The sequence below is a fragment of the Pinus tabuliformis genome, chromosome 3_2 (genome assembly GCF_031772625.1).
Source record: "Pinus tabuliformis cultivar Carrire ecotype Pingquan chromosome 3_2, CPIR1, whole genome shotgun sequence".
NCBI lineage: Eukaryota > Viridiplantae > Streptophyta > Pinopsida > Pinales > Pinaceae > Pinus > Pinus tabuliformis.
In genome coordinates this window covers 988,294,806-988,438,984 of record NC_142302.1, presented here as the reverse complement: position 1 = coordinate 988,438,984, position 144,179 = coordinate 988,294,806, and the positions used below count along the sequence as shown (strand labels likewise).

The window sequence follows — 144,179 nt, the reverse complement described above, 5'->3', positions numbered from 1 at the left end:
ACTCCATAGTCTCCCCTCTCTAGTGTAATCATCATGTGCAACCTAATTGTGTTTCTCCATCTTATCGGATTCCATTTCCTGCTAATCATTACCCGATGAAGGCCATAAGCCATGACATAAATATTAAGGACAATGGTGGAAGTGATATGCTTGAGGTCGCCATCCATTGAAAGTTTATGAAATGGTTGTTGACATCTCTATATTTTGGTTGCAAGAGAAGATCTCATGGACTAGATTACATCCTTTTCTTACATCTTCTCACATAATCATCCATATGTGGGCATCGTATTTTCTCACCTCCCGCCCACAACATCCTCCATGTGTTTGGGTTTGCATTCGCTTTGGGACTTGCTGCATGAGTAATCATATAGGCAGGCATATTTATATTGATTTGATAATATGTTGGCTGCACTCGTTTTATGATTACACTTAATAATAGTTCATCATATGCATGTTAGGGTAGGATGCATTGCATCCTGATTTCTGCATTAGAAATAACATCATATGATATTTCTCATGGTAAATAGGTGCATATTTGCATATTTTATTTTCTGTTGATTTTATGGCCTAACATATAGCATGTGCAATCACATCCCAGTTGAAGCCAGATGTTACCTACCATTTTGTGGGTGATATTCCTAGGAGATTTTTTTTTTCTCCAAAATGGTTGTAAGTCAGCAGACATCAACCCCTTTGTAGACACTAGCTATCTCATTGTGCCATTTCTCTGCCACTTGAGCCAGCCATGTGGTCCCTTGCCCATCTGCCATGATCGTATGTTTGAAGGTGGGCCTACCGAACTAAAGCTATGCCTTGTCATTTGGTAATTGAGTATTGTTGTTTGCTTATCATAAACACTTTTAGGCATGGATTAATGCGGGGATTCGGCGGAAAGAATGGGTTAGGTTTGTGCCCTTGTCCCCTAGACCCCTTTTGGGATATTAACCTTGTATTCTAGTCCCATGGGATCTTTTTTATTGACCATTTGGCTTTAGGGATGGTATTTCATGGGAAACCCCGATTTTGGTTGCGTGGTCCCGCTCCCTCACCCACCTATATTACGCTCTTTCCACTCATTACTACCCCATTAATCATTTCTCCCACCTGGGTCCACATTCCTCCACTGGGTCCACATAGGGTTAGCTCGCTCCTTCCCCTTGCCCACACCTTGGGTCAGGCTTGGAATGAAGCCCCAAAGGTTGATGCAGCTAAAAAGAAAGATAAAAGCATATTTGGCCACATTCAACAGGAAAATGTACCACAAAATGCAAAAGATGGTTGGGACAAACACATTTAGTACGTGGGCAAAAGCCAATACATGAGCTCTACCCCATCATCTTGGTTCCTACAAGTTCTATGAACCTCCTTCATCATAAAGGAACCCATGATTGTCCCAACTCCTAGTGGGCAATGAACCGCCCTACCTTAAAAGGGGGTATTCACTGCGATATCTTATGCATCACGCTCTTACCCCTTAAGCCCCGAGCAGTGAATCAAAGAAAATCATAAAAAGGCAAAAGGCATATAAAGAAGGGTGGAAAAATCAATGCCGAGGCACCTCATGTACCATGATTGCTCCCTCCTATACATTATAAACCAAGTGTGGGCTTCTCTTTTATCAGCTACCCTTGTACCTCAGCATGTGGCCTAGGGTGCCCTTTCTCATCCCCTACTTCATTCACCTATTTGTCACATGCCACCACCTTTTGAAGGATGTACCTTGAATATATTATCCCCTTTAGAAGTAGAAACCACCTATAGGATTCTTGGTTAACCCCATTTGGAGTTTAGGAGACATTGGCACATCTAGAAGCCCATTATGGAAGGGCAGACCATTATGAAGTCCCCACCTCTGGTCCATGATTGGTAAGCTCATTTACTCGATTTCTCTATTGATTTGTTGTATTGGAAGGCTAGGGGACACATTGAATCTTATTCAGGATTGCATATGGTCTCCTTCTTGGGTTTGGTCTCCCTATATAGGGTTCCTAATCCTCTAGAGGGCTACATTGGCACATGTAGGGTGTGTGTTGAGAGCCATGGGCCTCCATAGTAGCAGAAAACAATCCATGGATCCCCACAGCCATTTGGAGATTGCTTGTGGTTCACTTATTGGGCAAGGAAGATGCACCTGATCCATCATGCCCAATTGGCCCCATATTTGCACCATGCACTTGTGACTTGGTAAATGATCCAAAACTTGCACGATGATGTGGCATCATCTACACCATCATCCTAGCCCTTGCAGGCGATCTACAGACAAATTTGATTTGTTTGGAGACCCATGAGGACACTTGTGTGCCCCCACATGTCATTTGGAGCACCACCGGCTATTACAAGGGGCCAAGCCTTTGTCCACTGCTTTTGAGGGCCCTACTCTTTATTATGGCACCAATGGACCTCATTAGGCCTCTTAGATGGCCCTACGACAGGCATAGATTATTATTTGACCTCTTGAGAGGTTTATTCTTTCATTTATGAGCTAGTTTGGTGGGCTTGTCACTAAAAGTTGGATTATTAGAACATTAAATAATTTTTGGGGCTTATGTAGCCCAAGGAGGCTAATTTGAACTCCTCATTAGTGTAAAAATACAAGTGAGATGAGTTCATTTGCTCATCATCACTTGTATTTGATCTCTTCTCTCTCTTGAGAATTTGGCATTTTTTCTTAGTGGATGAATTAGAGCTTTATGGATGAATTTGATGTGTGGATTTGGTCTATCTTATCTTGGAGCTTCTCTCTTGCCAAATTGTGGATGGTGATATATTCTATTACATGTAAGTACGTGCTTTCAATGTTATCCTCGTTTTACTTTGTCATACACATTGGACTGGGATTTTCGCTATTCTTAGGGCTAATTGCCGCATGCATTTACTGCTTTAAATTGTCGATTTTTGTCTGTATTATAACATCTCAATGTATGGGCCATGTAATGTGAATGAAATCTCTTAGGGCTAATCCTATCAACGAATTGATTCTTATAAGCCATCACCTTTTTGCATATCGAATTATAAGAGCTGCAAGATTACTTCTCTTTGACTTAGAAGGCTAGCAATGTAGTCTTGAGGCCTCCTTGACCGAGAACCAAAAGTCCTGACTCATATTCATCATAGACTCTATTATGCCAAGACTAAGGCATTGATTCACCAAAAGGTGGTCACCTAAACCAACTTCTTTCACCTTTTCCTAGGTCTAGCCAAGTTGGGTCACCTAGGGCATCGTTTTCCCAATGAACTAGCACTCCAAAAAGTTCGATCTTCTAGCCCTTCTGCACTGGTGTTTTCCTCAAGACCTCCTCCAAATATGAGGCCATTCCGACAGTGGAGTTGTGAGAAAAGCCAAGCCCTAGCACCGGATCAAACTTTGCCCTAACATCCCGAAAGGCTAGTACCTTATTGGATCAATTCAACACCTTTAAGGGAATATTCTTTCTTTGATCCTTTCCCCTACCTTGTCTATGCCAAGGGCACCATTGGTTGCTAAACTCCTTCCTCATGACCTAGATTGGGCCCACTTGGTCTTGTGTGGCCCCATTCCTTCGAAAGACAATTCTTCAAGAACCATCTAGGATACCAATTTCAGCAAGGATTTTAGGGATTGAGAAACTCCTTCGCAAGTCATATCCCATAAACCTAACCCTCAAATCCTCCCTTCCTTCTCCTAGAAGACATTGTGCCTCGGTTAAGAAACAAGCAAGCTCTATCTTTCAAACTCTTCTGCAAAGGGATTATTTGGGTCGTCCACATCCATTCATTGATTTATCCTTCATCGGTGCCTCCATAATATATCGGGTCTCGTCCCATCGATGAAGGTCAGTAAATATTAGGGAGCCTTAGCTGAGGTGGCAATGGGCTAAGTCTCCATTTGTTGCCCTTGGCCTAGCATTTTCCCTTTAGGGATCCCCTTTTGGTCCCTTGCTAGTTTGAGCAGTAACACTGCTTATGATAATTTTACTAGAATTTATGGTGAGAAGCCTGTGCTTGAACAAATTCTTGAGATGGCAAGGCACAAGGGAGTAACTTGTCAAAGAAGAGGAAATAGGGATAAAAGTAAGTTGCAGCATAATGTGCATAAGGTTTTTATTCGTCGAACTTCAGATATAAACATTGATTTGGGTGGTTTGATAAATAATGTCAAAGTCTTCACTCTAGTAGCAAAGTTTCTTAGGATACCATCCCAAAAGTCAAAGTTGTTAAAAGCTATAGAGGGTTCTTAAGGGTAGTGAAAAAATTCCAAAATATATGCATGAAGATGCACTTGTTATATTGCAAAGTATGGATAGGGGTATGAGGAATGAAAAACATCAACTTTTCTTGATCACTTTGTTGGTGAATGATTATCTTCTACATAATTGGATGTTTGGACTTAGGTGCCTCTTCAAATATGATGACTAAGAAGGTCATGGAATATTTTAATTTAAGAATATCAAGACTTTACCATAACATTTGTTTCATGGATTCAAAGAAAATTGAAGTGTATGGGCTAATAAGGGATCTTCAAGTACACCTCGCAGCATATCCAAATATTTCAATTGTTATGGACATTGTGGTCATAGATGTGCCAGATGCATGGGGTATGCTTTTATCTAGAAATTGGGTTGTAATATCCAAATGGATTTATCATCTACTACCATCCGAACCATTGATTACATCTTTGTTAGACTTGACAGGGAGCTTGAAAATCCTAAGAAACCAAATAATGAGCTAGTTTATGAATGAGATGAGCTTGGGAGCTATGCTGTGTTATCAAATTCCTTAGCACCTATAGAAGACAAAATTAAGGATGAGAAGGTTGATAAAATTTGGCTTATGAATTTTGATGGGGCCCATTTGTTAGGCAGACTAATCCCTCTTGCAGACAAGACAAATCTCCATAGGCCTCAAAGAAATCTAGTAGCAAACAAGAAAGACTGCTACCTTTCCTTAACTTACGATTGATTGAAACAAACAATATGAGAGAGATCATTTACCTTTTAATCGAAATGCTTGTTGAAGTCCCTTTCAGTGCCTTCGACAGTTAGCTTCCCCTTGATGCTTTAGATTCCATTCCAACACTTCCCACAACTTCTCCATGATGTTTCGAAGGAGATCTGCATAGACCGAAACACACATAGGATCAAAGCATCTAGTATATAGAATGAACTATAAATGAACTACTTAACTCAACATATATGATAAATTGAATCAATAACCAATCATAACCTATGTGAGTAATCAAGGAATCCCACAATTGATATCAAAAAAGACATAATTAGGAAAAAAAAGTTGCTTTGTATTAAATAAAATGGAGAACAAACTTACCACCTCAAAGCCTTGATGTTACATGCCTCTTCTCATAATCTCCAACCCTCTCTTTGGATGGAAAGCCTCCTAGCCTTATTTCTGCACCATAAGCCTACCTTCAATAGTCCTTTTTAATCCTCTGGCTTATGTTCGATTTATAGGCCAAAATGAGGAGGTTTGGGATCCTCTTCCTAAGGAACGAGATCCACAAATGGTGGGATAGGGGATCCACAAAGAGAGGGAAGTAGCTCCATGCTGGGAGGGATCAGGCTTGAGTAAGCATCAATTCGAAGCTGTTAGTTGGGAAAGATTCGACTAACAAAGCTTCTAGACTTTTTATTTTTTACTTGCGTTGAGTCATGCGCATAGGCCACAGTGTAAGGCATGGCACACTTTTGCATAGACTCTAATGGTCTTTTTTGTGTATGCACAAAAACTTACTAGGGAATTGCACAGGCAGTCAAAAATAGGTTTTTGGGCTTTGAGATCTAGGAATTTCATTCTCTTTGGGATTGTTTAGATTCTAGCCTTGTAAGGGGATACTTTGGAACATTTTGATGGATAGCGAAAGATCCAGACTAATGGTCATTTGCCTAATGCGACAAAATGACGTGTAACAGTTTGCCCCCTAAAGTGCAAAGTCAGAAAAGATGTTTGATGACTAAAGCACTTTATTATGCCAAGGTTCAGATTAGAGACTGTAGTCGGAGACTTGAAACAATTAATCAAATGTTACAATGCATATATAATCATCGCTGAGGCAGGCATTCCCATACTCAGAGGATAAATGTCTCAAAGAACCAGTAACAAAAATACACCTAAAGATCCATGTCAATAAAAGACATGGTATGGACGCAACCATCAATGGATCTATGTTTACAATCATGAATATTTAATAACTCCACGTAGCTTGGATGGATGAAACTAGATCTAGGGTCTTGATATCCATATTTGATTTGTAGTATGAATTTAACCATGTCAATGAATGTCTCATAGTCAAACATGGTAGAAACCAATTGATTACTGGTCAATGATGTGAATTGTTAACAAGCGCGAGAGAAACCACGAATAATGACAATGGTTCTCAAGGTACTTCCAGTATAATCTATGAAGTGAATCGATGTACTGAAGTCGAACACTCAGAATCATTCGATCGAAGGTCAATGATGAGAACCTGTCGTCGAAGGGGAGAAACCTGCCATTAAGGCATGCAGGGACCAAGGTACTGAAGAAGGTTTCTAGATCAACTTCTTAGATAATGAGTTGAAGTCGATTGGAAGCGACTCGTCGTAGGAGGGTGATCCAGATTTAAACAGGAACACAACAAATTACAGAGATAACCATAAATACAAATATGCAATGAAAAAAATATTCATTTCATTACTGTAAAATACTGAAATATGCTTACAAACAGAAATGGAAATAAACTAGCTAGGGCAATGGTAGCTTATCTCTAAGAAGAATGTGGCGGCTACATGCCTCTAAACTTTGCTACAATGAGGCTCGAAGGCTTATTTATTGTTGAGAAACAATGAAAACCCTAAACATCCAAAAACCTAACCTTAGAAAATGAAACGCCAAACTGTGGGCCCCATTTGGGTAAATTGGTACTTCAACTTCCCGGGGTCGTAACTTTGGCATACGATCTCCATTTGACACGCACAATATCTTGTTAGAAAGATCTATCTGAGAACTATAACTTTGGGAAGAGAAACATCGGTCCATGGACCCATGTTGCTCCTAGTTTTCCCAAAAAAACGTCGTTTAGGGCGTCAAAATAGCTCCAGAAGTTTAGGACCCGAAAAACTACTAAAAATAGTAAACTGTGCTTCAATTAAGGAAACTGAAAAGTTGAAAGAAACAATGGTGGGGGTCCAAGTGGACTTGGTGGGTGGCCACCAATATCCACCTGGATCATTCCTCCCCCCTTAGGAAGCAATGGTCCCCATTGCGTTGAGTTCCTCCATGAGATGAGGAAACTTCTGTTGAACTTGGTCCCTGGTGAAGGAGTTGGCCTGCTTTGACAATTCGATACAGTTGGATATTCTGCTGGCGAGTGTGCTTGATCTATGTGTCCATGATCCGATCAGTTGCAACTTGTTCCATGCAATCTGGATTTAACTCTGTGGGTGTGAGTTGTTCTGCAATGTCGGATGTGTCTAGTAATGGTGGGAAGTATGGCTGAAGGCGGTCCACATTGAACACTGGGTGCAGCCCAATGAATGGGGGAATGCTGAGCTCAAATGCATTGTCTCCCACAGCCTTGGTAATGGTGTAAGGACCATATCGGAGTGGTCTGAGTTTCCGATAGGCTCTGATAAGGCGTTCCTTTTGCAAATGCAACTAGACTTTGTCGCCCACCTGAAACTTGTGTGGCACCCGATGTTGATCATGTCGCTGCTTGTACTTGGCATTTGATTTCTCTAGAATGTCATGGACCTGTTGGCGAATATGTTAGATGTGCTCAATGAATTTGTTTGCCTTATCTGTTTCGGACTGGACATGAGCCAAATCTGTGTGAGTAGTTGCAAATGGCATGGCCACATCAATGGGACATAGTGGCTGGAATCCCAAGCCCACTTGAAAAAGGCTGTGGCCAGTCGAGCTGTGGAGAGCCCGATTGTAGCTGTACTGAACATAGGGGAGGCTCTCATACCATGTGCATGGATGCTTTGAGGTGTACATGCACAGAATGTGTATGATCATCCTGTTCATAATCTCTGTCTGGCCATCAGTTTGAGGATGGAAGGTTGTGGACTTAGTGAGTTTGGTGTCCAACATCGACCAGAGACTGGACCAAAATGTACTGAGGAACCTGATGTCTCGATCTGAGATGATAGACTGTGGGTTCCCACTCGTTCAAAGAAGAGTTTAGTAGTGGCTTCTACTGTGATATTCTTCTTGCAGGCCGCCATAATGGCCATCTTCGAGAACCTGTCGACGACCACAAAAACACAGTCGTTTCCATGCTTAGTAGAAGGAAGACCCGACATGTAATCCATGGAGATGGATTCCCAAGGTCGACTAGGGGTAGGCAACGGGGTATAGAGGCCTTGCTTCTTGATGGTCGGTTTGGCAATGGCGCAGGCAGTGCATGATCTGATGTACTTCTCGACATCTTGTCGAAGATTCGGCCAATAGAAATACTTTTGCAATATTGCCACCGTTTTCTCGACCTCGAAATGCTTAGCAACCCGACTGTAGTGTGCTTACCAAATCATCTTGGCACGCTCGCTTGAAGGAACACAAAGGTGACCCAGGTGGCATAACAGGGCATCCTGGAGGTGAAAATCTGGAACATGCTGACCCTCCAAGAGTGTCTGGTATGTGTGGCTGAATTCTAGGCCGCTTTTGTAGAGAAGTGGCCAATCAGAAGTCTTATGCCCACAAGAGTTGAGCACGGTGGTTAACGCCATGATCGGTGGTCAACTGAGGCAATCTGCAACATTATTGGTGCAACCCTTCTTATACTTGATATTCAAATGGAATTGTTGCAGGTTTGTGGACCACTTCTGATGGCGTTCATTTTGCAATTTCCCTTGGGTTGTATGAACTGCAGGGGTCGGTGGTCTGTGTGGATGATCATTTCCTTCCCCAAAATGTAATGCTTCCATTGTCGACAGGCCTACATAATGGAATACATTCTTTGTCATAAGTGGGATATACCACTGGATGCCCGTTTTGAGTAAGGACTGCCCCAATAGCATAGTCATAGGCATCTGTCTTGACTTCAAATGGTTGTTGCAAGTTTGATAATGCGAGCACTGATGCCGAGCAGAGGCGATCTTTCAACTCTGTGAATGCCTTCTGTTGAGATTCATACCAAAATAATTTTGCTTTCGCTCTTCCCTTGGTGACTTGACTCAAGGGCCAAGTGATATGAGAAAATCCCAACACGAACTTGCGATAGAAGTTGGAAGACCTAAAAGCTGCGGAGCTCTGTCAGAGTGGTTGGAGATGGCCAATCCCGAATGACTTGGATCTTGGCTAGATCCACATGCACTACTCGTTCATCAATAATGTATCCTAGATACTGAGCTGGGTCATGCCAAAAGTGCATTTCTCCAAATTGTCACATAACTTGTGTTGTCACAATGTTTGGAGAACCTGTCAGATGTGGTGGAGGTCCTCTTCCCAACTTTGGCTGAAGATCAGGATGTCATCCAAGTATACCACTACAAATGAGTTGGTGAATGGCTGCAAGATGTCATCCATTAGCCTCATGAAGGTTGCAGGAGCATTCATCAATCCGAAAGGCATAACCTACCATTCGAACAGATCCTCTTTGGCTTTGAAGGTAGTCTTCCACACATCAGAGGGTTTGATTGGTACTCGGTGATATCTTGACTTCAAATCGATCTTGCTGAAATATTTTGCCCCCTTCAGTTGGTCCAGGAGGTCATCAATCCATGGGATCGGGTACTTATTACGGACAGTGATCTTGTTCAGCGCCTGATAGTCAATACAAAGTCTCTAAGTCCCATCCTTCTTCTGTATCAACACGATCGGGCTTCCACAGGGCGATGAACTCGGACGGATGTGACCTTTCTGCAACAGCTCCTAAATTTGCCTCTTGATTTCGTCATTCTCCATAATGGAGCGCCGATAGATTGGTCCATTGGGTAGTAGCACACCTGGGGTTAGATCAATGGAGTGCTTGACCTGACAGTGCAGAGGAACCCCTGTGGGGGAGGTGAAGATGTCCTCATACTCCTCCCCGACCTTGTGCATTTGTAGTTGTTGTGTGGAGGGGCCCTGTCTGGAGGTTGTGGCCACTGTCTTCTACAATCTTGAGGGCGTATCATCAGGAAAACAAATTTCCCGGTTTTGGAAATGAGCTTACTGCATTGTTTTGCAGTAACCAAAGAGATGGCGGTAGGCAGTGCTACCTCCGGTATCCTGTACAACTTATTTCCCAAAGTAACAATAACAACATGGGGCTTGAATTCATACACAACATGTCGCTTCCACAAGTATGGTTGTCCTAATAATACATCACAAACATCAAGGGGAGCAATGTCACACAATACCTCATCCGTGAAGGGCTTGATGTTGTATGGAAGGCGACACTGCTGGCTTACGCGAAGATCTTGTCCTTGGTGAAGCCACCCGATGGTGTACGGTTGTGGATGTGCTGTGGTCGGTAAGCCCAATTGCTTCACGACCTCTGCCGAAATGAAGTTCTTTTGGCTCCCGCTGTTGACAATGAACTGTAGAAGGGCAACGTTTACCCACATCTTCGGGTTCCTCCTTCTGGATCTTCGTGGTGGCAACGGTGGCGTTAGGCTCCACATTGATAATCTGCTTCCCTTTGTCATTCCCCTTGTCGGGTTCTGACTCAGTGTTTGAACATGCTTCTGATTCTGAAACCCTTAGCTCGGCCACTAGTGACTGCTTGGCCCGACACTCACTTGTGTTGTGAGTGGAGCTCTTATGGAACTCACACCACTTTCCCGTGTCTTTTTTCGGCTTCACGACGCTGTTCTTTGCTTGCAGCTTTGGCGGGTTGTCTTGGGCTGCCCCGCCTTGGCTTTGTCCTTTGTTCTGCGGTTTGGGGGCACCTTTCCCTTGCTTCGGATTTGCAAATCCAAAGTCTCGCTTCTTCTGTTTAAACTTTTACTTGACCTTGACGACATGTCGGTATGCCATGCTGGGCGAGGAGATCAGGAATTCTATTTCTTCCTGGATGTACTTGTGCAGGCAGCCACGGTATTTGAGTACCAAATGTTGCTTTGAATCTTTGATACCCAACTTTGTATGAAGGGTATGCAAAATATTGGTAAACTCCAGCACGTCTTGGTTCCTTCCCTGCCGTAGCGTGGTCCACTTTATGTATTGATCCTCATAGCTTTCGACAGGGTAGTACTGCTCCTTGATGGCAGTCAGGAATGAATACCAAGTGGGTGTGGCTGAAAACATTGAGGCCGTACTTTCAGCCTTCTACACGCAGTAGGTTTCCCACCAGTCCTTGACGTGGGGGGTGACTTTGAGAAGAGCAAAAGTAATCTTTTCCCGGCCGGAAAAGTCATGAACAGAAAAATACCCTTCTAGCAAATTTAACCTTATATCTACTGCGTCTGCATCTATCTGACCCTCCAATATGGGAATGTCAAAGTTAACTTGTACCTTAAAGGGTGTAACACTTCCAGAGTAGCTGCTGGAAGTAGATATGTCGCCCCTGGGTAGCCACTGAAGGATCTGGGCAAAGTTGTCCATCATCACGTTCCTTTGTCGCTTGAGGGCCTCTTCGAGCAAGATTTTGATAGGATCTCCTGCCCCTCGTCTTTCTTTTCATCTGCCATGCGAGGCCGTTGGGATTTGCAAGGCTGGTCCTGCAAAGGTTCGACTAGTTTAAGCCCTAACTCCTTATATCCCGACTTCGTTGGGGACATGCAAAGAAAGACAGAGAAAGAGCAGACCGCTTGAGACCACTGATCTAGATTTAAACAGGAACGTAACAAATTACAGAGATAACCATAAATACAGATATGCAGCGGAAGTAATACTTCATTTCATTATTGTAAAATACTGAAATATGCTTACAAACGGAAATGGAAATAAACTAGCTAAGAAGAGATGTGGCGGCTACATGCCTATGAATTGTGTTACAACGAGGCTCGAAGGCTTATTTATTGTTGAGAAACAATGGAAAGCCCTAAACATCCAAAAACCTAACCCTAGAAGATGAAACGCCAAAATCTGGGCCCGTTTGGGTAAATTGGTACATCAACTTCCCGGGTTCATAACTTTGGCATACGATCTTTGTTTGACGCGCACAATATCTCGTTAGAAAGATTTATTCGAGAACTATAACTTTGGAAAGAGCAACATCGGTCCAAGAACCCATGTTGCTCCTAGTTTTTCCAAAAAACGTCGTTTAGGGCCTCAAAACGGCTCCGAAAGTTCAACACCTGAAAAACTGCTAAAAATAGTAAATTGTGCTTCAATTAAGGAAACAGAAAAGCTGAAAGAAACAATGGTGGGGGTCCAAGTGGACTTGGTGGGTGGCTTCCAATATCCACCTAGATTAGAGGGCATATGATGCGAAACTCATGTTAAGATTTGAAGAACAGTAGTTTGGAGTAATCCAGACTGACTCAGGGATGGCTGCCGCAATTGAAGGCTATGAATTGCAAAGTAATTTTCACTGAGGTTGAACTTCTCTTGAACATATCAACGACATGACATTTTGACTTGGCAACTTTTGACTAAAAAATAATGCCCAAAACCAACTGAAGACTTTCAATGAGGTATGGTTATCTGAGAGACAAATGAATTTCCCAACCCAGACACAAAGGTGAGAAAGTGTCATGTTCAAGAGCGACATATTGTCTTTTGTAATAAAAACAAACTTTCTTTCCCAATTTTTCCCCACCATTACTGGCAAGTACCTCTTTATTTTTGTGCAAGCTTGAGGAGGATAACATATGCTTGTCTTGTAAGCTCATCTTTCAGGTGAGTCCTTCGGAGTTTTTTTAACGAACCTTAAGAAGGAGTGGTTCGGTCTCGTCATGATTGACGAGTCCTGCATGGTTTAAGTTTTACGAGTTCGGTGAAGGGGTAATTCGATGTCATTTTCATGTTTAAAGAGTTTGAAAAGACACGAAAAGGAAACTCGTTCAGTTCTTTAAACGTAAATTTTTAACAAGCCCGAATAAAGTAAAGCTCGATGTTTTTCATTTTTAGGGAGTCAGGAGAAAAACATAAGTAAACTCTAATGTCCTTTTTCGTAAATTTAGTCTCTCAAGCCCGGAAAAGGGTAAAATAATGCAGGAGAGAACTCTTTTGACCATGATTAGTCAAAGTATACCTTTTTCATAAATAGTCCACATGATCCGTAAAAGGGGTAAACTTATATCAAGTAGACATTTTTTGTTTTCTTTAATGAGTTCGAAGCAAACAAGCATACTCGATAATCTTTTCATATTTTGAGAGTCAGAAAAGAGCTTAAAGGTAACTCTGGGGTTTCACTTTTTCATAAGTTTTAACGAGTCCGAAAAAGTGATAAAAGTTTACTCGTTATCACTGACTTTCAATTTAATTAACAAGCAGGAAAAGACAGAAAGAACTCGACATTTTCATGTACGTTTTATGAGCATGAAGAAAATAGCAAAAGGCGCTCGGGATTTTCATGAGTTTAACGTGTCTTGAAAATAATAACCAAAATGGACTCATAAATACTCTTAGGGTTCGTTAAAAATACTCCGAAGGATGAGCTTACAGGACAAGCATATGTTATCCTCCTCAAGCTTGCACAATAATAAAGAGGTACTTGTCAGTAATGGTGGGGGAAAATTGGGAAAGAACGTTTGTTTTTATTACAAAAGGCAGTATGTCGCTCTTGAACATGATACTCCGTCACCTTTGTGTCCGGGTTGGGAAATCCATTCGAAGTTGTTAGTTGGGAAATATTCGACTAACAAAGCTTCTAGACTTTACTTTTTATTTTACTTGCGTTGAGACATTTGCGTAGGCCACAGTGTAAGACAGAGCACACTTTTGTGCAGACTCTAGTGGTCTCTTCTGCGTGTCTGTAGAAACTGTCTAGGGAACAACACACTTTTGCATAGACTCTAATGGTCTCTTTTGCGTATGCGCAAAAAATGACTAGGGAACTGCGCAGACAGTCAAAAATAGGTTTTTGGGCCTTGAGATCCAGGAATTTCATTCTCTTTGGGATTGTTTAGATTCTAGCCTTGCAGGGGGATGCTTTGGAACACTTTGATGGATAGCGAGAGATCCAGATTGATGGTCATTTGTCTAACGCGACAAAATGACGTGTAACACCATTCAAGATTAGGAAAGGGTGTTGGGATTACAATCACTTCTTCTAGGAAAATTTTCAACTTTGCTCAAAGGTTAGAATTTGAAGCAACCAATAATGTAGCAGAGCATGACGCAGTCCCATTGGGTTTGGAGATAGCTAAAGACATGGGAATCAAGTTATTGAATATCAAAGGGGACTATGATTTAATAATTCTCCAAGTCAAAAATAAGTTTGCATGCAAATGTGAAAGGTTAAGGAGATATAGAAATGCAATATGGGATACCATGGAATAGGTTGATGCATGGGATCTAATAATGGTTCCTAGGGAATTAAACAACGAAGCAAATAAGTTGTTAGTAGCAACTTCAACACTTCAACTTACAAAGGAATTAATAAAAGATCAAATAAAAGTGGAAGTTATCTTTAGATTGTTGGTGCTTGATATTGTAGATCATCGGCAAGTTTTCAGTGATGAAAAACGAATATTGAGATTTATCAACAATATGCATGAGTTTTCAGATTTTCAAGTTATTTATAAAGAAGAGGGGTGTGAATGCCAAGAGGTTGATGAAGATAGCATAAACCCCATTCCTAGAGGAATCATAGCTTTAGAGCAAATCTTTGACACATGACAATCATAAAAAGAAAAATGAGCAGAAAATTGAACCTGGTGACCACATAGAGGTGAACATGGGAACAAATCAGGATCTTAAGTTGTTCAAAATTGGAAAAGGTAGATCAGAAAAAGAAAGAAACGAATTGATAAATCTATTAAAGGAATATCAGGATGTGTTAGCTTTTACTTATGATGAGTTAAGGGCTTGTAGGGAAGATGTCATCCAACACACAAGCCCTCTCAAAGATGAAGATGCCAAGCATTTTAAACAAGCCCTTAGTCCGGTGACCTCCCTTGAGGTCCTTCGTTTAGGAGGGTTACTAATAGGAGGCATTGATTGAAGTAGCGTACCCAAGGTAATCCGTACTTAACACATTCAATGTTTTCCTTATTATGCACACCAATTCTTTAGGTTGATTGTAAAGAAACTAAAATGCAAAAAATGGCTAGGATATAGTAAGCATGTGGGAAAAAGCCTAGCATGAACTCTACCCCCTCATTAACCATCACCCAAGTCCTCATCATATCATGCTTTATCATATAAGAAATCTTGAATGTCCCAAACTCGATGAGTGAGAAACAACTCCATCTTTAAGGGGTATTGGAAATGCATAAAGCAAGCTTGGTCTCCTAAGCTATGCAGGAAAGAATGATAAATCATCAAAGTAAAAGGTGCACCTAAGGGCTAAAAAAGGCAGGCCGACAAAAGGGGTAACTCGTGCCTCCATGATTGCTCCCTCTTCTCATTATAGCACTTATATGATGTTGGTACCATTGCCATGACCATCTTCATTGAAGTCTTGTCTACTTCGTCACCATCATTCTCCCATGCACATATGGATTGATGGGTCTACCTGTGAAATGTACTTCCTCTTAGGGGATAGAAGTGCTTAATAGGGTTGAAGGTATAATCATCCCGAACACAAGTGTAACTTACTTACAAATCTTGAGCTAGAAAGAGATGGCAAGGCAAGGCTTGTGCGAACTATTTGTGCCTGTAACATTGAATATGGTTCACTATGATACTTTAATGGTTTTTGTCCCTAATGATGTTGTTCTCACTTGATCTTAATGGTATGCTTCAGGTGGTTCAATACTCATGTAACAAAGATCCTTTGAAGGAAGATTTGGCACTTCTCCAAGACCATTCAAAGGATGTTTTGCCCATTGTTGGGAGTAGATATGACCTTCTAGCCCTAGCCGTGCCTTCATGAGATGGACGTTGGGCTTTGATGAGACTTCACATGGTCGCATGCCCCTTGCTACAACTCCAAATGTTGAAACACTATACCAGGAAGCCAAGGTGTTAGCTTGTTTTATGATGTCTCCAGATGGACCTAGGGTGCTCCCAAATTGGCCTTGACCTTGTTTGATGGACATTGCCTTGTTCTAGAGCCCAGATGGGGATGGTTATTATTGAGATGACTTGAAAGGGTTAATACATCATACCAATATGCAAACCCTTGCCTCAAAGTCTGTCACGTCACCTCCATGTGCCATAGAAGGGGGACATGAACCTTCTTAGAGATGATGTTGTGGTGGAGGAATTATTTGGTGATATGCCCAGGTAATTTGATGATTTCTTGGAGTGGGGATCACTCATGAGCTTGTTTATCACTTGCTTGACGAAGATTGTTCATTTTGGAAAGATGTTTTCATCATGGAGAGCCTTTTTATTTCCACACGTGTGGGCTATTTTGATGTATCTATCATGTTTTGAAGCTATCTTAGGGTTGTCTTGTGACCTTTAGGTCTAGTTGAATGCTTAGGTAAACTATTAGGGCTTTTATATGTAAATCAATGAAAAGTGACTTGGTTATCTTGATATAAATAGAGGGGAGTCACTTTCATTTTGAATCATTAGACAACACAACATTTCTCTCTTTTTAGAAGTGTGCACTAGCTCAATTGTTCTTTTCTCTTGGACACAATGTGATCTTGGTGGAGTGAATTGTTTTAGGAGGGATATTTTTGCATGGGGAGTCTTGTCTTGAATTGATGAAGTGGTTCTTTATGGTGTCAGTTTATTGTTGATTTTCTTCCATTTTGCATGCAAATTTCTAGAATTAGGGTTTCTTTGTGCTCTATTCAAATGTGTAATATCCTTCATGAAATCTTATTTCTTTATGATTTGCAAAATATGTGTTTCAAGAATCCATCAAAGGAACTTTATGTATGTCTCCTTTGATCTTAAATCTCCACTTATAGAAAGTCGTTAGAGTTTTTAAGGAAGGCTTATTAGTGCTCCACCACCTCATCCAAATTCCTCTATCTTAGGTCTTTGCCATCATTGACTCCATTGGACAATTGAGAAGAGGCACTAAACTAGCTTGTGGTGGTCATTTTAATTTCTCCTTCTTTCTTTATCATTTATGGGTAGTAGGGTTAGGGTTAGCTTAAATTTGCATTTAATAACAATTTATTATTTCCCTATTGAAATGGATTGCATTTGATATATATGTGAAAAGACAAAATATAACATTAATTGCATGCTTTTACCCCAAAATTAGGTTCGACGTCTTGATTTTAATTGTTGTCATATGCATTTTTCAAACATTAAAAGCCATTGTTTACTTACCCTAGCTTGCCTCATTCATAGTGTTTGCTCCTTTGTTAATCTTATCTCTCGTAGGGTATTTTCTCACGTTGCTATATGCCATTGCATGATCTAGGCCTTAGGGTTTAGGAACGACACTATTGGGGAGGTACTGATTGATATAGAATTTTCGGGGTAATTCCTCAGATTGGTAGTCATTGGTCGTTATGATTGGCACCCTATATTCACATCCTCGAGTCAGGGCCCAAAAACTTGGCCCTGGAGGCTGATGTAGTTAAAATAAAGTTAAAGGCATATAAAACCATTATAAAAGAAAATGTAAAATGCAAAAGATGTTCGGGACAATGTTTAGCGCATGGGCAAAGGGCTAGCATGAGCTCTAACGCCCCATTAGCCATCAGCTAGTTCCTCAAGCATTCAATGCTTCATTTAAAATAAAAGAACTCTTGAATGTCCCAACACTGATGAGCAAGAAATTGCTACATATTAAAGGGGAATTGCAAAAGCATAAAGCAAGCTTGGGCTCCTAAGCTATGCAACAAATAATGACAAATCATTAAAGTAAAGGGTGCACTAGAGGGGTGGGAAATGCATGCTAAGGAAAGGGGTAACTCGTGCCAACATGATTGCTTTGTCCTTATTTCAATACACGTAGGGTGTTGGACCCCCATTAGCTGGTCTCATGGCTATGACACCTTCCTTGACATCTCTTCCACTCCATGACCACCATATCACACACACCTATGGATTGATGGGCTAACCCGGGACATGTCACTCCATTTGGGGACTAGAAACACCTACTAGGTTTCTTGACCTAATCATCTCTAACATAAGTGAGGTAACTTGTTTACAGTTTTTAATCTAGTTAGACATTTGAAGTTGAGTTTTGTGTGAAGTATTTCTATGTCCCTGACATTAGATATATGATGTTTTAATGTTTTCGTGTCCCTAGCAAAGGTAATCTCACTTGATCTTGAGAGGTTTTGTTCATGGGATATAACATATGCAGTGAATATCTCTTAAGGGATAGTTTGATGCTTCTTCAACACCTTCTAGCAGGGACTTTGCCATGTTCTGGGAGCAAATATGACTATGTGGCCCCAATATTGATCCTCTAGAGATGAACGTTGGTCCTTGGGCAGCTTCCACATGATACTACACTTCTTGATGAACCTCCAGATGTTGAGATGCTCAACTTGAAAGGTTGGACATTGGACTATTTGATGATGTGCCCAAATGGACCTAGGACGCCCCCATGCTAGCCGTGACCATGTTTGATGGATGATACCTTGTTTCAGAGCCCAAACGAGGATAATTATCACTGGGATGACTTGGCAGTGCTCGCACATGCCTCTTTTATGCTGACGCTTGCCCTATGAGGTGCCATGTCACTCCCACATGCATGCAAAGGGTGACATACGGCTTCTTTTCAACGATGTCATGGTGGAGGAGGCGTGTTTTGGAGATTTATACATGCACTTTGGGATTTCTTGGAGTGAGGAGCACTCTTGTACCCTTATCTCAGTTCCTTGATGCATTATTGCTTACTTTGGACAATTACGTCATGGTGTAGATCATTTTCCCCTACATATGTGGGTTATTTTTGGCATTTTGTTATGTTTTAAAGCTATTTCAAGGTCGATTTGTGACCTTTGACCTAGTTGAATGCTCAAGTAAACTTGTTTAGGGTTTTTTCTTGTAAAATTAGTGAATTAAGATTTGGTTACCCTTAAACAAAATAGAAGGGAGTCTTATTGACTCATGGATCATCATTCATCATCACACTTCTCTTTGTTTGGAAGTGTGCATTAGCTCTTGTGCTCTTTTGTACTTGGCCACAATGTGATTCTATGGTGCAAATTGCTCTTGGAGAAGGATTTTTTTCTTGAGATTTGTGTCTTGTGATTGATTGAAAAGTGTTTTGTGGAAATTTTTATTGCATATCTTCTATATGTTGCATGCTATCTTGTGTAAATTAGGGTTTCCATCTGTGCCATGGTTAAAATTGCTATATTTATCTTGAAATCCTGATTCCTTAAGCAATGCAAAATTGTTTTTCTTGAATCCTTCAAGATGGATTTTAATTGCCCAACTCTTGAATTTAAAATCTTCCTCTTAAGGAAGCTGGTAGGGTTTGTAATAAGAGGCTTTAGCTCTCTCACCCTCTTCATCTAGGCCAATTTTCCCTATGTAACTCCATTTCCCATTTAGATCAAGACACTAGTTTAGGTGTTGGTGATCAAACTTTCTTGCATAAATATTTTCTTTGCGTCCTCTTTAAAATTTTAGATATATAGGGCTAGGGTTGGGGTTTTGTTGAAATATTGCTAAAAAGTAATTCTACTTGATGGGTTATTTCCATTTTAGTAGGTATTGCATTAGATAATTGATAAATGAAAATCTAGCATTTATTGCATTATAAAACCTAGTTCCAGGGCAGGCATCATCATTTATATCACTGTTTTATGCATGTTTCAACCATAAATACTCCATTGAAAACTTTAAACCTCCAATATCTAATTGATAGTCTTGATCCTTTGTTGATTTATGATTGTAAGACTATTTCTTCTAGTTGTTATATGACATTGCACGCTATATCATTAAAAATTTGTAAAACCCTAACTTATAACAACTCTCTAATTGGTCTATGGATAGATTACTCGAACTTTGATAAAGAATATCTTAGCCCTCCTAGCTCTTCTAATACCCTATCCCAGTCATTAGACTTATCTGTCACCTTAAACCCTCCTTGTTAAATATTCTTTAGGTGATCTGTATATAGGGAAGCCTCCCTTGTGGTTTATTTACCACTAATAGTTGGAGAAAGGTTGTTGAGGTGACAATGGTGGCCAATCTCTTGTTGCCACTAGGTCTAGTTCTTCCTAGTGAGGCTTTGCACTAGGCTTGCTAGATTTTGCGGTAAAAAGGACAACAAAATTGGGAAAGATAGAGCATGTTATGTATAGATCAAGACATGAACATGTTATCCCTATCAAAGTGTCCTAGCAATACCCTTATAGTCATGATTGACAACACTTGACTAATAGGTGATGATGAGTTTTACCCATAAATTTTGACTATGGCAAATTGTGGGTAATTAGGTAAAGGATAGGGTGGGATGGCTAACCTCTTCAAGTTTCTTATGTCAATCTACATTTATTGCAATGGATGCTAGGTAAGTGGAATTTGAACCATGAGCAGCATCAGGTGATGCTTACTCTACTGGGAAACAATGTGGAGTATCTTTGGGTTTGATCTCCAACAAAGTTAAGAAGGACTCTTTCGAACTCAAGAATAAGGGAGAGAAGGGCAAGTTAGAAAATGACAATATTCTTTAGCTAAAACAACCAATTATATTTGCACTGCAATGTCATGGACACCCCAGAAGCACTCCAACTTATAGTGTGCTAGTACAAAAGAGGTTCTATGGATTGCATGTCATATGCTTGGAATCTTATCTCCTTTGGGATAGAGATATCAATACCACATGTTTGAGTTAGGATGCTAAAAGACAAAATAAAAAAATCTTGGAGGAATGGATTAAAAGGGGGGTTGAGTCTCTAGAGTAGCAAATGGTCATACTTGAAGACAAAGCGACCTTGTTGAATGATGTTTCAAAAAAAGAAGAAAGAACACTCATAGGTTTGAAGACCACTCAAATACAGAGATGCCATTTGATGAATTTGGATCATAGGATACAGTTCAAGTTGATATGTTAAAAGCAAGACTAACATGGACGATAGAAGATTTCTAGATGTATGAATGCTACAATCATTTCCACCTAGGTCACTACACTCGAGACTATATCATAGCCAAAATGGTCAGATAGTGGAGTAGAAGGAAAATAGATGTCATGATTGAGCAACTCATTGTTTTAAGGTCTTGTTCTCCTCTTGTCGGTGAAAAAGTTGTATGGTGTTTGGATAGCAATCATGTTGCATTGGATGTCTCTACCATCTTAAACTTTAATCTGGCTTGGTTAGAAACACAATTCTCATAGGTTGGATTAAGCTTTGAAAACTTTTGCCCTATAGAGAACTCTTAACCTAAGAACAAATTGTAGGAAATGTAAAGGGGTGTCTCATATATATATAAGCGTTGAAAGATATGCAAAGCCGACCTAAAATATAGAAGGGGAAACTAACTTGTAATGTGGACTTATTTTGAGTTAATTTTAAAATGCTTGCCAAAGCCAGGGCTGACCCGAGCCAAAGTACGACCAACTTTTTACATGGTGAATGCATTGAAGAACTATATATATATATATATATATATATTTTAATTCTTTAATTCTTTAATTTTTTTAAATTTTTTCGAAACAACCTTTTAAAGATAAGCCACCTTGATCTGCCTTCAAATCTTAATTGGATTCGACCTTTTAAGTGTTGATTAGTTAATAAATTTAAAAGGATTGGCCTTATTTTGTGTTCTAATTCTGTTGTGAAGGGTATATCCATCTTTTAGAGATGAATTGCATCCTTTAAATGGGCATTCTTGAGGTTGGATAATCCACTTGAGAGCAATGTTATCAGAACCAGACCAAAATTGGTAGAACCGGTTGGGTCCGGTCGTTTTTGGCCCAAAACCAGTTTGAACCAGAATAGGCCGGTTTGGCATCGAACCAACCTCTATTGCACCGAACCAGCCGATTCAAGACTAGTTTTGTGTTGTTTGTAGAGATGAATTGCATCATTTAAATGGGCATTCTTGAAGTTGAATAATCCACTTGAGAGCAATGTTATAAGAACTAGACCGAAACTGGTGGAATCGGCTGGTCTGGTCATTTTTGGTCCAAAACTAGTCTAAACCAGAATAGGCCGGTTTGGCACCGAACCAACCTCTATTGCACTGAACTAGCCGATTCAAGACTGGGTTTGTGTTGTTTTTACCTTCCCAGCTCAACGTAAAAAGTTTGCCCCTTTTTTTTTAATTTTTGATTTTTTCATTTGGTTGGCCCACTTTTAATTCTCCCCTAGGCCAACCTAATATTCAAGCCTATGGCCCTCAGCCTAATATTCAAGCCTACGACCCTCAACCTAATATTCAAGCATATGACCCTCAACCTAATATTCAAGCCTATGACCCTCAACCTAATATTCAAGCCTATAGTCTTATTATTGCTATGCATTTCATGGTAATGTTAAATTCTTAAAGTAAAAGTGACAGTCTCCTTAATCTTTCATTTCCATCCTTTTACTTAAATTTTTAACATTACCATGAAATGACCCAAGATGTTTGAGAGTGGTTCCAACCTCATTGGATTTCATATGGAGAAAGTAGAATTTTAGATTTCACTCAATATCCAATAGAATTAACAATTTTTCAAGATATCAGGATTTCGGGGATTGCAATGTTTCCATTGGATTTTGTCATGTACGAGAGTATGGAACTTGTATTTAATAAAGAGTACCAATCCTTCTATGTACTTTGATGTTAGTGGTATTGGTTGTCGAACTCCTCTATCATGAATCTACTAAAAATGTACCTATCTCTCAAAAAAATATTGACCGGACATGATATGTTTTTTCTATCTTATTTTAATGCTTGGAGGGTTATATTGATGAGAAAGATCCCAATATAGGAAATGGTTTTGATGATATGTACGTATTTGTTGTAGTATGATATTTTTTGGATGCTAGAGGCCATGTAGAGCCTATTTGTTGATGTATTTTCAGTTTAGGGATGGGTTGCACTCAATGCTATTTTGGTTATGTGCACCTTATATGCTATATAAATGAGAATTTTTGCTTATTTGTGTATAAATGGTTTGGATTCATATGGATGCACATGTATATATATATTTTTCTTTAAAATATGAATATTTTATGTGTTTTTGATAAACCGATAATTTTTTTCCAGTTTTTTGTCGGTTCTGACCGATTCCCGATCCACAAGGTTTTTTTGTTCGATCACTGGTTCAGTTCTGATAACATTTCTAAGAGCCCACTTTTTTCCTCTTTAAGCTTTTTGTGGCTCATGTATACTTTAAAGAGAAAGGGGCTATCTTATGGGTAAAATTGCTTGTTACTGATGAAGAGTTGATGTGTCTAGATGAGAGGGGTTTTGCAACCCTTGACATGATCGGTTTGGAGGTTTCATGCACCCTTTCAAGGGTTGCTTTTCTTTTGGAAGACACATGTGTTCACATTTGAATGGCCTTTGGAGGCCATTATGGTGCTTTTGTAATCATCCTTCCATATACTTGGAGGAGAAGTCATGCCCCTTAGGGGCTTGTATGCCCAACTTATAGCCTTTTGATGAGTAGGTCTGAAGATTGCATGTAGAAGCTACATGGTTGAAGGGCCTTTGGATGTTGGATACTCCACCAAAGCCCCCGTTACGCCCCTCGTTTGAGAAAGTTTGTAATTGTTGAGGGCTTTTTCCCCTTGGAATTTGAACGTGTGGCATGAATGCTGCTAATAATATGTAATTTAGATTAATTAATAAAACAAGAGGGCCTTCTGCCCTTCCATAACCTAGACTAGGTGATTTTAGTCTTGAAAATTAATATTTTAATGTCAGGGAAGTTGAATACCTCCTCTCTAATAAAAAGTGCACTTCCTCCCATTTTCTCATGGTTGTATTTGGGGGAGAATCCCCCTTAGAAGGCTTGATTTTTTTGCAATTTTTTCTCTCTTATAATTTGGATATGGATGGAAGAGTTGAGTGACTTTCATGGTGAATTTGTTGATGTGGATTTTGATCTCTTTTCATGGATTGTTATGATGGAACTTGTATGAATAAATGGTAAATGGAGTAGGTTAACTTTTATCTTGGTTTTATGTTTTATTGAATGGATGAATGGTGTATTAAGCATGCTAACATGATATTTGCTTCATGATCTTTGCCAAACTAACCCGTTCTCCGTGTTCTTTGAGGAAGTAGCATCTTAACTTCTTTCCTTAATTCTTTGTGAAATTAAGAGTCTTGAATCAAAAGCCTAAGTTAAATTGGGTTACATACCCTAGTTGTTATTTACTCTTGTATCTACTCCATAAAATTCTTTCAAGATTGTATGTTCCTTGACCCTATATGCGCTTGAGAAAAATATATATTGGTAAACTAAGGCACCGATCATCTATCTTCCATTACCCAATTTTCTATATAATCCTTAAAACTATCTTGTTAGGTTTCCTCTTCATGATCATCTAGTAATCCCTTGTTGTGTGCGTTTGGAAACCTATTTGAACCTTTATTGGTTGATTTAAAATTTTAGATTTGTTGATGTTTGTAGCTTGGGTAGGTACTGCACAGGGCTTGTGTCTAGACATGCAAAAGTCACCCACATTCTCCTTAGATATTTGCTTTAGTGTGAGTAAGGTTCTAATGTAACTTAGCCTAAGTCTAACTTAGGAAAAAACACATCTTATTATGTTGGCTTATTGAATTAAAGAAACTTAGGAAAAGTAAAGTAAATTACTTTAGTGAATATGTTTTAGTCTCAACTATTGATCTCAAGTGAGGTGAGATTTAATCTCGACTGTCAATCAATTTGTAGATTAGTGTTAGGGATTTAACTCAATGTGAAGTTATAAAAATAAGGCTAGGAATAGGGCAAAGACACCACAACATCACAAGATTGAGAGAGGCATCTCAATGAGTAGTGTGTTGGGTTCGACGAAGTGTAGAGAGGCTAGAGATCAAGATTTGCAAAGAAGATTGTGCACCAATCTAGGCATATCTCGTGGATCAGATCCAAGTTTATTTTGTATTTTCTTAGCTGGGCCATTATCCTAGGAAGAGAGCCCAAGTAAGTTTGGATTATTAATAAAAACTTTGATTGTGGGCATAATTTGTGTGTCGTCTTTCATGAGATTGGTTATTTTTTGCTTCCACTAACTAAGTTAAGAACCTAGTTGTGCAAGTTATTCAATAGATCTCACCTCTGCTAGGTTAATAATTTATCGTGTGTTAGGTTTAATAGAAATTAACGTGGTATCAAAGCATGATCTTTGAAAATTGATCTCGAAATTATAGGAAGCCAAGTTTGTTCAGGATTGCCGGGTTAGGTTCGAGCGTGGTCATACAAAGGCGATTTTTTTTAGGACCAAAGAAATCAACCAACGTCGAGTTTGATTTATATATATATATTTATTTAAATTTTTGCGGCCGTAAAAACACTAGGGCATCGATGGGCCAACTTGGTGTCCAACAGGTCTGATGGCCCACCCAACCGCCACACTAGTCGTGGGAAGGTTGTTGGAAATACCGAGAGAGGGTGAATCAATATTTATTTTGATTGTTATATTATGCCATTTAAGATTTTATCACAATTTAATCCATAAACACAAGAAGTAGAATAAGAAAATAATTTTATTAATGAAGACAATGAGGACTCAATCCTCTTCCAGGCTCCAACTTGTACAACAAAATTTCTAACTTCTTCAAGGCTCTGACCTTGAATGAGGACTCTATTCCTCAATTATAAATATAGGATCAATCCTTGCCTCTCACAAGGCTCCAACCTTGTATGAGGACTTCAATCCTCAATCAGGATCAAATCTGCACAAAAAACTTTCAATTCACTTCAGAACTTTTATCAAAATCATTTCAAGATATCTCTTTCAAAATTCTTCAAAAACTACTCCAAGTATGACTTCTAAACATGTCTTCAAAATTGCTTCAAATTCACTTCAAAATACTAATCAAGGATCCACCAATGTTTGCTCCAAACTTCTTCAAAGACCACTTTATGGATTCTTCAAAAACCACTCCAAATGATACTTCAAAGGTCTACTCCACAAGTCTGCTCAAAGAAGGTCTTTAAGGATTGCTCCAAAAGATACAAAAAGGTTGCTTCAAAGGTCTCTTAAAACTTGTCAAGTATCTGCTCAAAGTTTGCTTCAAAATGGCTTATGGTTTGCTTCAAAAGGCTTGCTCAAAACAAGTTTCAAGTGCAACTATCACATGACCAAAATCCATAGAGGGGTCGAGTTTGGCCTTTCCACAAGGCTGATGCTTCTACTTCAGGGCATAGGTCTACTTCTCCATAGGGCTGAAATTCATAGGTTTAGTCACAAGTTCGAGGTTTGTAATAGGGCTTAGCTACAGGATGAAGCTCAGATTGTCAAGAGGCCTAATTTGGTCATTGCCATAGGTTTGAAGTCGGCTAAGTTTTAAACCGAACTTAGTGCCCCAAGGAGGCCAAAGTAATACTAGAAAAACAGTTCCTATTTTGCCCAAAAGATTCCACAAAGGAGAACAAAGTCCAATGAGAAAACCCGAAGAATCCTTAACTGAAAACAAAGATAGAATCTACGTCTTGTTCCTGCAACTAACTCCTAGGTTCATGAGATATGAACCCTTATACTTCTCCATAGATCTGAATTCTTCTTGTCTCCTTGGACGAGTTGGATGAGCAAATGAGGAGTATTGGCTCTTATTTATACACATTTGATCTCATACTATAGCGTCATGTCTATAGGGGGGTTGACTTAATCTCAAGGTAGGCCGACTTGAAGAGGGGGACAAAAACTGGTTTCTCCACTTAAAAAATTCATTTCTCCTCATTGGAGAGGAGTGAGGAGGCATGCTATAACTCATTGGAAAGGGCTTAATGTGCTCTTTGAGTCTATGGCATTCTCATCTTCATCAAATCATCCTTTGCCATCAATAACAAATTATTATTCCAACAAAGGTCGGACAAGGCTATTGGGCCACAACATAGTTGTGTAAGAGGTAGGTCAAGCCACGAACGAAGAAAACATGTGTTATGAATATAAATAGTTAATAATTAAATAGTAATAATGATTAGTATACTAGAGAGGCATTTCTCTAAGTATATGACCATTCATGAAGGAGCACCTGCCTAGGTATATAAGTGGGCCCTCATTTGTAACAATCTCATCATATCTCATGTCACCTATATTCAAACATTCTTTATATACATTTTATTGTCCTATAATGGATATTTTTATACTCAATGGCTATTGAATATTTTGCTACGTATATGAACTTTGTTCGTAATAGCATGAAGGCGTGGGTAGGTAAGTCACAATGTTAATCGACTGTGGTGGGTGCTAGTCGCAAGAATTGGCCGACACAAGAGAATGCAGAGACAAAGGGTCGTGAGTGTACAGTTGCTAAGGTAAAGCCATTGCGGCACATGGTTTGAGTGAAACCGTTGCAAAGAAAGAACAATTGTCATCGACTATAGATTACAACAGATGTGTGTCGAGGAGGATCTTTGCAGAGGTGGAGGTAGCAACTCAGGTGCGCCTAGGGTCAAATAGATGTGGAGAGAACCAACAGGTAGGCAGGGGTCGGGCGACTGCATATAGCAAACATTAGCCAGGGGATAGGTCGACAAGTGCCAGGGCCCATGTGAGGTTGTGGGTCAGCCAAAGAAAAATAAAAAAATATAGAACTGTTGACTTTCATACTCGAGATAAATGGATGAACTATGTGTGACAAGTTGAGGAGCTCAGTGTGAGGAGGATTACCATGCTGCCAACCTATAGTGCACAGCACAAGATGAGCGCATGCAGATGAGGTGAAGGTTGTTTGAGGCAGTAGTCGATCGAGGAGTAAAACCTGACAATTGATAATGCAAGTAGAGCAAGTCGGGCATGCGGAGGAGGCGGTGTAAGGATCGAACCAGAGTTGTTGCATAGATTGCAGGGTTGTGACAGATGTTGGTAGTGTAAGGATCGAACTAGAGTTGTTGCACAGATTGTAGTGTTGCGACAAATGTTTGCAGTGTAAGTAGTGCGAGAGACATCCCTTTAGGGATCTATGCAAGGGGTGTCGGGGCCATGTGTGAGGAGTCATCAAGAAAGGGATGCATAATGCAGAGTGCAGTTAGGCTATGGACATGCTAGTCATAGAGGGAGTGACATGTTATGGTATAAGTGGTGCCATAGAGTATAGGATTGTGCCACGAGTAGAGTGTTGCGCTAATCGTGATTAAGTAGCTACAAGATGTAGTACCAACAAAAGTCGTTGCATAGGGGATTTGCTGTGACAAGCATGAGCCAAAAATGGTCAACAAAGCACGGTACAAAAGGACATTACTAGTAGGGTTTGCCAATAAGATTGGTAGAGGTCAGCTCTTAGTGGGAGTGAGGGAGATTGTACCAATTGGGGGATTGGCATTAGGTTTTGTGGGTGTCTCAAAGGATTGACTCACAATAGTGCTAGAAGGACTTAGCACAGGAGCACATACGTGATATGCGTGTTAGAACTTAGGTGGAGTTTGCTCTTAGTCTCAATGATCGAGAAAAAAAGGTTTGGTGTAACATTCCAGGATAGACATGCAATGGTTAGACTTAAGGTATCTAGCTTAGATGTTGGCCACCTCATTAGAGTTAGAGAGAGCACCTTGTATAGGCTAAAGGGCCAACCTATTTGAGTAAAGAATGGAAGCAAAGTCTTGAGAGATAGGGAGCAAGCAGCTCCAAAGGTTGAGCAACCTAGAGGGAGCCAATCTTCAGGTTCAAGAGGGGACGAGAAGTTAACAGATTCATTGAAATCTGTCAAGAAGGTCACTTGGAATGAGATGGCCTTACAAGATGTTTGGGGGAGGAGGCTTCTAGGAGCAAGCTCATAGGCAGTTGGTCTTTGATGACATTGGCAAGGAAGAGTGACGTAAATTACCTATGTGAATATGTTTTAATCTCAATCGTCGATTTGAAGTGAGGTGAGATTTAATCTCGACCGTCAATCACTTTTGAGATTAGGGTTAGAGTTAGAGATTTAGGTCAATGTAAAGTTATAAAAGCAAGGCTAGGGAGGGAAAGACATTACAACAACACAAGATTGAGAGAGGCATCTTAGTGAGCAATGTATTGGATTTGAGGGAGTGCAGAGAGGCTAGAGGTCCAGATCTGCAGAGAAGATTGAACACCTATCTAGGGAAGATATGCTAGATCAGATCCATGATTATTTTGTATTTTGTATTTTCTCAGCTGGGCCATTATCCCAAGATGGGAGCCCAAATAAGTTTGGATTATTAACGAAAACTTTGATTGGGTAGAATGTGTGTGTTGTATTTTATGAGATTTGTTATTTTATGCTTCTGCTAACCAAGTTAGGAACCTAGTTATGTAAGTTATTCAATAGATCTCCCTTCTACTAGGTTAATAATTTACCAGGTGCTAAGTTTAAAAGAAATTAACAAGATTGAGCCATAGGAACCTTTGAACTAAAATCTTGGAACTATTAAGCCCTAGCAATCCATTCCCAAAGAGAACTCTCCTTCAGCTAGAGGAGAGCCGGCCAGAAATGAGAAGAGGGTTGGTGAAGTGACAGTGGCCCCCCCGAGGTGCAATGGGTTTCACACTTGAGCTTTCGGACGATACGTGCGATATTTTGCTATAACAATGACCAACAAGGTGAAACAAGGAAAGAGGCACAATTTCAAAGTCTCATGATACACTATCCAGTTTCAACCCATACTCACTATTTTTTTTTGCCAAATACATATGCTATTAACACTTAATATAAAACAATAAACAAATTTACATCATGTGTAAGGCACCAAATCAATCATATGAGTGAGCTAAACATGGTGTGGGAAGCATCTCTGGGCAACCGTCTGTGGAGAAATATGGGTGTCAACTGTGGTATTGCTGTCTATGATCAGGATCACAGGAGAAAAATTCTTCTCTAGTTACCCCTAGATACAAGAGGTTAACACTGATCATGTTGAGGAAGATGGTTAGTCATGTTCCTTTCTTTAGTAGAATAGTTCTCTTGATTTGATTTTCAGCATTTCAACTAGAGTTCTAGTCCCAGGGTAGACAGTACAAAATTATTGGGATAGTTGTTTTTAGATCGTTTGACAGTGTATGTATACTATAGAAGATAAATAGTCACATTTTTCTTTTCCTGCATATTGCACTTGGGATACACTGTGTTGTCGCACAGATTGTCACGACAACGCTCAGACCGGGGGCTGTCACCCTGATCCCCGATCTCTCCGTTTAAGCCTGTCTCCTGCGGCTAAGGGGGGTAAACCCTATAGGAAAAAGGATGACCAACTGTGAATCAGTTGGTTTGGGAGACACGAAAGGAAACCAACACTAAATTGAGTTAACAGACTAGTGCCTTATGGAGTTAATGTTTAAACGATTAATTATCAGATGCTGCAAAAAATATAAACCATGTAGAGTAATCGTTTATCATCAAATAACTCAAACAAAGATTTATTTTATCAGATGTGAGAAAAAGCTTAAATGATACTCCAGCGATTAAAACTTCGAAAGATAAAGATCGATACACAACCATGTAATTTTAAATGCTAAGTAGATATCACATTCATGATTATTCAAGCATGCTAAATCACATAAAAAAATGATAAACATTGATTCCACATCAAAATTTTAATCTCAGCAAGAAAAAATAAAACGTGACAAACCCCTGCCGAATCTGGCAAAATATTTCCAAAATATTTTTGTGTTTTTTATATAAAGCAAAATTTTAAAGCTAAATGAAACTTTTAAATAAAAAAAAATCTAAATAATATTAAATCAAAATCTAAACTTTAAGAAAATGATTTTTTAATGCTTTTTTAAAGTTTTATATTTTTTATAAATTTTTATTTATAATTTTTATTTTTTTTTGTATATATATATATATATATATATATATATTTTTTTTTTTTTTTCGGAAGTTTGAAAGTTTTATAATATAACTTAAAATTAAAATTTAAACTAAAACTAAAGTCCTAAAAAATAAACTAAAACCCTAACTAAAAATCAAGAACAGGATTTTTATATTTTATACTTTTTATATATTTCTAAATGCTAAAATCAAACCACATAAAACTGATTAAATCTAAAGTGTAAACTAAACTAACGCTTGAAATTCTGAACGCTCCCTTCATAAAAAAATACACAATTAAAAGCAGAAAAAGGGACGTTCTAACTAAACTAACCAAAATGCAAACGTATGAATATACCAAAACCACGCTCTTACTGTGCGATCGACGGCGGAATGATCTTCGACGGCTGGCAGAGAGGATGCAGCACGCAGGCTTTGAAGGAGTTATCCAGCGCCAACGAAAAACTTTAAATCTTTACCTGGCCCGTATATGCGTTTTGTTTTACAGGTTATTTGACGGCGGACAGAGTGAATGTAGCAGCAGCGTGGAAGGAAAAAGGCTCACGCAGGTTTGCAGGGTCGAATCAGGGCGGCGACGAAGATAAAAAATGATGCGTTTGGAGAGGAAAGAAGAGGCCGACGGCTTGGGCAACGTAGGACGCAGGTTCCACAGTTCAGATGATGGATTTCGATTGTAGACGCGATTTTTTGACTGCGTGGAGATGAGTGAAGGATCAGACGCATGCAAAGAGGGATGCGACGGAGCTACAACAGCAAGGATCGACCATGTTTATTTTGTTTTGCTTGCAGGCTTTATATATATAATTTTTCTTTTGCAACTGCAAGTTTGAAATGTGCGCGAGGATGAATGGAACCGTGACAGAGAAGAAATGGAACAGGAGGGCGGATAAGAAAAAAGATTGTTGACAATAGACAGATAAGAGGGTTTTGCAGGCTGGAACGTATGTGGGCTTCTCCCTTATATATACATGTGTGTTTTTCTTTTGACTTTCTGGGCCTGAGACCAACGTACACCTGAAGAAAAGAAAATTTTGAATTTTTCCTGCGAAATGAAGCCCCAGGAACAACAGACAGATGGCTTGAAGAGACCCTCGAATTTCTCCAGAAAATTTGAAAATCTTTTTGGAGAATATCTCTGCAAAAATGAAACCCCGAATGGCAGACTGCTTGAGATTGCCTGATGAAATCCTAAAAAAAAAATCTCAAAACCAGTGCCCTAGATCAGCTAAATAATTACAACATTTACAGATTTTCGTGACTCTGCAACAGCCAGATTTGTCAGTAACCCTCCATAATATTTTCAGGATACCAGATTTACTATGAAGTACTTCAGAAATCTCTCATGCAATTTAGAAAAACGAAATTAAATAATAAACCCAGGATGGAAACTGGCTGGGCCCTGCAAGAGAATGCCTGCGGGAGTCGGCTGGTTCAGCCCAGAACTTCCCCAAACGCCCACTGAACTCCTTCAATAAGGATTTCCTGAGAAAAACAGTACTAGATCTCAGATGCAATGGAGATACCTGCCATTGTTTCAGAAATCCTAATACCATTCAAACCCTAGCAAGTGAACAAGATACCTGTGTTCAACAATACTCTACAATAAGCTGTTACTAATGGCTGAAAATTAAAATATGCAGAAAATAAAATAGCTCACAACACTTCCAGAGAGTAACACCAGCAAGATTTCAACCCCAAAGTCTTTCTTTATTAGCACCAGAAAAAGTTTACAAGAGAGCTTCTTCAGCACAAGACTCACAGATCGAATGATCTCAAATGACCCCTAGCACCCTATTTAAAGGAAAAAATTCCCAACAGCTAGTTCGAGTGATCCACGTCAAAATGATCTCAACCGTCGATGAGGATCAAGATATCTCTTAATCTCATCCGTCGAAATTTTAATGCATTAAAAAATTGAAATTCTGCATTTATTTACTCAAAATATTATTATTTTATTATTTTTAGGTTTTTACTTTATTATTTTTATTTATTATTTATTTAATTTTTTTAAATGGATCCTCGAACTTAGCCTTTGGAAAAATCACCTAGGACCTAGGACTTAGGACTTGTGAGGGGATTAAAACATATTCTAACCCTCAAGACACTTTACATCATGACTTTTACAACTTTACATCTCAAGGGGGAGAACCCATTTGACATAGACCCTCATAAACCACCCAGTTCTGCGAAACAACTATAATCTAGCAGATTAACATACTAGGATTCTCCTAAGATTTTAATGACAAAATTCATTCCGGCTTTGGGGTTAGGCTGAAGGAAAACTCTGCCGATCATGGATCGGTGAGACGAAAAACCTTCCGGAATGTAGATTATCATTAGAAAATTAGGTCCACCTAGGCAATTTACATACATGACTCATATCTGCTAAGATTATTTACAATTCACATATGCAGACTGGGTTTACAACATAGATTGATCAAGCTGTCGATGACTGTCGAATGGCACGGACATGTCGATCAAGCGCTACCCTTTTTGCAAAGAAAAGGGGGTGTACTGCTATGGGTAGTCGACACGTAGTGGTCAACATACTGTAAATGGCAGGATTTATCAGATTGCTAGATGTGAAATCTTAGTGTGTCTAGCCGATCTAGCTTGTAATTGGATTTTTGAAAGATGTTTATGTCTTTTGATTTTGATTGAAATGTACGGTATGCGTAGAATTGAAAAGGATTGTCTTTAGAGATATTGATGGGATACACCTATCCTTTTCATTGTCATTCTTGACATGATGTGTACTATTTTTATGTTTATGATTTATTTCAATTTCTGCTAATTATAATTTGTTCTTTATGATAAAGGAAAGTACCTTTTTCATGTTTTGGGTTTGTCAGTGTAGTTTGGGTGCTAGAACATTGAAGTCTACGCCTATTTTTATAGAAGCTACTGAATTTGGTAATCTCACATTTCAAGATTGTTTTATGCAGGCTATTTGTCGATTGGGCATTATGGTCATTGATATACTTCTGGCACCAAAGGCTGCAGGATAAAGGCATTTAAACATGTGTGTCCTTTTTCTTGTTTGCTTTTTAATCATGTTGAATTAAGTAGTTCTGTGAACTTTTAAATGGTATCAAAATGTCCCTTTTATTATTGCTGTTGTGTAAAGTACAGTGTTTCTAATTTCATGAAAGCTTTTGTGGCTGAAGTTATGTCTGTTTTTTTTAACCATTTCTTCCTTTTGACAGATGTGTTTATGTTTCAAAACCAATGGATAACCAAGGAATCCAGCAGGAAATTGATCCTAGTGGTACAGAACCTAATGGGAATAAAGAGAGGGAGTTAGAGGATAAATCATGGTTTGTTTTGACCATTCTTATTAGAATAGGCTGCCCAAGCTCGCCTAAAGAGATTTCTGAAAGATGTAAGCTGTTTTATGTAAGCCCACTAGAAGTGGAAGCCCTGTGCTGTATTCCACTATCACCTATATGCATGACTGAAGGTCATATGGTGACTTTTTCTGCTTTTTCAATCTTTCTTTTTGAAAATGTTTGTCATAAATTTCCTAATGCATCAGACCTTGTTGTACCGGACTCACCTGTTCTGACCTCTTCACCTGCAAGAACCTGCAGTAAGGGTAGTCGGTTGTATTCAGCTTTACGTTTTCAATCTTTAAAGGGTGAATCTCATGCAACTGAAATAAACCATCACATGAGCTCCTCTCCGCTTGACATTAATATTAATAAAGACTGCACATCTATTTTACAAGAAAAATCTTCACACCATATGGCTCAAGAATCAGATTCTCATATGATTGGTACTGCAGTTAACTGCAAAGAGGTGAATATCTTGCAGTCACTCGGTTCAGCTAGTAAAGTCCAGTCAGTGACAGGAATTGAAGATGGTAATCCTTTTTTAAATCATCCAAGGAAGAGGCATGGAGAAGACTTGCTTTCAACAAATGGCAGAGCTAGAAACTTTCCTAAAGCATCGAAAGTTGTGAAATGTGTCTTCCCTGAAAGCTTCAAAACCACTGAAACTCCATGTCCAAGTGCACAATATTACTTTCAGCCTCCAGAAGACTCAGGTACATTAGTTTTATATTGTATCATTTCTGTTTGGGACAGTAAGATACACATTACAGGGCTAACATCGTCTATCTTGCGATATGCATAAATCAGTGAACTTGGAGGTTCCTAATGGTGCTGTTGACCGTGAAATAGACACTGATAATTTAGATGAACAACATTGTCAAATGACCTTAGAGGAGAATGATGCACATCAGCGTAGTATCTGTCATCTTAAGGTAATATTCTGAATTATTAAGCATTTACCTTGAATAGTATATATGGCTTTTCTCTTTCACAAATCATATTTTTTATTTTCAAGAATCAATACATTGTACTCATTTACTGTAACAGAATTTGTGGAGAGGTTTCTATCTTGGATTTTTCTTTTTTATCTTTGGGCAATGACTATTGATAATGTGCCGGCCTATTATCAGCATGGCAAGGGTTGCACATATATCCGTTAGTATTATGACATTCGATTTCCATGGGAGACTGCTATTCTATGTTTTTGTGTACCTTTGGTTTGTATTTTTTTTAGAAAAAAAACAACATAGCTTTATATTAAGAGAATATAAAGGTCAAAATATACATATTCAGAAGAGACTGATTGGCTTGAATGCCCAGGCCTCTGTATAATGATGCAAGACTAAATCCATGGCAACAGATAATACCTATCATCATTACAAAATGCCTGACAAAAGAACACATGTGAAGAAACAGTGACAAATACTGTGACAAAATATAAGCATCTCCTGGATCAAAAGTTTATGGAGATGAGACAAAACTTTAGTGACTGTTCCAAAAAGGAAATCCCATCCAAAATACAAATAGGAAGACGGTAGCTACATCCTGCTTTAAGAAAATCTGAAGACAAAGCCACCTCAAGGGTCCCTACCCACAGCAAAACTAATGGGATCACATGTTGTAGCAGAAAGATGTTAACGGTAGGAATCATGGCAAGCCAGAATACGCTGTAGAATAGCCTGGAGAGGCTCCTTAGAATCTTGGAAGATATGCGCATTCCTCCAATTCCACAGGTGCCAGCAAGTGATGATGTTTATGAAATCCTACACCCAATTGTCATTTGAGAAATCGTTCCTTTGATGGAATGATTCAATTCCCTCCCTTTCATCATGTTACACATGACCTATGACCAGCTATTGTTGTTGGATACTTCTGGAGTTGAAAATTGAAATGCATTCTAATAGGTATGGGATCTAATGGAAACATATATTCTGTGGAAGAAAAGGAAAATGCACATGGCAAGTCGAAGACAGTGCTGCACGGATATGAGACGAAGAAGATATGACAATAGTATCCAGGCTGAAGCTAATTGTATTGAGATTCATGTACAAATCTATATAGTGCAATCAATTATAACCACCTTGCAAGGAACATGATACCTAATTGAAGATGAGGTCACTAATATTATACAAATAACTTAATATATGACACCTATGTTCCTTGAGATATCAATATAGAAAGGCAATACAAGTAGGATTTGGATTAGAGGTAGCCTAAGTCACTGTGTTCGTGTTCGTGTTCGAGTTTTGCGAATTTGAAATTCGAATAAAGTTTGACACTTAAAATTTTGCCAATAAAATTCGGCATAAAATTCGATATATATATATATTTCAATTAAAGTTTGCCGGCTCATATATTTAGCTCATTGTATATTTAGCTACAGTTCACAAATAAACCATGTAGACAGGCCCCACAAAAAGAAAAAAATCACCATAAACTTTCAGAGCCAGTTGTGCAAAGGGAATTAAAAAATCAAGTCAGCATGCAAACTTCAGAGCACCTCAATCTGTTAATCAGATATTTGGTTACTTCATGTATTTTCCTACCACTTTTTCTTTTTTGGATTTTAAAGCAATCATTACAAATTCATAAAAGCCTTTCAATTTTTTTTTTTTTTTTGTAAGTAGTGTTCATTGTAATAAAATGGATACTGACACGTTATTTTTGGCAATCAACTTCTTTTTAATGCACACCCTTAGTTAACAGAAAACTAAGTTTTGTGTGAATGTTGAAAAAAAGGGATAATTTATACACACAGTAGGTAATCACTTCCACCTATGGTTTGCAAAGTCATCTTTGGCCTATCATTACGTGCTGATAAAACGGTTTTAAATCCTTTTAGAATTGTAGTGCCAAGTCTGGAGACTTCACTGGCACGTGGAATTAAAATGATCCACCACGAGACTCAACATCCAGGTTGCCACTGAGGGATCAAGTGTGCAGGAGTGGAGACTTGATGGTGGACCGGTGGAGTGATAGGGTGGCCAGTGACCACTTTAATTTTTTTATAATTATAAACACTGAAAAAATGTCAAATCACAAAAACCTGGACTCGAATTTCATTGATTTTTTGACGTTTTTTTTGTTGTTGTTGTGTTCGTATCTATGTTGCAGGAAATGTGGGGCAGAAGGGTGTTTCCGTACGGAAACGGGTACGAAACGCTGAAACACGTTTGGTACGGCCTTGAAACGCGTTTCAGGCTGTACTGCCACGTTTCACGAAACTGAAACGTGGCCAGTATGGCCTGAAACGCGTTTCAGGGCTGTATGACCCACGTTTCAGCATTTACTTGTTTTTTATTTTATTTTATTTGTTTTCTAATCTATTCTTACGTTAGCCTAGTGACTTCTAGTTGCTTCCAGATGCTTGTCTAAAGTTATAAAAGTGATCTTTTGCCCTAGTGTTGATATGCAGTTCATGGTAATGTTAAATTCTTAAATTTTTAACATTACCATGAAATGACTCAGGATGTTTGAGAGTGGTTTCGCCCTCATTGGATTTCATATGCAGAAAGTAGAATTTTAGATCTCACTCAAAATCCAGCAGACTTATCTGTTTTTTCGGGATTTCAGGATTGGGGGGATTGCAATGTTTCCATTGGATTTTATCATGTACTAGGTTATGGAACTTGTATTTAATCAAGAGAACCAAGCTCTCTATGCAGGGGAGACTCCCAATAATCAAGAGAATGTAGGGTACTAGGGTATGAAGCTTGTATTTAATCAAGAATATTAAGGTCGTTCGACTATGTAGGAGGAGACTCCCAATCAAGCACGAGACAAGAAATTAGAAATTTCTCGTGGCTGATTTTGGATATTTCTATTTTCATTATGTGATTATTCATGAGTAAATGTGATGCAAATTTAGATACTTATAGTTTATGCATTGACAATTGACAGTTTTATCATAATGTAATAAATTAGAATGTATCATATATGCTTTATGATTGCACATATTTCTTAAATGTCCTAATATATATATATATATATATATCGCGTTTCCCTGTTTCCAAAATTTGGGGAGGTCACGTTTCGTATCGCTTCCCGTTTCGGAAACTCGTACCCGTTTCCCCGTTTCGTGCAACTTTGGTTCGTATACGGTTTTGGATTTGACATAGGTTCGAGTTCAGCATGAAATTCGGCGAACACAAATGAATTTGTTAGGATTGCATTGAGGTTCGTCGAATTTTGAATCCAGAGGATTTTATTCACCAAACCCTGTGACTCGGGAGGTAGCATGAAATGCTAACAATCTGCACCTCCCCGGTCCCAATAATTATAAGTGTGTTAAAAAATCAACCTTGTGAGAAATTTGGACAATAAGCTAAACTCATCCTTTTGTCCTAATTTGGAAGCCCATGCTCTGAACCTTATGGGTTCTGATGAAAAACTCCTTGGAAAACAGTGTTGAAATGTTACAAGGCTATAAACTACTCATGGTCCAATCTCAGGATCTGGTCTGCTATACATGTTCAACGAGAGAGTGAACTCCAAATGTCAGATGAGAGTAAATTTGTAAATCATGTAAGTCTCTTAGCAAAGGAGAGATGAAGAGAAGCTACTTAGGTACAAAAGCTTGAGACATCTTAATCTTGTAAAAAGAGAGGTGAATCAGCTGAAAAAGTCTAACACATTGATGTAAGGCTGTAGAAATTCTGACGGATTTAAGCAAAAGAAAAAGAAAACATATGTTCAATAACCAGTCCCAAAAAAGTTTGAATATTTTCCTTGTAAATTTATACTATCTGTGTGAACTTTGAACTACAAAATTCCACTCTGAAAAATTCTCTTAGGAGAATGTCTCAAACATATAAAAACACTGTCATCCCCATGTGACAAAATCCCATGTTAAAGATGCGAACTCTATGCCCAAATCCAAAGGCTTGTGCCAAATGTGATAAGAATTAACTGCACAAAAGGCTACAACATCTCAGATAATTTATATAGTGAGAACCAATATCTAAAACACACAACTAATATTGTAAAATACTCTGTAAGATTGTTGAGCAAGCCTTTAACAAATTTGAAATTAGTGAAGTTACAAAACCTTGAAAAGTCAAGGGGCAGACAATCACCAAAAGTCTTGTAATCAACCAATGATGTTTGTAGTCATGTAATCAAGTCATACACTTAAGTCGTACATTCAACCAAGTGTAAATAAGTCTTCAAATGGCACTGTTGACCACTCAAGCGTCAACCACCCCATGAGTAGAGTATATTTTTGAACATTCTATCTATTCAGAGCAGTCAGAATTTTAAGACTTCATTTATCATCATTTCAACTTCTGGTCACCATGTTATTTTCCAAACTATGCAGCCCTATAGGGTCATGATGTAATTTGTGTGGTCTGGATGCATATTTTGGATTCTCGCATTTGTTCATGAAGAAACACGTCCCCACGTGGAGCCAGATGTTGACCACTCAAGTGTCAACGACCCATGAGCATAGTATATTTATGAACATTCTATCATATTTATAGTCAGAATTTTCAGACTTCATTTATGATTTATCATCATTTCAGCTTCTGGTCACCATGTTTTCCAAATTCTGCAGTCCTAGAGGGTCATGAAGTAAAAATGATTCTAGTATGTTGAATATAAAGCCATGTAACACATTTAGGTAGCTTAAGATTTTTGCTAGAGGGTTTTCACCCTATGGAGTTTTTTCCTTAGCTAATTATTTGTGTTTGTAAACACTAAATAATTGGTTAAGTTTTTCTCCCACACATCCCCCAAAGCTAGAGTGAGGCTTGATGGTAAGGTCTTAGGTGAGTCCTAGTGTATAAAGTCGATGTAAATTGCCATTATAGATCATGTCTAAAGTTTCACAGAATTTGGTTGTGTCTAAGGGTCAGTTTTTAATTTCAAAATTTCCCCTCTAAACGGGTTTTTTTTGTAATATTTGATGTAAAATGTAAAAAAGTAATGACTATAGAAGTTGTAGGGGGTTATGAGTACTTAAAATTACACCCCAACACGTCAACTTTCTATCTAGACACACTTTGAGGGTGGGAAAATATGTTTATACCTCTCTCGAGTCATATTTTTAATTTTCCTTAGCTAATTATTTGTGTTTGTAAACACTAAATAATTGGTTAAGTTTTTCTCCCACACATCCCCCAAAGCTAGAGTGAGGCTTGATGGTAAGGTCTTAGGTGAGTCCTAGTGTATAAAGTCGATGTAAATTGCCATTATAGATCATGTCTAAAGTTTCACAGAATTTGGTTGTGTCTAAGGGTCAGTTTTTAATTTCAAAATTTCCCCTCTAAACGGGTTTTTTTTGTAATATTTGATGTAAAATGTAAAAAAGTAATGACTTTAGAAGTTGTAGTGGGGTATGAGTACTTAAAATTACACCCCAACACGTCAACTTTCTATCTAGACACACTTTGAGGGTGGGAAAATATGTTTATACCTCTCTCGAGTCATATTTTTAATTTTCCAGCAAAAAATGGCAAAAGAATAAGCTGAAAATTGGTCAATGAGAGAAAAATAAAATTCTCTCCAAGTGAAAATATTTAAAAATGGATTTGGACTTTCCCAAGAAAATAATCAAGTAAAAATTTGAGGAATCTTGTCAAGTAGGAAAATCCCCGCAGAAAAATTCGTTGGTCCAGAAAAGCAACTAATTACCCAGAAAAATTGATTTTTTAATGAGATGGTCCAAGTTGGTTAAGTTGAATGAAAATTTTCAAGAAAGAAAATTTGGAAAAAATACTTTTTGGACCAGGATGAAACTTTTGGTCAATCCAGCTTCATCATCAAGGGAAATCGAACTCAATTAAGGGACATGAATCATGATTAATTGTACGTGGATCAAGTCTTCAACTAGCTGTTTTCTTTTGGGATCAAGTCAAATTTGTGCAATTTGCTGGACCTAGCCATTTTCACTTAGAGAGAGATCTAGATCTCTCAATTTTTTTCCATAATTGAGCTCAAAGCTCCTCATTCTAAGATCAAAAAATTTCAAGCTCTTGTCTAAGTTAAGCTTTGTTGGATTTGTAATATTTTCTTGAGCAATAAAAGAAAGTCTTTGGGGGCAAAGCTATGGTGTTATTCTTCAGTCTTTTATGGTAATATCATTCTGATCTATTGTGCTTCATATTCTACTAATGTTATAACTTGTTATTTCCATTTGCCATTTGGATTCATTGTTGTATAGTTATCTTGCATCATTATTTGGATTGGAGAAACATTTTAGATTGGGCAGATCTAGTGGGTTTTTGGTTGAACCCTTAGAATTCCTTGTCATTGTGCTATCCAATCCTTGTGGTTATAACAAACCTAAATTATTGTTATTTCACCAGCCAATTTGTGGATTTACTATTTGCAAAGATATCTTGCATTAGTATTTGGGTTTAGAAAAATATTTTGAATTAATTGATCTAGTAGGTATCTCTAGATCTTTTGTTTCATTATGTTATCTAACTCCCCGTGATCTAACAATTTTGCCTTAAGTGTGTAGAAATCAAATTTTATTTGATCAAATCTTGAGCACTTGGGGATGTTCTTGGTTGAACCAACCAACTACTCAAGACATAGAAGCTGAGGAACTCACATTGGGATTTTTCAAAGGTTTATCATATGAAAATTTGAGGGAGTTTTCTTGCCATTTGCTCCAAAGAAAAAACTTATTTATCTTCAAATTTCTCTCATTTTATAGTGCTTTAACTGAATAGATTTGGCTATTTTAAAGAGCTATTGTTTGCTAATCAAGGAACAGAGTTGTACTCATATTCCTTTGATTTAGCTATTGTAGATTTGTAAATAAATTTTGTATATAGATCTAACCCTTGTATATAAATTTAATACCTTTTGCTTGTCTCTTTCGCTTGCGCAGATCTAGCTAAAGGAGGAGGGTTTTCCCTTTGAAATTTCATTTACTTTTTATTTACAGGGGAATTGGTTGGGCATCAAGAGAAAATCGAATTTTTTTGAAGGATCAATCACCCTTGCTTGTGGGGCATTAAAACCCTCTTTATTTTCTTCATCTGTGTCTACCCTAGCCGTGAGGGTTTGAAGGCTTTCATTTTGAAATTGGTGAAGTATCTGTGGCTTGAAGGTTTGGAATATAATTTAAAATTTTCTTGAGAAAGCCGTAGTCATTTGGAGCCCTTTTCTTCATAAGCCGAGAGCATTAAGAGGCTGTTATTTTTCCTTGACCAAAAATTTCCTTTTGGCTTGGACGTATTGCAGAAATAGTGAAATTTTTTTGAGGGTTTGAGCCTTGAAATTATAAGGAAATTAATCATAATTTTTTATAAAATTTAAATTAATTTTTGGCTATTCCTCTTGATTGGTTGTGAGCTATTGAGGCTCATTATCTCTAAGATCGTGAGCTACTGGAGGTTATATTTTATCTTTGTGAAGGCTGCACACGTTTGAGGGTTTAGAGCGAGTCTCTTGTGGGAGATCATTCATTGTTCCTTGTGGTTTTTTGTAGCTTGAGGAGGCATCTCCTTTGTTGTTGTAAGGATCTATTATTTGTTAGTCTCCTCAAGGTTATAGGACCCTTCTCACTGTATAAAAGGGTCTCTATCTTTGTAATATCTAATAATAAAAAGATCTTGTTTCCTGAGGGAGCTTGGGATTTATTCCCATGGTATCCCAGATCCTTATTTAAAAGGGAGGATTTTTTGTCTTGTTAGTTTAGATTTCCTTTCATTGTTTTCCCAGTCTTTAGATCTAATTCCTAACTTGTTTCCTTGCTCTCATTGGATTAGTTTTAGTTTCATGCTCATTGCATTTTAGATCTAATCCCTTGAGTTGCATCAATTTGTCATTATTAGATCTAAGCTTCATTGTTAAATATTTGATCTAGTTGTTATTTTTGATTTCATTGGCTATTTGATCTAGTCACATTTGAGTAATTCTTGTGTTCATCTCACTTGTATCTTGGATTGAAGTAGTCTCTCTAATTTTTAGATTTCTCTAATTAGATTTAATTAACAATCTCATTTGCCATCATCTACTTGTGCTTCATTATATAATTCTAGACTTGATTTAGTTGTGATAACATAAACATATTATAAGTGAAGAATCATCCTTAAGAGCACTTTTTTCTATTAAGGCATTTGGGTTATTGCTCTAACACTTGATCTAATTGTCATTTCTCTAATTTGCTTTGATTCATTGAGAAATCTCTATGTGCTTCATTGATCATTGTCTTATAATAATTTTGTGCTTAAAGTAATCTTGATCATAAGTGGATTGGTATTTATTTCTTTGAAGCATCTTGTTATAATTGTATCTCATTGAAGCATTGCATTGACATTTGCATCTCATTTGCACTTTAGATCTAGGTTTGCATCTCTAAAATTTACCTCCAAGCATAAGCTTGGTTGAACAGAAATTCTAGGACCAACTTTCCTAATTGTTATTCAATTCAATAAATTTGAGTTTGGAGAAAAGGTTAAAACACGCGACTCACAATTTTCTTGTGGTCGAGCCCTTGTAGGAACGAAGGCACATGGGCTGTCAAGGAGTCTAGGTGGGCATCATTAATGATGGACTAAGCAACTCCTCGGCCTATCCTTCTTGTAATTCACCTCCATCCTTTAACAAGTTTTGAGGAATTGAGTGGAAATTTTCATCATAGTTTAGACATTTAATTAAAATCAACCAAGATTCTTGCATCACACAGTCTAATCTTGCATTCATTTATCTATCATTGCCTTGTTTTGCATTTTATTATTTGTGAGTATTTCATTTTACTTGCAATATTGCGTTATATTTCTCTTGTACTTGTCATTTGAATTACTTGCTCATTGGCCTATAATATTGTTCTATCTTGTTTGAGCATCTCTTTAAAGTAAAAGTTTTATTTATCTTGCAAGTTCTATCTTATTGCTCATATTTCAATCTTGTGCTATCTCTTTTACTAATGCTTGTCTTGCAACATTGCCTATTTCGTAACTTGATAATTGATTTTATTTTGCAAGTATTGTAATTTCATTTGAGCATTGTTCATAAGGTACTGGTGTGTCAGCTAATCAATCATTAATCTATGATCAAGTTATATTGAGTGGTAATTTCCCTGCCCTTGATCTCCTAGAACTTGTTTTTTTTCCCGGGGAGAAAATATCGTAATTTCATTAATTATTGAAATAACATGCTGTAGATGCCTGTAAGCTTATGAAAATACTGTGACCTTAGTCAGCTGATAGTAGTTCCAAAAATAGATACTAAGTAGACCCAGTAGGGTGTGTTGTACAAACTGTGCTATTACAAAACCAAAATGTCACCAGAGGGTGATAACTGTTCAGAAGCTCAAAAGTGCTAATTACAACATTTACATAACTGTGTTAAATAACAAAAAGTGCTGTAAATCTTAGGGGCTGTCTGCCCGCCGAAGTTCCTGGTCTATGTATGACTTGTGAAAGTACTGATAGACTTTTTCCGGTGTATGTTCAGTGATCAGCCATTCTCCTCGAGGACGATGCATTGCCTCTTTCGAAAGCTTGTTCGCATTTTCATTACGTTCCCTGTAGATGTGAGAGCATGAAATATGATCAAAATGTGTTTTAAAAAAAACAATTTCGTCCATAATAGTTCTTAGAGAAAACCACAGGGACCAATTTATGACATTTTTGGAGTCCCCATATATTCGGATATGTCTGCATTGTTTGAGGATGGCAAAATAAATCAAATGTCGAAGGGAGATCAGCTCTGCGAAATTGTTAGTGCCTTTGCCCAAGCCCATGCAAATCTGAAAGAAATGTGTATCTGATAGATGGAAAATTATGCCACCTCTACAGCCCTGGGCTTGTGCGACCCCATCAAAATAGGGCCAGGGCCAAGTTTTATCAATCTGTTCCTGGGTAATGATCCTGGGTTTGCTGCTGATCTCTTCAGTGGGGAGTTCCTCATATCCCGCACAAATTTTAGGTGGAATCAGGGCCTAGTTTATAAGCCTGTCTCGGAATATGGTACTGTTGCGTCCTAGGCAAATGTGCCAAGAGACCAGGAGCGACATGTTTCTTATCTTTTGATCATTTGCTTCACCCCACTAGTTGTCCCAAGCACTAGGGATATCTTCGTCGTGTCAGCTTTGGTTTAAGTTGAGAGAAAGCAGTACTTGCGTCCGTAGCATCTTTGACGTAGGACAAGTGAGGAATAAGTGTTGATTCGATTCCTCCTCCTGATGGCAGAGTACACACCATGAAGGTCCTGTGTAAGCCCTTTTCCTTAGATTGGTTCTTGTAGGTGTTTTATCCTCGAGGATATTCCACATCAATAATCTAGTGCGTGGGGGAGCTTTCAACTTCCAAAGGTGAGTCCACCAGCTCTTTAGTCTGTCCGGTTTTGCCTCTGCTTGAATGATGTCATATCCTTGCTTGGAAGAGTAATGACCCTTTTTGGAATAACCCGAAATTAGCTTGTCCTCATCTTCATTTAGTCAGACGTGGGTTTCTATTAGAGCTTGTATATAGATTTTCCACGACCAATCCCATTGAATTGGGATATTCCACTCCACCCCAGAGTGCCAGGCTTGTGACAGAAAGGAAGTGTTTCGGTGGTCGCCAAGTTGCGAAATGTACATGATGCCTATATTGTTGAGGAATGTGATCAACTCTGGTGGAAGTTGATAGACATTCCCATTGCCTGTCCAGGGGTCAACCCCAATGCGCACTGATGCACCATTTCCAATTTTCCAGATAAGACCTCTTTTGATGATGGGCAGGGTGTTTAGTATGGCCCTCCAAATGACTAAGATACCTTTTCTGCTCCAAGAGGGATGCCTTATCCAATCAATAATGGAGCTAGGCCAGATATATTTGTGGGAAATCACCTCCGACCAGAGACTCTTTTGTTTTAGGAGTAACCACCCCTGTTTAGCAGCCAGTGCTTGTGCAAAGGCTGGAAGCTGTTTTAATCCCCATCCTCCCCATTTTTTGGGGATTGCAATTTTGCTCCATTTAACCCAGGCAAAAGGCTTCCCATCCTTCCGACCCTTCCACAGGAAATGACTGCAAACTTTTTGTATTTTGCTAAGAATCCCCATGGGGATCCATGCCAACGACATCCAAAAAACAGGGGTAGCTTCTAATATTGCTTTGATAAGTATCAATCTTCCCGCCTTGGAAAGGAAGCGATGACACCAGATATTTATTCTTTTCTCCACCTTTGTAATCAGCCAGATCCAATTAGCTAGTTTGTATCCATCTGCTTTGAGTCTAAAACCCAGGTACTTCAGACTAGACTGAAGATCTAACACCTGATAGGGAAAATTTTGTAGTGAGAGTTGTATTTCCTGTTGGGAGCATTCTGAGAAGGATATAGTGGACTTTTCCCTGTTGATTTCCATCCCTGTAGCAATACTGAAAAGCTTTAATGTCTCTTTTAGTGTAATGATATCCTGAACACTCCCACTTGAGGAAAATGAGAATGTTGTCCACAAAGAGAAGATGGGTCAATGTAAAATGATCAGTGATCTTCAATCCCCTGAGTCTCCTAGATTGCTTCTCCAAATCTATCAGTTTACTCAGGCCTTCCATGACAAGGAGGAATAGTAGAGGGGATAGTGGACAACCTTGTCTTATTCCCCTTTCCGCCTGAAAGGGATGAGAGGCTGACCCATTGATGAGAATTGCAAAAGATATAGAAGTAATACAACCCATGATCCAACTAATGAACTCCAAAGGGAAGCCCAGATGAGTGAGAATCATTCTAAGGTACAACCAGCTTACTTTATCAAAGGCTTTTGATAAGTCTATTTTAAGAGCCATCCCTTTGAGCTTTTTCAATTTGATAGAGTGGAGGGCTTCCTGGGCTGTGCCAATGGCTTCATGGATATGTCTGTTGTGAAGGAAAGCAAATTGTTCTTGAGAGATATGGTCAGATAGAATAGGCTTGATGCGGTTGGCTATGATCTTGGCTATGATTTTGTAAAGGCAATTGCAAAGTGAAATAGGACAAAAGTCATGGAAGGAGGAGGGGGAGTCGGTTTTTGGAATGAGGGCAATGAAAGTGGAGTTAAGGGGGTCATATACGACCAAGGGTCCGACTTTCTTCAATTACTTCAAGCAAGGCCGGACCAACAATGTCTAGGAAGGCAATATAAAATTCCACAGGCCAGCCATCCGGGCCAGGGCTTTTGTCTCTCTTGAACCATTTTAGAGTGCTTTCGAGTTCCCCCATGGAAATAGGTTTGATGAGTTCATCAATGCCATCCGGATCCAAGTAGCTAGGGAGATGACCAGCCAGATTGATGATTTCAGGCAGAGAGGGGGTAGTGGGGGCTTTAAATAGACTTTTGAAATGGGCAGTTCTAAGCCGGGCCAGCTGAGAGTGAGTGGTGGCCAATCCCTCTTGTTCCATGGGCATCTGCCAGATGGTGTTATTGGCTTTCCTTCCATTCGCAAAATTGTGAAAAAATTTGGTATTGCCATCCCCTGCTTGCAGCCAAATTGCTCTGCTTTTGAGCCTCCATAGCTCTTCCCTATCCAAAATGATCTTGGATTTCTGGGATTCCAAATCCACTAGGCGGAGCTTTGTTTCATTGGATAAGTAGCCAAGCCCATTTTCATCAGTTAAGGAGGCCAGCTAATCTTCAATATCCACTAGAGACTATTCATCCCTCTCTTTTTTCCTCTTGGACCAGTCAATGGTTAGTCTATTGAGCTGATTTTGGTGCCTACAGAAATCAACTGCCTTTCTTTGATCTCTGAGTGGAGGCTGTGCTCGCCAGTAATCCGAGACTAATTTGACATATTCCGGGTCTTTTAAGTATGATGAATTAAATTTGAAAGGGGCCCAAGGTTTCTTGGAAGAACTGGTCACTTCCAAGTATATGGGGGAGTGGTCCGATATGCCTCCCGAGCCAACCCATTGTCTGTAAAGGATTAGGGTTCGGAGGAGCTCTTCATGAATAAGAAATCTGTCCAACCTTCTTCCAAGGGCAGCTTCACTAGTACGTCTGTTATGCCATGTGGGCATTTTCTTGTTCATGGAGACATCGAGAAGCCCATGGAGGTCCAGGAGGGAGCTCAGCTGGTTTGAGAGAGGGTCAATCTGTGAGTGATGACCCCAAGATTCCTCATTTCCAATGGAAAAATTTAGGTCTCCTCTGATGATGGTGGAGCTATTGATCATTGAGTTGTCCAGAAAGGAGTGCCAGAATGCAAGTCTATTCTGGTTGGGGGCGTAGATATTCATGATTCAGATATGTTTGCCTAAATCAGCAACAAGAGTATCCATACCCAAGAAGCCTATGCTACCCCATGAAGATATCACTTTGATGGTTTTAGGGTTTATACCCATGGCAAGACCCCTAGATTTGCCCACTGCATCCAGGCCTTGGAAGTGCCAACCAGGAAGAAATGAATGTAGGGTTTTTATAATCAGATCGGAGGGTCCAAGGGTTTCTTGAAGGAGTAAAATGTCACAGGGGGAACGGTTCAGGAGACGCTTAAGAGCTAGTTTTTTCTTAGGGTTGGCTAATCCCCTATAGTTGAAAGAAAGCCAAATCATAGGGGAACAGATTCAAGGGGCTCGGTTTCTCTAAGTGCCCTTTTGATGGTGGTCTGACAACCCTGAGCCACATCAGCCACCGTAGATTTGATGGCTTTTGCAAGCTTGGAAGGTCTACCTCTGATGGGTTTAGATTTTGCAGATTGAGGGGGCATACTGAGGCCAAGCAGGGGGATGCTATGCAGAGGTCGAGATCGAAGGTTGTATGAATGGGAACTTGATGCAGGGGGGGGGAAGATGGAAGGGGTAGGGGGGTAAATGCAGGAAGGACGGAGGGGTGGTTGAGAAAATAGGGGGAGGAGGCTCAAATCCATAATTAATGGGGGGATGTGGACTCAGAAAAGATTCAATATAGGGTTTTTATAATCAGATCGGAGGGTCCAAGGGTTTCTTGAAGGAGTAAAATGTCACAGGGGGAACGGTTCAGGAGACGCTTAAGAGCTAGTTTTTTCTTAGGGTTGGCTAATCCCCTATAGCTGAAAGAAAGCCAAATCATAGGGGAAAAGATTCAAGGGGCTCGGTTGCTCTAAGTGCCCTTTCGATTGTGGTCTGACAACCCTGAGCCACATCAGCCACCGTAGATTTGATGGCTTTTGCAAGCTTGGAAGGTCTACCTATGCTAGGTTTAGATTTTGCAGATTGAGGGGGCATACTGAGGCCAAGCAGGGGGATGCTAAGCAGAGGTCGAGATCGAAGGTTGTATGAATGGGAACTTGATGCAGGGGGGGGGGGGAGATGGAAGGGGTAGGGGGGTAAATGCAGGAAGGACGGAGGGGTGGTCGAGAAAATAGGGGAGGAGGCTCAAATCCACAATTAGTGGGGGGATGTGGACTCAGAAAAGATTCAGTATGAGTTGCAGGAGAGTGCAATGATGAATGATCATGATTATAAAGATGAGCATAGGAACAAGTAATAGGATCATTACCCGATGTAGGAGCAGCTTCCACTGCAAACCAGGATTGAGTCAGTGTAGGGGATGTAGATGGAACCCTTGGAGTACTAGTTTGCTATGTTGAGACTCCATCCGCATCCTTAGGGAGATCTTGTCCTGAGGGTTGCTCGTCCACATTCAGATCTTTAGACAGACGGTGTTTCATACCCCTTGCAGTCTCCTGTGCGGAAGTAGAGAGTAATGGACAATCCTTGTACAAATGCTTGACCTTATGGCGTCTTCGGTAGCGGAAGGGCACTCCTTCGTAGTCCAGATTTTGGCGACGCGAGAAGTGCCTCCAGTGAAGGGTTATTTTATCCTCTAGTCACTCCCTGGTATCTAGATGAACAAGGATTCTCGCCATTGTCATAATTCCAGATTTTTCGAAAGACTAGTCGTGTTCTAGATATGTCCTTAGAGCATCTCCTATTCACTTGAATACTGGAGGGGTCCAAAACTGCATTGGGAGGCCAGGCAAACGAACCTAAATCGAGCCTGCACCCATCTGTTCGTGCTTTGGATCGAATAAGGGATCCCATCTCTTTAGGAGAACTGGAGCAAGCTCAATGTGCCAGAAACGTGAGAGGATCCAATCCACTCTTCCCTGTGAAACCAAAGGGCAAACTAGCCATGAGCCAAGACTCTGATGATGGGAAGTTCTTTGAGGAGGGAACCCCGTATTTCCGAGGTCCAGAGGCAAAGATGTTCCACTGAGTAGTTTCTGCCTCTTACACGTCCGACCAATACCTTCTTAGCCGTGTCTGCAACTTCTCCCATCGAAATGTCCTCGCCAAGGGTTAGGTTAATGTCTCTCTCCACAGCTTTCAGGCACCTTCCCTTCTTAGGTTTATTTGAGCGTCGGGCCGTCGGCTGTTCCTTGAGCAGACCCCTGCAACCCTGGTTGACGGTTTGGGGGGTGGATTTGGGATTAGGGATAGGGGAACTAAAGCACCCAGATCGAATAGGGGAGTTAGGGTTTATACTACCGGGAGCTAGGGTTGCACTGGAACGAGCAGTGGTGAAGTGGGGAGAGGGTCCGGTCGGAGTAATGCGAGAGGACGAGGGTGCGCACGAGGGCAAAGAGGTCTGAGGAGGGTGAACCAGGGGGCATCGAAAGTAGGGGAGGGTTGAAGGCATGTGCCCAACAGATTAAGGGTCGCAGGGGAGAGCGGAGGATAGTGTAACCCAGGCAAATGTTCAATGTGGACAGAGGGCGGAGGGTGTTTATCACAGGAGCTCGGGTGAAACAGAATGGACTCGGCAGCTGTTAGCGATCGTTCTTTGACAGCAAAGGGACTAGAGCCTGTCCCAGATCGGTGGTGAGCCCAGATGACCTGGTCGGGGTTGGGGTCCGCCTTGTAGTCCACAACATCCAAATCCATCGGGAACCGATAGTTACGGTCGGCAGAACAACGGATGGGCAGCGAAACGAGAGCTAGGTTACCAAGTGCTTCACGGTAAAACTCGAAACGATAACCGCGGCGATGGGTTAAACTAGATAGAGAGGGGGTGAATGCATCGGGTTACCATAGAGGATTCAGAGGCAGTCAATCCCCGGGGTTAAGGCCCCCGAGGCCTCCATGGAAGCCGCAGCGGTCATGCAGAGCCATCTTCCAATCGTTGGCATTCGATCTCCTAGAACTTGTTGTCTTCAACAAGTTTTCCTTTACTAATCATCTTTAGGGACTACCCCCATAGCTTGCCTAAGAGAGAGCTTAAATGAAAAGAGTTGGGAATAGGTGGCAGCCCCTTCTTTGAGTGTTGTGCCTTAAAGACTATACCTTGTGGGGTTGAAAACTTTTCCCACACTTAGGTGTACATCTTAGGCAACAACAAACACAAATATAGTCGACCAAGTCTAAATATATCTCCAAATGGCACAAATCCAATTGTTCAACTCCATAAATCATCCAAAGGTGAATTCTACAAATTGCTTGAAAGCTGACCACTATATCTTCCTCCTCCTCAGATGAGAGGTGACAAGTGTCCTACAATTTCTCAATAACAAGCTCTCCATGAAGATGAGATAGGGAAGTCAAATGATATTTCTGAATAGAGTAAGTACTCAATATTTGACTCAAAAGACTAATAAAATGTGGGCCTTGATCATAACCAATTCAAAAAACAACATGAAGTTTGATGGAAATAAATCCATATCTCTCCAAAAGGCCTAAAAACAATGACATCCAACTACAACAAGAATTCCCCCCATCAAACTTGACAAAACATGTATTGATGTTTGTAGCTCTGGCAGGTTCTTTTGCATACGCCTTGTGTCTAGGCGTGTAGAAGTCACCCACATTTTGCTTAGAACACTTGTTCAAGTGTGAGCAAGTTGTTAATGTAACTTAGCCTACGTCTATCTTAGGAAAAAGTACATATTATTAAGTTGGCTTATTGAACCAAAAGAAACTTACGAAAAACAAATAATTTATTTTAGTGATTATGTTTTAACCTTAGCCATTGATCTCAAGTGATGTGAGATCTAACTTTGATCGTTAATCACTTTGGAGATTAGGGTTAGGGTTAGGGTTAGGGATTTAGCTCAATGTAAAATTATAAAAGCTAGGCTAGGGAGAAGAGAAAGACATGCTACAACACAAGATTGAGATAGGCATCATAATGAGCAGTGTGTCGGGTTCGAGAGAGTGTAAAGAGGTTGGAGATCTAGATTTGCGGAGAAGATTGAACACCAATTTAGGGTAGATTTGTTGGATTATATTTGGGTAATTTGTATTCTGTATTTGATTAGTTGGATCTTTTTCTTAGGACAAAAGCCCACGTGAGTTTGGATTAATGAAAACTTTGTTGGGAAAAATCTGAGTCATGCTTTTTGTTAAAATTGGCAACTAGGGCCAAACTCCATGTGGGTCATCTTATTTATGGCAGCTGATATTTTTCCTTGATTCCTCTCGTCGAGAGGTGTAGGATTGATCTAACGATCGTCCGATTTTGACAAGTATTTATGGAGATATGAATTTATTTGTATTTACCCTGACAAATTGTCAGGGTTGGCCAGCGGCTAAATGTGTGGCACACATGCCCAGCATATCATATAAATACAAGTGAGGTTGAGTCATTATTCACTCATCTCATCTCTCACACATTCTTCTCTCCTTAGCTGATTGGGTTTACAGACAAGGAAGAGAAGCTCACACGTGGGAAGAAGGAGGACGTAGAAGGGCATGGAAGGAGGATGCAGGAGGATGCAGAAGCTGCAACAAGACGTTTTGACCAGCGTTGACCAAGCATTGACTTTTCAGGAGTGCGGTTTTGGTGTCGCTGCCATTCCTAGGCAGGCCGCAGTTTTTGGCATGCAAACTAAGGCAATTTGACCTCTGGTTTGATCAATGTTGATTGCCCTAGTTTGGGGCAGCAGGTTGACTTCAGTTGACTGCAGTTTGACTGTGTTTTTGGGGCTATTTATGGGCTGCTTCTTCATGATGTTGGAGGACTAGATGACTAGGATATTGACAAAGCATATTGAAGGTCAATTTAATCTTGTTTGACCAGATTTGACTTTGCTGGTTAGGGTTTGTTGCTGCTGTCTTAAAATCACAAATTTATGTATTTGTACTATTTCTCTCTGTCGAACTATTAGACTAAAGAAGAATTGATCAAAGGGTTTCCTCACATTGGGGTTTGTCATTGGCTAGCTGCCACATCTGGTGTCTCTTGTCTTGGCTTGTTTTTTGTCGATCCATTAATGTTCTATCTGCATTTTACTTTATGTTTATGTGATTGCTAAACAATGGCTAATAAAAAGAAATTGAAGTAAACTGCCCTAAGCATAGAACATACCATAAATTAACATGGTATCGGAGTTGAGGTGAGGACAAAGACCAAGCAAGAGCAAGAGCAATCACCGAAGGTTGTTGAAGCAATCTTAAAGACTTCATGGGTTCGTCATCATACTTCCCCGCCTAAGACAAGCTCCATGAGAAGTCTGACTATCACGGATGGAAGATGTCTCTCGATCTGACATTGGAGGAGCAGGAAGTGTTGGACCATGCGAGAGGTAGAGTCATTCAGCCTCCATCAAATGCATCTGTTGCTGCAAGGAACAAGTGGATCAGGGGAGAAGTCAAAGCCAAGAGGATCATCCAGGACTCTATCGGCAGGCGCTTGGTGGCCTATGTTTCCGAGCTGACCACCTCTAAGGAAATCTACGATATACTGGTAAGCTTACTTAAAGTTAATGATGCAAATCAAGTTTTGTTCCTTAAGAATACGCTGAAGGAAATTAAGAAGGGCAAAGATGAGAGTATGCAAGCCTACTTCTTAAGGATCACCGAGATCAAGAATGATCTCCTATTAATTGGGGAAGTCATTCCTGACAGGGAACTGACCATCACTACTCTCGGAGGGCTCCCATCTGAATGGTACATATTCAGAACCACTCTTCTCAACAACAATGTAATTCCAGGATTTGAGGAACTGATGGCGAGATGCATTCAAGAAGAAACAAGCATGGCAGAGCAGGAAATGCCTGCACTTAGAGGCGATCTCGCTGCATTCTCCTCTCATGCTAAAAGGAGAAATAATTCCGGGGCAAAATCTAAAGGAAAGGCCAGACCGAAAGGTGGAAGGACAGGTAGATGTTACATTTGCAACAAAATTGGCCACTATGAGAGTGAGTGCCTTGATAGAAAGGACACATCTCATGACGATGATCAAAATCACTTCCGAGGCAATTCCAACAACAATCAAAGGAAGGGCAGGTTCAATGGCAAAGGATAGAGGAATCCCTGAAATGAAGGAAGTGGTCAACCCTCCAAGAAGGCAAGAAACTCCAAGTATGAATCTAATGTTGTTAACAATAAGCAAGATGAATATTATCTTCCAGTGGCCCTCTCTACTACTTCTCCCTTAGACTTGCTGGGAAATTGGCTTATTGATAGTGGTGCCTCAAGGCACTTCACTGGTTACAAAGAAGCTCTCTCTAATATGATAGAGAAGGAGACCAACCTGGAAATTGTTCTTGGGGACAACTCCAAATATCCCGTGAAAGGTGTAGGGAATGTCTCTCTTCAATTGAATCAGGGTAATACAATTCATTTGCTAGAAGTCCTATATGTACCTGATCTCAAAAAGAACCTGGTGTCCATTTCGGCAATGGAAGACAAAGGCTACAAGGTGGCCTTCATCGATGGTAAGGTACGTGTATGGAAAAAGAATTTCAAATATGCTTTCACTCTTGGGTTTCGGGTTGACTCTTTATATCATGTCGGAGGAAGTTGGGTGTCATGACTTGTGACACATCTCTTCAGTCCGAACTATGGCATCGGAGGTTTGCCCACCTTCATTATAAAACTCTATCCGATGTGAGACAAATGGTGATCGGGATGCCCAAGTTCAAATTAGAGCAAGAAGGTGTATGTCCAGGATGTGCCGAAGGAAAGTTCAAAAGGGGACCACTCCCCTCAAGCCATAGCAAGACCTCTAATATATTGTAGTTGGTTCACTTCGACATATCTGGTATGATGCCTGTGAATTCTTTGGGAGGATATTTATATTACCTTACTTTTACAGATGATTATTCTCGCAAGAATTGGATATACTTATTGAAAAATAAGGATGAAATGTTCTCTTGGTTTCATCACTTCAAAGCCTTGATTGAGAATCAAACTGAAAAGAAGATCAAGATCTTAAGGACTGATAATGGGATTGAGTATGAATCCAATGAGTTCCATGACTTTTGCCAAGAGGCTGGCATTAAGAGGGAGACTACAACACTATATACTCCTGAGCAGAATGGTGTGGCGGAAAGGAAGAGTCGTACGATTGTGGAAGCTGTCCGTGCTATGCTCCATGATCAAAGGCTTTTGAAGTTTCTATGGGCCGAAGCTGCGAATACCGTCGTATATGTGCAAAACCGATGCCCTCATCAAGCATTGGGATCCAAGACTCCCGAAGAAATGTTCATTGGTAAGAAACTTGATGTATCTCATTTTAGAATTTTTGGAAGTCTTGTATATTTTCATGTGCCAAAAGAGAAAAGGAATAAATTGGGTGCATCTGGAAAGAAATGAATCTTCATGGGCTATAACGAAAATACTAAGGGCTATAGAATTTATGTGGCTGGTCAATGGGAAATCGACATTAGCCATGATGTCACCTTTGACGGAGATATGGCGCTTAGAAAAGTTGACAATCTTCCTATACTAAGGAAATCCGAAGAAGCTAACACTAGGAAACCAGAGGAAAAGGAAGATGAGATGATGCCTGATGTAGAAGAACCTATGGATCCTATTGATCCCCCTCCGCAAGAGCCTTCCTCTTTTATGAAGCGGCCTTCATGGCTTAGGGGGACACTTGATGATGCCGAAGGACACATTGCACCCAGAGGGACTTTCTGAGAAAGCAAGAAGCCGACCAGGTATTAGGGATACTTGACCCTCATGAGCACGATCATTCAAAATGAGCCTTCATCGTTTGTCAAAGTTGTCAAGCATCAAGCATGGAAGGATGCCATGACTGAGGAATATGAGTCCATCATGAAGAACGATGTCTGGGATGTGGTCCCCAGACTCCAGGACAAAACAATTGTCACTTCGAAATGGCTTTACAAGATAAAGCATGGAGCTGATGGAAGTGTAGAAAAGTATAAGGTTCGTTATGTCGCTCGTGGTTTCTGTCAGAAGGAAGGTATAGACTATGACGAGATATTTGCACCTGTTGCTCGATACACCACCATCTGCTCGGTCATAGCCCTTGCTGGTTCGCAAGGATGGAACCTACATCAGATGGATGTCAAGACCCATTCTTGCATGGTTCGATTAAAGAGGAAGTCTATGTGGAACAACTCAAAGGATTTGAGATTCTTGATCGGGAATCTCACGTGTGTAGGTTGAAGAAAGCCCTCTATGGGCTAAAGCAAGCACCTTGAGCTTGGTATGAGAGGATCCATAACTACTTGATGAAGCTGGGATTCACTAGGAGTGATGCTGACCCTAACCTTTACTTTAAGGTTGAAGATGACAAACCTCTCATACTGGTGCTGTACGTTGATGACCTCTTTCTGACAAGTGCAGACCTTCTCATTCGCAAATGTGAGAGGGAGTTGGCTTTTGAGTTTGAGATGAAGGACCTGGGATTGATGCACTATTTCCTAGGACTAGAAGTCTGGCAGAAGCCAGGGGAGATTTTCCTTTCTCAAGGAAAATATGTGGCGAAGATATTGGAGAGATTTGGTATGGTGGATTGGAAACCTGTGACTACCCCGATGGAGCTTGACTTCAAGAAGTTAAGCAGTAGTGCTGCCGGGACTGTTTTGCAAAATGCTATCGAGTATCATTAACTCTTCGGATCATTGATGTTCTTGTTGAACTCCTGTCCGGATATATGTTTTGTAGTCAACACGTTGAGTCAACATATGGTTGAGCCTCACCATGTGCCAAGAATCTGTTGAGATACCTTCGTGGCACAATCACTCATGGGTTGAAATACACTGCCGGAGATGTGAGACTACATGGATATATTGATGCTGATTGGGCAAGCAGTGTGGTGGACCGAAAGAGAACTTTCGGGTGTTGTTTCTCTTTGGGATCTGCCTTGATATCCTGGATGAGCAGGAAGTAGAAGTCGATGGCTTTGAGCACCGCCGAGGCAGAGTACATTTCTGCGAGTATGGCCTCTTGTGAGGCGGTCTGGTTGCGGAAGCTCTTCAGTGAACTGTTTGGATTTACATTGGATACTACCGTGATCATGTGTGACAACCAGAGCGAGATTTGTATATCAGAGAATCCCGTATTTCATGATCGCTCCAAGCATATAGATATCAGGTACCACTATATCCGGGATATGGTGCAACGGGTAGCAATAAGGCTCCAACATATCGGTACAAATGAGCAGGTCGCCGACATTTTGACGAAGCCCCTTGGAAAGGTCAAATTCTTGACTTTTCGAGAACGACTTGGTGTTGTTGAGAGACCCTCTTATGAGGGTCGTGTATGATGCATACATTGAGCTCTGGGAGGTTCGGGGGGCTTGGGGTACTTCTTGGAGCGGCATGCCAACACAAGGTGACTCACCCTCCCCTAGTGGTGTGCTATATACAGGGTGAAAGGTTCAACCTTCCCCTGTGATACCCCATGGCGACTTAGGGACAAGACGATTAGTTCTCCTGTCGACACATCCTACCCATGCAGTCTGGGACTTGTGGGAAGTACCTCTCGTCTGATCAATGAGCAGGGAAATGGGGTTAAGGACCATAATAGTACTATTGATGGACGCATCGTTGTATCTACCATACTCCCTATGTTAGGATGACCTCCATTGATCTGGGATCAGTGAGAGTGGTATGACACACTCTATGGGACTGACTTCCGGTTAGTGGAGGATGGTATGATACATCCTCGATCATTTCTTCTTCTTCATAATTCAGTAGAGCAGAGCAACACAGAGTAGAGCCGAGCAGTGCAAGGCAGTGCATTTGATGGCAGAGATAGTATCGACGGTTAGACGAATTAGTAGATGGAGTTCTCCCTAGTTGAGAGGGAGTGTTAAAATTGGCAACTAGGGCCAAACTCCATCTGGGTCATCTTATTTATGGCAGCTGATATTTTTCCTTAATTCCTCTAGTTGAGAGGTGTAGGATTGATCTAACAATCATCTGATTCCGATAAGTATTTATGGAGATATGAATTTATTTATATTTACTTGACAAATTGTCAAGGTCGGGCAGCAGCTAAATATGTGGCACACATGCCCAGTGTATCATATAAATACGAGTAAGCTTGAGTCATTATTCACTCGTCTCATCTCTCACACATTCTTCTCTCCTTAGCTGATTGGGTTTACACGCAAGGAAGAGAAGATCACACTTGGGAAGAAGGAGGACGCAGAAGCGCAAGCAAGGAAGACGTAGGAGGACATAGAAGTTGCAACAAGACGTTTTGACCTGCGTTCACCAAGCGTTGACTTTTCAGGAGTGCGGTTTTGGTGTGGCTGCCTCTCCTAGGCAGGCCGTAGTTTTTGGCATGCAAATCGAGGCAATCTGACCTTTGGTTTGACCAGTGTTGACTGCCCTAGTTTGGGGCAGCAGGTTGACTTCAGTTGACTACAGTTTGACTGTGTTTTTGGGGCTGTTTATGGGCTGCTTCTTCTTGTTGTTGGAGGACTAGATGACCGGGAAATTGACCAAGCATATTGAAGGTCAATTTCATCTTGTTTGACCAGATTTGACTTTGCTGGTTAGGGTTTGCTGCTGCTGTCATAAAATTACAGATTTATGTATTTGTACTATTTCTCTCTGCTAAACTATTGAAGATTAAAGAAGAATTGATCAAAGGGTTTCCCCACATTGGGGTTTGTCCTTGGCTAGTCGCCACATCTGGTGTCTCTTGTCTTGGCTTGTTTTCTATCGATCTATTAATGTTCTATCTGTATTTTACTTTATGTTTATGTGATTGCTAAACAATGGCTAATAAAAAGAAATCGAAGTAAACTGCCCTAAGCATAGAACATACCATAAAGTAACACTTTTTTATGAGATTCGTTATTTTTGCTTCCACTAACTAAGTTAAGAACCTAGTTGTGCAAATTATTTAGTAGTTCTGCTTTTTTCTAAGTTAGCAATTTATCAAGTGCTAGCTTTAACGAAAATTTAACATATTATTAGAGTGTGATATTTGAAAACCAATTTTGGAATTACAAGAGTCGGATATAACCGTGGTCATACAAGGCAATTTTTCTTAAGGAGGGGGCTGAAATCAACCATATGCATCGTACAACGACCCAAGAAGGTTTTGGTTTTTTTTTTTTTAATTTATTTACTTATTTATTTATTTACTTACGTATAAGAAAAAATGAGAATGGGCGGGGGGCGGGTGACCAGGTGGCCAACAAGCCTGGCAGCCCACCTAACCACCATAGATTATGGGGGAGCTTTGACAAAGCCAAGTGACAACATTGGAGACCTAACAGGCCACCATCCAAATGTCAACAGAGTTCAAGCAAGGTCATTATAAGGGCAATCAATAGGATGCTACAGAAACAAGGAGAACGGCTAGTCGCTAAAGCTTTAGTTGCATAGAGAAGGTCGGGGAGCAATTACAGGAGTCAGATCAACCAAGTCAGGGCAATAGCTACTAGCACAAAGAAAACACTTGTTGGTTGGTCGTGGGGACAGGTCATGCTACATGTCGGTTCAAGCCAATGAGGTAGTGTGTCATTAGGGTTTGTGGAGGAGAAGATGCCTAGTCAAGGATTAAACCATTGGAGGTTATGCGACGAGCAAGTGGCGATTGAGTGAAAGTTTTGTAGACCGTATCCATTGGCCATGAGGTGGGTAGAGTGTAGATCGATAGCCGCTGAATTACACAAATTCGACCACTGACAAATGTCACAAGCGTGCATGGGGTTGACGAGCCAGAGTAGTAAACAAGGTTTGAAAATGTAGATGAGAAAGCAGGTCGACTTGGCACGAGGAGTGAAGGGAGATTAGGCAGTTGCTAGGGCATGAAAAGAAAACAAATAAAAGGGGACAAAAAAAGCCATAAGATAAGCATTAGAACGTGATTGAATTGCCCAAAGGTAGTGATAGTCACAAAGTAGGGCCCACATGCATACAAAGGTGTTGGTAGAGTTGTGGGGTAGAGTGGTAGTGGACTATAGTAGTCGAGTCGTGAGTAGGTGAAGTCGTCGTAGTTTTAGCGACAAACAAATTTCTAGGGGTGCCTAAAGGACTAGGCAACTCTTTTTTCTTGGTTGAGATCAAGTCCAAATGGATGCAATGGATCTTTGATACAAGACATATTAGAAAAAGAGTTAAACTTCCTACCTTGGAAGGCTAGGGTCACCTTGATACTCAAGGAAAACAATATCTGGGAGATTGTTGAGATCGAGATCCCATAGTCGTCAGATCCTTAGGAGAAGGCTCATCTAGCAAAGAAGGAGTTAAAGGTGCAGAGGGTACTTATGGATGGCATGAAGGATCATTTGATCCCTCACTTAACTGAGACAAAGACAACCAAGGAGATGTTCAAAACACTAGTAGGGTTATACCTGAGCAAGATAATAAACATGAAGATGATATTGAAAGATGTGCTCTACACAAATGATGAGATCTGACTCAGTGATGAGTTATTTGATTAAGATCATGCAAATTTATGATCAACTTGCATAAGTGCGAGAAAACAAAGACTTAGAACTAGTAAATGTGGTGTTGAATAGGTTTTGAGGCATGGGATCTGTTCATGAGAGGAGTTTGTGCTAGAGATAAACTACCCGCATTTGATGGGCTCAAGCATGATTGCATACAAGAGGAAATTGGGTTACAATCTAACGGAAAGATCAATAAGGAGGTAGATGATGAGAATGTGGCTCTTCAGTGCAAAAGGCAAAGGAAAGAGGTCAAGCAGGAGGAGTCAACTTCATAGTCGAAGAAGAAGAAGGACTTGACTAAGGTTAAGTGTTTCTCCTATCATAAGACGAGATGCTATGCTTCACAATGTTTGGAGAGATAGAAAGGGAGAAAGGGCACGCAACCAGTTGTAGTTGTATCAATAGAAGCTCAGGAGGAGTTTGTCATGGAGTTTGAGAGAAAATTTGCACTTGTTTCCTACCTTACCTTGAACACATTAGCAATGAATGCGTGGTTGCTAGATATCGAAGCCATGCCATGAGACATATGGTAGGAGCACAAGAGCAGTTCACTGCCTTGATCGAGTGGGACTCAAAATTGGATGCTAAGTTAAGCGTTGATACAAAGCATGCAGTTAGAGGGGTTGGAACAATGTTATTCCATCTTGGGTTATGTGGCAAGATGGAATTGAAGGACGTGTTATGGGTGCCGTAACTCAATTGGAATTTGCTCTCAATCTCAATGATTGTGAAGAAGGGGTTTGTCGTAGCATTCTAGGATGGGCATGCACTAATCAAACCCAGGTGATCTAGCTTAGATGGTGGTCATATAATTGGAGTTAGAGAGAGAAACTTGTATCGGCTAAAGGGCCAACCTATTCAAGCAACTATAGGAAGTAGAGTCGTGACAAAGAACAAGGAGAAGACAATCATGAAGGTTGAGACTTTAGGTTCGGGAGGGGAGGAGCAATCAACAAATTCTTCCCAGTTTGTCAAGAAGGTCTCTTGGTACAAGATGACCTTACAAGATATACATGAATAGGAGGCTTTTAGGAACAAAATTGGGGAGCTAATCTTTGAGGATGATGGCAAGGAAGTCTTCTAGTTAAGAGAGAGCAGCCATAACAACTGATGTAGGTCCAGGATTAGAACTAGTTCCAAGTGGCAAATCCCTCGCTAAGAGGGAGGGAGTGTTAGGCAAATAATTTTGCACATGCCTCGTGTCTAGGTGTGTAGAAGTTGCCCACATTATCCTTAGAATACCTTTTGAAGTGCGAGCAAGAATGCTAATGTAAATTAGCCTAAATATAACTTAGGAAAAAGCACATATTATTATGTTGGCTTATTGAGCCAACATCACAATCATCATAAAATCCACTAATAATAACAATAAGATAATTGTATCATCAACTTGATATCCTTAAAGAATAATGTATGTGCCATAAGGCTATATGAAGGTTAAGATAATGTAAAACCCAATCAACTAGAGTGAGGCACTACAACATTCCCTACATTGGGGAACCGTTTCTCTTGTGTCTCCCTCAGTTTCCCCAAAAGGGGATGCGGGGAAATGTTTCGTAAGGCGTGCCCTGACTCGCAAGTGTGGGAAACACGCGGAGTGCACCCTCCACCTTGAGGGATGTGTCCTCATGGAACTCTATAATTTCTGCCCTTAGCCATCCAAGCTACACCCAATTGACTACACTTTCTAGAATTATATGGTTTGTGGTCATTTTACATGCTAAGGAACATTGCATCTCCTATTTGTGGTCTCTTGTTTAGAGTAAAGGGGGGTGTTACAAATAGTGGTGTAGTCTTCATTTGTGGTTGTGATTGGTCTTTTATTCAGATAGGTATCTATACACCCAATCTTATACACCCAATATTATTTGTATTTCTACTAGGATTGACCTTATATTGATGTCATGTTCCCCATAAATAAATTTTGCTAAGAAGAATTCTCAATTGTGCAATTTTGGTGATTAATAAATATTTTGGCATATAACTTAGGAAAAGTGGGTTATGGAGGCAGTATTTAATTTTTGGAGAGAAAAGAAGATGAAACTTAGGAGAAAAGATAAATTAAAGTGGTAATGGGTTGTGGGCGTCACTCAAAAAGGGGAAATCGAACCCCCTTGGGAAAAATCAAACCATAAGGAAAGAGATGAGAAGGAAGGTCGAATTAGTGGAGCCCACAAGGAAGAGGGGAGGAACCCTTATAAAAGGAAGAGAAGAGCCTCATTTTTGCATCTTTTGGCATTTCATTTCAAAACTAGAGAGTTTGCTTGAGCTGCTTAGCCAAGTCAACTAGTGCTGTTTAGCACATGGAATTTCCAAGTGGAAATTCCATCTCTTTTTCGGTGAACTACGAGTGTCACCCTCAAAGAGCATTTGAGAGCGGAATTCTGCACATTTGGAGGGCCAATTCACAAAAAACCTTCAATTGGTGTGAGTTTCGGGAGGACTCATAAGAAAATTCGTGGAGCTTAAGAGGGTAGCTAATTTGTGGAATTTGGGCTGGAGAATTTGTAGAAATTTTCCCTAGTGGAGGACGAGTTTTCTTTGAAGATTTTTTGGGATGGGAGTATTGCTAATTGGAGGGTTGAATTTATCTCTTCCGGGGCTTGCGCATGGGTTTTCTCAGCACCATACAACACAAAGGTTTGGAGTGGAGGTTTTGAGTCAGAGTCGGGTTGAAATTTGTACTTATTTTCTGAGGAATTTTGCAGAGGAATTTCCAATAGTTGGAGGGAGGAAATTGCAGCTATTTTGCAACAAATATTTTTGGCTAGGTGCAAAACCAATTCGTTGGGAATTTCGCACTAATTTGGGGCATTCCGGGTCAACTGGAATCAACTCACAAGATTTCTGGGTTTTGTTGGGTGGGGTATGAGGAGCCTATCTCTAATTTTTTTTTTCAGATTTTTTAGAGCAATTTTGAGGGTTGAAAACACAGTTTGACTTGAACATCAGCAGCCGAAGACTCGCAAGAACAAAAATTTCTGGGTAGTGCGTTTAGACAAATTGGGCGATTTCAGTTGAAGATTTCACTTAGTTTCTCCCTTGGGTATTGCATGCTTGTAGTAGCAAGCCTAGGTTCTATCATTCCATTCCATTGTACTCAGTTCTAGATTTGAAATTTAATAAAATGACTCAGATTTATGGCTTCTATTCTATGGTTCACTAATTTATACTTGAATGTGTAAATTTGTGTTTGCATGTGTGAATTTCCTTTGTTGTAGTTTAGTGCATGTATTTGAAATTTTGATATTCACTGTATTTCCTAATTATGAACATTACAGTGGTATCAGTGCATGTTCTTGGCCAGTATAGGAGGAAACTAATAGGTGATGCCACCTAGCTACCAAGGCGTAGTCTTCCAAAGAGGCATAGGCAAGGGGTAGAGGAAGAGGACGTGGTAGAGGAGAATTGTTAGTTTTTGTAGCATCGGATGGTGTTCTAGTCTCAAACTTTGTGGAGAGGCTAAAACACAGGTGATTTCCGAAACCCATAAATTGTTTCTGGAAATTCGACCTAGAGACAAGTCAATTAAATTGATTGATCGATAATTAAAAAATGTCTAACCTAGGGAAATCAATTAATTAATATTAATTAATTGAGAAAGGTGAGAATTCTCTAGAAACTCACACAGATCGACTTGGAGATGATCTCAACCATCGATTAAGTTTTCATCTTGGTTGTTGAAGTCTCAATTGGAGATTATAAGAAGAGGTCGATGGGTAGATGGAGTACACATCAGTGGCAGATATTCAGTGATTTAGAAAGTTTGATTTTACAGTGCAGGTGATTCAACAAGAGAGATCGAGTAGTAGGTGGCAGCGGGGCAGAGTAGTAGATTTTTGAAGGAGTTTCTAGTTCTGGAAGAGTCAGGAAAGGAGGTTGAGTTTATTTTCTAGGAGGTTGCACAATGCCTCAAGAGGGGCAGTTCGATTCGACCAACAAAGAGGTTGATTTAGCTTCTAGTGGTCAAGAAAATTTCGAGCAGGCTGAGAGAATCACTTTTGGAGGCAACATCAGGTTAGATGTCATCATTAGAGGCAGTTTCTCGGTAGCCAGAGTTGGGCTTGCATAGAGGTGTTCCAAAGCTAGTTCTGAGATAGTTTGTTGCGAGATCACTTGGAGAGGAGGGTAATTTCTCTTAGTTGATTTTGCCAATATTTCTCTGAGATAGAAACGCCAGTTTGGTGTCATTTTATTGTACTCAAAATTTTTGCTGCTACATAATAATAAAATCCTCATTGTTGCACCAATTTTCACACATTGGGTTTTTCCGGGGACAATTGTTCAGAAATAATTGTCATTTTAATGTGTGAGTTTCCAACATTTTATTTTCCGCAACGTTTTTATGGTGAAAAATTGCAGTGTGATTTATTAGTTATTTTCCATAGCAAATAAACTGCATAATTAAAATTATTGGTAGAGGAATATATTTCCAGTTGCTGCAATTATACTTGTAAATTTTCACAAGAAGAACTTGATAATTTCTTTGATATAGAACTTGACAACGCTAGAAAATGCGTGGAGGGATAGGAAGGAAATGAGCAACCAAGACAAGGAGGTCAAAACCAGGTTATGGATGAGTTGTTGAGGGTAAACCAATAGATGTTGAGGTAGGGCCAATTGATGATGGATATGATGCAATAAATGATGGGCCTACAAGTGCAGATCGAGCCAGGGCATGGCCACAATGGAGATGGGGGTTCCAGAGCAAGAGGTGGAAGCCACCACAAGCATGAGCGTACATTTCAATGTTGAATTTCCATGGAACATGAGAATTTGGGCAGGTCTTAAAATCATTGTCACAAACCTACACATGTACCTTAACCACCCTACTTTGCACAACGGAAAATTACACATCAATGAATCAACTAGCGCATAGGACAATTTTAACTTTTTCAACCCTTCTTTGTTATATTAACAACTTTAATACAACAATCTGGGTCTCCCATACCAGGGATAATGGCCCTCATACATCCACTGATACAAGTACATACAAGAACAAGATACATTGATCGTCTAGTTGATATAGAGCTAAATCACAACTGCCTTGATCGTACCTTGAACACAATCGTTGGTTTGTTTGCTCCCAATCTGTAACTTTTGCCTCTATCAATTGTCTTGCTCCTTTAGGTCACTGAACTTAGCTTATGAATCTGCCCTTTAGTTGATCATTCGTCCTTCAATGCATCAACACGTAGGGTCTTCTTTCGAGTTGTTCACAACAACGTTTGTGAACAACTCTTAACTTCCCACTACTTCTCTTCAACTCTTTTGGGACTTTTTCCCTCTAATGCCTTCTTGCATTGCTTCGATGAAGACAAAGTTTGGGTCGAAGGTTTGCCACCTATCACTATCAAACATCCTTCTCTAATAATGAACTTGGGTTGTCAATTTGGCTCTCATGGTTCATTAGACTTTTAGCTCAATAAAAATGCCACTCCTAGCAATTTTGTAGTCCTTCACCAGATCTGCACTTAGGGCACCATAACTAACCATCTAACAATCCTCCAATTTGTACTTTGTCTACCATCCATTTTTCCAATCTAGACTCCTCCTTGCACCGCGGTTCCTGCACTGCCTATATTCAGTTAATCCTTGACTGATCTTGGCTTCCACATACCGCTGCTCCAACCATGGAACAATCCCATCATACTTCTTTAGATATGGACCTTATGAATCTGCCCTCATCTAGGGCTCTTTCATTTGTTGTCCAACTGCTGAATAACCTTCTAGAACTACCCAGATTTACGACTCTACCATATTGTTGCTTCAACCCCTGCAACAACTCTCCCTCTTCCTTAACCATGCTACCCTTAATTTGTAGTCCTCTCTTCTCATCCTTCTGTCCAAAGAGAGAATCAATCTGCTGTCTTTACAGGGTCACAATTCTCTTTGTTTGACACAGATCTAGGGTTATATTTATGAGATCTGGACTTTCGTTCAAGGGTTTCGACCTGCATAGGAAGTAGCCTTTCTAGGACCTCACAATATTTACGCATAACCTATCTTTTGTCACTCAACAAGACAAGACTTAGGGCATCTGGAATAACCCTTCATCCACTTAGCATTTTCTCCACAACTAACCCTCTTCTAGCAGCTCCTTACAGACCTAACTGTTTGGCCAATTTGCCTAAGACACGAATCACTCAGACAGTCACACAACCTCAATCTTTTAGGGTCGTTTTACATCAACTAGGCCAAGCATGCCTCTCTTTTGTTGCGTTGGGGTTCTGAGGGTGATCGACCCTCTTGGCCACACTTGTTCTAGGCCTCAGGTCCTTCTACCGAGCACACAAGGGCTTGCAGCTTCCTCATTGTAGACAAAATGTGTTTTAGGCCTCTCGCCCCCTCCTCTCTCCTCCTTCAAGACAATGTATTTGTGGCCCTTTTCTTTGCTAGGTAACTAGACCTTATGACCACCTTCACATACCCAAGAATGGACCTGTAACCTTACCCATAGTCTTGCAAAAACCTTCGAGATATTTTGCTACTAGGGCTTGAGGAATACTTCCACAATATCGAGCTATCTTAGGGTAGAAGTCCTCCTTTCGACTACGACTCTCCTTGAATTCCCTCGTTGCCTTCTTGAGAAGATTTGCACTACATTCAACTGACTTCCTTGCAACCCTTCTCGGCCTCCTACTTGAGGCTTCCTTTTGACTACATCTCGACGTCCCTTACATCAAATGAGTTCCCTCTTATTCAATGATCTAGCCTTGTCTTAAGGCCTTCCTTAAATAGACTTCCCAAGCCTTCTTTGGAACCCTTTAGATCGTAGAGGAATTATACACTTAGACATAGGCTTTTAATTTTCTTTTTAATTTCCCTTTTAGAATTTTAAACGCTATCTTGGTCTAAAACGCCTTCACTTGTGTCTTTTGCCCACAAAGTCCTTTTGTGACCAAAGTTCTCACAAACCCCAAATATGGGCTTGTGGAATACCTAACATGGTACACTTCTCAACATTCAACAATCACATACTCTTGTGCATGGCACGCTAGCTGTCCCACTATGCCACCGTTTATGGATGAGCCAGAGAGAGAGAGAGGGAACCAAATCTTGTTGCAGATTTGGTGCACTTTGGGTAGACGAGGATTGATGAGTATGAGGGGCTAGACCCTAGGATTGAGTGTGTCATGTCTTTTGAGGAGTTTATACACCTTAAGGAGAGACACAAGACCGAGGCTAGAACATCTTATAGAGGAAGGCAATCAAACTAGGAGGTGCAAAAGGTGGCAGGGAAGATCACACTTCCATACTTTGATGGGTCAAACAATAGTTCAGCTAGAGCGTGGGTTTAGAAGTTGGACACTTATCTCCATCTGAACTCCATGCGAGCGACTAATGCTATCCAATTTGCCACCCTGCATTTGGAGGGAGATGCACAAGAGTGGTGATACCATGGCTTGATCACCCTTGGGCACATAAACGTTAGTTCTTATACTGAGTTCACCAAGAGACTGATTGAGAGGTTTGATAAGAAGGACCCAGAGTTGCACTTCAGGGAGTTGGCACATTTGAGATAGACTGGTAGACTTGAGGCCTACATATCAGAGTTCCAATGTTTGGCTGTGATGGTTACAGACATTTCAGAGACTCGACTGATTATGTTGTTTGTTTAGGGGCTAGCTGATCCCCTACGTGGATGGGTGAGGGCTTATAGGCCTGCGACATTGTTGGATGCCATTTCTAGGGCCAAAGACATGATTACCACCTTGCCTAAGACCAAGGCTCCTATACCCATTAGACACACTCCATTCCAAGTAGGCAGAGATACTAGACAGATACATAGGGAGGTTGGACGTGGAAAATTTAATGATGAGATCATGAGGGACATTCAGAGGAGGAAGTTGTGTTTTACATGCCAAGAGCCATGCACACCAGGGCACAGGTGCACCAAGGGCAAGGCCCATTACATCGAGGTGTATTCAGATAGTGAGCTCGATGACGAGATTGAGCAAGGGGTTGACACTAGAGATAGAGGAACCCAACCCATGGGTGGTGGACCACCACCACCACCACCTTCTAGAGGAGGCCCACTTTTGCCTATTGGAGGAGTAATTGCACCACTTCAAGGAATTCTAAAGTATCCGACATTGCAGATTAGAGGCATAGTATAGGTGCAATTCGTGTCGGTGTTAGTGGACATTGGCGCTACCCACAATTTCATCGATGCTCAGATGGTGGAGTAGAGAGGCATACACAAAGAATTTTGAGGGGTTTTCAGTACTAGTGCTAGGAGATCAGACCATGTAGTGCACGAGATATGTTCCCAGCTTGACTTTGACCATGGGGAACTAGTCGGTGACAAAACATTTCTTTGTGGTTGATGTGCCAGACATAAATGTGGTGATGGGTGTCTAGTGGCTATATTCTTTGGGGTGTGTCACTATTGACTGGAAGAAACTAGAGATGGAGTTCATGGAGTCAGATGGGAAGCTAATTGTATTGAGGGGCATGCATTCACACCTGCCATAGACCGTGTCAACTCATAGGATGGAGGCCGATTTGAGACATAGGGACATAGAATGGGTAGTAGATTTGCATATCTCAGAGGCAGGGAAGCAAAAACAACCACATCCAGATAACTTGTCGCTATTAAAGAAGCATCATGCAGTGTCTGGGGACATTCCTCTAGGCTATCCACCAGATAGAGGGTTTGAGATACTATAGAGTTGGAGGAGGGTGTGCATGCAGTCATCACTACTCCCTACAAACATCCCAAGGCATACTAGGATGAGATCGTGAGAGCAATACAAGAGTTGTTGGATTTGGGACACATGAAACCCAATTCCAGTCCCTTTGCTTCTTCAGTCATGCTGGTGAATAAGAAGGATGGAATAGTTAGCATTTGCATTGATGACAGGGCCCTGAACAAGAATACACTGAAGAACATGTACTTGAGCACGCGCATTGATGAGCTGATGGACAAGCATAGAGGAGCTAAATACTTCTCTAATATAGACTTGCGTTTGGGGTACTATAAGATTCACATGAGAGAGCAAGATATCCCAAAGAGCGCATTCCAGTGCCACTATGGGCACTTTTAGTTCTTCGTGATGCCCTTTGGGCTAATCAATGCACCAACCACCTTTCAATCTTACATGAACCATGTGTTCCACAAGGAGTTGTGCAAATTTGTGCTAGTATTCTTTGATGATATTTTGATATCAATAGGATGTGGGAGGAGCATTTGCAGCACTTGGAGGATCAATAGTTCTATGCCATAATGTCAAATTGTGAGTTTGGATTGATAAAGATGTTATATCTGGGACATGTGATTAGGGAGGATGGAGTTAGGGTTCACCAAGAGAAGATTAGGGCCATTTTGGAATGGCCTACGACTAGGAATGTGACGAAGTTGTGAGGCTTCCTGGGTATATGTACTTACTACAGGTGGTTTGTGAAGGGGTTTTCTCAGTTGTAAACACCCCTCACAGACTTGATGAAGAAGGGAGCATTTGAGTGGATATATGTGGCACAAGAGGCTTTTGAGCATCTCAATAGGGTGATGAGTAGCTGTCCAAATTTGGCCTTACCGGAGTTTTCACTGGCCTTTGTGTTAGAGTGCGATGCATCTAGAGAGGGTATTGGGGTAGTTTTGACGCAGGGAGGCCACCCAATTGCATTTGAGAGACGAAAGTTACAACCTCATGAGAGATTGTATTCCATCTATGACAAGGAGAAGTTTAAGGTGAAGACTGATCACAACTGTCTTCGATTCTCTTTAGAGCAGAGGGAGCTTCAAGAGAGGCAACAAAAGTGGGTCAGTAAGATCCATGCTTATGACTTCGAGATAGAGCATGTAAAGGGCGAGCAGAACATAGTAGCAAATGCACTATCTAGGAGTCCCGCGACGCTCTCACTCATGGACATCACCCACGATTGGATGGCACAATTGTTGGTAGAGTACTCCAAGCATCAATAGGCATGTGAGATCTTGGATGGTACTTTCGAGGATGATAGATATCGGGTGATGGATGAGGTCATATATTATAAGGACCGAATATATTTGGTGCCAGGCTCACAATTGAGGGAGAAGATTTTGCTTGTGACACATGACTTGCCCATGGCAGACTATCAGGGGTTTTTCAAAGCCTACTGGACCATTAGGGAGCTTTTTACTTGTAGACACCTCAAGGAGGATGTTTTGAGGCATGTTCGGGAGAGTGATGTTTGTCAGAGGAACAAAGGGGAGTAGACACACCCAACTGGTTTACTTCAACCCCTTTCCATTCTAGAGAGGAAGTGGGAGAGCATCTCTATGGATTTCATCAATGAACTTCCAGCAATACAGGGGCATGATTGTATATATGTGTTGCTGAATAGACTAACCAAGTTTGCTCATTTCTTCGCTATTCCATCCAGATCCTCAGCCTAACAGATAGTTGAGCTCTTTTTCAGGGAGGTATTCAGGTTGCATGGTCTTTCCAAGATCATCACTAGTGACCGGGACATTGGATCTATGGGGGCATTTTGGCAGGAGTTATTCAGATTAGTGGGCATTGAGCTCACTCTTGGTACTGACTACCACCCCAGACAAATGGGCAGACAAAGATTGTGAACAAATGGCTGGAGGGATATTTGTAGAACTATGTCACTGGGCAACACCGCACATAGGTGAAGTGGCCTCATTTGGGAGAGTAGTGTTACAACACCACTCACCATATGTCCATCAGTATGTCACATTTGCATGCTTTTTATGGTTATGATGCATTATCTTTTGCTGACATGATTTCTGGAGAGAATCAAGCCCCTGGGGCAAAGGATTGGATACAAGAGAGGCAAGAGATCCTAAGGGTTCTCAAAGACAACTTGCAGACAATACAAAACCAACACAAGATGTATATAGACAGGCATCGTGTGGAACAACATTTTGAGGTTGCAGACTTAGTTTTCTTACATCTCCAACGGTACAAGCAATCTAAACTGAAGCATAAGGGAGTTGAGAAGCTCAAACCATGTTTTTATGGGCCGTACAGGGTGATTTGGCGAGTTGGTGAGGTGGCCTTTGAGCTAGAGCTTCCACCAGGGAGCAAGGTGCATAATGTGTTCCATGTATCTTGCCTGAAAAGGGCCTTGAGACAATAGGTTACCATTGCCACAAAGTTGCCACCCTTGGATGATGAAGGACACTTGATTTTGGTACATGAAGCCATCTTGCAAGAGAGGGCAAGGAGGCTCAAGAAGAGGACTATCAGGGAGTATCTTGTTAGGTGGAAGGACCTACTAGAGGAGTATGCCACTTGGGAAGGAGAACATGTTCTACAACATCCAACATTGCAATTGTTAATTTTTCATAGGGCTATATTGTTCTTTGCTTGGATAATTGCATTTCTTCATTAACACATTACATTCACCCCATAAAATCATAACATTATTCAGATTTACATCATTATTTAGTAGCATAAGCAACTATATAGAAAGAATAATATCATCATCATTAATGTAGCGGAACATAAGTTAACAATAGAAGAAAAGCATTCACACATAGAGACACCAGGATTGGTCGGAGACCAGGGCAAAACCCACTATGGGGAAAACCCTTGCAAATTCTTCTTCTTAGTAGATTGTCATCAAATGATTCAGTAAAAGAGAGTGCAATGATCCATATCTTCTTCTATGCAACTAACCAACAAAGACAACTATAACATCCATGAAATGAACCCAACACAACATGTACTCAAAGATCTGATTCTGAAGTTTGTAATGAACTGTCACTATCTGCAGTCAATAGTTGAACCCTGTGGTTAGTGAGTTAAATCTTCAGAAGACTGAGATTTCATCTTTTAGATCTTGGTCGCACAGAGGAGGAGATATGCGAGCGACTAGGGCTGCCTAGTCTCTCCCTTAAGCTTGACAAGCGAGTGACTAGGGTCAGATCTGGACTACCAAAATCCTAACTCCCAGTCGCATGGATGGAGAGTTGTCCATGTGATTGGAAGGCACAAATGAGATGTTGTGCGAACGACTATCGTTGAATCCTTCTTGTGTTGTGCCTATGACTTAGGTCGAAAACCCTAAATCAAAGATGCGAGCTTTAAACCTTGCAATTTCACTTGAGAGCGAACTTGGTCCTCTGTGGATGAGCCTTAGACCTGTGCAAGCTAAAAACCTAGATAGAAGAGTGTCTCTTGGTTGTGTCCAAATGAGGTAGTGGTCACTTGTAGTTATAGCCTTCCTAGGTGGTCCATTTTTCTTTAGGGCTGACCTTATCAAACTTGCACATGTGGGCTTTTCTTCATAAATGCACTTTCTCTTATCCGATTTGAGTGATCTTTAGGCCTCTTTTGGCCCTCTCGAAAAGAGGAATTCAATGCAATCATTATCTTCATCAGGTGAGCTGCCCAAAGTGGAATTTGACTGCAGTTGCATATTTTCAACACTCCCTCTCAAGTTGGGAGAATTCCACTTGCCAATATGACCATCGATCAACATGTCACCCTGTCATCATATCCTATCCAGTCTCAAGTATCTCATCATCTCATATCATCACTAATCATCACAATTCTTGCTCATTCTTGTTGATCTCTTGATTGTCCTTGCTCATATGCTGAATATTCTTGAATCTAAAAGAAGGGTTTTGACATCGGAGGGGAGTTCAATCAACCACCCTCTGTCCATCAAGCTACTACCCGAAATCTCTGCTAGCAGGCTACTATATGGAATCTCTGTTAGCGGGCTATTACTCGGAATATCGACGGGGAGTCAGATCTATGACTTGCATCATCATAAGAGAGCATATCATTAGGGAGCACATCTCAACTTGGAACCACATTGGGGAGCTACTATTATGACCCCATATCGAGCAATAGGATATCCAAACACCTAGGGGAGCACATCTCAACCCTGGAATCACATCGGGGAGCTCATTCTCAACCTAGAATCGCATTGGGGAGCAAATCTCGACCAAATCCTATTGCCTGCCGATCTTCCCATCGATGACTCTAAGTAATCATGTGGTAGAACACCTGCATCATAATCGACTTGGGTTGTACACCCCAAGTACACTCTCAACCTGTTGTCTAAACAGGGAGCGTTATTCCCAACAAGCCCAACTTATGGGTATGATGCCAACTGGGGTATACTCTGCAAAGACTAAGATAGGGTGAGCTACTACTCCAACCCTATGGGTAATAGATAGAGGTGATACCCTATTGTCTAGAGTTCCCTCAACCCTAGGAGCTGTCAATCTCAATTCCTCACCCTGGGAGCTCAGAGAGGGGGGAAGAGCTGACTTAGTGTCATCGATCACCGATGCTCTCTGTCATATCATTATGTTCATATTAGGTATCATCTTGATCATCATGTAGCAATAGCAACAGTCTCTTGTTCATACAGGTCATCAAATCAAATATCATATTAGAACATAAATAATCATATATATCACAAAAAGGATACCATAGTCATCCTCCCTCTCAAGGAGGTGCCAAACACAAGCCTGGGCTTGTCTTGTGTAGCAACAATGTCTCAATATATGAAGGTAACTCAATCCTAGCTATATGCAGGATTCTCTGTCATCGGTTCCCACTCTTTATCATCATAATGTATCCATGTCATATCCAAATCCTACTCAAACAAATCTCCAAGAAGCTTCTTCATCCTGCCACATGGCTAGTCATGCTAGCAACATTGTACTCAACCTCGGTCGTGCTATGGACCTCTCATCCAAGATATCATGGTAGATCTCATACTAAGGCAACATCCAAATGTGCTCATCTCATCAATAATGATCCTAATCATCATCAATACATCCAAGTAGTCACATATCACAGGAGGAATGTCTTAGACCAAAAATTGATCATCCTATGCAAATATCTTGAAGGATTCTTGATGGCAACTCTATGCAAGTGAAGCGGCTCAATCATGAACTCATTCAGGTTCTATGCATATCATATATATATACAGACGAGTGTTCAAAACAGAACATCAATGCTTCAATCAACTATTGGTTTCCAAGATGAGTTCAACAATATTTCTTCACAACATCTTGAAATTCAATTGGAGTGTCCAAGGATTTGCATTTCCACTTTCCAATACTTCTTCAATAGCTTCACAATATAGATTATCTTTTCCCAACTTCAGAAATGCCATGATTCATCATTTCGAGCTTCAGAAGCCATCTCCCTCTTACTTAGATCATCAGAGGCTCATTACCTGTCAATAGTAGACCATCAATATATAAAACCAAAACCAAAGTCATACCTTGGAACACTTCTGAAGTAGAGGTTTGGATCAACACATCATCCTGACTTCACCAGATAACTGTCAATGCAGACATATCAAGATCGAGGAGCTTGCTTCATATAATGCTCTTTGCAAACATAATACTTTTCCAAACCAATATGCTTAGACTCACAATATTGTACAATCAAATAAGCTAAGTCAGCTTATCAAAATTTAGATGCCAGATCAGAACCAATATCAAAATCATCACAATATCACAGTATCAAATTCTTTAGACCAAGTGACAAGTAGAGCTCTCATCAAGTCATGACTTCATATATCATGTCAACAAGTTGTTATAAGCAATATCAAACCAAACTTCATCAAGTCATCCTTATGATCATAATATAAGTCACTAGATGCAAATGCATACACCAAAGATAAGTCATGTAGGCTCTATCCATTTATGGAAAGATTACGTCATACTGAATCAGAACTATCAATACTTCAACCATTGTGCTAGGATCAAGGAGGCCAATGCAAAACCATTATCAGATACCCACATTACTCACTGAAGGTCACTATGCCCACATAGCATTGTCATCAAGGAAAATCATCAGTCGTCAAATCAAATCATTAGCCATCAGGACAAATCTAAATTTGCTATCATAGTGAGATCTATAGTCCAGAACATGTCAAGTCAAAGTTTTTAAGTCATTATCAAGCATTATGTCAAAATTCCAAGCACCACTCATCTATATCAATCAACCAAATCATGTCAAACTCTTGTAGCACAAACTTCAAGCATAATGACATATCTATATGCATGTCCTGGTCACCTGCAAACACAAGTTCAGTCTATATATTCATATTATAGTAAACATTCAAACTTTCTTGCTCACAAATCTTTCTGTTGTCTGCTCCACATCTATAGGCCTGACATCTTTCAGGTGTTCTTATGATTTTATACACAGTACTTCATTCTTGTGTTCAACAGGCATAGTCGCACCCACAGGGCTTCCTCTGTGTGGTCGGGAGACTACAATCGCACCCTTCAAGATGATATGCGAGCGATTGTGGCTTCCTAGTTTCTCTCTGAAGCACTGTAAGTGAGCGACTGTGGTCGGGTTTGCCCAGAACTATCTCAGTGCCTTGGTCGAACCCTTGAGCTTGCTTTTGTGCAACTGGGAGGCTATAGTCGCACCTGTAGGCTTTCTTCCATGCGACTGATGCTTAGATTAATTGAAAATTCTCTCACCTTGGATCAGAGGTTTGTTGTATATCAATAATGTCAGATATTTGTCTATTCATGCCCATAAATCATAGGTCAACAATAAAGTGTATATAATACAAATGACAATAGGAGAAGGGATCTTATGGAGAGGTTCTCCCTCTAAATGGGAATCCACTTCATCATGCCATCAACCTGTCTATAATGCTATCATGCATCAACAGATCTGTTAGATCATAAAGTCAGACTATATCACATATTTATTATGGTTATATCATGTTATCATCATCTACTTCATCATGACTTCATTCTTGTCATCGAGGGTTAGTGTCAAAGAGCCAATAGTACACTTCAAGAATCATGATCATAAGCATTACTTCTTTGTCACATAACTCATCAAGTGAGAATATTCAATTTTACCATATTCCATAATCAGTAAACACATCAAAACATAACCATGGTCAGCAAAAGATCTTGAGTATCAATCTCATTGTTAGACTTTTATCATCATGACTACCATGCATTTCACAAACAAGTAGTGTCAAGTTACCATCTACTAGAATCAAGGTGCTAACTTTCTTTATGGGATTAAGATATCCAAAATGATAGATGTTAGCTAAACATTAAGTATACCACTATATAAAAGATCAACATTAAGTAGCCTCATAGAATCAAGAAACTCGTCATGATCAAGAAGTAAGATACTTGTTCAATACTAGGTACACCATTTCATCATGAGAACCATGTACCCAAATCACTTTCATATGTATGAGCCATTTGTGAAAGAGACATTCTCATCATACCTTAGGGCTTACCTTGCCATCCAATTTGCATTTGAAAAATACCACCATACATACCTTGTAGTGATTAGATACTCGTGTACCTTCTTATTTTACATAGGCAACTTGTAGCACATTGTCACCTTTTCATGAGGTGCCTCTTTACCTTTTCCAGCTCTAGCTTTTCTTTCCTGCATCTCAAATGATTCTCAAGAAGGATCCTCTTATTACATCTCATCAAGGAGATTAGAAACATCCAAATACTCAAATATATATGTAGGAAGTATAAGTAATGATCAAAATAATAATAAGATCTATAAGTCTAAACAAATGCAAGGATATAAAGAAGCATCATAAATCAGAAAGAACTTATCTTCAATGAGAGGTGATCCTCTCCCTCTTGAACCAACCTTCAAGATCCATCATTGCCCATTGTCCATATAACAATGTTGCCTTCAATATTTAAATCAACTTTATCAACAACTAGGCCTACTATAGACTATCCCATCTAGGGCTTCATCAAATCTGTCACAAGTGCTTGAACATCTTTACTTTGACCATGCTAGGATTTCTAGATTTCATATCTCAAATCTTTGCCATAAACCAGGGTTTCTCTTAAACCCTAACCTCTTAATGTGCATCAAAGCCTAATACACAAATGGCCCAAGGTTTTCTTCAAACCCTAGAATTCTTTTAGGTCTCCTCCATCTTCTCTTCTTGCTTCCATCGAAGGTGTCTCTGTTGTCGCACAGATTGTCACGACAACGCTCAGACTGGGGGCTGTCACCCTGATCCCCGATCTCTCCGTTTAAGCCTGTCTCCCGCGGCTAAGGGGGATAGACCTTATAGGAAAATGGATGACCAACTGTGAATCAGTTGGTTTGGGAGACACGAAAGGAAACCAACAATAAATTGATTTTATCAGATTAATAGACCAGTGCCTTGTGGAGTTAATGATTAAATGATTAGATGTACAAACATTTATCATCAAATGACCCAAGCAATGCAAGATATCCAGTAGATTCACGATGATCCAGCAATTAAACTTAAAGAAAAATTAAATGCTTTAAAAGATCACAGAATTTAAATGCTGATCAGTTGCCACTTTCGCACAACTAACTTTAACTAAACCTTTAAGTGCATTTAGCCATAGAGAAATGAAACATAAACACTCCAAAATTTGCCAAAATGAAATTTCCAAGATTTTGTTAACCCTTCAAAATACTTTAATTTTTTTTTAGATAAAACAAAATTTTGAAACTAAATGAAACTTTTAAATAAAAATAAAAAATCTAAATGATATTAAATCTAAACTATAAGAAAACAATTTCTTTATGCTTTTTTAAAGTTTTATAATTTTTTTTTTAAACAAAACTTAAAATTAAAATCTAAACTAAAACTAAAGCTTTAAATCTAAAAATTAAACAAAATATAAAACTAAAACCCTAACTAAAGTCTCAAAAGGGACCTTTTATATTTTATATTTTTTTATGATTTATCACTTTTATCATTTTTTTTTTTATGGCTTTTTGATATTGAAACAAAAACCAAAACTAAATTAAACTAAACTAACAACGAAAACCTAACCATGTTACATAAATGACAATGGAGAAAACGAATTTTGCTTATAAAACTAAAATCTAATAAATCAAAAACTAAAACTAAACTTTAATTTTAAAATCTAAAATCTAAAAAGCAAACAAAAAATGAAAATCTCTAAAACTAAAACAAAATCTAAAACTAAAATCAAAATCTAATTTAATTTATGAAATTTGATTTTTTTTTTTTTTTAATGTTTTTTAAATAAAACAAAACTATTTTTTTTTTTTTTTTTTTTTTTTTTTTTACGACTCTAATAAAAAAAACAAAACTATATAGAAATGAACTAAAATAAATTTAAAAGCTAAAAAAGAAATTTACGATTTTAATCTAAACTAAACTATACAAAGCATACATATTTTTTTTTTTAATTTTTCAAAAATAAACAAAATTTAAATGAAACTAAAAATTAAAACTAAAACCCTAAATACTACCTACGTTAAATTTTATGCCATTTCAAAACCCAAAAATCAAATTTTTGCCTATGCTTATGAAAGTCGAAACATGCGTTTATCTCTGCAGGACGACGACTGCAAAGGATTTGACCGCGCAGGAAGAAAAAGACGCAGAGAAATAAACTGCGCAGAACCTGAAAGAGCTTTCCCAAAAAAAATGATATGCTGATCTTCAAACCCACATGCTTGGATGATTTTCGATGGCAGGAATACACAGAAGAAGCAAGGTGAAGATGCGGAAGGGATAGCAGCACGTAGGCAGAGATGGCAGCTCGATGGTGGACACAACAAGGATTGGAGTGGGATGAGCTGAAGGCAATGTTGCGTGAGGACAGAGATGGCGAGTTAAAATGAATACGCAGAGGGGAAACGCGTGAAGAGGTTGGAGGAGCTCGACGGGCAGAGGATTGAAGGGATGCACGCAGGGCGATAACAATGGCAACGTAGAGATGAGAGAAAGCGTAGAACGCAGGCCTGGCAGCTTGAATGAGTTTGGGAAAGAGCAAGGTGAAACGAAATGTGACAGTGTATAGCTGGACGGCGGCTGAAGGAAATCGATGCAAGGTTATGGTGGCAGCGTGGAGCGTTTGCGTGGAATGGGAGCAGTGTAATAATTTTGCAGACTTTGGCAGCGTACAAGAGTTTGCAGCAAATGAGGAGCTGCGGAGAGAAAAAATGCGTGGATAAAATGCCGCTTTGATCTGGTGTTTGCAGGAGGCAACCACTTGTTTTCAGGTTCTAGAGATGAAACCCTCTCAAAATATTTCCAGATCTGAAAGTAACAGAATTTAAAACCCTTGGACAGCCAAAACAGAGACCCTGCAAAAACTAGATTTCTTCCCAGACCTGCAACTTGCAAATGGAAAACAAAAAATGCAGAGAATATATGCAAGGATTAAAAAGAAAACCCTACAAACCAGCTATGAATTTACAATATTTACAGATCTAAGGCTCTTTAGCAGCCAGATTTGTCAATAATCCATAGTTATATTTTCAGAATTTCAAACTTAATGTGAGGTGCTTCAGAAAACCCTGCATGCATTAATAAAAAAAATTCAAATGATAAGCCCGGGATCAAGAACTGGCTGGGCTCTTTCAGAAAACACAATCCGGGAGTTGGCTGGTTCAGCCGAGAACTTCCCCTAACGCCCGGTAATCTGAAAAAAAAGATTTCCTGCACAGCTTAAAATCAACCATCAACATAGAAGGAGAAAACAATAGTGAAACCCCGATCAAATGGAGATACTTGCCACTATATTTCAGAATCTAAACTATCATTCAAACCCCAAAGATCAGACAAGATACCCGTGCCTAGATCAATCTTCATTAAGCTATCCTCAATGGCTGAAAATAAAATTATGCAGAAAAATAAAACAATCTTACAACATTTCCAGAAGAGTAACACCAGCAAGATTTTTAACCCCAAAGTCTTTCTTTATTGCACAAAAAATGACTACAAGAGAGCTTTCTTTAGCACCAGACTCTCAGATCGAATCCCCTCTCAAATGACCCCTAACACCCTATTTAAAGGAAAAATTCCCAACAGCTAGTTCGAGTGATCCATGTCAAAATGATCTTGACCGTCGATGAGGATCAAGATATCTCTTAATCTCATCCGTCGAATTTTTAATGCATTAAAAAATTGAAATTCTGCATTTATTTACTCAAAAATATTATTATTTTATTATTTTTAGGTTTTTGCTTTATTTTATTATTTATTATTATTATTATTATTTTTTTAATTTTTTAATTTTTTAATTTATTTTTTAAATGGATCCTCGAACTTAGCCTTTGGAAAAATCACCTAGGACCTAGGACTTAGGACTTATGAGGGGATTAAAACATTTTCTAACCCTCAAGACACTTTACATCATGACTTTTACAACTTTACATCTCAAGGGGGAGAACCCATTTGACATAGACCCTCATAAACCACCCAGTTCTGCGACACAACTATAATCTAGCAGATCAACATACTAGGATTCTCCTAAGATTCTAATGACAAAATCCATTCCGGCTTTGGGGTTAGGCTGAAGGAAAACTCTGCCGATCATGGATCGGTGAGACAAAAAACCTTCCGGAATGTAGATTATCACTAGGAAATTAGGTCCACCTAGGCAATTTACATACATGACTCAACCCTGCTAAGATTATTTACAATTCACACATGCAGACTAGGTTTACAACATAAATTGATCAAGTCGACGATGACTGTCGAATGGCACGAACATGTCAATCAAGCGCTATCCCTTTTGCGAAGAAAAGGGGGTGTACTGCTATGGGAAGTTGACATGTAGTGGTCAACAGTCTCCATGGGGTGATCTCCATGTCTTTTCTTCAACCCAACTCTAAAGCCATATTAATTTTTCTTAGGGCTATATTGTTCTTTGCTTTGATAATTTCATTTCTTGATTAACACATTACATTCACCCCATAACATCATAACATTTTTTAGATTTACATCTTTATTCAATAGCATATGCAACTATATAGAAAGAACAATATCATCATCATCATCAATGCATTAGAACAAAAAGGAACAATAGAAGAAAAGCATTCACACATAGAGACACTGGGATTGGTCGGAGACTAGGGAAAAACCCACTATTGGGAAAACCCTTGCAAATTCTTCTTCTTAGTAGATTGTCATCAAATGATTAAGCAAAAGAGAGTACAATGATCCATATCTTCATCTATGTAACTAACCAACAAAACAACTACAACATCCATGAAATGAACCCAACAGAATATATACTCAAAGATCTGATTCTGAAGTCTGTAATGAACTGTCATTGTCTGCAGTCAACAGTTGAACCTCGAGTTCACTGAGCGAAATATTCGAAAGACTGATATTTCATCTTTTAGATCCTAGTCGCACGGAGGAGGAGATATGCGAGTGACTATCGCTTCCCAGTCGCTCCCTTAAGCTTGGCAAGCGAGCAACTGAGATCAAATCTGGACTGCGGAAACCCTAACTCCAGTGCATGGATGAAGAGTAGTTTGTGTGATTGGAAGGCACAAATGAGCTGTTGTGTGAGCGACTGTAGTTGAATCCTTCTTGTGCTGTGTTTGCGATTGAGGCCCAAAACCCTAAATCAAAGCTGTGAGCTTTGGACCCTGCAATTTCACTTAAGAGCAAACTTGATCCTTTGCAGACAAGCCTCAGATCTGTGCGAACCAAAAACCTAGATAGAAGAGTATCTTATGGTTGTGTCCAAATGAGGTAGAGGTCATTTGTATTTACTATTTATAGCCTTCCAAGGTGGTGCACTTTGCTTTAGGGCTGACCTTATTAAATGTGCACATGTGGGCTTGTCTTCATAAGTACACTTTCCCTTATTCGATTTGAGTGATATTTAGGTCGATTTTGGTCCTCTCGAAAAGAGGAATTCATTGCAATCATTATCTCTATTAGGTGAGTTGTCCAAAGTGGAATTTGACTGCAGTTGATTGAGGACAAGCAACATTCAGGAGGGGAGGATTGTCATGTCCTGAATAAATAAATTTTGCTAAGAAGAATTCCCAATTTTGCAATTTTGGCGATTAATAAATATTTTGGCATATAAACTTAGGAAAAGTGAGTTATGAAGGCACTATTTAATTTTTGGAGAGAAAAGAAGACTAAACTTAGGAGAAAACATAAATTGAAGTGGTAATGCATTGTGGGGGCCACTCAAAAAGGGAAAATCGAACCTCGTTAGGAAAAATTGAATCACAAGTAAAGGGATGGGATGGAAGGTCGAACTAGTGGAGCTCACAAGGAAGAGGGGAGCAACAAATATAAAAGGTAGAGAAGAGCCTCATTTGTGCATCTTTTGGCATTTCATTTAAGAACTAGAGAGTTTGCTTGAGTTGTTTAGCCAAGTCAACCAGTGATCTTTAGCACAAGGAATTTCCAAGCGAGAATTCCATCTCTTCTTTGGTGAATTATAAGTCTATTCCTAGAAGAGGATTTGAGAGCAGAATTTTGGGTATTTGGAGGGCCAATTCACAGAAATCCTTTAGCTGGTGCGAGTTTAGGGAGGACGCAAAAGAAAATTCATGGAGCTTAGGATGGTAGATAATTTGTTGAATTTCAACTGGAGAATTTGCAGAAATTTTCTTTAGTGGATGGCAAGTTTACCTTGGAGATTTTCTGAGCTCAGAATGCTGCTAATTGGAGGGCTGAATTTCTCTCTTCCCAGGGCCTGCATAGGGGTTTTCTCAACACCATACAATTGCAGAGGTTTGGACTGGAGGTTTTGAGATGGAGTCGGGTTGAAATTTTCATTTATTTTCAAAGCAATTTTTGCAGAGGAATTTCCAATAGTTGGAGGGAGGAAATTGGAGCTATTTCGCATTAGAGATTTTTGGCTGGGCGCATAACCAATTAGTTGGGAATTTCGCAATATTTTGGGTATTGTGGGTCAGTTGGAATGAACTCACAAGATTTCTGGGTTTTGTTGGGGGAGAAGCCTATCTCTATTTTTTTACTAATTTTTGGATTAGTTTTGGGGGTTGAAATCACAGTTTGCCTCCAACAACAGCAACTGCAGTAGCAAAAATTTATGGGTGGTGCATTTGGACAAATTGGACCATTTCAGTAGGAGATTTCACTTAGTTTCTCACCTGGTATTGCATGCGTAGGAGATTTCACTTAGCTTCTCACCTGGGTATTGCATGCTCGCCATAGCAAGCCCAAGTTCTATCATTCCACTACATTGTACTCAGTTCCAACTTTGAAATTTAATAAAATGACTAAAATTTATGGCTCCTATTCTATGCTTCACCGATTTAGTATTTTTTTCGATTGAAGAAATCATGCCTGGAGCAACTCTTAGGCTTGGTTCACTGATTTATACTTGCATGTGTAAATTTGTGCTTGCATGTGTGAATTTCCTTGCTGTAGTTTATTGCATGTATTTGATATTCACTTTATTTCCTAATTAGGAACATTATAATTGAGCACTATGAATGTTGATTTTCTATACCCTGAGTCATTTGTATTTTGACCATGACTGACCTTGTATTGACTTGAGTATCTATACACACTCACATTTATATTTTGGCTAAGACCAACATTATGCTGATTTGGGTATCTATATGCCCATTCTCATTTGTGTTGAAACAATAGTGTAATCTTCACATGAATCCATGGCCGATGACTCTTTGTAATAATTATTGTGTTAAGTGTGTTTCTATGGTCTGGCATAAATCTGACCTTATCAAGATTCACTTAGTATATCCTTAGGTGGATAAATTTGACCTAGTCATTATCTGGTCCTATAATCCCCCTTGGGGAGGGTTTGCTCTATCTCTTGAGTTGTGCATAAATACACTCTCAAGTCTCATTGGTAATATCAACTTGAATACACAAGTGAATCATTCTTTTAGAATATGGGCACCTTTTACTATTTGCCCTCTTGTCTTTGACTATTTTTGGTGTTGTTGTCGCCTCTCTTACACCCTAGGTTAATGTGGGAAAAGTCCTCTACCCTACAAGGTGTGGCCTTGGTGGCAAACCTCAGAGAAGGGTCTGTCACCTAATCTCAACTCTATCCGTTAAAGCTCTCTCCTAGTTAAGCTAAGGGTGATGGTCCCTAAAAATGGTTAGTAAAGTGAAACTTGTTGGAAACAACAAGTCCTAGGAGACTAAGATTAAGGGAACTACTTCTCAAAAGGCATCTTGATTCAAGAATTAGCAAGTGTGTAAATGATGAGCAATGTGAGAGATATAGTTCAATATAGCAATTCAACAGTAAACAGTATAAACCAGTGCCTTGTAAACAATGCTCAAATGGAAATATCAAGTACTTGCAAGATATAAATAGAAACTTAAGTTACAATGACAAGTAATTTTGCAAAACAAAATGTTAGCTCAAGATATGAAATATAAGCAAATACAACTTGCAAATGGAAATTGCACTTATAAAGAAAATGCTCAAATGGAATGATACAACATCAAATAATCATGAAAAAAATAAAAAATTTAGATGACAAGTGCAAAAGTTATATAACAATATTGCAAGTGAAATGGAAAATCCGCATAAACCAATTTGATAGGATGATATCAAAACTAAACTATGTGAAATGCAATTATCTTGGTTAGTTTTAAATGCCCAATCTAGGGTGAGAGATTACCCTTTCAAATTCTTACCACAAGGTAAAGATTGGGGTGATTTGCAAGGAAGATGGGCAGAGGAGACGCTAGTCCTTCATTAACGATAGCCTTCCCAAAGTCCTTACAAATCCCACGTGCCTTCGTTCCTATAAGGGGACTAAGCCACCTCCATAATTGCAAGGTCATGTGGTTGGAAACTTACTCTGTACCAGATGGAAGAAAAATCAGGAAAATTTGATCCTAAAATGTATATTCAACCAAGCTTATGTTTGGAGGTAATTTTGTTAAATGTGCAAGTCTAATGCTAGAATGCCAACATGTTAATTGCAATTTTCTTTAAGTAAATGATGATAAAAAGATGCTCCAAGATATATATCAATGAATAATGTGATATTCAAGATGGTATTTGAAGCACAAATCGACATATACAAGTAAATGATGAAGCGTGTACCAATAAACATGTGAAACAAATGCCAAAATTAAGAGAACACTAGATCAATAAACAAATCTAATTTGCCAAGGAAGTACAAATGTTGCTTGTAATGTGTTGTAGCTTAAGTGAATGAGAGACAAGTTGCACCACACAAGATTGCAAAATATTGTAGCTCAAGCAACTATGAAATTGATAGCACAATACGAGAGACTAGTGAATAAATTGGCAAGTTCGATTTGCGAAATAGTAAAGGTGAGTGTTGTGTGTTGAATTTATGAGTTTAACCATACACAAATCAGATTAGATTAACAAGAGAAAAATGCATGTAACTAAACTAAGAAAGTTAATCCACCCTGTTGTCGCACAAAATGTCTAGGCACTACGACAACGGTTTAGATCGGGGGCTATCACCTTGATTCCCAATCTCTCCGTTTAAGCTGTCTCCCAATAATAGACTAAAGGGGGTAGACCCTACGGAAATGGGAAGGAGGAGAACTAGTTGGGAATCAAACAATTCGGGAGACACAATCAAGCGACCAAATACTTGTTTTAGATTTAGCAAAAGTTATAGGATTTGATTAGATTTAAACGATTGATATCAGGGCCTTATGGATTCAACTATCTTGCTATGAAATTTAGTACCAAGTAATTGATGAACAACTATTGCCTGGATGAATAACTATCTTATATGAAATGCATACCCTTAAACAAATGTGAGATACAAGAATCTTGGTTAATTTTAGTTAAATGCCTATTAAAGCTTTAACCCTTCGACCCTTTCTATATTGAACCCAATTTCATAGTAAGTGGCAGAGAGAAGATAAGGTGTAATTAACGATACCTATGCTGAAAATCTAACATACTCGGTGCCTCCGGTGCTGCAGAGAGTTGTGGCTTTAACGACTACAAGGTCACCATTTTAAGTACTATTGAAACCAAGTTTTTCAAGCAGAGATGGATGGGTACCTATCTTTCTATCGTCCAAGCTTATGCTTGGAAGTAAATTTTAATTATGCAAGGCTAACTTAATATGCAAATGCATGAGACGATTAGAAGATGGAGCAAGATGAAACTAGATTCAAGGATTGAAAGCGCTTATGTCACGCTTTATTTCTGAGTTATATGTCAAAGCCCTTAATCACCAAAATAAATATTTACTTCACTAGAAGGAAAGATAAACTTCTCAGCAATATGCTTAAAAAATCACAATATAATGCCCAATTAAACCACAAGCTTATCACTTCAATTTATCTAAATCCTTTCCGATGCAATTGTAGCTCAAAGAGAACAAAAGTTTCTTCACAATTCTTTAATATCACCTTCAAGATAATGCCAATTATATAAATGCTCAAAAATACTCAGTTTAGGAAATGAAAGATATGCAATTTACCACAATTCAATGAAAGAGTACTTACCAATTACTTGAAAAATTATATAAAATTTAATATGTAGTAAATATCCAATAATTAAAGTAATTAAAACCACACTTGGAGTTAATTAAACGACGAGCAATCTCAATAGATGTCAAGCACAAAAATGTTCAAAACCCAATGTAAATGATTATGAAACTTAAGCATGCAAAAGACTTAAGCACCTAAATTTCGAAAAATTAATTACCATGAAAAAGCCATGAAATTCAAATGCTAAACATTTCAAGCAATTTTGGAATTAAAATGATTTTCTAAAATAACCCAAACCCATAAAAATTCCTCCTATAGTCAAACCTTAGAGATTTAAAAAAAAATTAAATGTACCTTGACTATAAAAGAAATTTAATTTTACCCCTCAAAAATTTTGTTTTAAAGATTTAAGAGTCCCAAACCCTTATCACAAAAAACCAAAAAAAGGAACTTTAGATTAAAAATTTATATTATTCTTTTGGCAAATTTAATGTGATAAAGTTTATAGAGGAAACTAAAATTCTTTAAAGAGGCAAATGTGAAAAAGTCAAGAAGGTTTAATTAATTAAATTTTTAATGGGCCAAAGGCCACATAAATTTTTTAGTTTGAAATGTTAAAGCCTTAAGGTAAAAATTATGTTTTTTTTTAGATTTAATTCTTTTTAAGAAGGTCAAGAGCTACACTAAGATAATTCGAAATGGAAATCGTAAAGGTTTGGATGAGTGATTAAGCCAAAGTTGAGAGATGAAAACCAAAAAGAAAGGGCGCTAGGGTTAAGAATTCACGCTGAGGAAGCAGCACAGGTCGACGAAGCAGCTAGGAGGAGGAGCTACGACAACAGAGGATATGAGGGAGGTTGGAGCAAGAAGGGACACATAAGATGGAGCAATGACGGGTGAGTTTGGATGCAGGTTCGAGCAGTGGCGAGGAAGAGTGATGGTGCAGGTCGAAAGATGCGAGGAGGAGGATTAGCTCACGAGGAATGGCAATACATAGGCAAAGAAAGGGAAATGCGCAAAAGGAAAGGACGCAGGAGAAGGGAAGAGAAGAGGGACGCAGACAAGAGAGAAGAGGGAGTAGGAAAGATGCAGAGAAGGAGGAAGAGGAACGAAGATGCATGCAAGGAGAGTGGACAAAGTTAAAAGAATGAAATATGCAGAGAAAACGAGCAGGAAAATGAGGGTGGAGAGGAGAATGAGCAGCAGAAAAGACGCAACAGGAGAGGATTGCAATTTGGCGGCAACAAAGGGAGAAAACGCAGCAAGGAAAAACGATTTTGAGCAGAGGAAAAGAAAGGAAAAACACAAAGAGCTTAGGAGCAAAATTTGAAGGGTTTCAAAGCAGCGAATGGTAGCCCAAAAACCTTAATTTTTTTTCCAGAAATTTATATTTTAAATTGATATACTTCTGCTTCAAATTTGTTCTCAGAAAAACTTATGAAATCCTCAGATCTAAATTTGAAACCCTTTAAAAAAAATTCTTTGAATAATCTTCGTTGCTATTTTTTGTTGAGGCCAGATCTTGCCCTCCAGTGTCTAGAGTTGGCTCCAGATTTAATTTTTTTTCCTTTAGATCTGCACATGCAAAATAGAAAACTAAAATACCCAGATCCCGATATATACAAAAAAAATAGAACCCCAAGATCCAAATAAAAAATAAAAGTTCAGATCTATACAAGATAATTACATATCTATACAAATGAGTTGGAGATCTATTAGATCTGAGGAGTATGAGTCCAATTCCGCTCCCAGATTTGTAGATATAAGGCTCTTTCTAGCCAAATGTATCAATTTTGCAAGTTGTAAAAGATATTTAAAATTTTTAATGAGGTACTAGACCAGAAACACCCTGTAGAAAAATAGATCGTTAGATAATATCAGAGTTTTAATCCTGAAGGTTCTCCAGATCTCAAGTTTTGAGAGTCGATTGGTCCAACTAAGGACTTCCCCAAACGCCCAAAATCTCTGAATAAAGATGACTTCTGCACACTTAAATATAAGCCATCAAATTAATAGAGGTATAAAATAACGATTAAATTTTCAAAGATTAGAGATCTCTGCCAATCGAATAAAAATCTTAATGTTATCTTAAAACCCAACAATTTAGGCAAAATAATTGTGCAATAAATTGATCTAGAAAAACTATTAACCAACAACTTATAAATAAGATCAACAAAAACTTAAACACACCTTACCATAAGATACCAGAGAGGAACACTGCCATCAAGTAAGATCCCAAAGACTTTGCGTTGTATTATTCCAGAAAAGTTTACAAGAGCTTCAAGAGCTAGTATACGATTCAGTGATTGGATGGAATAAACTAACACCGACCTCTAATTTATAGATAAAATCTCCAATGGCTACTTGGCTTGATCCTTGTCAAATTAATTTCGGCCGTTCATAAATATGTAATTAATCTTTAATCATCACTGTCGAAATTATTTTTTTTTGAGGAAAATGGATTTTTTCATTTAATTAACTCAAACTTAATAATTTTGAGTTAATTTCCTCAAAGAATTGACTTTGACTTAACTACCAAGGCCCAAAGGTCTAAACTTTCTTGATTTCTTCAATATTCCCTTGGTCGGGGATCTCCAAAAATTAATTTATTTAAACCCACGAATTCCACCTTTGGAGAATTTAATTTTACGTAGGACACAAAATTAATTATATTTCTGGCTTAGGATTTTAATTTGATTTTGCCAAAAGATTTAATTAATCGACTTATGAGGGGATTAATAATCTTTTCAACCCTCTAATATTTAGCGGTGTCTAATTATGAGGGACCATGCACTAAATATTTTTTACATCAAGATATTCAATTTAATACATGAAGGGGGAACACCCGTTCATTAGAGATCCACAAAAATCTACCCAATTCTGCAACTCAAAATATGACCTAGAAGACCAAGTAATTTATAATAAAATAATCTAGCCAATTAGCTAGGATTATTCCCAAATTATTTTTACAAGGACTTGATAAAAAACACTAGGACTCACTTAATATCTTGACGACAAAATCCACCCTAGCTTTGGGGTGAGGTTGGAGGGAAAAACTCTACCGATCATTTGTGTCTAGAGACACAAATGAATCAGTGAGACAAAAAACCTCCTAGGATAGAAATTGTCACAAAAATACTATGCTTACTCAGGTTGTTACATACATGACGGTCTTACTATGATTATTTACATTATAACCATGCAGAATGGGTTTACATCTTTAACAAATTGTTGACTGATGATGAAATCTGAATGCTGTGAACACTTGGACATAATAGATCCCTTTTGCAAAGAAAATGGGTGTACTGCTATGGGGTCGTTGACACTTAGTGGTCAACACACCCAAGAAAATAATTTCTCGCTCCAAATGAGGAGATGGGATGCCATAGGAAAAACTTCCCAAGCTCCCTCAAGAAAATTGAACTTTTATTAACTTGGTTACAAGAGATGAGAACCCTTCAAAGGCCTCAACTAAACACGAGGAACATCTTTACAATAGTTGCTTGAAGCTTAGACACTAGATCTTCTCCTTGGTAAAGCAAGATTGGTTGCAAGTGAGGCACAAAGGAGAGCCTTCAAATTTGAAAATTAAAAGGACTACTTTACATATATAGATCAACCTTCCAAGATTGTGAAAGTTTGCGCAAGGAGAAAGAGGCTAGGCCTCTAAAAGCTCATGGCCTTGTAAAAAAGGAGGGTTGCCTTGATGAGGGCTTACGACCTATACAAAAGTCTGCCCAAATTGCTCATGGCCTTGTCAAAATTCTGTCCCCAAATGTATTAACGACTTGCAAAACAAAGATTAGTAGCATAGCCTTCTTGCTTTCCTTAAGCTTGCCAACGAAAGGGTAAGCACAATCCTTAAAATAAATCTGATTTTTCTGCAAAACAAACTTTAAAGTTAGTGGGTCATGCATAAGAAAAGGAAATAATAATCTACAAATAGTATACAAAGGCTAGACCAAGGCATGCGAGTAGAACTCTCCTCCTTGCCTAGCCATCATCATGCTCTAAATAGCAAAATAAAATCAATGTGAGCACAAGAGTTTGAGATAAATAATTTGGGTGGGATAGACTTGACTAAAAGCCAAAGCCAAGGAGCCTGGAAACACAAATCAAATGATGAGACTTTAGAAGATAACAAATGTGGGTTATTCCATGTGCATGCTCAAGAGTGGGATGATTCCTCCAAGAATTTCCCCTCACGCTTTAGGTTTGATCTAAGGATAATTTTCGTACACAACTTCAAATACACATTAGATCCATATGGGTTTAGAAAAATACAACGACAGAAATTTTAGAGATTTATTGGAAAATCAATTAAAACATTCCCTATCCAGAGCACATTTTCAAAACCAATTGCGAATGTAAGGTAACTCTACATTGACAAATCTCTAAAAGCATAATGGAAATAATAAACACAATAGCATAAGTAGAAAGATGAAGCATAATGATTAAGATATTACCATGCCCAAGAAGAACAACACCTCTCAAGTGAACCCCAAATTCTATTATTGCATATAGAAAATGAGTACACAAAAGAGCAGAGTTTCCCCATGTTGAGATTAATGAAGAAATGTATTAATGGAGTGACAGTTCAAACCGAACCTTAGATTAGGAGTTTGTTCCTGTTTTCTAGGGTGTTGTTTCAACTTCCGTAATTGTGTGTGAATTATATATTCATCATGTAATTATTGTAATGGACAAAGTGTGTCTTGCATCGACAGTCTCCAAGTGGTGTTTCACACCTGAGCTGCTCAGGTTTATTTAATAAATTTGATTATGATATTTTTGACATGGTATTTGAGCTATAGGGTTGAGGACGGCCTGTAACCCTGAGTGGAGGTAGAAAATTGATCGGTGTGGTTGGAGGGCAATCAACGCGTTTTTAAGGGCTATAGTTGCGCTGATTCAGTTCTGGCCTTACACGATTTTTATTTTCAAGAACGACACAAGTGGACCATTCTTGAACCGCGCTGACCGTAAAAAGGAGGAAGCCTCGTTGATTCACATTCCTCTGTTGTGTGAGGAGATCGGTGGCCGTTGTTTTGTTGATGAGGGTGAGCTTGTAGAGAAGGTTGTTCAACGTGTGTCAGAAGAGATCAACAATGTTTTCTTTGTTGGTAGCGGGGTATTTTTTGCGTGACTGTCCTGGAAGCGGATGCAGGGGCGGATGCATTATCGCTACGGCCTGATCTGTGATTGACCAAGCTCAGATTGGCGATATCGAGCATAGATGTTTGTCTGCCACCATCTGAGTGTTCGCTGGAAGCCTCTGCACCATGAACCAAGCTTGAATTTCTTGGAGATCCCCGGACGAGCGAAATAAAATCTCTGCCATTTGCAAATTTCGACAAGAGATTCCGCGATGCCACTCTAACATAATGCGGAAAGGATGCTTCAATAGACAGTTCTCGTTAAATTTTATAGAGCACTGCCACATCAATCGTAGCTCAGGTATCGAAGTGCGTAGTGCACCCGTGACCACGACAAGATGAGCAAGTGAAATGAAAGCTTCGGGAAGTGTCTTTATGCTAATTCACTTGTAGTGTCGAAGGCAAACCTAGATACACAAATCAGTGCTACCTCCTTAATGGCACTATGACAACAGAACCGCTGATCAATTCCCACTCGAATGCAGTCTTTCCTCTAGATGTCAATATCTAGGTATGGAGGAACCCCATGGGACATGAGGGATATTTGAATTCGCTTTAAAATTAAGATTTTTAATTAAAGTTTTTAAATTAAGAGTTTTTTTAATTTAATTCTTTAATTAAAAAAAGGAGGGGCTCTATATTTGATAAAGGGGGCAATTGTTTTTTTTAAAGAAGGAATTGAAGTGATCTTTTAAAAAGGAAAGGAGGATTTGGGCTTAGTGTTTTTTGGATCTGGTATTTGTAGTAGTTTTGAAGATTTGGGGTTGTTTTTTTAAGTTGCTGGGGTTTAAGTTTTTTATTATTGTTCAAGATGAATAATCAGTTAGCAGAAGCATACCTCAATGAGAATAACAAGCTGGATGGATCCAATTATTTTGGTTGGAAATTTAAGCTGCAGACCTTGCTTGAGGGACACAATGCATGGACAATTGTGAATAATGATGAGGTGAAGTCGAACCTGACTGTAGGAGGAACAACAACAACAATCCAAGACTAGGACAAGCAAGAGACTAAGGCGAGAATGCTCTTGAAATTGTTGGTCAAAGATTGTGTTATTCCCCATATCCGTGATTGCAAGACTGCACCAGAAATCTAGAAGACGCTCAAGGATCTCTATGAGGTCAAGAACACCAATCGATTGCTGTTCTTGAAGAGCAAGATTCTCTCCATCAAGATGGAGGAGAATGAGACAGTCGTAGCATTGATTTCGCGGATCAAGGAGCTCAAGAACAAGTTGGGTGACATCGGTGAAGCTGTGTTAGATACAAATTTGGTCACGATTACCATGAATGGTATGATTGACGAGTATCAGATGTTTATCACTGGCTTGAATGCAAGAGAAAAAGCCCTCGTGTTTGAAGAATTGACAAGGATCCTCATGCAAAGAAGAGGAAAGGCGATTGACTCATAAACCTCAGAGTTTAGATCTGGCCTTAATGGCGAAGAAGAAGCCCTTCAGAGGAAGGCCAAATACAACACAGAAGAGTAGTGCAGCCCCACAGAGAAAGATGCCCCCACCTCAAGGTACGTCTTTCAATAGAAATGACTCTGCGACCAAATGTTTTTATTGTGGTAGAACTGGCCATATAGCCAGATATTGCATGAAGAAGAAGTTTGATGAAGGCCGAAAGAGACATAAACAACATGCAGGTCATTTTGCTGATGAGGAACAGAGTCAGAACCTCAGACTGTTCATATCTGACTCTGCGCTTTCGGCTAAGGATGATGAAGCAGATACCTGGTTTGCGGACTCAAGTGCATCCATCCACATGACAGGGAACAAACAATGGTTTGAAGACTTCAAAGAGACCAGCAGTGGAGCAAACATCTATCTTGGCGATGATAGAGGGTACCAAATCAAAGGTTATGGTAATATTCCTGTTGTTTTGCCTGATGGAAATATTAGACATATTCATAATGTGATGTATGTACCCGAGATAAAAAAGAATCTGATCTCTGTCTCTACGATAACTGATCAGAATCTCAAGGTAGAGTTTTATAAATCATATTGTGTTATTAAAGACCTATTGGATCGTATGAAGCCTATTGCATCAGGTATTCATGTGGGAGGATTGTACAAGCTAAATGTCAAAAGCGCACCACATCAGGCATTGACATCATCTGCCATGACTACAGTGGACTTATGGCATCAAAGGTTCAGCCATATTAACTTCAATGATCTGCTGCTATTACAAAAAAGAGGTATGGTCGAAGGTCTTCCTGTTTTAAAACCTGTTCATATTGATTGTGATGCATGTGCACTGGGAAAGTTGCACAAAGATGAATTTCCTGTGAATGCTGATAGAAGGAGGAGAGATATACTCGAGCTAGTACACACAGATTTATGCGGGCCTATGTAGACAAGGTCGTTAGGCAGTGCATACTATTTTTTACTGTTTATTGATGACTGTACTAGATTTACTTGGGTGTATTTCCTCAGGAAGAAGAGTTACACTTTTGAATACTTCAAGGAGTTCAGAAGTATGGTTGAAAAGCAGACAGGTAAATGCATCAGGATTCTTCGCTCGGATAAAGGGGGAGAGTACAAGAAAGCTTGTGTCCTCAAATATTGCAAAGATCATGGGATACAATAGCAGTTTACAATACCCCACACTCCTAAAAAAATGGGGTTGCAAAGAGGAAGAATAGAACCATTGTGGAGTGTGCTCGCAGTATGTTAAAAGGTAAGAATCTTTCTAACGGTTTTTGGGCTGAAGCAATTAATACTGCAGTATATCTAAAGAATAGGAGTCCAATAAGAAGTTTAGATTTCAAAACTCCTTTTGAAGCTTTATTTGGCTATAAGCCTGCAGTTAAGCATTTGAGAGTTTTTGGCAGTAAAGCCTTTGCCCATGTCCAAAAGGAAGATAGAAAGAAACTAGATTCAAAGGCCATCAAATGTATTTTTGTTGGGTATTGTACATAATTTAAGGCTTACAAACTGTTTAATCCCTCTACTCATAAAGTTTTTGCGAGCAGAGATGTAGTGTTTCATGAGCAGGTTAATGATGGAAGCCATGAGAGTGCTAATGAAGAATGGTACGTGCCCTTGTTGGTGGAAGAAGGAAGTGATGAATCAGGTGACAATAATGAGCAACAACAACAACAACATCAGAAAAGGAAAGAAGATGATGTAAATGTCAAGCCAAGTCCACAAAAGGATTATTAGACAAGGTTTGAAGCTACCCCACCACTCAGGAGATCAGGTAGGAATATTCAGTTGCCAGCAAGATATAGGGAAAATGCTTTTATAACTAGTATGATGAATGTTGTTGAACCCTCTAGTTATAAAGAAGCCAATCAATATAGTGAATGGAGGGCTACTATGGAAGAGGAATATGAATCAATCCTCAAAAACAAAACTTGGGATTTAGTTAACCTACCTGAAGGCAAACAACCCATAGGATGCAAATATCTGTATAAGCCTAAATTTAAAGCAGATGGGAGCATAGATAAATATAAAGCTAGGCTGGTTGCAAAGGGGTATTCGTAGCAAGAAGGCATAGATTATGATGAAACATTTGCCCCTGTAGCTAAACTAAACACAATCAGAATGATAATTGCTTTAGCTACCAAACACCATTGGATGATTCACCAGCTAGCTATTAAATCTACATTTTTAAATGGGGACCTAAAAAAAGAAGTCCACTTAGTGCAACCTGAGGGGTTTGTCAAACAGGGTGAAGAACATTTAGTTTGCAGGTTGAAGAAAGCGCTGTATGGACTAAAACAGGCACCCAGGTCATGGTATGACAAAATTAATTCATTTTTCCTGCAACATGGTTATAAAAGGAGCAAAAATGACTCTAATCTTTATACTGTGTTTGATAAAGAGGGAAGGATGTTTTGATTTCATTATATGTAGATGATCTAATCATTACAGGGAATGCTCATAATCTCATTAAAGAAATCAAGGTGCAGATGTCACAAGTCTTTGAGATGAAAGACCTTGGAGAGCTACATTACTGTTTGGGTTTGGAAGTCTGGAGGGATTCTGGACAAACTTTTTTGTCACAGAGTAAGTATGTTAGGAGCTTACTGGAAAAGTTCAGAATGGATCAGTGCAAAGCTGCAGCAGTACCTTTACAACAGAATTTAAAGCTTTAGAATGATGATGGATCTGAGGAGGCAGATGCGACTTTGTATAAACAACTGGTCGGGAATTTAATCTACTTGACTATAACTAGGCCAGATTTGGCTTATGCAGTCAGTGCATTGAGCCAATTTATGTCAAAGTCCCTTGAGAGCCATTGGGTTGTAGCAAAAGGTGTTTTAAGGTATCTCCAGGGAAACTTAGATGTTGTTATTGTTTATATTGATTCGTGTGATGTTAGGTTGACAAGTTTTTCAGACCCCGATTGGGCTGGAAATGTAGATAACAGACGATCCATAATAGGCTATGCATTTAGCATTGGATTCGGGGTCATTACATGGAGCAGCAAAAAGCAAAACACAGTATCCTTGTCTTCTGCGGAAGCTGAATATTAAGCTATGTGTGCAACAACATGTGAAGCAGTTTGGTTGAGGAGACTTATCCTTGATGCTGAAGAAGAATAGAAGGTTGCAACAATGATCAAATGCGAGAACCAGAGCTCCATCATACTTGCAAATAATCCAGTATTTCATAAGAACACAAAGCATATCGATACACGGTTTCATTTTGTCAGAGAGAAAGTTCAGTCAAAAGAAATCTATATTGAGTATTGTAATAGTTGTGACAATGCTGCTGATATTTTTACCAAACCTCTTGGTAGAATCAAGTTTGAATTGTTTAGGGAAGTGTTAGGCATATGTGTGAATCCATTTCTCCATTAAGGGGAGTGTTGAGATTAATAAAGAAATGTCTTAATGGAGTGACGGTTCAAACCGAACCTTAGATTAGGAGTTTGTTCATGTTTTCTAGGGTGTTGTTTCAACTTCCCTAATTGTGTGTGAATTATATGTTCATCGTGTAATTATTGTAATGGACAGAGCATGTTTTGCAGAGGCAGTCTCTAGGTGGTGTTTCACACCTGTGAGCTTCTCAAGTTTATTTAATAAATTTGATTCTGATATTTTTGACACCCCAAGCACTAGAGCTCGTATCAAGAATGCTACAATGAGAGCCAAACACTCTTATACATAGGAGAATGGGAGATGATCCCAAGAAAGAAATCACATGACAAGTGGAACGATGACAATCCCAAGGCAATCCATCCATGCAATTTGAATTCCTCAAGAGGCTCCACGCAATCCTTGATGAAGAACTCGTGGGAGAGGAGAGGTCCATATGTGAAGATGGAGTAGAAGGGTAGGAGACCACTCTCCACCTCATCTCTAGTGTAACTTGACCAAACATCCACCAAACTCATGACTCACCACTTAACTCGAGCTCCTTCCTTAAAAAATGTGATTTTTCTCTTGGAACTCGTGGTCTTCTCCAAGGAATTCAATTTCCTTAATTTGTCACATGTTTCTCCTTGATTCTTGGTCCTTGGTGGAGTCCACATCACTTTTTAACTTGACTTTGACTCTTGATGAATTTCCACCTCATTTCCACATCATTTTGGCATGTGTGGATATTTAATTTTCTCCATTTATTTATTTTTTGGCTATTTAAGTGCCACATTTTCCCCTAGACTTAGGAAAAGTGGGTTTTGAGGGTCTATAATTTATTTTTTACCCTTCAAAGTGTGTCTTAGTAGAAAGTTGAAGAAAATAGGTCCAATTTTGACCAGACATACCCCCTACAACTTCTCTAGACATCACTTATTACAATTTACATATACAATTTATTAAAATTTCTGTCCTGCAGGAAATTTTAAAAATTTAAAAATTGACCCTTAGACCTAATCAAATTCTGTGAAACTTTGAGTGATCTAACTTGGTAATATACATTGAATCTAGACGCTAGGACTCACTTAAAGCTTCGTTATCAAGCCACACTCCAACTTTGGTGTTCTATCTGGGAGGAAAAAACTCAATTAATTATTACGTGTTGAAAAACATAAATAATTAACCAAGTAAAAAAAAACTCCCTAGAGTGAACTCACTGGATAACAAAGCCCTAAGCTACTTAGGCTTGTTACATGACTATTTTATCATGCTAGCATCACTTTACAATATCCTCGTAGGGCTTGTAGAATCTGTGTACAATAGAGAAAAAGAGAGAAAAGAAAAACCTTAAAATCTCTGATGATATCTGAGCTCTATAGGTGCAAAAATCCTCTGACATATCCTTGGGCATGGAGTCTTCAAGTATACTTCAATGGCATACTTTTTTGTTATCTCTCTAGTGCACTTGTTCATTTTTTATCGAGTGTTATTTTTTTTTTTAATTGTTTTTAATTACGGGATTTATGGTTTGTTGTGTGAAAATTCCACAACAGGAACCCCAACTGCAACAACTGATGATATTACTCCTATTTGTTAAATTCATTTAAACAAATTACTTGCAGTTTCCTATGGCAAATATCGTTAAGACATACACTGTAGCTTTCACTTAATTAAATATCATGCGGAAACAAGAGACTGAGCAAGAAAGAAAATGCACAAGTGACACCGTTATTTTTGAACAAATGTTCTCGAAAAAACCCAATGCGGGAAAAACAGTGCAACAGATTTGAGGGTTTTTATTATTATTAAGGAGTAGCAAATTCCGAATACATCTCTGGAAGCCTTCCCACAATCCAGTTATAGAGAATAAACCCGACAGAGAGATTTGTGAGATTACCTCACACTATCTCTGGAATTCCTGGCTGATCTAGCCCCTAGAAAGATTGCTCTCGACTTTTCTCGCTGCCTCTGTGTAGTATCTGCATCAGCGCAAAGTCAAGCTCTCTGGACAACGTCAATCCTCTGGCTAGTTGATTGCTGCCCAAGTGATTTGATTTCTGCCTCCCGGTCTCACAACCCGACTCCAGGCTTCTGAAACTCGAATTCCCTCTGCAAATTTTTGGACTCCCTCTTGGCTTCTGCGTTGCCACTGCGTGGCTCTGCATCAACCCCTTTGGCTCAACACTACCACTGTTGGATCTCCCTTTGCCTTTCTCTATTGATGATTCTTTGGTTGAGAAAATCTCTCTCCGGATGCTATCCCTGCCCCTCAATTGCAAGAAATCTCCTCGATCAGAATTTCCTCCTGAGAACTTCTCACTTCAGGAATTCGATCTCTTGATCTCTCGGTGTGTTTTCCAAATGACCCTCAAGCCTCTTCTTATATCTTTCTATTGGACAACCAACGGCCTAGATTAACTCGCAATCAAAGGCTCTGATCGTTTTGGCTTGATTTCTGCCTTCTTTTAGAAGTGACACCTGCAATTAGATTAATACCCATTAATATTTTAATTTTTCTAAGTTTAGATTTAGGAACTCCGTTAAAAATATTAATTATTTTAATAAAATCATTTTTGGGTGGAATTTCTCAAAACGCTTTCTGGGTTCTTTGGAATACATGCGCTCAAGCCCCCTTGCAAAATTTGAGGCCTAGAGCACATCCAATGCTACCCCAAATCAACATGTTGTTGGTTCCATTTTGATCCCCTTTCTGTGTGTGGTGATCTCAGCAATTTGTATTTTGGCCACAACCAACCTTATATTGAGTTTGGTATCTATAGACCTACTATCATTTGTACTTTGGGCATGACTGAACTTATAGTGAGTTTAGTATTTATGTATCCACTCTCTTTAATAGAGATTACAAGACAAAATACAGAGAAATTACAAGCTCATCTTTGAGCTAATGGAGACTATGGTTTCAACTTTCTACAGTCTCCTACAAATTGCCTTCCCTGTTATGCTCTGCTATTTCTCTCTTACTCCTCTCGGAGGCTACTCTGTTATGGAACACAAACACTTTGGAACATGAACTATTTGGGGTTCTTTTTTTTTGGTTTAAAAGCTCCCCCACATTTACCGCTGGGGTTTAAAACTGATGTGCCATATTGACTCCCACAGACACATTTTATCAAGCAGGAGGGCATTCAGTAATGCGGTTTTCAGGGTCTGACCTGAAGTGATCCTGCAAGTTCTAAATTCTGTTTTCTCCATCCAGAACATCAACAAAACAATGCAGTGATTATATTGATCCATTTTGGATCATGTCCTAAGTCAGGGGTTTCTGATGACATCGGTGTCATGTGATTGCTGTTACATCTTAATTCTTGATGCCATGCTATTTAGAATTAGATCTACCTTTATACATATACTGCAGTAGTTGTGATTATTCTAGAATCTAAATATTGAATGAAGAAATGGTTGGTAGTTCAAGGCTGTATGCATTTTTGTAACAAATAGTTCTGTTTTCAAAATTTAATGTTTCCTGTCAAGCGTTGTATGAGTTTAGATGTGTGACAAATAGTGGGTTAATAGGATGAAGCGTGATCTACCTTGTTGCATGAATGTAGTTGAAGGATATTCAAATCAAGGGTTTAGTCTCCGTTGATGGTTTATGATAGGTCTATTGTAATGTTATTAGTTTAGAGTCTATTAATCATTTTCATTATAGTGATTCATTCTTAACACAAACACCCTTTCTAGCGGATATATTGATACGATGGCAAGCATATATTTCAGACATTCATTTAAAATGAAATGATTGTCATTTGAAGTGGACTTTGTGTGCAGAGACCTACTAGTCATGTCCCGGATGATTTCAAACCTGAACGTCATCTTGATGAGTCATATGCCAAAGTCATGACAACAGATGCTTCTTCTTTGGAAGTAGGGAAAGGCGAGAGTGCTGACTTTCCAAACAATAATGAGGTTGGCATTAGAGTAGCTCAAAACACAGCTCTCTGGGCATCTGAATCTCCAAAAAGAGAACAGTGTAAAATACGTAATGAAAGGGACCAGCAGAATGTAGAATCTCCTACAGTGTTCATTTGTGATACGACAGTGTTAGACTGCCATGAAAAAAATGAATTAGACACCATTGCAAATTGTAAGGATGTCAAATCAAAACCTGATAAGCAAAATAGCACTGGAATTGATTCTGATGGAATAAAACTAGAATTGATTTTGGATTCCAGTTTTGAGGTTGCAGAACGAAAGAAATCTCTCCTGGAAATAAATGTTATGAAGGTCTCTGAATGCTGTGTGGCCAGTAAGGATAGCTCAATAGAAGTTCTTAAACGAAGTAAGGAAACAGATTACAGTTTAAAGAATGTGGATGGAGAACCTGAGGTGATTCCTCTCGCATCAGAAACTTTGGTTCTTCAAGAAAAAGGTCCAGACCATGGAGTTGTTCATTTGAATGAGCCTAATGGTAAAACGTGTAACGTCAAAGGAGCAGAAGATGATTTTGTTTGTTTGCAAGATAGTCCGTCTATCGCATATCTTAACCTGGTTCCTAAAAATGAATCTTATCCAGAATCACTGTTGGCCCAAAATAAGTTTGAAGATGAGAACATAACTCTATGCAACTGTGAGAACATTACCAAGTTCAGTGATCAGAATGTTGGAAATGATAAACATGCTTTGACTTTGAGAAAGAAAACTCCGCCTGAAATATTAGATGCTTCTCATGTGAAAAGCATGGAAAAAATTAAACTAAACTCCATTAATTATTGTGAACATGAGATTCTCAAACTTGAGAAACAAAATAGCACCATTGTGGGAAGGCAATCTGATGGAATCAAACTAGAATATATTTTGGATTCTAGGTTTGATAGTGCAGAGCAAAAAAGTTCTCTCCTGCCAATGAAAGTTATGAAGCTCCCAGATGGTTGTGAAGCCAAACAGGGTAGGCTAGCAGAGGCTGATAGACAAAATAAGGAAACATATTATAGACTGGAGCAAATAGACAAGGACCTTGAGTGCAATTCTGATGTTTCACGAATTATTGTTATTCCAGCAAAAGATCATCGAGACCACAGTGATATCCAGATGATTGATCCCGTTGTCAAAAGTGCTCAAGTCAAAGGGGAAGAAGATGACTTGGCTAACTTCCGAAAAAGTTCATCTACAGCAGATCTCAACGTGTTGCGTGGAAAGGAATTCGATGCAGAATCTTGGTTGGCCCAAAGGAAGTTAAAAGATGGAAGCAGATCTACATGCAATAATGTGAACAATATGAATTACAATGATCAGAATGTTATCAAGGATAAGTATGCCTTAAATTTAAGGAGGTTCCCATCTGAAAATTTAGACAGTTGTCTTGTCAAGAACATGCCAAAAACACAAAGCATTGTTGACCAAGAAATAAAAAACAGGTGGTCTGTGAATGAAAATTCAAAATATCATGGAAAAGATCTCGTGATTGACAAGAAAGCAATTGCCACAGATATGGTTTCTTCCCAGGTATTTTCTCTTTCATGGATATCCTCTCTCAATATATCGTCTACTCATGTATGGTGGTTTCTCCTCACAAGAAGCAAGTGTGGGCATTAAGTTGATGCTTTTGCTAAGTTTTAATCCTTATATAAGCATGCGATAAAAATTTCTCTCACCTATTTCCACATATATTTTGTTACACACACATATAAGAGTGCTGTTTCTTATGTATTGCTATTCTCACTTTACTTATAGTGTTTTAGGGAAATCATTTATGTATGAAAATGTAGGGAAATCATTTATACAGGTAAATTTGACTGTTGAGGATGTGGAGGGTTCTATAATTTTTTGACCACTTCAATTGATTGATTGTGCCGAGAGAAGCTCTACAGCCCAATATGGGGGAGATGTTGTCACGTAGCATTTGATATTGTTAGATTAAAAAAAATAGTTAAATAAGATTTAAAGTAAAAAAATTACAAGCCAAATTTAAATTTATGTTTTTGAGTTAGAATTAAAAATAGAAAATTTCACTAATTTTACCATATGTCAATAATAATAATAATAATAATGATTTAGTTTTGATTATGAGAAAATAGAAAAAATGTTTACTTAATTAGTTTGTAATAAGAAAAATAATAAATATTTATTTATGTTCATGAGTTATTAATGAAATTAGAAAAATAATTGTTTTTTATTATTTGACAACAAACGCAAAAGAGTAGACTCTATTCATAATTGATTGCACTGTGAGGTACTCTACAACCCAGTATGGGGGAGATGTTGCAACATAACATTATGTAACACCAAAAAAATAAATAACTATGTATGTAGTATGTACATATCTACATGACAAAAAAAATTATGTATACATATGTGCATCACAACATCTAAAAGAACAAACCAGCATAGATCCTTTTTAAATTCAATTAGATTTATCAAGTACTGAGAGAGATCAAATTCCTTAAGGTGTAATTTTTGTATCATTTAATATAAAGGAATTAATACATGACATGAATTAAATGAAAAAAAAAATTTCACTTTAAGAAACTTGATTACTCTTCGTCCTTCATAGATTTGGGTTTAGGGTGGGTATGCACTTGTTGCTAAGAAGCTCTCATCAAAATTTTAAGACTAGATGATGATGGCTACTTAACACTATCAAGTCAATGCATTTTCAAATTCAAAGTTATTTTCTATTTATATGTGTTCTGTTGCAGAAACAGATGGAATCCGAGCGTATTCCTATTTTTGAGTCATTCACAATTGAGGAAGAGGAAGGATCAGGTTAGTAAAGTTGTTTTCTTTAAATACTGCATCTACAAAAACATGATTTTCTTTCAAACGTTACTAAACCTAGATTCGGTAGTTTATTATAAAAGAGATGTATATATTGTGATATAGGTGGTTACGGCATGGTTTACAAGGCTCGAAGGAAGCAAGATGCAAAGATTTTTGCAATAAAATGTAGGTGGACATTTTCTCTCATCTGCTGCTATATGTATAACCAGAATTTGCATGCATTAGTAGCTTAACTTGTGAAGAATGTATGGAGTTTTTTGACATTATATGATTAGATTTGAAAATTATATATCATAGTCATGCTTGGTTTCAAAATTTCTTTAAAATTTGACAACTCTCCTCGAGTACTTTCAACTTTTCTTTCTGTGCACATTAAGAAAATTAATATAACTGCTCTCCTGCAGGTCCTCTTGAGAAGACTCCTAAAAGTTATGTTACGAATGAAATTTATATGCTGCAAAGATTTGGGTACAGTTAAATTTGTTGTATGTTTATGATCTTAACTTTCTAAAACTGTTTTTGAATTTCCGTTATGGCCTTTACTTAAAAATTTCACAGATATAGAACTTCTAATTTGTGTGCTATCAATCACAGCGGGAGTAATTTTATTATAAAGTCTGAAGGTGTATTAAAATACAATGGACAGGACTGCCTCATTCTTGAATATATGGTGCATGATAAACCAGAGGTGATATTTTACTTCCTGGTTTTCTTGTTTTCTTTTTGAGATTTTCCAAGCATTAGAATTCAATGGCTGATGTGGAATTCAACTTTTCTATGGCTCATGTGGAATTAAACTTTTCTATGGCATATGCGGAGTTGAACTTTTCTGTGGCTCATGTGGAGTTCAATTCTCTGTATACAGGTTCTTAGGAAAGAAATAAATGTGTCAGAACTTCGTTGGTATGGTTTCTGTATGTTCAAAGCACTTTGTGCATTACACAAGCAGGTGATGGTATATTTTGGTTCAAAACAATGTCAAAGAAACTTTTCTGAAGTAATTGCAAATTGTTGCATCAGTTAAACTGACATTGTCCCATTTCTGAATTCTGACAGGGAGTAATCCATAGAGATGTTAAACCGGGAAACTTTCTCTTCTCTCGACAAATGAAAATGGGCTATCTCATTGATTTCAACTTGGCTCTAGTAAGTGTCACATTTAAGTTTAGTGTTATTTTGGTCTATGCTAACTTGTTAGTCCTAAGAAAGTTTGTCAAACTATAAAATTTGTAGATGAAGTTTAGTTACTGTTACCCCTCCTTCTAGCAGGGGTACCTATAGTTAAATTCTTCGCTCTTACTCAGCAGGGCAGATTGGAGACTGGACTATATTTTTTTCACATTCTCCGAGGCATTTCACAGATCTCAATGCAGAAGGTTTCTGGGTCCAAAATTCAGCAATAGCTCATTTTCTTCAGCATGATGTGTACTTGACATGCCATGTTGAAATTTTGGCAAAATAAACATTTTTTCAAGCAAAATTTAGCAAGTATGGGGGGACCTGAGCATTGTAATGCATGAACAAAAGGTGGCAAATTATATCTACATTGCATGTGAGATGTTTTATGTTGCATGTCATGCATAGAGCCTCCGATCACATTAGTTGGCTTCATCGAGCCCAAAAGCAGCAAAATGCTGGAGTTCTAGCACCCATGCAAGCAAAAAACGATAGTTTCCAACTCACATTTGTGAGTTATTCACGGTGGCCTACAGCTAATGCCCTAACTCAAAATTGGGCATGTGATACCTCATTGAAATTCCTGTGATGGGGCCTACCTCCCTCAAGCAAAACACTAGACAAATCTGTAGGGCGTTTTTTGCACAAGGAAATTTTTAGGACTGGTCAATTCACACACCAACTCACGCATGGGGGTGAAAGAAGGGTCAAATTAGTTGTTGGAGCCATCTAAGCTAGTCGTTGGGCTACCATTTGCTTAGATCAAGTCAAGTGTATGCAAGTTGTACTATTTCTTGGGACATGGACACATCCTTCAAGGTTTAACAACTATTTCAAGCATGAATCAAGGGAACATTGTTCATTATTTTCAATAAATAATAATTTATGTACTTTTTCTTCCCTAGTTGGATGGATCGATACACCTTTTTGTGGGGATCTATCATTTCTCATTGTATGTGGCTTTGACCACTTTATTTTATTAATTTTAGTTTTAGAGGTAGACTAGATCTAGAATTTTCTTACTAGATCTAAGGAAATTCCCCAGATAATATCTTTTTAATGTAAAGGAAGTTTCTTACCTCCTCTATATAAATGGACTTCCTCATTTATAATTCATGGTTGGATAATGGGAGTATTCCTCTTTCTATGGTTTGATGAAACTATTTCTTGGTGTTTTTTTGGGGTTTTGAGTTATTATGTGATGTATGTTTCAACTTAGGAGGCTTTTATTTCTTGGTTTCATTTGTAGTATTTTAAAGGGTTTAAATTTGTAAGTGATTGAAGATCATCACAAGGCTTAGTGTGATTGATGCACCAAGGGGCAATGAGTCACATGGGAGCAGAGATTAGGACTCTAGATCTCATCTCGTTCTTTGTTGGTGTGAAGTAATCATTGAACATCTTTGCTAGGTAGACCCTTAAGGGTGTTTTCTTCGTAAATGCTTGGTTTGTTTTATGCCATAGTCGATCCTTGGTCCAAGGGAAATCCTATTGAGGAATCCTCTCTAGTGGGTATTTGACTTTGCAATTTACCTTGATTAGCCAAGAGACTACCCATCCTTAGATGCTAGTTTCCTTCTAGCTGCATCCATTATTTTAGTTAACCAACCTAAGGAGTGTGATTAACCTTGATATCTTCTCATCATTAATATTCCCTTGATTCCATCACCCTTGAATATTGGCCTTGATCTTCTCATCCATCAATCACCAATATTTCCTTTCTTTCTCTTAAACCAAATTTGATTGTTGGGGTTACTTGTGATATCACCTTGCTCCTTGTTTCTTATGCCCTAGTGATTTTTATGGGAGCTCCCTCAAGGCCAGAGAAGAGCTGCCCTAAAGAGGCAATGGTTGGTCGTTGAGGTGATTATGGATCACATGTCGAAGCTCCACTTGGATTGTACAATGTTGGTTGGAGATTTCACCATTCTAACCTACAATTTGAGTGGTAACTGTTGACCATGTACATGTCAATAGTCCAAGAAGCAAAGTAGAAAGCAATGGACAATTTTTTTCAAAGATCATTGTCATCAATCAATGTCATTGTAAACCCAAATTATGCAATTTTGTGTTGTAAATGATTTTAGTATGACTATTAAGCCATGTAATAACACCTAAGCCTATGATTCTTCTCAAATGGTTTCATCCTAGGGAGTTTATTAACCTTCCCGAATTATGTGTGTTTGTAAACAGGATAATTAGTAGAGTTTTTCTCCCAAATATACCCCAAAGATAAGGGTGAAACTCATTGACGAGGTCTTAGGTGAGTCCTAGTGTTTATCGAGTCTATGTATTTTTCATACTAGATCACATGTCTTGACGTAGAATTGGGTAAAGTCTTGAGGGTCTGTGTCAAATATGTATTTCCCCTTCTAAGGGTTGATATTGTAATTATTTGATGTAAAAGTGTATCTAGGAATAATTTAGTGTATGGTTACTCACATTTAGACACCATGGCTAAATTATTTTATGGCCAAAGGCTAGATCACACTGGCTCTATGCAATGGCTGAGTGGCCAGAGGATCGAACAACTTTGATACCAAATGAAGCGAACAAAGTTCGTTCTTCAGGTTAAATACTCCAGAAGACTTGGAATATAAAGATATCCATTGAGGATACAAATATTATATATTAAATGTATAAATAAGAATATGTTACAAATGAGAGTGAGGGGTTTGCTTATATACTAGGCAGTGCCTCTTCATGGAAGGTCATGTCCCATTTAGACATGTCTCTTCAGTACTAATTACTAATTAACTAATTGTTATTACAATTATCCTCTTTATTTATATTTATATTATTTATATATATTTTATTCGTAACGTTTTCCTTATATCTCTGAGTCGAAAAACCCAAATTATCCAAATAATGAAATGACGGAGGATTGTTATGGGTGATTTTATTTTGCAATGTGTGATTGATCTCTCTGGTTTATTTCCACTGCATATATTTAATTGTAGAAGTTGAAAGTACCAGTGATTTTATTTTTAGGCGATTTAATAATTATTTGGGTAAATAGGTAAATTGCTGGGGATAAATAAAATTTCCGTAAGAAAATAAATCTGGCTGGTATTAGAAATTTTACAATATTTTGAGAGTGGAGTGATTTGTTTACTCTTTTGTTTCTCCCACATGTGCTTTCTTGGGTCTCATTGTCTATTTTCAGGGTGCCTAGCTTCAGGAGCAGCAGTTATCTTTTGACAGAATGCCAGATTTCTACCAGATCAGTGCCATTCTAAGTCAAGTGACATGAGAATATAGCCTATAGGACACAGAAATATGAGTTACCAATGCAGCACATGTCGGACATGTCAGACGTGTTGGACACGTGTTTGCCATGTGCCCTGTTTTAGGAGATGTGTCCTAGCATGGTACATGTCCGACATGTAGGATATAGATGCAACAGCCCAAGGGGCGTGTTCAGTTACTTAGGTTTCATTAGATGTCGAGTGGCTGTGGAATTTCCAAAATGTGCTCATACTAGAATTCTGAACAAAAAATGATGCAGTTTGGTGTTTTCAAAAATCTGCGTTTAGAAAATTCTTGTTGCATTTTGACCACACATGGAAAGGGGTGGGCAGGAATGGTTCAATCATAAGTGATATCTGCAGGTGACTTTGTATCAGTTCTATCAAGTAGAGACACATGACCAAACTGATATGTATTCTGGTTGGTTCTTCTTAGAACTTTGATATTAGTAATTTGACACGGCAGTTAATGTCCCCTATTTATATTTTAACTATGCAAGTTTTGTAGATACATATGGCCTTGAGGTTTTGATTATTCTTCTTATTTTAATTTCTTTGTATAGACTAGGCCCTTTTATCGTTTACTAAAAAGTTTCATACTCTCACTTCTCTCTTTATTTCAGTTTCTCATTTTTGAAAACATCTTGGTGAATATTACTGCACAAAACAGATTACATCTTTAAACCCGTTAATCTTGTATTCATGTTTATTGCAGGACCAATATAACTCTTTTCCAAGTAAGATGCGAATCTCCAGTCACAGGCCACATGATTTCTATCGTAGTCACCCAAGAAATGGAAGCTTATTCAAATGCTAATCTCTTCTTTAAAGAATTAATACTAAAGTATTCTCAGCATGAATTGTTCTTGTGCTAAGAAGTCCATTTAATGTGTAGCAAGATATATATAAAACTGATATTATTGTATTCATCTGTTGTTTGTATTCAGATAAATGTAATAAACTTCTGCCTGCTAAGAGAAGCATTGGGTGCTATGTGGAAGAAAATGGACCCTTATTTCAAACAAATGACAATAGTAACAAAACAATGGCCTTGCCAAAACAAATAATACCTGAATCACAGACTGAAGTTGTGGCTTCTCAGTTGAAGGATTCAGCTTGCTCTACGAAGAAAGCCATCAAGGTTTCCAGCAAACCATCTACCACACGGTGGAAGAACAAGGAAAACGCAATAGTACACTTAAAATATCAAATGCAGGCAGCTTCAGTGCCTTCGGGTTCAAGTGATATCAGAGCCCATAGGAGATTTGCTCAAGACTTGATAAATATAGACCATGGAAATAAATATGGGGTTTCATTACATTCAAAAGATATTACAAGTGGACGTTCACTGTTTAAAGAAGCTGTAAGGGAACCGTTGCCCACTCAAGGAAGGAAGGAACTGCTCAACTTGGTACAAGAGGCACGGCAGGATTCTCAACAACAGACAGCCCCATTTCCTGTTTGTCATCGGAAACGAGTTGCAGCACCACAGGAGAGATTGCAAAAAGATACTGGGAAAAATTTGCATGTCTCACCTATGCAATTAAATTCAAACCTCAATAAGCCTATTCATTGCTTTTGTGGTCTTCCAAAGAACAAAGGTATATCGGTCTTTTAGTTTTGTCTGTTAAATTTTCTATGTTAAGCCTGTTTGTTTTTACCATGGTTAGATAGTTTTGTTTACGATCCATTCTTATTGGATACAATGAATTTATGCCAACCTTTTTTGGATAAAGTCACAAATTTTGTGTCACAAAAGTATTCAGATTAAACCTATGTTGCACTGTTTCAGTTTTCACTATCTTGTTCATTACTTTCCTTCTCACTTGAATCAAATGTAAGAATTGGCTCATAAAGGTTATTTGTCAGTCCATAGTAACAAATTACAATAACTACCTGGGTTCTGGCCTTGCCACAGGGGACTTGTGCATCTCTTTGGCCAGATATTAAATCATTTTATCTGGTTTAGATTGCTTCATGAGGAATTCGACTTATAAATTCAATGAGTACGTAGAATAACTTAAAAAACTATATGTTGCATAACATCCTTTAAATGTAATGCTCCACAGGTTAGAGCGAGGTGCAAATTACAGCCTACGCAACGTTTTTCAATTGTTATATCCCATCTATGATAACTAAGAAACAGTAAATAAGACTAAGTTCTTCAAAATAGACTTCTATTTCTCCATCACACACTCCATCCCTTTGTAGCCAGATGTCAGGGAGGAACCATCAGCACTGGCAGGATTGTCCTTGTCAGGCAAATTTTCATGAACAATATGCTTTTTAATATAAGGCTATCAGATCCTAGTCAACAACTAGTTCTTCAAAATATAATTCTCTTTCTCCATCACAGGCTCCCTCCCTTTGTAGCCACATGTCAAGGAGGAACCATTAGCACTGGCAGGATTGTCCTTGTCAGGCAACTTTTCATGAACAATATGCTTTTTAATACAAGGCTATCAGATCCTAGTTGACAGGTTTCTTGTTTGTCAAAGTGATGTTCTCTGCTGATATAATTTCAGAAACAGACTGAAATTTCCCCTATTGACATTCAGGTATGGAAAAGTGTAAAAAAGATGGCCCATGTGTAGGAACAAAAGGCTACCGTGCTCCAGAGGTATTGATCAAGCTCTTTTTTAAAGAAATTTTTATTATGATTTTTTGGTGGCAGTATTGCATATTGGTTTCTCATCATTGTGGCTACTTTCATTGCAGGTGTTATTGAGGTCATTACATCAGACCTCCAAACTTGATATCTGGTCAGCTGGATTGAGTTTGCTGCATTTTCTAGTTGGGAAGTCACCTTTTCCTCCCAACAGCCATGATCAGTATGTAATCCTAGATTATTTGATATATGCAGCTATCCAGTTCTTTCAAGTTGCAGAATATTTGCTAATTTGTTTTTCTCTCTCTTTCTTTGGCTTGAAAATATCTTTCAGTAATAACAAAAAATAAGCAGTAGTTACAAGGTTATTTAACAATTTAAGAGAAACGGCCTACCAAGGTAGGCTACCAGCTATTATAGCCAATGACCATACTTCACAAATCAAATATCAAAATGTGCCATGAAAAGATTAATTCCAGAAAATTCAAAATTGGTTCTCCAGGTTTCCCATATGCGCAACAATTATTATAATTTCAAAAATTAAAATCCATCTGGCCAGTATTGGAAGTCTATTATTATCTTAAAAAAACTCCACATTTAGGACTGATCGCATTCCTAGAATTAGTCTTTGTGGGACGTGCCAGTTCAGTTTTGTCACATGCTATTAAATCATAACTAAAAGTACTAAAATATATAGAAAAATATCATTCCTTGTCCAAAAAATCAGTGAAGATCTTATGATGCATTGATGTTGGCAATAGCCGTATTATTTTGGTGTTGATCAGATATTGAGTAAGCAATCTGTTGCTTCAATTCTTTCTTTTGAGATCAAGAATGCAATATTGTCTTAGATGTTTTTTCGAAGCCTATTAGTAATCACGTTAATGACATGAAGCATGATGAAAATGCAGAGCCATAAAAGATATTGCAAAAATGCGTGGTGCTGAAGAAATATGTGAGCTATCTAAACTTCATGATCGGCAGTGTTCTCTGCCTCAGGTATTTTCATTTTCTTAGTATCACTAGCAAGGTGTCTTTAATTTGCATACACTGTTGGTTATAGAAGCAGCAGTGTATTTTGTTGGCACTGTGCATGTTACCTTGTTACCTGCTGTTCTGAACTCTATATAATCAGTATATATGCAAACATTCTTACTTGAATCACTCCAAACCAATTCAGCTGATAGAATTTTACCTATATTACCCCAAACCAACTTTGGTGATGGGTGTTTTTCTGGATTACCCCAAACTATATGGTTACAGGCCCTTATCTCTGACTCCTCATGCAATCTCAGTTACGTTCATGTATGAATTAATGTTATGCCCTGTTAGTTTTATGAAAAGAGTGCAATGTTCTGTCTGTTTAGCCACATGCAGGAAAGAGGATATAAACATTAACTTGACCAATCTTAAGCGGCTGGTTGCTGCAGGATCTGCACTCAAATGAGTTTGAACATACGACAATGCAAGAGTGGTGTATTAAAAACACCAAAAGACCAGAGTTTCTTGATAGTGTTCCATTGTCGCTCTATGATCTTCTTGATAAATGCTTGCGTGTGAATCCTCGACAAAGGATAGATGCAGAGGAAGCTCTCAAACATGAGTTTTTTGCTCCCTGTCATGAGGAGTAAAAGAGACAGAAATCATCGAATAAGACTGTTTTGTTATGACTGTAAGGAGCATTGGTTTTCAAGCATGGAGCCTCCACCTTTAAAATGGATATCTTGTCCTTTAACCTGACAGCTCAAGAAATCCAGATTCAGGGGCAGTCAGAGGGATTACAATCATGTTATGATCATATATAGCCATACCTCAGGTATGTTTTCTGCACCTAATAATTATAAGAATTATTAGAGGAGCTTCTTCTACCAGATCCATCACATAAATTATCAATGTGATGGATCCGGAAGAAGAAGCTCCTCAACACATCTCAAATCACAGAAGCTTCAATTCTGAAATTATAAGAATTATCTATGAATTTCAAGTAAACATTTGCAATTGTATTTGACTTGATAAAGCTTTGTTGTTTGTTTAGATATATTTTGAGGAATATTTTCAAGGGCAACAATCATGGATGGTATTATATGGCATGTGCTTCATAGGCTTGAATTCCGGCTAAAAGCTGGAAGAAATTCCTCACTTATGCAGTAGTGTGACAACTGAATCTCAGTGCATTGGACTACTGAACTCCAGAATGAGATTGATCATCTAATCAGCAGTTTGGGTACTGTGGAAATATCTCCTAAACTTCTGCCTGCCTAAGATGTGTTGCCATCAGACACTGTTGTCTAAAATCCCTGGCGTGAGGAGAATGGTGTTTTCAGCAGAAAGGAATGCTGAAGCAACTAGAAGCTTGTGGCAATCAATTATAACGAAACTTTGTAAATGGTCATGTCTCCTTTTGTTTAGTTCAGGTCTATTTAGAAATTGTTAAGAATTAGTTACAATTTTTGTACAAGCACAGAGGTTTCAGAGGAAATAATGTGTCAATTCCTCTTTTTTGAAACCTGAAGTGGGAAGGTTCCAAGTTTATATCTTGTTGAATTTGCATAGCAAATATAGGAAACTTTTGTCTCGAGTTCAAAAGTTGTCAATATTGTACCAAAAGTGGGGATTTTGTAAATTATATTATATTACATTATATTGTAAATTATATTACATTACGATTTAGTGGACAGTCTGCACTTGCATCGGCTGTTCATTGGGCCAACAGACTTTGTTGAGTTTCTTCAGTGTTATTCATTCAGCCTCAGATGTTAGGAGAGATGAGTCTGATCCTCAGACCTCTTAGCTCCTGGATCTTCTCTGCTAGGGCCCGATGTTGGTTTGCTTCATGCATTGTATCTTTTATAGGAGACCGTTTGGTTCTCCCGTTTTGCCTATACATCAGTGTACTCAACAGTCCCTTTAACCTACTTTGTGGTCATTAGTTGGACATAAATATAATTATCTTATCTTATCTTATTAGTGAATTCTCAGGGAAACTGATAACCCCCAATTCTAGTTGTATCCCCAAAGCCAAAATCTGACGTTAAATATATTGATTTCACTTATTAATGGAACATAAATAAAGGCCTTAGTGTAGTATTTGGTCTGCAAGGTAAATCTATTTCATCTTTTTAGGTGTGGCTAATGCAAGAAAAAAGGGGTAAGGTTGGTCAAAGGTTAATAATTGATTTGGATGGCAAAACAGCAATTTGATTATACATTGAGTTGAAATTTCATATCAGTTTTGTTGCTTTATTCATGAGAAGAATATAGATGTTCTTGTTGAGTCAAAATGTATTGTTCCATTACTTGTCAAGTGAATTGTGTCACAAGGTTTGAAAAGAGAACCATTATTATTATTCAATTATTTTCTTCAACTTTTTAAAGTGCATTTTTTCCATTTTAAGTGATTTGCAATGTGTAGGCCATGCTTTATATATGAATAAAATATATCATTAAATAAAGCCAGTCTTGTAAACTACAATGGGCAGTGATTAAACTACATCAGTTTTGGGAAGAACGTGAGAGCATCAGCTCTGAGATGAAGACAATTTTCACAAATGGAAAAAATCTATAGCCTTCGACAATTGGGTTACCAGAGGATTTGAGATCCAAAGTTTTGTAAGAGCTATAATAAAGACAAATTCTTTGTATATTTGGAAATAACAACCTCTAGAGGAACGAAAGACATTGGACACTTCAATATCTATGAGAATACACCCGACTCATAAGCAAGCTTTGCTTGGGGTGGTGTTGATTATGGGGCACTCAAATTGCCCCATTTCTAGTGATCACTGTTTTTCAGTGAGTCAAAGTTCCATATATTTTGATTGTTTTTTCAAAAAATTAACAATTTGGATTGTCATTAAATTGGCCAAAACCCTTAGGGGCAAAGTTCAAATCACATAGGTGGAACTTTGACTTCTAACATGGTTCCCATTGCCGCGAATCTAGCAGGCCCAATGCAAGTCCTCACTGGTCGAAGGGCCAAACCTTATGGCAACACTGAGGAAGGGTTGCCACTGTTACCTCTGTAACCTTCCTCCTTTTTTTAGTGGGATTTCAACCACAAGGGAGGCTTCCCTAAATCACCTATAAGGCATTCTAATACTTGGGCTAAAGGTGATTTGTCTTTGAAGGTCTGAGGATGGATAGAGGGCTTCACAAGGTCAAAGATAACCAATGTATTCAATAATAGGGTCCACACTCTAATGTTTGACTTGTAAGAGGGTTGCCATAAGTTAGGGTTTGAATGATCTTTCTTATTAGGGAATGCATTGACATATAACAACTTATGAAAAACCCTCCAAATGTTCTTCAATACGAAAGGAGCAAGGGTTTCAAATATAGACTAGGGCTGAACTTATGCAAATGGATTTAGGGCTGTTAGATATGCATAAACAATAGGAAAAGAGGGTGACATCAACCTTTCTAGGGCTTGTAAGGCTTCTTGCTATTGTTAGATTTTGCATTTAAAGGGTTTATAGGTTCTAACCTACAATTTAGGGCGACTTTTAAGTAGTAAAGCAATGACTTTTACACATAAATAAGCTCCTAAACCCCAACAACTGCCATAGCCATCTAGAAGAGAAAATTCAAAAGGATTTTATTTATTTTCAGAGTGATCAACACACTTTTACACCAATGCCTTATCCTACAAGTTCTAATTGAATCTTAATGGTACAAAATGCCAAGGAAGGACATGAAGGAGTAAAGGGGGATGCTCCGTGGCATCTACATCTAAAACCCTAATTATTATTCTTGTGAGTGGAGAAATTAATTATAAGGTCTACACATATAGTTTCCTTATAGGCTTTGAAGACAATTTTACATGCAATTATAAAACAAAGTTTCAACAATGATAAGCATTTAGTCATGGAACAAGAGGAACCCCACTTTAAACATGAAAGCATGCAAAATATAAGATAAAATGATAAACTTACAAAGTATTCTACAAGAACACTTCTTTCAATCCTAGAACAATGTCTCTTGTTGTCACCTATTACACCTTTTGGCAATTGTGTCAAATGATGTCAAATGGTGGCCAAAAGGGGGAGCCGAAGTGTAAAAGGCCAAAGAGGAGAGCAAATATCATAGGTCTAAATCGCAGGGAGGAGGCCAAAATCAAAAGCCTAAGTCTCGAAGCCAAAAGGAAAGCTGAAATCTAAAGAGGAGTGCTAAAATTCGGGAACCAATCACACCGAAGCCCGATATCGGGAAGGCTGGCAGGAAGGCATATCAGAGGTTAGTTTTTCAAGGATTGAAGGCATCATAACTCATTAATTCCAATTTGAAAACTTACAATGAAGAGGGGCTTCAATTTAGGCTGGCACTCGGTCGCAAAGCGTTCCAAAGGACCAAGGGGCACAGAACAAGGTGGGACCTCAGAGCATATGTCATTGGAACATCGAAGTTTCAGAACTCCTTAACAATACATCTCTTTGGAACGTGCTGAAATATTGGAAGGGGAAATACAAAGGAAACCTTTGAAAATCCAAAGACCCCAGGGACCTTTTCTCTCTCATCCTCCGAAGACACTTGGTAGCTAGTGATTAGTCTTGAAAAGCAGACATGGCTAATGATGTCAGCATGACGTGGCGGCTTGGGGGACACATCGCAGTTAATTTTGGCATTTTTAAAGGCTTAAAAGGGCAAATTTGGGTGACATGTGCCACCACCCAGGAGGTGAGGTCTGTGTTTTAGAGGAAGAGGCCATCGTGATTATGTTTTAATTAGCATTTGAAAAATCTTCTGATGAGAGGAGCTTCGATATTGTATGGCACCTGGTCATGGACAATCAAAGGGACCAAGGGTGCAGAACTGGGCGGTTCACTTGAGTGACAAGATGGAATTTCAGAGGATGGTGGCATTATAACTCTTTTCAATTCCTTTTTGAAAAATTTCCGATGAGAGGGCTCCAATATTATATGGCACCTGGTCATGGAAAACCAAAGGGACCAATGGCGCAGAGCTGGGGCCGAGCACCAAGAGTTATGAGTTCATCGGAAGTGGGAGTTTTTGTAACTCCATTGTTAATTCTTAACTTGAAGACTTACGATGAAGAGGGATTTCGATGCAGACTGGCACATGGTCGTGAGATGTTGTAAAATGTAACTAGGTTCGATCTTCATAATGACATGTAATTATGATCTTTGTAAATGATGAAAATAAGAGAATAACATTATTTTTGTAATGCCTTGCTTCATGGGTTTCATGAGCAAGAGTTTTATCTAGTTGACTCCCATTGAGAGCCTTAGGATTTATCATTAGAGTCAAAGAGTCAATGTCATGTATGAAGAGCCCTTCTTGGGCACATGTCAATTTTATATGAGTCTATATAACACTCCAAAGACAAGCACAAAGTCCTCTCTTCATGTCGGCTTAATTATATAAGACATATTACTATATATATGAGGCTAGGCTCTTGGCATCAACACTGTCCTAGAATTCAGATATCTTTGAGATTTCAGAGAATGATTACAGAGTTCGAATGTGAGAAAAAGAATTCAGTCTACGACACATGAATGGAGATTGGGTAGGGAATTCAGATCCGTCTTAAGTTCAGATCACTGTCACAATGAAGGAGAGAATGGTCTTTGTATGGACCACAGTTTGGTGTTTTGAAAATAATCATTGATCTGTATAAGGACCTACAGTTCGGTATTATACCATAGTGATTTGGTATATCCCACAACAAAGAAGAATTTGGTGCCTCCTAGGAAGAAGATCTTTAGTTTGTGACTAGGCCTTGGTGCTATTGTATTAAAGAAGGGCTCGACTCTATCTCAGACATAAGGATTCAATTCTACTGTTGAAGGGAGGTTCATTACAGTGACCTCAGTTTTGATGTAACTACATGTCTACAATGATCTCATGCAAGAACTGAAGTCGAAGGAACCAAGAAAGAGGAAATGAAACCATGAAAGAGGACTTGTGTCTTGGTCTTGGAGAGGCTACCAGGTCAAGGGTCTTGGTCTTGGTATTCATCAATTGGAATCTCTATAAAAAGAATTTGTGCAGGTTTTCCTCTCAAAGAGTGAGATGTTTTAGCCCTGCCTCATAGACTACATGCTGTGTCTCTTGTCTATTTATGTTCATGCATTGGTTACTGTTTGACGAAGAAGTACACTAATAATCTAACAAAAAGAGGATCGTAATCTAAAGAAGTAAAAAGAATTCACAAGCAGTCACTAGTAGAAGAGAAATCACCTAATTTTAATGCCCTAGATTTATCAACATGGTATCAGAGCTAAGGTGTCAAAGTCAAGAAAAGGGCATGCAATCAAAGAGACACTCATGGATGAAGTTTCAAGAATGGCATCAAAACAAGTTGAAGGATATCAAAGCGAAAGTTCAAAAAACTACATTGAAGAATCAAACCCTAGATCAAAGAAGAAGGTCTACTTCAGAAGAAGTCTTGGGATCATCAATCAAAATAATCAAGGCCAAAGCCTTATTTCTACTCAAAAGAAATAGATCTACAAATCAAAGTAGCTAGAAGTCTATACCAGCAAAAGTGTTGGATCCCATGGTCATCATAAAAAGACCACAAAGACCCTCATCAAGTTATCTACAAAGCAAGGAAGCTTGAAGTGCTTTAAAGATGAAGATCACATCATCTTGGAGAAAGTTGAAACCTTAGAAGCATTTCAGATCTGCACTCATTCACTACCAAAGAAGTTGAAGTATGTTGATGGCGAGAAGGCATTATCATCATCTTCAAAAGCTATAAGGAAAACTCCCTATCATTACAGCAAGGATCCCCTCGTTATCCCTGAAGAAGATCATCCAATGAAGCATGAAAACATACTCATCAATCACCATCAACAAAGGAAGCTAGATCTAAAGGCGTAGACATCATAAAAGGAGCAATCTCCTTTATTAAAGAAGGGATTATCATTTGGAAGAAGATCATCCAAAAGCAGCACTAATACATCTTCTTCAACCACCATCAAAGTGATCAAGTTGAAGATTTCCCCTTCACTTGTCAAGTAAGTATCTTTCATTCTATAATCAAATTTGGTAAAATGACTTTGTTTTGCAAGATCTATAAGCTAGTTGGGTCATGGAAATTCCTTGCATAGAAAAAGGAGGATAGACATAGTCCTCGAAGAAAGTGAAGTCATTGAACATATCAATGGAAAAGTCTCCTATGAATACATGGAAATGGATTCTTATGAAAGTTCCCCTCATATGGCAGTATCGGAGACATCAAAGAGATATATATGATAAGCTGGTAGAGCTATTCTCTGAAGATGCGATAAAGAAGGTCACATCACTTAGATTTGATGTACATAATTGAAGGTATCAAAGGATAAATGGTTATCTTCATAAGATCTCAATTGCAAGATCTGGGAGAGATGATCCTCATTGTTCTAAATGCACTAATTGATGAACAAGGCAACAAATGTCTATGAGGATAAGAAGGCTATCCCATTCAACAACTTGTGGTTTCTATGCAAGATAGAAGAGGACAAGTTGAGGGCAAAAAGTATTCAGACATTTGTTAAAAGGAAAAGAAGAACATAGCTAAGATTCAATGCTATGAGCATTACATGAAAGATTGTCCTAAAATCAAGAAGGGCAATAAAAAGAAAGATAAAGAAGAAGTCTATTTCACTGAAGAAGTGGAGAAAGCTGAAAGAAAGAAATTCAAGGTAGAGGAAAAAAATTAGAAGTAAGAGCTCGTGCCATCACCATAGGAAACATGAAAGATGTTTGATAGTCAATTATGAAAGTTATAGCTCTTGAGAACCTCATTGGAAACTTAAGAAAGGGAAGAAGTCATCTAGGACAAGTCTCATGATACATCAAGTCAAAAGGAAACATCCGTTGGATAGGGATATGCAAAATCCTCAAGGTTCTCTGATAGAATCCTCATCGGAGGATTCACCAATATAGAGTGAAAGCAAATGTTTCATCAGGAACTCCAACATGTGGAATTCATGGGATGATGGTATGATGACATAAGAGATGAAGTAGATCAAGAGGTTGAAGCTCTTTTCAATCAAGGAAGCCACTGAAAGAAGCCTAGATGACCTAAAGGTAAATGAGGTATGTATGCTTGTATTCAATATTATAAAGTCATGTTGTATGGTTGCAGGTAACATAGATCATTGCTCGATCTTGTGAGGCATGATCAAAGGAAATGAATCTCTTCCTATGAAAGGTTGTTGGAAGGCATGTGTCACACTAGATGAAATCAACATAATATGTTCTCATATGAAGTATGAGGTGGTTGACTACAATTGAGGAACTCTGAATGGAAGCTCCTGAGAATGAAACATGTAAAGAAAGGAAGGAAGAGATCGTGAGATATGCAACCATGGTAAAGGTAATCAACATCTAGAAGACTAAGAATATTTGACTAGGAAATCTCCCAAAAAGATATGAAGACTCTGATGGATGTTTGGGAAATATGGAGACACTTGACAATGGATATCTTTGGGAGATGTGTCAACATGTATGCAGGACGCTGATACCTACAAGAATATGTCATGATGAAATACCATCACAAATGTAATTTTGATTTAAGTGTTCATTTCTTATTTTTAAACAAATATTTGGATGGGATTATGCAGGATTGCCAAAGGGAAGAACTGTGGATGACTTCCAAGAGGACCATATAGAAGGATGTAAGATTCTTCTAGAAAATGTGGCATGAAGAAGGAAGTATGACATGTAGCAACACCAGATGAAGACTAATGGATTACTTTCTGATGAAAGGAATAATGACATGACTGACCCATAGATGAAAGTGATGGATGGTCTGCCCTATGAAGAAGCCACAAAAGATGAATACTCCTTGAAAAAGAAATTCATGACATCGAAGTAAGGAGCTCTTCAAGTAGCTGGTTGAGGAGTTGCTAAGAGGGAGCCTGCAAAAAAGTTTCTTACTTGGAAGAAACTTGGAAATTCCTAAGCTAAGAGGGAGCTTAGGTGCATTCCTTCCGTACGAATGAGTACATTCCATTATTGGAATTGATAGGGCATCCAAGATAAGAGTAGATGTGGACCGATATTCTTTGAGGTTGACTATCCAAGATAAGAATAGTCCAAAGTAGGTCATACTCTGTGAACACCAAGGTGGATTATGTACCTTGAGAGACAATGATTATGGTGTCTATGAATCATTGGTCTCGCCAACATTGTGCTTTGATAATGTGGATAGAGATGTTAGTCAAGGCCTTGCTATGTGACAATGTTGGTTGATATGATGCTAGACAGATGGGTTACCAATCCGACTCTTCTTATGATAAATTCTTCACATTGAGAATGACCAAGTACCATTATGAATACCTCCCTAGTTAAGAGGGAGCGTTGTAAAATGTAACTAGGTTCGGTCTTCATAATGACATGTAATTATGATCTTTGTAAATGATGAAAAGAAGAGAATCCAATTATTTTTATAATGCCTTGCTTCATGGGTTTCATGAGCAAGAGTTTTATCTAGTTGGCTCCCATTGAAAGCCTTAGGATTTATCATTAGAGTCAAAGAGTCAATGTCATGTATGAAGAGGCCTTCATGGGCATGTGTCAATTTTATATGAGTCTATATAACCCTCCAATGACAAGCTCAAAGTCCTCCCTTCATGTCTGCTTCAAAATAAGGTGACAAACTCATGTCGGCTTCTCAATTAAGGAGACACACCGATTCAAATACTCATGTCGGCTTCAAAATAAGGTGACAAACTCATGTCGAATTCTCAATTAAGGAGACACATCGATTTAGACGCTCATGTCAGCTTAATTATATAGGACGAATTACTATATATATGAGTCTAGGCTCTTCGCATTAGCACTGTCTTAGACTTCGAATGGCTCTGAGATTTCACAGAATGATTACAAAGTTCAGATGTGATAAAAGGAACTCGGTCTAAGGCACAAGAATGTAGATTGGGTAGGGAATTCAGATCCCTCTTAAGTTTAGATCACAGTGACAACGAAGGAGAGAATGGTCTTTGTATAGACCACAGTTCGGTGTTTTGAAAATAATCATTGATCTATATCATAAGGACCTACAGTTTGGTATTATACCACAATGATTTGGTATATCTCACAGCAGAGAAGAACCCAGTGCCGGGAGATCTTCAGTTTGTAACTAGGCCTTGGCGTTATTGTATTAAATAAGGTCTTGACTCTATCTCAAACATAAGGATTCAATTCTACTATTGAAGGAGAGGTTCATTATAGTGACCTCAGTTTTGATGTAACTACATGTCTACAATGATCTCATGCAAGAATTGAAATAGAAGGAATCGAGAAAGAAATTAGGGGAATTTTGAGGTCTAAAATGGGCCTCCTAAGGAAATTATAAAATAATAGTGGAAATAATAAAATAAGATTAGATTACATTATCAAATTTTAGAGGGCGAAAAGAAAAAGCTATTTTTTCAACTTATCTCCCTATGGGTTTACTCAAATTTTGAGGAGCAACACTCGTTGGATGCATAATTGATTCCACATCCAAGGAGTACCATGTTTCATACTTTAGATGGACCCTCCTACACGAAAAATAAGAAACACATGAAGAACATGATTACAATAATGATTTTTCATATATTTCTCATTTTTTGTGTAGCAGGGTCCATCAAAAGTATGCAACATGGGTATTCTTTGGATGAGGAATTAAATTTTGTATCCAATGAGTACTCTTACTCAAAATTTGAATAAACCTTAAGGAGATAAGTTGAAAATACGAGTTCAAAAAGTAGTTTTATTATTTTTTATATTTGTACTTTTTTACTCCAAAAACGCTGAATCATCCCCCATGGTTGACATCATCATCTTGAATCCTATTGGTTCTTATAAAGTTTAATTTGGTTGTACATTTTCTTAGGAGGCCCATTTTAGATCTCAAAATTCCCCTAATGAGGAAATGAAACCATGGAAGAGGACTTGTGTCTTGGTATTGGAGAGGCTACTAGGTCAAGGGTCTTGGTCTTGGTATTTGTTAATTGGAATCTCTATAAGAATTTATGTGGGTTTTCCTCTCAAATAGTGAGAGGTTTTGACCCTGGCTCATAGCTTACATGTTGGGTCTCTTGTCTATTTATGTTCATGAATTTGTTACTGTTTGATGAAGAAGTACACTAATAATCTAACAAAAAGAAGATCCTAAGCTAAAGAAGTAAAACGCATTCACAAGCAGTCACTAATGGAAGAGAAATCACCTAGTGCTCATGCCCTAGATTTATCAACATGAGAGATCCACAGAACCTAGAGCTAAGGGAAGATTGAGTACTTAAGTGATATGGGCCATATCAGGGATACGAAAATCGTAACTCCTATGAAAATTATTATTTGGAAAAGTTCCGATGGTGAAGGGGGCTGCGCTATGTGGTGGTGCTTGGTCGTGACCATCCAAAGAACCAAGGGTGAAGCACAGATTACAAAGGCATATAGGCCCCTGATAGGAGCCCAAAAACTTTAGCACCCAAGTGCTGAGCCTGAGGTCATGACACCCAATCCCATGGGATAAATAGGAAGAGGGCCAATCGAAGAGGTGCTTGAAGGCATCATAACTTTGTGTTTTTAGAATGTTATTTCAAAAGAAGTTACGAGGATAGAAGGCTTGGATATTGCAACACCTATGCATTAAGCATTTAGGTAGTGGTCCTATGGTTGATAAGTGATAAAGGAGCTTAAGAAAGAGGATCCAAGGGCGACCAAAACTATGTTTTTGTAAAGTTATTTCATAAGAATTACGATATGATAAGGCCTGATACTACAACACAGAGATAACCAAAGATGGATGGGTTGACAACTATGTTACAAAGCATCGCTAATGCCACCACAATTGATTTCTTCTAGCTCCAGAAAGGGGGAATTTAAGCAGTTAAGGGGAGAAAGCGACAAGCATATCGACTGGTAACTACGGAGGAACATCGTGGCAGAGGTGGGGCCTGATCAGAGGCTATCACAGGAATTGGCATGGAGATATTTAACTGTGGCCATCATTCAATTTTCCCATGTTTTGTTATTTTGTAATTTGTTGTATTTAAATGAGGAATCAATCTATTACGTAATCGTTTGAATATGCGCAAGCCGAGACAACTAGTCAATCAGACAACTATAACATTAGAAGATATTTTGTAACTGTTGTTTCTTATTTCCCCGTTGGCTAGGTTCTGGTTTGGTTTGAGATTTCTTCCCTTTTCCCCTCTTTCCCTTTCCAACTAATGCAAAGTTTTCTTCACCCTCGACCTTGGATGAAGTTCCATCTCTGGTATTCTGCCTTATTTCCTCCTGTATCAAATTGGACCATAAACGTTCCCAATTCAATAGTTTCTCCCTCCCATTCACCGAATCTTGGTAGCTATGCCAGCTCTTGGGAAGACTTAGAAGTGCTAGGCTTACCAAATCATCATATGAAACAATAAAACCTACTCCTGCAAGCTCATCACAAACTTGTGTGAACCTGATCAGATATTGCAAGATAGTGTCATTCTTCTGCATCTTGATATTTCAAAGTTTATCCTTGAGCGCCAACTTCCTGTGGTCACTACTATTTTGGAACATATATTTCATTTCATAGCACATTGCATAATGAGTTTCTTTCTCGTGGAGATTGGTGACAATATGGTGACAATATGGTCCCATACTCCCTCCAATATTATTCCCCTTTCCTTGGCTACATCTTTCTTTCACTGAGAAAGGTTCTGGGCATAAAATTACAGTGGTTTTGCAACATATCTCTTGATGTATTCTAGCAATCCATAATCATCCAATGCCGCCTCCATGATATCCTTCCATGCAATGAAATTAAAGGTACCTTCCAAGGCATACTCTAGCCTCATCCCATTGAAGTTCATCTTCTCAGCTATGAAGAGATCCTACTACACTGAACTGCAAATATGAAATTCTTGCTCTAATGTGAATCCTGCGTTGATACCATGTAGAAATTATGGTGTAGATTTGCAATTGCTCATGAAATTTTAATCAAAATCACAAGACATAAACCTACTCTACTTTTCTACGGAATTCAATTCATAATTTAGAACATCAATCATAAACATGCAATGAGAAATAACACATATGCACACAATATTTTTCTAGGGGAAAACAATTTGCTAAAAACCCCTTTGCTTGCTTGCATTAATATGATGAATACATATGTATTACAATTGCTTTGCTCAACTGAGCACAACCTACAAGTGAATAACCTATCTCTCTGCTCAGTGAGAAGCTCTGACCCAGACTTAGTCAATTTATACCTCTGCTTGAGCCCTATTTCCTTGCATAATTCCTTGAGAAATTAGGCCCCTATTATTTAGAAATTTCTCCAAAATTGATTGCTCAATTCCCAAGGTTGATCATCCGACTACATACAAGAACTATACACTTAGGACTAATCTACAACTGACGTTACACTGCCTTGGAATCTCCACCATAGCTAGGGAACTCAAATTCTCTACATGCACTACCTATTTTGGGCTGATTGATTAATTAATTAGATGATCAATGAGTTAGAGTGAAGTCCCACTGCAAAACTGACCTTCCACTAGTTCCTCCAACAGTTAGAACTGTTTTAACTGAAAAGAACTTGAGATAATTGGCCTTGATTGCTACAAATTAGAAATCAAACATGCTTAACTAAACTCTAACTAATTGAACTAGAATTTACTGATTAAACTGGGTGACACAAGCCATGTCACACAAGTTAACTGTATCCAAGTTGTCTGCTGATGTGGAAATTATTTTTTTCTCAATTTTCTCAAGGAAAAATAAAGTTGAGAATTTCTTGCAGCATTTTTTAACATAGGCTTAGTTTACTGTTCCACTTTTGTTTCCTCTCATTCAGTTCTTTCTACTCCATGAGGAATCTTAGGCTATTATGGTTTATCTTTACTTTGACTTGTTCCCCACCATATATTGTTTGAATTTTTCCAATGCATGCATGATGGCGAACATATCTTTATCATAGATCGAATAGTTGCACTCATAATCTCTGAGTTTGTGGCTCTCGAATGCTATGGGGTGATGATTCTGCAATAAGAACTACTCCTATCCCTATCCCTGAAGCATCACATTCCAAAAAAAATGTCTAGGTAAAATTTGGTAGTGCAAGCACATGGCATGTACTCATTACCTCCTTCATCTTCTCAATTGTTTCTTGTGCTTTCTCTGACTAGCTGAAGGCTCCCTTATTTGTGAGGTATGTAAGAGGAGTTGTTAACTGTGAGAACCCCTTAACAAAATTCATGTAGTAAGTGCAAAGACCAAGGAATCCCTTCAGTTCTTTTACATTCTTTGGGGTGGGTCACTCAATGGTCACCCAAATTTTCTCTTGGTGTACTTGAACCCCATCACGTCCGATCATATGCACTAGGTAGATCATATCTGTCATGCCAAATTCATATTTTGACTCCTTTGCATATAACTCTTTTTCCTCTTGAATCCCCAAAACCTCGTCCAAGTGCGTCAAATGGTCCTCCCACATCTTGCTATAGACCAATATGTTATCAAATAAAACTAGCAAGTACTTCCGCAACTTTTTATTGAACACATGGTTCTTGCATGACTGGAAAGTTGCAGGGCCATTGGTTAGCCCAAATAGCATAACCCAAAACTCACAGTGCCCATAGTGGCACCTGAAGGTTGTCTTTGGGATGTCCTACTCTCGAACCCGAATTTGATGATAGCTAGATTGAAGATCAATATTCAAAAAATATTTGGTCCCTCTTAGTTCACCCACTAGCTCATCTATGCTGGGGATAACATACTGGTTCTTGATTGTCCTTGTTAGAAATTAATTAACAGAGCAATAAAATACATAAACACATAAAACAAGAGAGACAAAAATATATGTGGTTCACCCAATTTTGGATATGTCCACGGAGAAACAACCATTTCCTTTTATATTATCCACTAAAACGAAGAGATACAACCTACAACAGATCCACTGTAATTTCCTCTTCACTCTCGCACAACCTCCTCTCTCTCTTGCTCAGAATAATACTACATAGTTGCAATACAATTCCCTCGTATTAACCGAGGGTTGCCTTCTAGGGAAAAAAAACATAAATTAACACAATTTCTACCCTCAGGTCATCCACTTAATGAACGACCCAAATTGACTATGAAATTACAATATCTTACAAGGAAAATTTTCAGCTATTTTTAGCTTCGAGGGCAGCACCCCCGAACCCCTCCAGGGGGGACCCATAAAAGTCATCGTCGCCTCCCTGGACCCCTTGACGACGATCAAACGACCTACGTTGTTGCCCCGTTAGGAACAGGGATCCAACATGGTTGAAACAAAAAACCTTTGAACAATCAGGAATATAATTAGGGTCCACACCCAACAATCTTCTTATTGAGAGCCTTGTATTCTATGCACATTCTCAAGATGTCCTTCTTGTTGAAAAGTGTAACAAGGTTTGGTCTTCATAATGACATGTGTAATTGTGATTTTATGTAATTGATGGAAATAAGAAAATAAATTTATTTTTTGTAATGCTTTTCTCATGTCTTTCATGTGCAAGGAATTTTATTTTATAGTTAAGTCTCCCATTGTGAGCCTTTAGGATTAGCCATCATGTCATAAAAATCAATTGAGTCAATGTCATATATGGAATGCCCTTTTTGGGCATGTTACATATGCATATGAGTCATTAAAAGGCCCTCCAAGACCAAGCTCAAGCACCTCCTTCAATTCAACTTAAAGATATCTCTAGAAAGGCATGTCTTCCTTGTCATTAGGAGAATTAAACTCATTTGATGGGAAAATCACTATAAAGAGGGTGTTGAAAAATGTAACTAGGTTCGATGTTCAAAAAATGTATTTGTCAAAATAATTTTTATTATTGTTACAATGACTTATTACATCATGGGTTTCATGCTTGGGTCGTCATTTTATTAGTAAATTCCCCCATTAATACCTTTTGTCCAGTCTCTTGATGGGGAAGCCAGGAAATGGTTTAAAGCCCTACCAAATGCTTCAATCACTACCTGGGAGGAGATGGAGAATTCTTTCATGAAAAAATGGGGAGAGAAAAGGGACCATGGGTATATCCTCACTGAATTCAATGCTATGAAGAAAAAACATAATGAAGATGTGTCAGAATTCATAAAAAGGTTTAACAAATTGTATAATAGTCTCCCTGCTGAAATCAAACCTCCACAGGCTGCTGCTAAAGTGGTTTTTGCTGGGGCCTTTGAACCAAAATTTGGTTTCACTCTCAGAGAAAGGAAGTCTCGCTCCTTAGACCAGATTCAAATAGATGCTTTAGAAGTTGAAGAAAATTTCACCTCTACTAGAAGTGGAGAGGGAGAACCGATCATGGAGATAGGAGAAGGGGAAAAGAGGAAGCTAGTTCCTCAAACTAGGGAAAGGAAACTCAAGAGAAGAAACTCGAGGAAATGAACAAGCTGATAAGAAACCTGTCTAACAAGCTTGTGAAACTAGAGTTAGAAAACAAAAACCCTCCTCGACAAAACCAACCAGCTCCTAACCGAAGTTTCAATCCTCAGTATAGGAGACCTCCTTTGCAGATCTTGCAAAGGGAGAGAAGGGAGCAACAAGATCACATTCAACCTCCATTGTATTTAGAAGATGATCCAAAGGAAAATGCCGAAGAAACAATAGAAGTCCAAGAAAATCAGTTTTCTTCTCTTTCAGAGGGAGAAAATGAAATAGAGGCCAATGAAGTAGAAGGGGATGATTGGGAGGCCCCGTTGGATGATGGTGAGATTGACAACTATTGTAGACAGTTTGCTGACTTCATGCAGGCCCAACTACACAGGAAATATGATCTTAGATCTTCTAGGAAAAGATCTAGAATGCAGGATCAAAATGAGGAGTCCTCTCCCACCAATCCTCCCAAATCAACAAAGAAAGGAAAGAAGCCACTAGACCAAGCCTCACTAAAAAAGAAAGACTCTTCAGATTCCATTCTCCACAAGCTTGAAGTTTCTAAAATAGAACACCTGCCCTTACAATCCAAACTAGTTCAAAATCTTTGTTCCCTTAACCGAATTTTTGAAACAACCAAATTACAAAGTTCAAGTATCTCAGTTCATGTGTCCTCCCACCATGGCCCCTCTGCAAGACAACCTAAACCTCCAAGAAGAAAGACCCATGGTTGTATTTGGACCTCATGTTGAGGAACAAGACCCTTCTACTCCCCCTTTCTATGTCACTTTGGTGATTCATGAACTTCTCTTACATAACTGGATGCTTGACTTAGGAGCTTCTCACAATCTGATGCCATTGTTCGTTATGGAGCAATTGGGGCTGCAAATAACAAGACCATATAAATATCATGTATTCTTTTGACTCCAAGAGAGTAAAATGTCTAGGGTTGATTAAATACCTGGTGGTCAATTTGGCTCAGATCCCTGTGAAGAGTGTTGTAATGGATATTGTAGTGGCTAATATCCCTATGAGGTTTGGTATGCTCTTGTCTAGATCATGAGGATCAAAAATTGGAGGATCCATTAAAATGGATTTAACATATGCTACCATTCCCGTTTTTGGTGGAGAAGAGTGCTGGTTATATAGAGAAGCGAGATTTGTGAAGACAGTTACAAGGACCGACTGTTCGAATAATTCCCTCGTGTATGGTAAAGAGAAATATTTCTCTTGTTCGATGTTAAAGGAAGATTATCAAATCATGAACGAGGCACTAGTGGAATATTCTGTCCGGCTAGACCAACAATCATTGGAGTGTGAAAAAGTATGGAAGTTATACTTTGATGGTGCTTATTCCAAGGAAGGAAATGGGGCAGGTGTGTTGTTGGTATCCCTAGAAGGCAGCTTGATCCCTCTCTCTTTCAAGTTGGAGTTTGAAGCCACAAATAATGTTGCTGAATATGAAGCTTTGCTACTAGGTCTGCAAGCTGCCAAAAATCTCAACATTGGGTGCTTGGCAGTGTTTGGGGATTCAGAGTTGGTGGTGAAACAAATCCGAAGTCAATGCCAAACCAAAAATCCAAGACTGAAGGCCTACCAAAATGAGGTATGGGATATGATTGAGAACTTTTTCTTAGCTTTTAACATCCAATTTTTGCCCAGAGATGGAAATCAGATGGTTGATTCCTTAGCTGTAGCTGCTAGTAACTTCAAGCCTCCTCAAAACCCCTTGCTCAGATATGAAATTGAAGTCATATACAGGCATTCAATACCATACAATGTTAAGTATTGGCAGGTGTTTGAAGATGAGGAACATATCAAACGCTTCATGGAGGTTGTTGGAGAATTCTCAAGCTCGGAGATTGATCAGGAGGAAGAGAAAGTGATAGATGAACAACATGCCAAGTGGGAAGAAACCATTGCAGGGCATAATATTTTACAATTGAAAGGTAATATTATCCCCAGATGTTTGGTTACCTTGGAAATATTGTTCAACTCAAATGATATGGCTGCCAAGACAACTAGTCAAGAATTTGAAGAGCGGGTGGAAGGCTGCAATATTATTTCAAATCAAGATCCCCATATATTGAGTTGGCCAAAGGAGTTCCGAAGGAATAAAAGAAAATGTATCTGGACCTTTTTAAGCAGTGTATAGATGTGTTCGCTTGGTCTTATGACGATTTAAAAATATTTGATACTAATATCATCCAACATAAAATTCCTTTGATGAATGGGGCGAAACCATACACAGAAAACCTTAAGCAGATTAACCCTTTGTTACTTCCGTTAATTGTGAAAGAGGTGAGGAAGTTTATCCAAGCTAAAATTATCATACCTCTGAGGTATTCAAATTGGGTGGCAAATATAGTTCTTGTCAGGAAGAAGAACGGGGAAATAAGGTTGTGTATTGACTTTAGGAATCTGAACAAGGCCTCACTAAAGGATAATTACCCTCTGCCTAAAATGGACTACATTTTGCAAAAGGTGGTGGGCTCTGCTCGTATTTATATGATGGATGGTTTTTCTAGATATAATCAAGTAGCTGTGCATCCCGAGGATCAAAAGAAAATTGCGTTCACCATGCCTTCGGGAACGTTTATGGATGCCAGAATGCCCTTTAGCCTCATTAATGCAGGAACCACTTTTCATAGAGAAATGTTTAAAGAGTTTGTAGGAGAACAAGATAATTTTGTGGTAATTTACCTAGATGACATCATTGTTTAAAAAAAAACAGGTGAGGATCATATTGAACCTCTACGACTCACTTTTGAGAAATGCAGAAAATATGGCCTGTCTTTAAATCCTAAGAAGTCTTAGTTTGCTCTAAGTGAGGGAAAGTTGCTAGGACACATCGTGGCAAAAGAAGGGGTGAAGATAGATCCCAAGAGGGTGGAAGCCATCAACAACATCCCATTACTGAGAAATAAGAAAGAAATCCAGAGTTTCTTGGGCAAAATCAACTTTTTGAGGAGGTTCATACCCAATTATGTTGATATAATTAAAGAAATTACAGAGATGTTGAAGAAGGATAGGGAGGTAAAATGGACTGAAGAAGTTCAGGGTTCATTCTCCAGGATCACAAGGGCCTTTACAAAAGCTCCTGTATTAGTCAGCCCTGACTGTCTAAAACCATTTTTTATTTTCTCTTTCTTTTCCTCATACAATGGATGTTGTCTTATTGCAAAAAAAATGAAGTACATGAGGAACCACTAGACATTTTCAACCAGGTGCTACGGGATGTTGAGCTAAAGTATAACATTCTGGAGAAGTAGGCCTATGCCTTGGTCAAGGCCCTGAAGACCTTCAGAATATATGTCCTGCAATCAAGCATAACAACTTATGTTTCTACAACCATTGTGTAAGACATTCTAGTACAAGAGGCCAATGACGAAAAAAGGGGTAAATGGATTTCTAAAATCCAAGAATACGACCCAGAGATCAAACCCACGAAGTTGATCAAGGGGCAGAGATTAGCTAAAAGCTTGTTCGAATCAAACTGCGAAGCCTTGGGTATAAATTTTCTAACTATGAAGGAGAAATCCAAAGAGAAGAGGAGAAAAATAAGGTCAAGATCGCAACACAGAAAATCCAAATGAAGTACCTCGTGTCTCACTGGTATAAACATATAATCCACTATTTACTTTTTCTGAGTTGTCCAGTCAATTTTGATAAAGTTAAATACAAGGATTTGAGGCTACAAGCCCAAAAGTTTGTCATTTCAAATGGCCAACTATATTGGAAAGACCCAGTGGGGATTTTGATTTTATGCTTGGTTGAAGAAGAGATCCATAAAGTGATGGATGAGTTCCATAATTGTGTGTGTGGGGGGCATTATAGTTGGAGAGCTACAACCCATAAAATTATCAAAGCAGATTTCTATTGGCCCAAGCTGTTTGGTGAGGTACATGCATATGTTTGGGCCTGTGAGAAGTGCCAAATGTTTGTTGAAAAGTAGAAATTAACACCTTTTCCTTTAATCCTTGTTTTTGTTGAAGAAAATTTTAGACAGTGGGGGTTAGACTTCATTGGGGAAATACACCCACCCTCCAACAATCAGCACAAATGGATTCTTATTGCTACCGATTAATAGACTAAGAGGGTGGAAGCCATCCCAACTAGAAATACAACTGATGTTGTGGTCATCAAATTCATGGAGGAAAATATCCTTGCCAGGTTCGCTTGCCCAAGAAATATTATTACTGATAATTCTCAAGTTTTTAAATATTCTAAGTTTCTGAGTTTCTGCCATAAGTATAACATCATTGTGGGTCACTCCACTAGCTACTATCCACAGGGAAATGGATTGGCTGAATCATCAAATAAAACCTTGGTAAGGATTCTTAAGAAGACAATATCATAAAATCAGAAAAACTAGGACTCACAACTGAAGTTTTCTTTATGGTCCAATAGAGTTACTACCAAGAGGTCAACTAGGAAATCTCCTTTTGAATTAGTGTATGGGAAAGCTGCAATTTTCCCTATACAACTAGCAATGCCAGTGGCCAAAATTCTACAAGATGTTGATGAAGAGCCAAATTATCTAACCAAGAGGATCAATCAACTGGTAGAACTTCAAGAAACCAGGGGGGAGGTGACTTAGAATCTGATTCAATATCAGGAAAAGATGAAGGCTTTTTTGACAGAAAGGAAAAAGACAAAACCTTACAGCCAGGGGATTTGGTGCTCAGGTGGGATGTCAGACGAGAAGATAAAGGAAAACATGGAAAATTCGATCCCTTATGGTTTGGACCTTTCAAGATTGCTAAGGCAAAGGGGAAAAATACTTTCTTGCTGGAAAAATTGGATGGTGAAGTGCTTGAGATTCCTGTGAATGGGAAGTTTCTCAAGCTTTACTTCCAACACTAAAGAGGTCCATTTTCACCCATTGTACATACCAATGAGCCATTGTATATACCAGTAATGCTTTAAGTTCTTGATGTTTCTGTTTTTTAATTTTCATATACTAGAATAAAATGACTCCATGCCTAATGGATAGAAGACACTAATCTACATGTTCTCAATGAATTGCTTGCAATACATTGTCCCCAATTGGAGCCAATGTTGTAACCTATTACACATTTTTCCAATTGTGTCAAATGATGTCAAATGGTGGCCAAAAGGGGGAGACAAAGTGCAAAAATGCCAAAGAGGAGAGAAAATATCAGAGGCCTAAATCGTAGGGAGGAGGCCAAAATCGAAAGCCTAAGTCTCAAAGCCAAAAGGAAAGTCGAAATGTAAATAGGAGTGTTGAAATTCAGGACCCAATCACATCAGAGCCTGATATTGGGAAGGCTGTTAGGAAAGCATATCAGAGGTAAGCTTTTCAGAGGATTGAAGGCGTCATAATTCTTTTTAATTCCAATTTGAAAAAATTACGATAAAGAGGGGCCTCAATTTAGGCTGGCACTCGGTCGCAAAATGTTCCAAAGGACCAAGGGGGGTTGAACAAGGCAGGACCTCAAATATATGTCATCGAAACATCAGAGTTTCAGAACTCGTTAACAAATACACCTCTTTGGAAAGCGTCAAAATCTTGGAGGAAGGGGAAATACAAAGGAGACCTTTGAAAATCCAAAGACCCCAGGGACCTTTTCTCTCTCCTTCGAAGAAGACACCTGGTAGCTGGTGATTGGTCTCGAAAAGAAGACATGGATGATGATGTCAGCATGATGTGGTAGCATGGGGGACACGTGGCAGTCAATTTTGGCGTTTTTAAGGGCTTAAAGCGACAAATATGGGTGACACATGTCACCACGTGAAGATGAGGACAACAACATGACGTCATTTCAGAGGTCTGTATATTAGAGGAAGAGGCCATCGTAAATTTGTTTTAATTATCATTTCTTCTGATGAGAGGAGCTTCGTATTATAAGGCACCCGATCATGGAAAACCAAAGGGACCTAGGGCACAAAAATGGGTGGGGTACGTAAGTGCTAAGATGAAATTTTAGAGGATGGTGGCATCAAAACTCTTTTAAATTCCTTTTTGAAAAAATTTCGATGAGAGGGGCTTCGATATTATATGGCACCCGGTCATGGAAAACAAAAGGGACCAAGGGAGTAGGGCTGGGGCTAAGCACCATGATCTATGAGCTCATTGGAATTGGGAGTTTTCATAACTGCAATGTTAATTATTATTTTGAAGACTTAATATGAAGAGGGATTCTGATGTACACTGACACATGGTCGAGAGAGATCCATAGAACCTAGAGCCAAGGGAAGATTTAGCACCTAAGTGCTATGGGCCATATCAGGGATGTGAAAATCATAAGTCCCATGAAAATTCTAAATTGGAAAATTTACAATGGTGAAGGGAGCTCCGATATGTGGTGGTGCTTGGTCATGACCACCCAAAGAACCAAGGGTGAAGCACGAATTACAAAGGGAGATAGGCGCCCAACAAGAACCCAAAATCTTTAGCACCCAAGCGTTGAGCCTGAGGTCATGACACCCGGTCCCATGGGATAAACATGAAGAGAGCCAATGGAAGAGGAACTTGAAGGCATCATAACTTTATGTTTTCAGAATGTTATTTCAAATGAAGTTACGAGGATAGAAGGCTTCGATATTGCAATATACATTATGACTTTGGTCATAGGTAGTGGTCCTATGGTTGATAAGTGATAAATGAGCTTAAGCAAGAGGAGCCAAGGGTGATAAGAACTTTGTGTTTTTGTAAATTTATTTCATAATAATTACGAAATGATAAGGCTCAATACTACAACACAAAGATAAAAAAAGATGGATGGGTCGACAACTATGTTACAGAGCATCGCTAATTCCACCACATTTGATTGCTTCTAGCACCAGAAAGGGGGAATTCAAGCAGTTAAGGGGAGAAGGCGACAAACATATCGACTGGTAACTACAGAGGAACACTGTGGAAAAGACGAGGCCTGATCAGAGGCTATCACATGAATTTTCATGGAGATATTTTACTGTGGCCATCATTCAATTTTCCATGTCTTGTTATTTTGTAATTTGTTGTATTTTAAAGAAGGAATCAATCTGTTATGTAATAATTTGAATATGCACACGCTGAGACAACTGTAACATTAGAAGATATTTTGTAACTGTTGTTTCAAGCTCCCCCTCTCCTTATAAATAGGGGGAAGAAACTCATTTTAAAGGTTCCAAAATTATGTTCCCAGAGGTTCGAAACCTGTCTTTGTAGGTATTCTAAGTTTTGTATACAGAAAGAGGTTCCAAATCTTGGTTCAATGGCTTGTTCATGAGGTGCTAATGCTTATAAAAATGTCAACTGTGTTGGACCTATGATATGGACTCCATTTTCAAAGATTAATGAAGCAAATCTGGTGATTCCAAGCAGAGTAATATGTAATATGTGTTCCCCTCTATTTGTAATTTCATGTATGTTTATATTCCTCTGAAATTGTGTAAAGAAGTTGTTGGTTTCACTCTCAAATTATGGATTTACTTATGTTATAGGGTAGCAATGGTATGTGTGAAATTACATATTTACTAGTGCTATATTATAGCCAACAATACTTGTGAGATCACATATTTACCAATGTTATTTTGTGACGGAATGTACCCATGAAAATATAGAGCTAGAACCCTTTATTGCGCTCCACAATTTTTGCATTTTCATTTCCTTATCATTCCATAGTTATGCTGGGATTTGTTGCTTAGGATTTTGTGTTATCCAACCCTCTGCATTGAATTCCTTCCTTACTTTATCTGTCTCCATTTTTACTACAACGACAAATATTAAGCTGCATTTTACTTTGTGTCGCCACCATATAAGGGAATTTATCCTCGGGATGAGTGATATCCGCCCATATCTGTGTGTGTGTATTTAAGTCTACCTTGGTGAAGTGTGATTGAACCAAGTTCTGAATCAATCTAATTCCAATTATATTAAATACAAAGTGCAATGCAATTTGCAACAAATCCTCAAATAACTCCTCTAAGATGTCCACGACACTGACCCTTTCCTCAACCTAGGGGTTGTCTCTAGGAGCTACACCATCTTCAATAAAAAATCGCTTCCAATAGTAAGTTGAATCCAAAAATGATCACATTGTGCCCAATGTAGAAAACAAGTGACAACCCTGCACTCTATCTAGAAAAGGTTGAATTAGATGTATGATCATGAAAAGTCAAATGAGGATGCTCTATTTATATGAGCCTTCTCCCATTCATATTACTACTAAAACAACTAAGAAGCCCTATTGATACTTTTACTTCAAGTGTTATACAAGAAAGAGGTTACAAGTCAACCTCATAGCTCAAAAACATAAGTGCCATAAAAGCCCACAAGTGTGGGAATAAATCCTTAAAAAGAATGATGCCATCCTCCAAATGAGCTCAATAAGCCATCCGAAGTCACTCCATGCCAACATGTCATTTCCAAGGTGTCGTACGTCACCCTCAAAGGAGGAAATGGGGTGACGTTGCACTCAATAACTCAAGCATTAGGGATCCAAGGTGATGTACATGCCTTCCCTTGTCATCTCAAGGATGACAATGATCTTCTAGTCTCTAGAACAAGTGATGCCCATCAAATAGTGTGAAGGCCAACTTAGGGGCATCTTGAGTCCATTGGGAACATCATCAATATCCCTAATGCAAGCTCCATGGGCTCAACATTTGAGAATAGAGGGGTCCCTTGGGGTGTCAAGTATCTCGTGAATTCATCAAACAACCCAATGCTTTGCTTTGAATAGGAAATGTTGCATCATCAAAATTAATGTGTCTCTTTTCACTGTATAGTATGAATTTTGTTAATGTGCTAAGGATGTGGGGCAATCATCTCAGGAATCCTTTGTTGCTGTGACAAGAACCTCTTGGAAAACCACCCTCAAGATCAAGTGTAAATCAACAGTCATTAGGTAAAAAAACCATGGATGCATCACAGTGGACCATAGTTAATATTAGGGGCACCTTACCAATACTTCACACAAAGATCACCTTCAAATATCCAACTAGACCAAGTCCCCTATAATGTTCCCTCTTACGTTAGGATGGCTATATGAATAACCCTATTAGGTGCTTCCAACCCCTAAGAAGACGTGACATGTAACATAGCCCCATCCACCATTAGCCCATACTAAAGGTAGAAGGTGTTACTATGATTGACCTGATCTCCAAGGTCCTATTATGGAAATGTGATCTAATTTTTTTGTCATTTTCTAAACTCTTAGAAACTCAAAATAAACATTTCCATTGCAGTGGTCTCGCCGAGACCTTTTTGACGATATAAAATTTACCTTAGTTCGACCCCCAAATCAAAATATATTTCCATTTAAAGACTCTGCCAGTGACTTCTTGCCACATCACCATGGTTTGCCATGTGGCACTTTGCATCATGCCTTGTCATTGCACTTCGATTCCATGTTAGTGCACCACCATATGTGGTGTAGGTGCATCCACGTGGCATGCTGCATTGTGTCTTGTCATTGCACTTCGAAGTTCCATGTCAGCGCACCACCATCTTGGCATAGGTGCACCCTCCTCCAAGTCTATGTTATAACGCCACGGGTAAACATATATACCCATATATCCATAGATATAAATGCAATAACCTTAGTGCCTCGTGCCATTAGACAATCGATGGCTCACATAGGGAAAGGAAATTGACGGTCGAGATCCAATGAGGACCTCCCCTCCTCCTCGTGACGTCACTCGGGGGAGGGGGGCCCTCAGTCGTGGTTCTACCCCTTCGTTTTGTGCCCCCAGATCGATGTTGGTCATTCACTTGAACTGGATCGATGGCATGGGGGAGGGTAACCCCCATGAGGTACAAAGGAAAGAGAGGGGGGATCATTAGAGTTCTTCCCATTCAGAACCATGCCCCAGACGAATAATGGTCATTTCATCACCAGTCAAGAATATTTCCGTTCCCTAGAACATAAACTCCCCAGAGTCTTTTCGCTATGCTCCTTCGATATCTTCCGGGGTGACGTCATCTTGCGCTGGATTCACCTGAATTTCACCCTTCCAAATCCCTGACGTAGATCCTTATTCGTCAAGTGCCGGCAAATTCTCCATTCCCTGGGCCACAAATTCCCTAGGCTTTCATTGCTGTGTGCTTTCGAAGAGTATCGAGGTGATTTCATGCTACGTCACTAGTCCATGTTGCATCCTTTGGGAGCACCATCTGTCATCCATTTTTGGCACACTTGGCCCCACCAAATGAAAAATTCCGAGTGCCATATGTCATGCCATTGTGGTGCCACGTCACCCTTCACATCATCCGCCACTGTGGCTTAGGTCCCACCAGAGTTGTGCCCCCTGCAAAACATGACTTTCCTGTTAAATGTCGTGAGAATTCGCATCTTGTGACATGATTACCCCATGACGTAAATTCCCCAGGGGTTTCGTTCTAGCACATTTCATCTCCATTAGTGGTTTTGTTCAATATATATATATATAAACCCAACTATCTCTCCCGAGCTTTATGGTGCAAATAAAGGTTTGATATATAATTTTATTTCAACAGAAAATGGTTATTAATAGAGATCTACCAATCTCTTTTTGCCCTTAGGCATCTTAGACAAAGTCTAGGCTTAGGTAACACAAAGATTCACATATCTCTTTTATTTAGGCCATGATCCTAAGTTTAAGTTTATGAAATAGACACAAGAATTAGACCATTCCTTTGAAATTTCACTCGAGATTAACATTACAGGAATTTATATTCCTTGGCATTAACAAATGCATTTTTCCATTACTTAAAAAATACACGGGAAGTGAACATTCTCCTTTTATACAGGAAATCACATTCCTTGGTGTTAATGTGGGGAATTCATAAAAAAAAGGCACATATGTAATATCCAAATGTAGGGAATCATGAATAAGCACTATTGGATGAAATACACGGGAGCTAAATCACTCCCCAAATCACAAAGTAAAGAAAATTTATTAGCATCCGTCTATGCATTTTTCTCACAGTGTGCATTTATACTATAAATAAAATTTCATGTAATGAGATAAATACTTATCTTATAATGAAGAACCTGGCAACTGAGATTGGGACTCTAACTCTCCACCCGTTTTTGCTGCTACAACACCCTTGAAATTTTGGCCTATATTCAAACTTTGAAACCTACTTTAACCATGTGAGTTGTCGTTTCTAGTAGTAAAAAACGTTCCATGTTTGTCATCCAAGTTTCCAGGTCCCTTTGTGAAGAAAGCCCAAGTGTCGTCTTTTGGTAAGGGAAATGTCACACTTTGTGAAAAAGAGTTATACCACGCCTTTAAGAGGAAACTCTGGTACTAATGGGTCCTATCTATGATAGAGACATGTATTAGACTCATTCCCAAAGTTTTGTGCACTGTTTTGTTGCCATCGTCACTTGTGTCGCAAAGTGTATCCTAAGTGTCACACTTGGAGGTAAGTGTCATTTCGCTGTCGTTTCAATGGGTACATGTTGATTTTGGGTGATAAGTGTTTCATTGTCATGTGGTTGATCATGTTCAATTCATTTTCTTGTTTCATATCTCGCCTCACTGATCCCACACTTGGTCAATTTTTGAAGTGACCCTTTCCCGCACTCTAAACTTGCCTCCCTGAACTCCTCATTGTGCAATCTCAGGCCCTAGTCAACCACCCCACCTCCAAGGTTACACACTACACAATCTCAGCCTCATGTTCTTGGAAATTGCACAATTATTTCTCGCACCCAATTCCACTGCGCACTACACAGTCTTAGTCAACAGTCAGTCCTCACTGCCTCCCTGACCTGCGCAACTGCGTAATCCTGTGGTCCATTCCTCCCTGAATTGCACATTGCATAATCATAGTGAGAAAGCCTGCCTTGCTGTGTTAATGTTTCCCTCAACCGTGCAGTTATTTCCTTGTCCCTTAGCCACTGTGCAATCACAATCCCTAGGACCTCATCACTGCCTCCTGGAACTATGCTCTCCACAATCCTTGAGCCTCCTCCTCAGCCCTGCACTCAGTCCTAGATCCAATTAGTGAATTGCATAGAAAAGTTAGACTAGGATAATTCTAGACTAATGTTGACTTGTCATGAGTGAATTTCATTTGTAGGTTTTATATCTTGACATGACAGGATGGTGCTCAAGGAGGATGCCAAGGAGACCATGCACAAAGAAAAATATGATCATCAATCAAGAAGATTAAAGGACACTAGATCACGACAAAAGATTGAAGACCAATAACCTGTGGAAGACTCCTTATCATCTAGCCTCTTGGAGGAAGATGAAGTGCATGCAAAACTTATCATGAAGATACAAAGATGGCAGCAAGAAAAGAATCTTGGCATGAACACTCTACAATCTAGTCCATGTTATCAGTGCCAAGTAATGACTTGTCCAAGTGTCACATCAAGAGTCATACATGTCATTACATTTTGCCACATCATTGTGCCTAAAATTATGTAAGTTTGAAAAAGTGAGAAATGTAAAGAGTATGGAAGTCCAAAGGTCACTCATATAATGTGAAAAGTCATGTGGAATTCCAAAGGTCTCAGAGGAGTTCCAAAAAGTCACATGGAAGCCCAAGAGTCATGAGGGGATCTCAGGAGCCACAAGGGAGGTGGAGAGTCACCTCATTTGTTATATATATACCCACTTAGCTGAAGCAAATGACTTTTCACCTTGGATTCTCAAGCTAGGTATAGGAGAGAAGAATAGGCTTTTGAGAAGCAAGTAGTTGCTTAGTGTTCCACTATTGGAACAAGTGGTGTATCATTGTAATGGTGTATCTTGGAACTTTCATTTAATAATTTGAAGTTCTTGGAGTCGAGACACTTTTCATGCATATGTCGTGGATGATTATGAGACTATTTTTTGATTGTTTACAATATATGTTTATGTTAATTCATACTAATGAAAGTGAACTATTTTTTTGGCTTTAGTATACATCTTTTAATCATGTGTCTTTTGCTTTCATGATAGTTGCTTCTTTGTGAATTATTTCACAAGATTACTAATGACCCTCTCAGATATATGTGTGTCTTTATTATGATAGTACTATTAATTTTCTCTCAAATAATCACTTTCTTTTTTCATTTTGTGAAATAACCATTATACACTTTACAATTAAATATATCACAAGGCTAACATACTTGTTTATCTCAAAAGTACATGCGTTTATCTTGTGACGTTTACTACAAGCAAGGAATTTTTTTAAGATAATGGAAATCGACCATACATTCTAGTTGAGGCTGCTATTCCACATGGTGTGAGGTTTAATTAGGACTTCATATCGAGGAGAACCCCTTACTGATTTTTAGAATGTCTTTCAGATTAATCACATCATTGTTTGTTGATCGACGTTTCAAACCATTTAATGTGGCTCATCCTCATTAGATGGTTCAAAATGTCAACCAACAAACAATGATGTGGTTAATCTGAAAGAGATTCTCAAAATCAGTATGGATCATAGATGTATGAAATCAAATAGAACCGCTTACTGTTGGTGACATCCAACACCATCAACAATTATGGCACTAGAAGGAGGGAAACTCTTTTATGGCTGACAATTCACCACATTCTCATAAAGAACCTTTCGTGCAAGGAAGTAACATTTGAGTCCAACTCCAACTCATATATCTGAGAAACAAGAGTCATCTCATCAAGTTCTAGCGCGTGCATACAAAGTTACTTACGACCAACTTAGGACACTTTGACCTATTACTTGTTGGTTTGCTAGAGATCTTGGATTTCTTCCTATCACATCTTTTCTTCCTCATAAGCAAGAAAGGAAAGAGACAACTCACCGTGGTGTGTTGGTCTCTTTGGTGGAAGAATTGGTCACTGCTACTCTTGAGGATTTAATTTTTTCACTTGAATATTCCATTCATCAAGGAGACCTCCCACCACCTATTGAGGAAAATATGGACCAAGACAGGGAGGATTTTTCGTTTTTCTAAAAAAGAACGATCAAAGGAAGAGGAAAAACTTGATAATAACGAGGGTTTGAATGGTTAAGGAGAATAATATTTAGAATAAGAGAGTGAAGAGGAGGAGGAGAACGAAGACATGGCCGATGAACATGTTGAGATTGCAACAAGATGATGGAGCTTAGTGAAAAGAGTCGCCTTCACTAAGTGGGCCCGCAGGCTATTTTTGGCGCAAGTCTATTTTTAGACTATGTCTATTTTTAGACATATGGATCATGTCTATGTTTATGGATGATTGATCAAGTTGGGAAAAAATAGATGGACTTCTATTTTTGATGAAAGTGTGAGTGATCACAGTGTGAGTGATCAAAGTCTATTTTTAGACTGGCTGTCAAAAATAGAAAAGTCAAATATTATTATCTCACAATAATATTTGGACTATAAACTTAATCTTATTCTCTTGGAGCACTTCAGTTTGAGCTACAGAAGTGGCACATGCAGCTGTCAGAAGGAAATACGCTTTTCTTATGAGTCAGTTGAGTTGTTGCATGCATGAATTTAGTTAGAACTCAATCAGTTGAGTTTGGTGGAGTTGATTGTGGAGTTGATGGAGTTGTGTTCAGTTTAGGTTTGTTAAACTGGTTGTATTTAGTCTAACTCGCAAATAGACTAGAGATGAGTTGGGTGAATTAGTTATTGATTAATTCACAAGTTATTAACTCATAATACAACTAATGAATACATCAGTTAACTCAGTTGCATGTCAGTGCATGTTCAGTTCAACAGGGACAAGTGGTAGAGAATCAGATTGCTATCAGTTGTGACTATAGTTGTGCATCAGTTCTTGCACAATCAAGGGATTGAGTATGCCAATGAGTTTGCTCACGTATTTGGCCCACATTTTAGCCTTTGCTCACGTCCACAAAGAGTGAGTGACTATTTTGAAGGTGAAAAACGAGTTTGGGAAGCCATTCTCATCAGTTCTTGAGCAGGTATTGAGCAGTGGAGGCAGGCAAGCAGTGGAAGAGATTTGGAGATCAGATCTGAGCTGTATTGTGTGTAACAGAGGTGGAGATACTTGTGAGAAGTATTATGCTGTGTAATGTTACATGACTCAATCATTAATATACAAATAGTGTGGGGTTTTTAGCGAGATGCTTTCCCCGGGATACATACTGTGTTAATGTGTGAATGATCTTGATGTTTTATTGTTATTGATGCTGCTATATTGATGATCAACGTAGAGGAGCTTATGTATTGTGTATGTTTTCCGCAATAATACATGATCAGGATAATCTCCATTGAATATGTGTTAAATTATTCAAAATTTCTACAGAACAATGGGATTAGATGGATGAAGGGCCTCTTCCGCTTATGGGAAATCTTCATCACTTACCAAAACAATCAGAAAACCTGCTTATAAAGTACAATCCTGATAAGAAAGCAAAGGCTAAGGAACATATTGATGAATTCTACTTGCATCTACAGATTTTAGAGGTATGTTTTGATGATGTTGCTTGTAGATTATTTCCATATACTCTAGAAGGTAGAGTAGCTGTTTGGTACCATAACCTTCCACCTAATTCAATTCATAATTGGAGGGAGTTCAAACAACTGTTTGTAGAAACATTTGTTGATGATAAAACTCCATCCATGTTATTAAAATAACTCGGAAATCTAAAGATGGGGGAAAAAGAAAAGGTTAAGGATTTCAATCAAATATTTACATGTATTTTGAACAAATTCCCCACAAATGTACAACCACATGATTCTATTACTAAAGATTATTATATTGTTGCCTTCCCTACTAAAATCTATGTTGTGAAAGATACTTTAGCTCTTAACTTTGTATAAGTGATCACTGTCGAGAAGGACTTAAGGTCTATTGGGGCTATTGTTGATCTGGAAAACTCAGAGGACTCCAAAGAGACTTTTAAAAATTCCCAAGACTCTTCCGCCAAAACTAAAGAGAAAGATCCTTTTGACATGGAAAACTTGCCTAAATATTTGAAGTTGTTAACCAATGAAGTATCAAAACTCAATAGGAATTCAAGTGAGGCTTCTAATAGTTATAAGTCTTTTAAGTCGTTTCCTAAAAATAATTTCAATCAATCGGATAAGTATGCATAAAGCTCCAATGTTTTGTTCAATGTGGAGAACTTGGGCATCGATATCTACTGTACCTTTCATCAAGAGACCCATCCAAAGAAAACATGCCCCCAATGGAAACAAAACATAAATGCTGTGGTTGCAAATGTTATAGAAAGCTTGTCAGTAGAAGAGAATTCAGAGCAGGCACAAGAGATTGACGAACTTGCCTCGACAGAGGAAAAATAGAATAACAATGATTCAATTTTCACTCCTGATATTATATTCAACAATGATTGACAAGTTATTGGTGAGCCCCCAATGGGTGATACTCCTCCTCAACAACCCGTTAAGAAATATAAGTTGAGGAGAAAAGGACCA

At 38.7% G+C, this 144,179-nt stretch overlaps 1 protein-coding gene across 1 annotated transcript; it reads left to right on the top strand.

Moving 5' to 3' along the window:
* The first annotated feature begins 33,729 nt into the window (after positions 1 to 33,729).
* Positions 33,730 to 113,208, top strand: LOC149183930 (uncharacterized). The gene is made up of 17 exons (XM_089417325.1): positions 33,730 to 33,808; positions 33,993 to 34,831; positions 34,926 to 35,050; positions 100,551 to 102,224; positions 103,418 to 103,484; positions 103,602 to 103,664; positions 103,904 to 103,967; positions 104,094 to 104,187; positions 104,365 to 104,448; positions 104,556 to 104,645; positions 108,639 to 108,660; positions 108,871 to 109,524; positions 110,482 to 110,543; positions 110,642 to 110,754; positions 111,443 to 111,530; positions 111,962 to 112,347; positions 112,567 to 113,208. Exons 2-16 carry the CDS (start codon positions 34,015 to 34,017, stop codon positions 112,160 to 112,162), a joined length of 4,218 nt encoding a protein of 1,405 aa, XP_089273451.1. The 5' UTR covers positions 33,730 to 33,808; positions 33,993 to 34,014; the 3' UTR covers positions 112,163 to 112,347; positions 112,567 to 113,208.
* The last annotated feature ends 30,971 nt before the right edge of the window (positions 113,209 to 144,179 follow it).

Excerpts from the sequence above, each read along its gene's own strand:
- LOC149183930 (XM_089417325.1), top strand. The coding sequence starts at position 34,015 with ATGGATAACCAAGGAATCCAGCAGGAAATTGATCCTAGTGGTACAGAA. Across the intron at positions 34,832-34,925 it reads TCAGCCTCCAGAAGACTCAG|TGAACTTGGAGGTTCCTAAT; the intron begins GTACATTAGTTT and ends TGCATAAATCAG. Across the intron at positions 103,485-103,601 it reads TGAGGAAGAGGAAGGATCAG|GTGGTTACGGCATGGTTTAC; the intron begins GTTAGTAAAGTT and ends ATTGTGATATAG.